Here is a 120996-nt window from a genome sequence, read left to right as displayed (position 1 = left end):
GCCCTGGCTTTTATGTACTATACAAAGTCTTAAATTTCTCTTCCTATCTCATTCATCTGCATCTCCAACAAGTACAGTCATTTACCCTAATCTAGTGAGCCATACTTCCTGTAAAGGTCTATGTTGCTTTTGCCCTAAATTTCCATCTTTGTCTAGTTCCTTTCCTATTTCTCCTTGTGCTCTTTACAAGGTCACCTGTCCACAACATCCTGATTCTGACCACCTAACTCCACCTTCTAGCTCACACGCAAGCTGATAAGTTTTTTTTCTTGCATGCTGACTTGTTGTCCTTCAGATCTGTTGTCACCACCCATCTCAAAAAAAACCCAACTTTGATCCCTCCATCCTTACTACTCTGTCATCTTTGACCTCTCTTTCCCCTCAAGCCTTTGAACATGTTGCCTCCCAAATTCAAGCCTATCTTTCCTGATCTCCGTATTTCAAATCCTTTCAATCAGATTTCTACCCTTCCCACAGTACTAAAACAGTTCTCGAAGAAATTAAAAGTGACAACTGGTATCACTGACAAAATAAACTATCGCTCATCTTTTTTGTTCATTCATGGGACATAGGCATCACTCCCAAAGAACACAGTCCACTGATTTCTCAGCAACAAACCCAAACAAGCAGACAAAACATGTCCAGAAACCCTAACCACTCTCCCCTCAATCAAAGACATCTCGGAAATGAGTGCCAGACTACTCAGACCTCTTGGCATCATAGTAGTGCACGAACCCACCAACACACTAAAACAACGGCTAATGAACTTGAAAGATCCTATACAGACGACAAGAAAAAATAACTTCATTTACAAAATACTATGCAAGGACTGTAACAAACACTACATTGGACAAACAGGCAGAAAACTAGCCATGAGGATACTTGAGCATCAACAAGCCACAAAAAGGCATGACCCACTCTCACTCATATCCTTACATAAGGATGAGGAGGAACACCACTTCAACTGGGACAACAACATCTATCTGAGGACAAGCCAAACAGACATGCACAAAAATTCTTAGAAGTATGGCATTCCAACCAGAACCCTATCAACAAACATATTTACTTGAATCCCATTTACCACTCCCTGAGAAAAAGAACCGGAAATTACATCACCATGGGAAGTGACCTCACCAACCCAAGGAAACCTAAGCGCATAAATAGCAAGTGGGCCATGCCACCAGTGCTTCCGGAGGCTCGCTGATGTTATCTAGTATGGTGTCAAAATGTCTGAAAACAAACCTTCCAGTTCAGCGAGCAAACTTACATCCATGGGCATCACTGGTTGGGCCAGCATTTGTTGCCCTTGAGAAGGTGATGGTGAGCTGCTGCCTTAAACTCATTCAGTCCACCTGCTGTGGGTAGACCCACAATATCTTTGGAGAGGGAATTCTAAGATTTTGATCCAGCATCAATGAAGGAACAGTGATACATTTCTAAGTCAGGATGATGAGTGGCTTGGAAAAGAGCTTATAGGTGGTGTTCCCATAGATCTACTTCCCTTGTACTTCAAATGGAAGTAATTGTGGTTTGGAAGGTGCTGTCTCCAGTGCATTTCTGCAATGCATCTTGTAGAAAGTACCTGCTGTTGTTACTGAGTGTTGGTGATGAAGGGAGTGGATATTTGTGGTTGTGGTACCAATCGAGCAGACTGCTTTGTCCTTGACAGTGTCAAGCTTCTTGAGTGTTGTTGGAGCTACACCCATCTAGGCAAGTGGTAAGTATTCCATCACACTCCTGACCTGTACCTTGTAAATGATGGACAGGCTTGGGGAGTCAGGTGGTGAGTTTCTGTAGTATTCCCAACCTCTGACCTGCTCTTGTAACCATTGTATTTATATGGTGAGTTCAGCTTAGTTTCTCATCAGTGATAACCCTCAAGGACGTTGCTAGTGGGGGATTTAGTGATGGTAACATCATTGAATGTCATGGGATGGTGATTAAATTCTCTTGTTGAAGATGGTCATTGTCTGGCATTTGTGTATTGCTAATGTTATTTGCCACTTGGCAGTCCAAGCCTGGATGTTGTCCAGATCTTGTAACATTTGAGCATGAGATTTGTTCTGCTTTTTGTGTACAGGACATACATGGGCGTGATCTATTGGTTTTCTGCATTGTCAGGTTAGATGCCAGTGTTGTAACTACTGGAACAGCTTGGCTAGGGGAGCAGCAAGTTCTGAAGCACAAGTCTTCAGTAATATTGCCAGCATTTTCAGGGCCCATAACTTTTGCAATATTCAGTGCCTCCAGTTTCTTGATATCATCTAAAGTAAATCAAATTGGCTGAAGATTGATATTGGTTCTGCTGGGGGCCGCTGAAGGAGACGGAGAAGGATTATCCACTTGGTGCTTCTGGCTGAAGATTGCAGCGAATGCTTCAACCTTTTTTTTATACTTGTGTGTAGGACTCTGCCATCATTGGAAAATGGGAATATTTGGGGAGTTGCCATCTCCAGAGAGTTGTTTAATTGTCCACCACCATTCACAACTGGATATCGCAAGACTTGCAGAGCTTAGATCTGATCCATTGATTGCCGGTCACTTAAGCTGTCTTTCATTTTGCTGCTGGTGCTGTTTGGCATGCAAGTAATCCCATTTGGTAGCTTCACCAGTTTGTCACCTCATTTTTAGGTATACCTGGTGCTGCTCCTGGCATGCCCTCCTGCACTCTCTATTGAACCAGGTTTGATCCCTCACTTGATGGTAATGATTGAGTGGGTGATATGCTGGGCCATGAGGTTACGGATTGTGATGAAGTACAATTCTGCTGTTATTGATGGCCCATAGTGTCTCATGGATGCACAGTCTTGAGTTGCGAGGTCTATTCAAAGTCTGTCCCATTTAGCACATAGTGCCACACAATACGATGGAGAATGTCTTAACGTGAAGGCTGGACTTTGTCTCCACAGGAACTCTTTGTAGTCACACTAACCGATACTGTCACGAACAGATGCATCTGCAGTCAGCAGGCTGGTAAGAATGAGGTCAAGTATGTGTTTCCCACTTGCTGCAGACCCAGTCTAGCAGCTATATCCTTTAGGATCTGACCAACTCGATCAGAGCTACTCTTGGTGGTGGATATTGAAATCCCTCACCCAAAGTACATTTTGTGCCCTTACCATCCTCGGTACTTTCTTCAAGTATTCCTCAACATCATCATAGAATCCCTATAGTGTGGAAACAGGCCCTTCCACCCAACAAGTCCACACCAACCCTCTGAAGAGTATCCCACTCAAACCCATTCCCCTACCCTATTACTCTACATTTACCTCTGACTAATGCACCTAACCTACACATCCCTGAACACTTAGCATAGCCAATTCACCTAACCTGCACATCTTTGGATTGTGGAAGGAAATCAAAGCACCCAGAGGAAACCCACACAGACAATTGAAGCCGGGTCCACAGCGCTGTGAGACAGCAGTGCTAACCGCTGTACTGATGTGCTGCCCCATGGAGGAATATCGATTCATCGGCTGAGGGAGGATGATGCATGGTAATCAGTGGGAGATCTCGTTGCCAATATTTAACCTGAAGCTCTGAGATTTCTTGGTATCCAGAGTCAATGTTGAGGCCTCCCAGGGCAACTCCCCCCTGACTGTCTTCCACTGCTGTGACCTCTGGGTCTGCCCTGCCAATGGGACAGGAAATATCTAGGGATGCTGATTGGTAGTGTCTGGGACATTGTCTGTAAAGTATGACCTGTTGTCGTCTTTGACACCGTTGATTATACAGTTTTCCTCCAATGCCTTTCCACTTATCATTACATAGCGAGGACAGCACTCTCTTATTTGCAGGCTTATCTGTCAAATCAGAGCCAGAGAAACTTGAAATGCGTTCTCTTTCTGCTCCTTAGGGTATTCCCTGCAAATCTGTCTACATTCCCTGTGGATTTCAAATTCATGTTCTCCTGGGTGACTTCATCGAAAAACAAATGTTTTTGATACATACACTGACAATCTCTAGTACAACCTTGTAACTCTGTGTCTCAACTCCTCAAATCTCTAAATCATGAGATTGCTTCACCACTACTTAGTACTAGATTAGCAGAAATCTGTCAGTATTGGGAAAGTCAAATCCATTGAGTTTACCTCATTGCAAACTGTTCCTAGCTAGCTAGCCACCCACCCTCCAAACTGCATACCACCTTGGTGGCATGTTTGACTCTAAAATGAGCTACTGACTATATTAATAGGATTACCTATTTTCACCTCTATATTGCATTTCCCTTAGTTGATCTGCAAATGAAACCCATCTTCGCTTTTCACTTTCAGACTTTATCATTACTGGCTAGCATTTCATGTTCTACTCCATGAATTTGAGGTCATCCAAAACTCTGCTGGTCTTGTTTGCGCTTGCGCCAAATTCTATTCACCCATCCTTTCTGTTCTTGTTGACTAATGTTGTTTCCTGGTTGGCAATGTCTTGTGTTTTCTTTTATCATTTTCAACTCCCCCCATGATATTCCTCCTCCCTATCTCTGTGACTTCCTCCGTCTCTACAATCCTGAGAGATACTTCTGATTATTCCTCAGATGTCCTTGGATTTATTGCACAGTTGATCATTGTGCTTTCTGTTGCTTAGGCACTAAGTTTTAGAATTTCCTCTTTGCATTCCTCTGCCTTTCTATATCAACATAGGAAATAGGAGCAGGTGTAGGCCACTTGGCCAATCAAGCCTGTTCCATCATTCACTGATCTGAAGATCCTTTCCTGCCTACCCCGATAACCTTTAACCCTACAGCTTCTTTCTTTAAAATATTCCTTAAAACCTCACCTCCAACCAAGTTTTTGGCCATTTATCCTAGTGTCTCCTTATGTGCCTATCATTTTCTAATGCCTCTGTGAGACTTCTTGAGGTTTTAATATTGATAGGTACTGTATTTCCTTTGAGCTTAAGGATGTGGGTGGCATGGTGGCACAGTGGTTAGCACTGTTGCCTCACAGCGCCAGAGACCCGGGTTCAATTCCCGCCTCAGGTGACTGACTGTGTGGAGTTTGCACATTCTCCCTGTGTCTGCGTGGGTTTCCTCCGGGTGCTCCGGTTTCCTCCCACAGTCCAAAAATGTGCAGGTTAGGTGAAGTGGCCATGCTAAATTGTCCGTAATGTTCGGTGAAGAGGTCTGGGTGGGTGGCGGGTCGGTGTGGACTTGTTGGGCCAAAGGGCCTGTTTCCTCACTGTAAGTAATCTAATCTAATATGTTAACTATCTCTATTATCATTCTTTCCTTCTGTTCCAAATCTAATAGTGGAGCCTCCTGTATTTAAGAATAATCTTTCTCCCTGGTGCTCCTTTGCTCCAATGATAGAGAAGTCACCGGAAAGTCACTCTAAAAAAACCCTGCCATTTGAAGGTCATTTGTAAAACATAATTTATGTCCCGATGAAGGGTCACTGGACTCTATGTTAACTGTTCCTCTCTCCACAGATGGTGTTAGACCTGCTGAGTTTCTCCAGCAATTTGTTAGATTTCTAGCATTCATCATTCTTACATTCCTGATGAAGGGCTTATGCCCAAAATATCAACTGTTCTGCACCTTGGATGCTGCCTGACCTGCCGGGCTTTTACAGTGCCATGTTTTTTGACTTTGTTTATTTTGAATTATTTAAGTTCCTGATGCACAACAAAGGCTACTTAGACAGAAATCATAGATTCATACAGCATGGAAACAGACCCTTCTATCCAACCAGTCTATGCTGAACATAGTCACAAACTAAACCAGTCCCACCTGTCTGCTCCTGGCTCATATCCCTCTAATCCCTATTCGCGTACTTCTCCAATTTTAAACATTGTAATTGTACCCACACCTGCTACTTCCTGAGGTTAAAAAAAAGTTTCACCCCTTGTCTTTTTTAAATCTCCTCTCTCCTTAAAAATATGTCCCCTAGTCTCGAAATCCCACATCCTATAGAAAAGACAACTGCCATTAACAATTTCTGTTTTTGTTTCTGATTTACAGCATCTGCAGTTTCTATTAACCCTATCTGTACTGCTCATGATTTTATAAACTTCTATAAGGTCACCTCTCTATCTCCTACACTCCAGTAATAAAAGTCCCAGCCTATCCAGTGTCTCCTTCTAACTCAAATTTCCATACCCGGCAACACCCTGGTAGATCTCTTCTGAAACCTCTACAGTTTAACATTGGGCAACCAGGACTGGACACAGTATCCCAAAAGAGATCTCACCAACTTCCTGTACAACCTCAACATGATTAGATTAGATTACTTACAGTGTGGAAACAGGCCCTTCGGCCCAACAAGTCCACACCGACCCGCCGAAGCGCAACCCACCCATACCCCTACATTTACCCCTTACCTAACAATACTGGCAATTTAGCATGGCCAATTCACCTGACCCGCACATCTTTGGACTGTGGGAGGAAACCGGAGCACCCGGAGGAAACCCATGCAGACACAGGGAGAATGACTTCCCAACTCCTATACTTCAAGGTCTGAGCGATGAAGGCAAGCGTCCTAGGCACCTTTTTTTTTTAACCACCCTCTCTATATGTGATAAAAACTTCAAAGAAGTATGTATCTGAGCCTCTAGGTCTTTCTGTTCTACAACACTAGCCAAGGCCCTAGCATTAATTGTATTAGTACAATCCTTGTTTGTTGTACCAAAATGCAATACTCTGAGCAAAAAAAAAACCTTTGCTATTCACCTAATCTATGCCTCTCATGATTTAATACATCTCAGCCTCCTATTCTCCAGGGGAAACAAAGTTTCAGCCTCTTCTTATAACTCGAGCTCTCCAGTACCGGTAACACCCTGGCATATCTTTTTTACACCCTCTCCAGTTTAATAACATCCTTCCTACCTCCGAGCAAACAGAATGGTATGCACCAATGTCTTGCACAACTGTAACATGTGATGTCTCTTCTCAAAGGTTGGGCAACGAAGACAAGTGTGCCAAACATCTTCACCACCCAATCTACCTGTGAAAGGGCTTTCACGGAACTACAGTGTACACCTGCACCCCTAGATCTCTGTTTGACAACACTCCCCAAGGCCCTACCATTAACTAAGTCCTGCCCTGGTTTGTCTTCCCAAAAATCTACACCACACTTATCTAAATTAAACTCCGTCTGCTACTCATCGCAAAGTTGATCAAGATCTCATTGTACTCTTAGATAACCTTCTTCACTGTCCACTACACCACCAATTTTGGTGTCATCTGCAAATTTACTAACCATGCTTCCTATATTCTCATCCAGATCATTTATGTAAGTAACAATCAACAGTGGAAGCAGCACACCACTGGTCATAGACCTCCAGTCCGAAAAACAACCCTCCACCACCATCTTCTGTCTCCTACCATCAATTGGCTAGCTCTCCTTGGATCCCATTATGATCTAACCTTACAAACCAGTCTAAAGCCTTGCTGAAGTCCATATAGACAACATGTACTGCTCTGCCTTCATCTATTTTCTTGATGGAATTTTCTATGGGGAGAGTAGGAATCAACACAGGCACAGTCATTAAGGTATGAAAGTACAAGGTGAGAAAGAGGGGGCTGAGCAGGACTGGATCAAAAAAATGGTTTGTGTGTACTACAAAACAGCAGTGACAATCAGGATCTGTGCAGGCACCCACCACAGCATCTTCCCTCGACAAGAAGTGAGTCGAGTTAAAGTTACGTTTAATGTAAAACCAAGTTCAGCCAGTAAAGGAGAGTTCTGGTGGACTGAGTTACCCTTGTTTAAAAAAAGGAGGGTGGAAGTCTGCTGGTGTGGAGTGTCATCAATGAAATGGATACCCCATAGTGAAGGAGAGATGGTTAGGGCTAGGAAATTAGAGACTGCTATTGATGATGGATAGTGAAAAAATTACAGATGTGGGTGGGAAGAGTCTGGAAAAGGGGAGAAAAGGAGAGTTAGAATCAGATAGAAAGAAATCCACTCAGTTGTGTAGAAACAGAATAGTGGGCATTCCTGTTGCTGGGTGTTCAGATGGAGGTATGAGAGGGTTGTCTGAGGTTGAAGGAAGACCTCCAGAGGAAACATCATCAGTGGAAGTCCTGGAAACAAGAGCTTGTTTGGTGGGATCACAAGCCCAAGGGAGGAAGGAAGAAATGCCTTTGACTATCTGAACAGCAGTGGTTCAAGAAAATGACCCATCACTTTCAGGATGAGAGGCATGTGGATGGACAATAAATTGGGGCTTGCCAGATGTAAGAAGAATGAATAAAAATCCATTAGCAGTAGGAGGTTCAAATTAATGATCCCCATTATTGGACGGTTACATTTGAATCTGATCCCCCAGCTCTTCCATATGTGCCATTATTTACTTTCACTCACTTTCCTTAATCCCTCACTTCGGTGACATGTACCTTTTGTCTAAATCAGTATGACAGAGCCATTTAATTTGAATTATTTAATTACCTACTCTATTCTGAATGTAGTTGTGATGAAATATCTTCCTACATTTGCAAAGCAAAACTGAGATAATCTTCTTCTGACAAATAAACAGAAGCTACACCTCGTGTAGAAGAGAATCTGAAGGACAAAGAGAGTCTATTTCTTGCTGTAAACATTTCTTACTGAAACCTCTTTATCTCCAAAAACAAGCTGCTTACATTCAATTGCTGAATGTGAGTGATTACAAGTATTTTATCTCCTCCAATGCTAGTCAATTCAGAAAAGTGTGGACGTGCTCGGAATGCCTTTGACTTATTGGTCCACGGACTACCTGAGGCTGAGAGACTGTTTCCATTTCCAACTCACTAATCTTCCCACATCCCCTATGATGTTGAAGAGTCTGGTGCTGGAAAAGCACAACCGGTCAGGCAGCATCCAAGGAGCAGGAGACTCGATGTTTCGGGCATAAGCCCTTCCTCAGGAATGAAATATCTCAACTCTAGTAGCTTGGACATCCCCTGCTCTCTATGCTTCAAAGCTGGTGGAATAGGTAGACATTAAAGGTAAAGTTACCACAGTCCTGCCTAAGGAGAAAGTGAGGACTGCAAATGCTGGAGATTAGAGCTGAAAATGTGTTACTGGAAAAGCGCAGCAGGTCAGGCAGCATCCGAGGAGCAGGAGCATCGACATTTTGGGCCTGAGCCCTTCTTCAGGAAAGTGAGGATTGCAGATGCTGGAGATCAAAGTTGAGAGTATGGTGCTGGAAAAGCACAGCAGATAGGGCAGCATCCGAGGAGCAGGAGAATTGACATTTTGGGCGTAAGCCCTTCATCAGGAATTCTCCTCCTCGGATGCTGCCTGACCTGCTGTGTTTTTCCAGCACCACAATCTCTGCTACCCAACAGGACAGATCGTAGACTTTCCATTGAATTCCAACCCCCCCCACCCACCACCCACCCACCACCTTCGATTGCTCAAAACCTGTTCCATCTCCAGCTTCTCCCAGTCTTGTTGAAAGGTTAAATCTTTGACTTTCTATTTCCAACATTAACCGTTTCTTATTTTTTGAATTCTACCTCTTTGGTGAAGGTTTTAGAAATGCTCTTAGCTGAGTAAGTTTTTTTACTTCTGTGAAGCACTTTATATTGTTTTAATAAAGCAAATGTCTCAAAGACATGCTGTTGCGATGTTCACCAACAGATGCAATCCTTCAGCACTCATTGTTATGATTGTAATAAAAAATGGACTATTAATATTCACTTTCCCATCACCTGATTATTGTACCTCAAACCTTTCATGGCCTAAAATGGTTTGAGAATGGGCACATACTGACCTAATGTAGCTGCTGTGATCACCTGACAACAGATTAAGGAAAGTCGAAAGAACCCATATGGAATAAATCAAATGAGATGCAGTGAGGTTATTACCTTACCTAAAGATTGAGAATAGCTAACTGAATCAGTGTTCAAAAATGTGCTCCTCTTGTTTAATTAACACTTGCATGATAAATTCACATATTGACAGAAGAAGGGTTGTCTGCAGATGATACCTGCTGGTTGAAAGGACAGGAGCAAGACGATATAAATTGTGCAGCAAAGTACGGAAAGTCAATGTACTGATAACAGCCAGGACGCTATAAGCCTGTGTCCTTGTCTCTCAAGGCTGAAGTCATTGTCTGCTGAAAAGGCAACTTGGAACAACCATTCACCAAGAACCCAAGATCTACAGATGTCAGCACTGCTACGGAAGGAAAGTTAACAAGCAACAGGTTTAAAATCTAATGCATCAACGACGTTTTATAAACTGTATAGACTATTCTTCCTACCCATAGAAGTTACATTTTTGTTTATAAACGTAGTGCCTGTATTTGCATGTAACATGTTTAAAGTTGTATTTTTTTCAGAGTTACTGAGTTATAAAATTCTTCCCTCAAGTAAACCACGTAATCTACTCCTACATTTTGACCTTGTTAATTATGTTTAATTGAAATGATAGCTGTATGCTGAGAAAAATTGTTTTTGTGCAACTGACAAAGAGAGGGTTAAAAAGAGAGGAACCTAAAGGCCCTCCTCAACTAATTATACCATTTACATACTTTAGCCCCTCACTGGATAATCAAAAGTCATGTTATTTTAAGTTATGTCACAGTAACTCTGTCAATGGTAACACCCAAAATATAATAAATTAGGTTTTAACCTAATTCTGAATAAATTAAAGCCAAACTGATTCTGTCCAACTGTTGTTCACAGATTAAATGAAAATAAATATTGGAAGTAATTAGTAAAGTATTAGATTTTACTGCAAAAACGGATCTGTTTTAAGATATTTATTCATTGACAGAAGCTTTTATAAATTATAATTGGGATATGTTTGAAAATCCTCCCAGAAACTCTGATGATCATTGTAGAAATGCTTTGATTCACTGTGCATATGAGACAGGAATGGATAGTCATTCTCTGTAAAGACCCTTTTCTTAATATTCACTGGTTGGGACGTGAGGCTGTCAGAGAGAGGTAAGTGTACTGTGGTGATCTGTACTGCATAGATGACACAAAGTTCTCAGTCAGATGGTGTCAGGGACTCAGTCTTGTGGATCCTGAGGACCCATTGGGGGCATTCTAGAAAACAACAACTTCATCCAGATTGGTAAGTAATTCCATCACAAAATAAACATTAAGGTTCTCCTTTCATTCACTGGTTTAGAATAACTGAGATTGGACATTCGGTAGCATTAAACGTATTGTAGCATTTCACACAATTGCCTCCAAAGAGTTTGTTGCTACCATGGATACAATCCCATGTCTTTCCACATTGTGCCTACTCTAATATTAAAGTTCAGCCAACTTGTAGATAGTGAGGATTGCAGATGCTGAGCAGGTTAGGTCAGGTCAAGGAGGGCAGTGAGGAGAGGGAGGGCTGGATGAGGTGGGGGAAGGGGGGTGGTTGGTGGTGGGACAGCTTGGAAGCCGGGGAGCTTACAACCTTGTGGCATCAATATAGAATTCACCAGCTTCCAAATCTCCCCAACCCTCCTAACTTATCCCAAGTCCAGCCCTCCTCTCCGCCCCACCCCCTTGACCTGACCTAACCTGTCCATCTTCTTTCCCAGCTATCCACTCCAACCTTCCAACTGACCAATCACAATCACCTCTGACTTGCATCCACCTATTGCCATCCGATCTACCTTCCACAGCAGCCCCCCCTCCCATTTATTTCTCACACTCTTACCCCTCCCCAGACCTGATGAAGTGTCCCACCTGAAACGCTGACTCTCCCACTCCTCTGATGTTGCTTGACCTGCTGTGTTTTTTCCAGCTCCACATTTTATCAACTCTGCACTGTTTTCGTCCTGTCTTTGTCTGGATTGGCCCTACTCAAAGTCTGCTGCATCTCTGTCCCTGACTCATCTAAGAGTTCCTACCGACAACCCAGAATTCCTGTGAGCCTTTTCATTTACAAACTGACTGCTCTCCCCTAAAGGTGTTCCGTTTCTCTCAGGATCTCAATAGCATGTGACTGTATAATGTCAGAATACATTTTCATATCATTAATATTTGCATATGACAACAGTCAAATAGGTTTTACCATCATTAATTGTGGTGTTCTCATTTCTCCATCACAGTTCTCCAAGGGGACACGACAAAGCTGATCCACTGATGTCTGACATGGCCTCTTTGTATCCTTTCCATTGGTTTTATCTCAAATGTTCAGGGAACATCCTCCAGTTGTTTCACTGTAGGATTTGGCTTGCTTTGCTTTGTGCCTGTTCTTTTTTAGAAGTTGCACTTAACAGTAATTAATATAAAAGTCTATTTCACTAAGTGTCATCATTTTTAAGGAGTTTTTCATGTAATTATGTAATTCATCAGATAATTGAAATATGGAAGGCCATTTGGCCCATCTGGAAAGTTCCTCCAAGCCTCTCATTTAACATCTATCACTTCATTTAAGTAGCCACTATTCTATCATTATATCAATTCCATTCATTGACTATGCCTTGTGTGACAGATATAATTTTCACATATTATCAGCTTGTGGAATCATTGAATGATTTAGCAGAGGACTAGTCTATTCAGATCATTGCATCTTTAAAATATCTATCTAATTAGAAACTGTGCACAGTCCAGTTAATTGTGTAATGTTACATAGAGGTTGTACCCAATGATACAGTATGTTCAACAGATTGGTTAAAATGTTAGGGAGCACGAAATTCCATCTGCATCAGACTTAAGGATGACAACACATTGACACTCCTATAAAAATTCTGGATTAGTGGAGCTGGAAGAGCACAGCAGTTCAGGCAGCATCCAACGAGCAGCAAAATCGACATTTTGGGCAAAAGCCCTTCATCAGGAATAAAGGCAGTGAGCCTGAAGCGTGGAGAGATAAGCTAGAGGAGGGTAGGGGTGGGGAGAGAGTAGCATAAAGTACAATGGGTGAGTGGGGGAGCAGATGAAAGTGATAGGTCAGGGAGGAGAGGGTGGAGTGGATAGGTGGAAAAGGAGCTAGGCAGGTCGGACAAGTCCGGACAAGTTATGGGGACAGTGTTGAGCTGGAAGTTTAAAACTAGGATAAGGTGGGGGAAGGGGAAATGAGGAAGCTGTTGAAGTCCACATTGATGCCCTGGAGTTGAAGTGTTCCGAGGCGGAAGATGAGGCATTCTTCCTCCAGGTGTCTGGTGGTGAGGGAGCGGCGGTGAAGGAGGCCCAGGACCTCCATGTCCTCGGCAGAGTGGGAGGGGGAGTTGAAATGTTGGGCCACAGGGCGGTGTGGTTGATTGGTGCGGGTGTCTCAGAGATGTTCCCTAAAGTGCTCGGCTAGGAGGCGCCCAGTCTCCCCAATGTAGAGGAGACTGCATTGGGAGCAACGGATACAATAAATGATATTAGTGGATGTGCAGGTAAAACTTTGATGGATGTGGAAGGCTCCTTTAGGGCCTTGGATAGAGGTGAGGGAGGAGGTGTGGGCACAAGTTTTACAGTTCCTGCTGGGGCAGGGGAAAGTGCCAGGATGGGAGGGTGGGTCGTAGGAGGGCATGGACCTGACCAGGTAGTCAGGGAGGGAACGGTCTTTGCGGAAGGCGGAAAGGGGTGGGGAGGGAAATATATCCCTGGTGGTGAGGTCTTTTTGGAGGTGGCGGAAATGTCGGTGGATGATTTGATTTATGCGAAGGACTGTAGGGTGGAAGGTGAGCACCAGGGGCGTTCTGCCCTTATTATGGTTGGAGGGGTGGGGTCTGAGGGCGGAGGTGCGGGATGTGGACAAGATGCATTGGAGGACATCTTTAATCATGTGGGAAGGGAAATTGCGGTCTCTAAAGAAGGAGGCCATCTGGCGTGTTCTATGGTGGTACTAGTCCACCTGGGAGCAGATACGGCGGAGGCGGAGGAATTGGGAATACGGGATGGCATTTTTGCAAGAGGTAGGGTGGGAAGAGGTGTAATCCAGGTAGCTGTGGGAGTCAGTGGGTTTGTAAAAAATGTCAGTGTCAAGTCGGTCATCATTAATGGAGATGGAGAGGTCCAGGAAAGGGAGGGAGGTGTCAGAGATGGTCCAGGTAAATTTAAGGTCAGGGTGGAATGTGTTGGTGAAGTTGATGAATTGCTCAACCTCCTCGCGGGAGCACGAGGTGGCACCAATGCAGTCATCAATGTAGCGGGGGGAGAGGTGGGGAGTGGTGCCGGTGTAATTACGGAAGATCAACTGTTCTACGTAGCCAACAAAGAGACAGGCATAGCTGGAGCCCATACATGTGCCCATGGCTACCCCTTTGGTCTGGAGGAAGTGGGAGGATTCAAAGGAGAAATTGTTAAGGGAAATGGAACATCTGTCCAGCTGTGGTCTCACCAACATCCTGTGCAGTTGTAGCAAAATGTTTTCGTTCTTGCACTCCAATCCCTTTGTAATAAATGGGCAAACATGATATTGGTCTTCCTCACATCGAAAAGAAATTCTCCTTTTCTATTCTTAACACTAAAGTTAATCACTTCATACTTCCCCAAATTACACTCCATAGAACATAGAACATAGAACAATACAGCACAGAAGAGGTCCTTCGGCCCACGATGTTGTGCCGAACATTTGTCCTAGCTTAAGCACCCATCCATGTACCTATCTAATTGCCGCTTAAAGGTCACCAATGATTCTGACTCTGCCACTCCCACAGGCAGCGCATTCCATGCCCCCACCACTCTCTGGATAAAGAACCTACCCCTGACATCTCCCCTATACATTCCACCCTTCACCTTAAATTTATGTCTCCTCGTAACACTCTGTTGTGCCCGGGGATAAAGTCTCTGACTGTCTACTCTATCTATTCCCCTGATCATCTTATAAACCTCTATCAAGTCACCCCTCATCCTTCGCCGTTCCAATGAGAAAAGGCCAAGCACTCTCAACTTATCCTCGTATGACCTATTCTCCATTCCAGGCAACATCCTGGTAAATCTCCTCTGCACCCTCTCCAAAGCTTGCACATCTTTCCTAAAGTGAGGCGACCAGAACTGCACACAGTACTCCAAATGTGGCCTTATCAAGGTCCTATATAGCTGCAACATCACCTCACGACTCTTGAATTCAATCCCTCTGCTAATGAACGCTAATACACCATAGGCCTTCTTACAAGCTCTATCCACCTGAGTGGCAACTTTCAAAGAGCTACGAACATAGACCCCAAGATCCCTCTGCTCCTCCACCTTACTAAGAACCCTACCGTTAACCCTGTATTCCGCATTCTTATTTGTCCTTCCAAAATGGACAACCTCACACTTGACAGGGTTGAATTCCATCTGCCACTCCTCAGCCCAGCTCTGCATCATATCTAAGTCCCTTTGCAGCTGACAACAGCCCTCCTCACTATCCACAACTCCACCAATCTTCATATCGTCTGCAAATTTATTGACCCACCCTTCAACTCCCTCTTCCAAGTCATTAATAAAAATTACAAACAGCAGAGGACCCAGAACTGATCCCTGCAGATCTCCACTTGTAACTGGGCTCCAGGCTGAATATTTACCATCTACCACCACTCTCTGACTTCGACCAGTTAGCCAGTTCTCTATCCAACTGGCCAAATTTCCCACTATCCCATGCCTCCTGACTTTCCGCATAACCATGGGGAACCTTATCAAAATCCATCTGCCAATTTGCTGTCCACTCACTTAACCTGAATATGGATCCCTTTGCAGCCTCTCTGCATCCTCCCTAACAGCATTTTGTCAGTCAACTTAGATACAGTACTCTTGTTATTGAGTCATATAGTATGAAACCCTTCAGTCCAACCAATCCAAACAAACCATAATCCCAAAATAAATTAGTCCCGCTTTCCTGCACTTCGCCCATATCCAAATTTATATAATATGTTCTGTTTGTCTAAGTCATGAGTATAGATTGTAAATAGCTGAGCTGATGATTTGATTATATATATTCTTAACAAAATGCAGACAATATCAAGAGCCTCAGCAGGTGAGTGATTTTGGCATTTAAATTCCCCCTTTAAATGTATGCCTGTTTGAGATTTAGATTTAAACATTAACATGCAATAATGTTGTTTTTATTGATTCATTGAATGTGGGTGTCATTGGCTGAGCCAGCATTTACAGAATTGCTCATTCCTAATTGCTCTATGATTTGAGTGGTTTGATATTTCAGAGGGCAATTAAGGGTCAATCACATTGCTGTGGGTCTGGAGTAACATAGAGACCAGACTGGGGAAGGATGGCAGATTTCCTTCCCTAAAAGACATCAGTGGTTCGGTGAGTTTTTACAACAATTGACAGTGACTTACTATTTGGTTAGTTTTTTAATTCCAGATTTTTAAATTGAATTCAAATTTCACTATCTGCCATGATGGGATTCGAATCCACAGACTGGGGTTTTACGATTTGACACTATCACGACACACCGCAATATAGTAAATGATGGAAACTGACCCTTCAGCACTGAACAAATTTCCCAAACAAATAGTCTCCTTTGCCTGCAGTTTGCCCATATCCTTCTAAATCTTTTCTATTCATGTACATGTCCAGACATCTTTTAAATGTTGTAACTATACCTCCATCTACCACTTCCTCTGTCAGTTCATTCCACATTTGAACCACCTTCTGTGAGAAAAAGTTGCCCCTCAGGTCCCTTTTCTTTCTCCTCTCACCTTAAAAAAATATGCCTCTGGTTTTGAACTTCCCTACTTTAGGAAAAGGATCTTTGCTGTTCATCTTATCCATGCCTCTCATGATTTTCTAAACCACTATAAGATCACACCTCAACCTCCTACATTCTTGTGTAAAAAATCCCAGGCTATCCAGTCTCTCTTTATAATTCAAACCCAAACAAGAGGATAATTCTGGTGAAGATGAACCTAGAACAATAATAACTTGTCTATGACAGCAGATTTCAGTTCATCTTTTGAATGATCTTTCCCTATTTGTTCATAGTACATTTCCTTGGATGGAAATAGTTTAACGACAGAACAGCTTGTTCAGCTCGGTAAAGCATGCTACAAAATCAAGGTAAGATAGAAATCCATTCCCATTTCTACAAAAACATACCACAACATGTCATTACACAAATGCCTGTATCTTTTAGCTTACCCCAGAAGCTGAAAGGAGGGTCAATGAATCAAGGGACCTTGTAGAAAAAATCATCAATAAAAAACAAGGTGACATATTATTTCACTTAAAACTTGTGTGTGATAAATTGACTTGAATTTTGCTGCTTGTCCTGCCATCCAGTGTGTGAAATCATTGGATAATCAACAGAGATTTTATGGAGCAAATTTAGAATTAACCTGTGTTTGTTGTGTATGCCATTACCAATAATTTGTTTCAATTTACAGTGGTGTATGGAATAAACACAGGTTTCGGGAAGTTTGCCAGGACTGTTATCCCCACTGAGAAGCTCAAGTGAGTATGTTCTAATGTGATGCTACTTTTGTTCACATTCCATTGCTCTCCTCAATACTAAAACCTTCTATTTTCATAGAGAGCTGCAAGAGAATGTCATCCTCTCCACAGCAGTAGGTAAGAAATATTTGATTTAATTTGATGTGATTTGTTATTGTCACATGTACCTATGTGGATAAGGAACTGGTTGAGCAACAGGAGACAGCGAGTAGTAGTTGAAGGGAGTTTCTTGAAATAGAGAAAGGTGACCAGTGGTGTTCCACATGGATCAGTGCTGGGGCCACTGTTGTTTATAATACAATAAATGATCTGGAAAACGGCACTGTTGGTATAATCAGCAGGTTTGCAGATGACATGAAGATTGGTGGGGAACAGAAAGCATAAGGGACTGTCAAAGAATACAAGAAAATATAGATAGACTGGAGAGTTGGGCGGAAAAATGGCAGATGGAGATCAATCCAGGAAAATGTGAGGTGATGCATTTAGGCAAGACTAATTCCACAGCGAATTATACAATGAACGGAAGAGCCTTGGGAAAAGTTGATGGGCAGAGAGATCTGGGAATTCAGGTCCATTGTACCCTGAAGGTTGCTGCACAGGTGGGTAAAGTGGTCAAGAAGGCATATGGTATGCTTGCCTCCATTGGACGGGGTATTGAGTATAAGAGCTGGCAAGTAATTTTAAAATTGTATACAATGTTGGTTTGGCCACATTTAGAATACTGTGTACAGTTCTGGTCGCCATATTACCAAAAGGATGTGGACACTTTGGAGAGGGTGCAGAGAAGGTTTACGTGGATGTTGCCTGGTATGGAAGGTGCTAGCTTTGAAGAGAGGTTGAGTAGGTTAGGTTTGTTTTCATTAGAAAAAAGGAGATTGAGGGTGGACCTGATTGAGGTTTATAAAATCATGAAGGGTATAGACAGGGTAGATAGAGGTAAGCTTTTTCCCAGGGTGAAGGATTCAATAATGAGAGGTCACGCATTCAAGGTAAGAGGTGAAAAGTTTAAGGGGGATACATGCAGCAAATACTTCACACAGAGGGTGGTGGGTGTCTGGAATGCATTGCCAGCAGAGGTGGTAGAGGCAGGCACGATAGATTCATTTAAGATGTGTCTGGACAGATGGATGAGTAGATGGGGAGCAGAGGGATACAGATGCTTGGGAATTGAGCGACAGGTTTAGACAGTAGATTTGGATTGGCTCAGGCTTGGAGGGCCGAAGGACCTGTTCCTGGGCTGTAAATTTTCTTAGTTCTTTGTTCTTTGGTTACAGGAATGGAGTGGGTCTGGTTGGGATGCTCTTCAGGCGGTTGCTGAATGGCCTGCTTCCATACTGTCAGGAGTCTGTGACTTTATGACTATAGCATGCACCATTAAAGTCTCCACAAGTGTAAATCAATGAAAAATCATTGAATTTACAAGAACTTTGATTTTTACCTTAAAGTTTGTCTATTAAAAGCCCTGACAGATTAATAAGCTGTAACAAGGTGTTAAGATTACACATAACTACTATCAAAACACTTACTGATTCTGAAAATGTAATTTGGCGTTTGTGCCATGTTAGTTTTTTCCAATGTGCTAAAAATTCCACAGTTCTTCTAATAGAGTGAACATTATTTTCCTATATCATATACCTTTTAACTCCTAATGTCAGTACTCCAATCCTTTTATTCAATGCCTGTAAAACATTACAAAATGTGAAGAATAATCAATAGATTCTTCTTTCTGGTTTGCTATCTGTAAGAATTCTTCAATGTGATTAGCTACTTACTATGTTATGACCGGTTCCTAGGCGAGGGTCCTCAATTCATTACGATGCAAGATGGAATACCCCCAAATGCCCATGTGTTGAGGAGGGATGAGTCTACTTCTCTTCTTTATTCAATGCTTTCCTTGGTTGGGTATAACAAGGTTAAGTTAAAAGGATCCCTTTCCCTATAGATTTCTTTTCCCAGTCCAAATATATTTATGCATTAAATTAATTAAAATAAAATGAGATTCATGTAAATTTAACTTGGGTTTTCTTGAGTTATAGAAAGAGTGAGTTTATTGGAAAATTAAATGTGAGAAATGAGCCACATATACACAGAAGTTAGAAATGAGAGATAATTCCAAATAGATAAATGTTAAAATACAAACTATGTGGTTCAATAGTTAGCACTGTTGCCTCCCAGTGGCAGAGACCCAGGTTCGATTCCAGTCTCAGGCAACAGTCTGTGTGAAGTTTGCATATTCTCCCCGTGCCTGTGTGGGTTTCCTTCAGCATTCCACAGATTGTTGAATGTCTGCAGGTTAGGTGAGTTGGCTACGCTAAATTGCTCGGTAGAGTTTAGGGATGTGCAGGCTAGGTGGATTAGCCATAGTAAAATGCAGGCTTATGGGGGTGTGGGCTGGCTGTAGGCGGTGGGTTCTTCAAAGTGTCAGTGCAGACCAATGGCCTCTTTCTGCACTGTCCAGATTCTAATTTGAGGAGATTCCTGCCTCTACTCATAGCTAAAAGGAGTTTGTTCAGCAGTAGTTTTGTCGACGACTTATTTTCAGCAATCAGAAAGAATCTTGGTTTCTTTTCACCTGCACACAGGGATGTCCACTGGAAAATTTTAGCCATGTCCCTTCTCAGTACACTTTAGCACAGTGGAACTTAGACCAAATGCTTTCACAATAGCATGCCAGCTCTAGCACACCCCGATCAAGAAGTTGCAGTTGAGTTTTTAAATCAACTTTCTTGTATCTTCCTTGAAGAATAAAACATAAAAATGCATTTCATCAATAGCTGCCTTCCCTTCAACCTCTATCATTTCCACAGTCTGAGACATAACCCATAGGTGACACAATCCACTTTTTTAAATGGCATCTCATCTGCTGAAGTACTGCTATCTGAGATTCCCTTGGCACTCAGGTACAATGTCACTCGATTCCTCTCATGACCCAATATAAACAGTAAATGGATTTCAGACAGCCACTGAATTTATATACTCAGCTAACTTTTAATTTGAAATTCTTAGAGTCCTAGAGTTGTACATCATGGAGTTATACATCCTTCAGCCCAAACTGGTCAATGCTGACCAAAATATTCATGCTAATCCCATTTCCCTGGACTTGGCCCATATCCTTCTAAACCTTTCCTATCTTGTCCAAATGCCTCTTAAATATTGCTAATGAGCCTGCCTCAACCACTTCCGCTGGCATCTCATTCCATATGCATATCATTCTCTGTGTAAAAAAAGTTGCCCCTCAGGTTCCCTTTTATTCTTTCCCCTCTAACCTTAAACTGATGCCCTCTAGTCCTCAATTCCCCAACCTAGAGAAAAAGACTGAGTGCATTCACCCTATCCATGCCTCTCATAATCTTTTGCACTTCTGTAAGATCCACCCCCCTCCCCACCCCACCCCCCTCAGTCTCCTATGCTCTAAAGAAAAAAGTCTCAGCATGTCCAACCTTTCCCTATAACTCAGATTGTTGTGTCCTGGCAACATCCTTGTAAATTTCTTCTGCACTCTTTCCAATTTAGTAACATCCTTCCCATAAGAAGGTGACCAAAACTGAACACAGTACTCCAAGTGCTGCCTCACCAATATCCTGTATAAGTGCAACATAACTTCCCAACTTTTATACTCAATGCCCTGACTGATGAAGGCCAGTGTGCCAAAAGCCTTCTTCACTGCCCAGTCTACCTGTGACTGCACTTTCAGAGAACTGAGAGCCTTAAGGCCCTACCATTCACTATGAAACTCTTACCTTGATTTGACTTTTCATGATGCAAGACCTCATAATTAGAGTCATAGAGATGTACAGCACGGAAACAGACCCTTCAGTCCAACCTGTCCATGCCGACCAGATATCCCAACCCAATCTAGTCCCACCTCCCAGCACCCGGCCCATATCCCTCCAAACCCTTCCTATTCAAATACCCATTATCTTCATTAAACTCCATTTTCCATTTCTCGGCCCACTTCCCCAGTTGATCACAGTCCTACTGCAATTTCTGAGAACTTTCCTCACTGTCCGTGAAAATGCCTATTTTAGTGTCATTTGCAAACTCATTAACCGTGCCTTGTACATTCTCATTCAAATCATTGATGATTTGAATAGTGTCATTTGTATAGATAATAAACAGCAATGGGCCCAGCACCAACCCCAAAGGTACACCACTAGTCACAGGTCTTCAGTCCAATAAGCATCCTTCCACTATTACCCTCTGCTTCTTACCATCAAGCCAATTTTGTATTCAATTTGCCAGCTCACCCCGAATTCCATGTGATGTAACCTTCCAGAGAAGCCTACCATGTGGAAACTTATCAAAGGCCTTACTGAAATCCATATAGACTTTATGTCTACCTCCCTGCCCTCATCAACCTTCCTGGTCACTTCATCAAAGAACTCTAACAAATTTATGAAGCATGAACTCCCATGCACAAAGCCATGCTGACTACTCCTAATCAACCCCTGTCTTTCCAAATGCATGTATATCTTATCTCTCAGAATCTTTTCAAGTAACTCATCTACCACAGTTGTTAAACTTACTGGTCTATAGTTCTCGAGTTTTTCTTTGCAGCCCTTCTTGAATAAGGGCACAGCATTGTATTAAAAATAAACACTTGTTATGGTATAAGTTCAATGTCTCTGGAAGTAATTTGTGCTTATTATCTGTTATCTCAATGGAGATTCCCTTGATGACTTGGAAATTTCAGATTGACCTCAAGAGAAGTGAAAACCACACCACAAGGATTACCATATCTTTACATTAAGGCCAGCAGCTTCTCTGTTGGGTGTGGAATTGAAGTTAATGTTACTGTCAATTTACCTGTGTCCTCCGATCCGTTGTTCAACATAAGATTAAACAGCTTGTTGTGAGCTACAGCATCAAGTCACTTTAGAATCCTAAAACCACCAATAATATCACCTCCACAACTTCCCCTTTTCCAATGTGATTATGCCAATTTACATACTGGTCAGTCTCGAGTCTTTCAGTCATGCTTGTTTCTGTTTCTATGTCCTTTCAAAGGCTGTGGAACCTGTTTTGTAATTTGGTGACCTGAACCATGCACAACATTCTAAGTATGGTCGCACCAACAATTTATAAAGTGGCAGAAACTGTAAATTTTGAAATCATTATTTAAACTCAAAATTGTTCTTTGAACATGCCTCGGTCTCTACTCTGCTTCACTTGCTAAGTATTGTTGTGACAAATTCAACCAGGATGGCCAGGTTTCTTCTATGTTACAAGGAGCCTGAAATATTTTGATTGTTTGAGAGATGGAAAATAAATCTCTGCTTCTTTCCCAGGTGTCGGGGATCCCTTGTCCCCAGAGAGATCTCGGATGCTGCTGGCTCTCCGGATCAACATCCTCGCCAAAGGTTACAGTGGGATCTCTTTAGAGACCCTCAATCAAATAATCCAGGCATTTAATGGTAATTAGTCTTACAGTCATAGACATGTACAGCATAGAAACAGATCCTTCGGTCCAACTCATCCATGCCACCCAGATATCCTAAACCTAAACCATTTCCATTTGATACCACTTGACCCATATCTCTCTAAGCCCTTCCTATTCATGTGCCCATCCTGATGCCTTTTAAATGTTGTAATTGTACCAGCCTCCACACTTCCTCTGGCAGCACATTCCATACACGCATCACCCTCTGTGTGAAAAAGTTGCAGAGGTCCCTTTCAAATCTCACCTTAAACCTATGCCCTCTAGTTTTGGACTCCTCAAACCCAGGGAAAAGACCTTGCCAATTTACTCTATCCATGCTTCTCATGATTTTACTAACCTCTATAAGGTCACACCCTCAGCCTCCAAACACTCCAGGGAAAAGAGCCTCAGCCTCTCTAAATAGCTCAAACTCTCTAGCCCTGGCATCAGCCTTGTAAATCTTTTCTGAGCCCTTCCAAGTTTCACAACGTCCTTCTGATAGAAGGGAGACCAGAACTGTATATAATATTCTAGAAGTAGCCTAACCAATATCCTGTACAGCCGCAACATGACCTCTTAGTTCCTGATGCTCTGACCAATAAAAAGGAAAACACACCAAACGCCTTTTTCATTAGCTTATCTACCTGTGGCTCTCCTTTCAAGGAACTATAAACCTGCGCTGCATGGTCTCTTTGTTCAGCAACACTCCCAGGAGTTTACCATTAAGTGTATAAATACTGCCCTGATTTGCCTTTCCAAAATGCAGCACCTTACACTTATCTAAATTAAACTCAATCTGCCACTCCTTGGCCTGTTAGCCTATCTGATCAAGATCCCGTTGTATTCTGCTGTCTACTACACGTCCAATTTTGGTGTCATCTGCAAACTTACTAACTAGACCTCCTATGTTCACATCCAAATCATTTATATAAATGACGAAAAGCAGTGGACCCAGCAACCGACACCACTAGTCATAGGCCTTCAGTCTGAGAAACAGGCCTCTACCACCACCCTCTATCTCTACCTTCGAGCCAGTTCTGTATCCAAATGGCCATTCTCCCTGTATTCCATGTCTACCACGAGGAACCTTGTCGAAAACCTTACTGAAATCCACATAGATCACATCCACTGCTCTACCCTTATCAATCCTCTTTGTTACTTCTTCAAAAACTCAGTCAAGTCAGCGAGACATGATTTTCCAAACACAAAGCCATGGTGATTAACCCCAATCAGTCTTTGCCTTTCCAAATACATGTACATCCTGTCCCTCAGGATTCCCTCCAACAACTTGCCCCCCACTGAGGTCAGGCTCACTGGTCTATAGTTCCCTGGCTTGTCCTTGCCACCCTTCTTAAACAGTGGCACCTCACAGTTGGACAACCTCCAGTCTTCTGGCACCTCATCTGTGACTATTGATGATACAAATATCTCAGCAAGGGGCCCAGCAATCACTTCCCTAGCTTCCCACAGAGATCTAGGGTACACCTGATCAGGTTCTGGGGATTTATCCACTTTCATGCATTTTAAGGCGTCGAATAGCTCCTCCTCTGTGATATCAACATTTTTCAAGATGTCACCATCTATTTCCCCACACTCTACATATTCCATGTCCTTCTCCACAATAAATGCTGAAGCAAAATACTCAGTTAGTATCTCCCCCATCTCTGCGCTTCCATACAAAGATCTGCCTTGCAGTTCTTTGAGAGGCCGTATTCTCTCCCTAGTTACTCTTTTTCCTTAATGTATTTATAAAACCCCTTTGGGTTCTCCTTATTTGCCTTCTTTGCCAAAGCTATCTCATGTCCCCTTTTTACCCTCCTGATTGCCCTCTTAAGTATACTCCTGCTTTGCATCTTACTGACTTCTGCCTGCAAGGCATTTTTTTCATAACCCGATGAAGGAGAACAATTGCTTTTTCCACACTACAGAGTGGGCGGCATGGTGGCTCAGTGGTTAGCACTGCTGCCTCACAGCACCAGGGTCCCAGGTTCAATCCCAGCCTCGGGCAACTCTCTGCATGGGCACCCTCTGGGTGCTCTGGTTTCCTCCCACAGTCCAAAAATGTGCAGGATAGGTGAATTGGCCATGCTAAATTGCCCATAGTGTTAGGTGAAGGGATAAATGTAGGGGAATGGATCCGGATGGGTTGCTGTTTGGAGGGTCGGTGTGGACTTGTTGGGCCGAAGGGCCTGTTTCCACACTGTAAGTAATCTAATCTCAATCAGAGGACGGGGCTCTGGAGACTTGGCGGCATGTGTAGAAAGATGCATGTGTAGAAAGGTGCAGAAATCTATGAACAGAGGGAGTTCTCATCCATGAATCACAAAAAGCAAACATTCAAATTCAGCAGGTAACAGGTAACAGGGAATGCAAATGCAATGTCCATCTCTGCACCACAATGGATTGTGTCATTAAACATTCAGATCACTGCCAGCCCCTGCTTAACAGGTAGTCAAGCCACCAGTGTTCCTGCCACTGCCTATGGGATTGTATTCAGGAGCCATTCCGACATGATTCCCCGGCATTTCAACCCACCCCCCCGCCTCTCTATTTCCATCATGCATTTTTTATGCATTTTTCATCAGTGATCCAGCTTTGATTTTTCCCTCACCTTTTCCTTCCCTCCTGTAGCCTCCTGTCTCTCCTACGTCCCAGAGAAGGGGACAGTTGGTGCCAGTGGGGACCTTGCTCCCCTTGCCCATCTTGCTCTGGGGCTGATGGGTGAAGGCAAAATGTGGTCACCCAAAAGTGGCTGGGCGGACGCTAAATACGTGAGTTCTCTGTTGTTTACTTTCACTATGTTTTTAAGATTTCAATCAATTAATCACTATTATTTAGCGTAATGGAACTTTAGGTGCTGGTCTCTGATCGGATAGATCAATGATTCTGTATAACCTATGATCCTACATCATCAATGATCCATGTTTCCTAATGATCTGTGATCCTACATCATCAAGATCCTAAATGATCCATGATTATTAATGATCTGATTCTACATCAACTATTATCCTAAATGATCTGTGGTTCCTAATGAGTTATGATCCTAAATGATCTATGTGATTAACCAGAAAGAAGTCAACCCTTGATCTCTCCAAGTTTACCAATTATTGCCCCATCTCCAACCTTCCTTTGCCCTTCAAAGTCCATGAATGTATTATCTCCTCCATGTCCATGTCCATCTTTCCCTGAAATCTGTGATCTTTCCAATCTGTTTCTTCACCGTCACAGTGCACAAAGAAATCTTACCAAAGTCACAAATGGTTGATAAAGGCAAACTCATCTCTTATGTGTGTTACAGTGCCATCTCAATCAGGGTTGGACTGTTTTGTTGCTAACATCTCTTTCCTAGACTGGGTCTGAAGGCCTGGTTGGTTTGTAATGGTCAAGCAACAATGACTAGTCTTAAAGAGACTCTTGTTTTAAACATGGCATATTTTATTGCATATGGCAATCAAGTGCTAGTGCTTGTGACATCATCAGATTAGGTGGAAGTTAATGCGGTCTCCGATATTAACCCTTTCAGAACCATTATCACATAGAATACATCTTTCCTCACCCTTCTGGATCTTTCTGCAGTCTTTGGTTGACCACACCCTTCTCCCCTAACACCTTTTCAGTGTTGTCTAGCTAGCTGAGACCACACTTGCCCTCGTTGTGATCTCTTCTGTCAAATCAGAGTGGGATAATCTTCTGCACTGGCCTCTCTTCCTGCTCCCACATCATTACCTCATGTTCTCTCAAGGATTGACCCTTGCTGCTCTCCAGTTTCTCATCATCCTGCTGCCTCTCCATGACATCAATCTCTGCATGTATAATGTCAACACCCACTGCCACCTCTCTCGACTCACCCTACCTCAACACAATCACTAAGTTGTCCCATTGCTGAAAACTCCCCGAATTAATCTTGGAAGACTGGAGCCATTGCCTATAGTTTCTCTACCATTGGGTCTATCCCTCTTCCTGGAACTCTGATTCCGTGTACAACTTGTGTACCAGCTTTGATGCCTCATGAACTTTCAACCACACATTCACACAGTCACTAAGTCCACCTATTTCCATCTTGGTAACATTGCTTGACTCTGTTCTGTTGCATTCCTGATGAAGGGCTTATGCCTGAAACATCAATTCTCCTGCTCCTCGGATGCTGCCTGACCTGCTGTGCTTTTCCAGCACCACACTCTCGACTCTATTCGATCACAGTCTAGCTGTTGCTGAAACCTTCATCAGCATCCTCTTTATCTCCATTGACTAGTTGTAACCCACATCCTACCTTCCATAATCTCAAGGACATCTTTGTGCTCTCACACCTACTGGTATCACCTAATTGCTGTTCTGAGGAAGGGTCACTCAACCCAAAACATTAACTCTGATTTCTTTCCACAGACTGGACCTGCTGAGTTTTTCCAGCAATTTCTATTTTTGGTTCACCCATTCGCACTGGGTTCATTTACTTCCACCAGCTCCCATTTAAACAATGCATCAACTTTAAAATTCACAGCCTTGTTCTTAAATCCGTGTCTGCCATACTCCTCACCATCTCTAATCTCTTCTAGCCTTATAACCCTCCAAGATATTTGAGTTCTCCTGATACTGGACTGTCTGATTGGAAGGAACTGGACTTCAATAATGGGAGCAATGTCTTAAGTTGCATTGGCCTAAAGTTCTGGAATTCCTACTTCCTTAAACTCAACGTCTCTTTCCCCATTTAAGACATTCCTCAAACACTATCTCTTCAACTAAGCTTATGTTCATCTCCCTTAATATCTGTTCATATGGCTCAAGTGTCACATTCTGTTTATAGTGCCTTGATGAATTGCTAAGATATTTTATTACCTTGAAAGTGCTATACAAATGCAAGGTTCTGCTGTTATGCAATTAGATGTGAATTAAAATGCTTTCCTGATTCTGGATGGTCTGATGGTAAACCATCTTTGACTCTAACTCTTTTCATCAGGTTTTGCAAACTCATGGTCTCCGGCCAATTTCATTGAAAGCTAAAGAGGTAAGAAAACATTTCAATATTTTCTTATCCAGGAAACAGGATTGAAACAACATTTGACTAAAATTCTATCGGCATTACCAAATCCTATCTCATTGTATGAAACATGTCCAGTTCCTGCTCTTACAAGAGTTCTCTATGTTTGAATAATGTTTTCCTTTCACTGGTGTTTATTCATTAAATTTAGGAAGGAAGAATTCACTGGATTTAGTCCCACATCCTGCAGATCTATAAGACTTTCCTTACTTGAAGAAATGCATATACTTGCTAAGTTATTTGGTGTTTGTTTAAAGTTTGAAATCAGTAATGTATTGCAGCAACATTTATTTCTGTTCCAGGAACAGCAGGTTACTATAGTTGCAGTCACTTTATTTACTAAATTAAATAATTCATACCACTGTGTCCATTTACCTGGTCAAATTTAAACAGAGCTTGATGGTTAACTGTCAATCACTATCTAACTGGTGCATCCTCCATTGCAATGTCTCTACTAATCAGAAGCCACTTGACAACCAATCAGCACTCTATTCTCATACAGCATAAATATTGTTTTTCCTTTACTTTGATATTCTTGGGAATTAGGAGAAAGTGAGGATTGCAGATGCTGGAGATCAGAGTTGAAAAGTGTGGCACTGAAAAAGCACAGAAGATTAGGCAGTATCCGAGGAGCAGGAGAGTCAACATTTCAGGCATAAGTCCTTCCTCAGGAATATGAAGGGCTTATGCCCAAAACATCGACTCTCCTGCTTCTTGGACGCTGCCTGACCTGCTATGCTTTTCCAACACCACACTTTTCTATTCTTGGGAATTATCCTGGTGAACTAAAAGAGCAACAAAATGTGTCTTTTTTCCAGTAACACTCAAGTTCTGTACCTCCAAATGACAAATTGGTTTACAAATCAAAACGATTTTCAATGCAGTTCAACCAGCTGTTTGTACTTAGGGAGTGGCCCTGATCAATGGAACTCAGATGATCACGTCACTCGGTGCGGAGGCAGTGGAGAGAGCAACAGCAATAGCCAGACAGGCAGATATTATAGCAGCTCTCACTCTGGAAGCTCTGAAAGGCACCACCAAAGCCTTCGATAGAGGTGAGTGATCTTCATTTTCCTTCTTTGCCCAGTGGCTGATCTGATCCACTGCACTGTAGTCTCCACAAAGGATAGGGCAAGGAAGCAGCTCCTCAATCCAACACCAGTCACAGCAGGGATCCATCCCTATTCAGCAGGCACCAAGCTCAGGCATTCTGGTTGTCCAACCACTTCCTCACACCTTTTGCATGTTGTAACCAGGAATTATGTGCAGTGATGCTTGAGGTTTTATGCCATCACAGCATCCCACAGCTGACCACGAGTCTCTCCAACTTTCACCACCGGTCAATGGCACCTATCAGAGGATTACCAGTTTGATTCGCAGCCTGTCTGACCACATTGTGAACACACTGTCCTTGGAGGTGGATGGAACCCAGAACTTCTGGGTCAGAGACAGGGGCTCTATGTACTAGACATCCAATTGAACCATTAGGCAGACTTTATATGGACTGAACGACTGAAATAGTGACTCCTTGCTGCCGATGCTTTCAGTGAACAGTGCAACCTTTGACCTCTGGTTAACATGATGCTGTCACTTTGTACATTAAACAGATATCCATGACCTTCGACCTCACCCAGGCCAGATTGAGGTAGCTGCTCGGTTCCGGTCAGTCCTGCATTCCAAGCTTTATCCATCTGAAATCGCAGGTAAAGCACTGGTCTTCTTGTAGGAATGACTTCACCCACTGTTTGAAAGGTCTGTGGGGTTATAATGTGTCTGTGTAATATTGTGAAATTTTGACAGAAAGCCACCAGTTCTGTGACCGTGTCCAGGATGCCTATAGCCTTCGTTGCTCCCCACAGGTAGATATTACAGATTTCTATTTGATTGTAAACGAGTGGCCAATTTAGTGCAGGTTTCTCCTGATCAGGACATTCTGCTTTCCAGGTTCACGGTGTGGCCAACGATACAATCAAATTTGTGAAATCAATTCTGGTGACTGAAATGAACAGTGTCACTGATAACCCAGTATCCTTTCATGAAGCCAAACTCACATGGGGCACTAATTTCAATGCAACATAATTAACAGTCACATCAATGAACAGTACCAGAAAGGCAGCAAGTGCACCAGTTTTGTGATCAGTGTTTATGTAGAGTGTTAGCTGTGGCAGTCAGTGGCTATTTTCCTTCTGAGTCTAGCTGAGTGACTGGGCAAATGCAAGTCAGATGAAGTATACTATGGATAAGTAGCTAAAACAGGAAGACAGATAATTATCTGAACGGCGATGGATTGGGTAAGGGGGAGGTGCAGTGTGATCTGCCTGTCCTCATACACCAGTCGCTGAAATTAAGCATACGGGAGGCCATGAAGAAGACAAATGGTATGTTAGTCTTCATAGGAAGAGGATTTGAGTGCAGGAGCAGGGATGCCTTGCTGCAATTATACAGGGTCAATGTGAGATCACACCTGGATTAATGTGTGTCATTTTGATCTCCTTATCTGAGGAAGGATGTTATGGCTATGAAAGGAATGCAACAAAGGTTTACCAGACTGATTCCTGGGGTGGCAGAACTGATTTATGTAGAAAGACTGGGGGGTTAGGATTGGTTAGGATTATATTCACTAGAGTTTAGGAGAATGGGGGGGGGGGGTCTCACAAAAACCTAAAAAATTCTAACAGGACTAAACGGGGTAAAATGGAAGGATGTATACTATGCCTGGGGAATCTAGAACCAGGGCTTGCAGTCTTAAGATATCAGGTAAGCCATCTTGGACTGAAATGAGGAGCAATTTCTTCACCCAGAGAGTGGTGACCCTGTGGAATTCTCTGCCATACAAAACAGTTAAGGTCAAATCATCGATTGTTTTCAAGAAGGAGTTAAGTAAAGTTCTTTAGGTATCAAAGGGAGAAAGCAGGAATAGATGACTGAGTTGGATGGCCAGCCATTATCATATTGAATAGTGTAGCAGGCTTGAAGGGTCAAATGCTGAAAATGTGTTGCTGGTTAAAGCACAGCAGGTTAGGCAGCATCCAAGGAACAGGAAATTCGACGTTTCGGGCATAAGCCCTTCATCAGGAATCAGATATTCCTGATGAAGGGCTTATGCCCGAAACGTCGAATTTCCTGTTCCTTGGATGCTGCCTAACCTGCTGTGCTTTAACCAGCAACACATTTTCAGCTGTGATCTCTAGCATCTGCAGACCTCATTTTTTACTTGAAGGGTCAAATGGCCTACACTTGCTCCTATTTTCTATATTTCTATATGTTTCACTGAAGGTTCATTTATCAAAACCCACTCTAGAGTGTTGAATGCAGAATCCCAGGACAACAGCATAGTATGTCGCTGAGGAAGTTCTGCATTGTCAGAATTACTAGATTTTAGATTAGACTTTTAAGGGAGTCCTCTCAAATGGTAAATAGAATTCCATGGCACTATTGGAATAAAAGGAAGGCCATTTTAAATGGTGTTATTCTAAACTAGTATAAAACTTCTTGCATAACCTTCAAAATCAGAACACTTTCTGTCCTTAACCAGTTTCCAGATTGTGCTTGTGGACAGAGGTGAAGTTATTTCATGTGGGAATTTCCATGGTGAATATCCTGCGAAAGTAAGTATCAGGCAATTGAGGGCATTTCATGGTTTTGTCCCATATCAGAGTTTACAAAATTGTGAGTGAATATAAAAGCCAACACTGGAAGATGCAAATAAGAATAGGCCAGAGTGGGGTGGGGGCAGAGAGGTCAGGAAGAAGATTGCAGGTTAGGAAGGCGGTGCTGTATCACCCTCACCTTGACCTCCTTCCACCTATCGCATCTCCAACACCCCTCCCCCAAGTCCCTTCTCCCTACCTTTTATCTTAGCCTGCTGGACACACTTTCCTCATTCCTGAAGAAGGGCTTATGCCCGAAATGTCGAATCTCCTGTTCCTTGGATGCTGCTGACCTGCTGTGCTTTTCCAGCAACACATTTTCAGCTCTGATCTCCAGTATCTGCAGTCCTCACTTTCTCCTTGATGATTCTTTTGAGCTTTGTACGGAAGTGAAGGGGCAAGTCTGGGCACAGGATTTGCATCTCGTGCGGAGGCAGGAGAAGGTGTTGGGTGAAGAGGTGGGTTAGTGGAGAGTGTGGATCTAAAGAGGGAGTCACAGAGGGAATGGTCTCTGCAGAATGCAGATAGGGGTGGGGAGGGAAATGTATGTTTGATGGTGGTGTCTGACTGTATGTGGTGAAAATGGAGGAGGGTACTGCACTATATCTAGAGATGCGTGGGGTGGAATGTGAGGACCAGGATTTGGCCACTTCCACCACCAAATCAAAGCCACCCACCAACTGAAGGAAGAACACCTGATCTTCTGCCTTGGGACCCCATAACCACATGGCATCAACATTTACTTCACTAGTTTCCAAATCTACCCCCACCCTACCTCGTCCTAGATCCAACCCTCCACTTCTCTCTTGACCTGTCCTACCTGCTCATCTTCCTTCCCACCTATCCCCTCCACCATCCCCACCGACTTATCATATTCACCTCCTACCTGTATCCACCAATTGCTTTCCCACCTACCTTCCCCACAGCCCCACCCCCACCCTGCTATTTATCTCTCAATCCCCTTCCCCCTCCACATTCCTGATGAAGGGCCTATGCCCAAAACATCTACTGTCCGGCTTCTCAGATGCTGCCTGACCTGCTGTGCTTTTTCCAGCGCCCCACTTTTTGTCTCTGACTTTCCAGCATCTGCAATCCTCACTTTCTTCCATTGTCACAGAAATATAAAGCTATATTAAAATAGCTTGAGAGAGAGTAATTCAGAATGTGCATTAAGGGACATTTTTATTGTCTATACCCTCAGTGAACTTGACAGATTGTGGATACAATTGTTTCACTGTTTATTTCTGATGGCTGATCTGACTCAGGAAGCAGTCTCATTACCCAGTGATACAGAGAGGACCCCACTCTCTGAGTAAGGACTGAGTGAGGGAACCATATCCAGTTTCCTATTCTGCAATGATCCTCAGGAATGGAGGAGAGGGAGTATTCGATTGGCCAGTGTCAGTGGAGTCTAGTCTTTTGTCTGGAACAGCATTGACAGTCAGCTGGTGGATAGGCTGGTACTGAGCCCTAAGAGTTTATGTCAGAGTCACACAGAGACTCCTGGTCAGGCATGTTGTGCGTTTCCCAGAGTTCACGCTTGCAAGCCTGCAAGCTGCTGTCCCTCCCCACACAACATCCAACAATGTCATTGGCAGTCATTTGGAGGCCAGTGTTTGGGGGTGAATTATTCAGCTGAAGAGCTGGCCTCCAGCATTTTTTATTGAAAACGGTTATAATTAATTGGTGACCGTATGTACAATGAACATAGTGACCCTTGTCTTTTTGGAACAGGCCCTTGACTACCTGGCAATCGGTGTTCACGAACTGGCATCAATCAGTGAGAGGAGGATCGAGAGACTGTGTAACCCGTCCCTGAGTGAACTGCCTGCCTTCCTGGTTAATGAGGGGGGCCTGAACTGTGGCTTCATGATGCCACACTGTACAGCGGCCGCATTAGGTAAACACACTCACTGACTGTGGAAGTTAATGCAAAAATTCCGTGAATGCTGGAAATCTAAAGCAAACACTAAGAACAGTGGAGAAACATAAAAATATAAGAACTAGGAGCAGGAGGAAGGCCTTGCAGTCACACAGGCTTGCTCCACCATTTAATATGAACATGGCTGATCTCATCTAGGCCTCAACTCCAATTTCCTGCCCACTCTCCCTAACCCTTCCACCCATTATTCATTAAAAATGTGTATATCTCCTCCTTAACTGTATTCAGTTTCCCAGCATCCACCCCACTATGGGGGAGTGAATTCCACAGACTCAACTCCCTTTGAGATAAGTAATTCCTTTTTGTTTTAAATCTGCTAGCCCTTATTCTAAAACCTCTTGTTCTAGATTAGACTCCCTAGAATATGAAAACAGGCCCTTCGGCCCAACAGGTCCACACCGACCCTCAGAAGAGTAACTCACCCAGACCCATTCCCCTACCCTATATTTACCCCTGACTAATGCACCTATTACTATGGGCAATTTAGCACAGCCAATTGACCTGACCTGCACCCCTTTAGATTGTGGGAGGAAACCACAGCACCCAGAGGAAATCCATGCAGACACAGGGAGACTCCACACAGACAGTCGTTCAAGGTGGGAATCAAGCCCAGGTCCCTGGCACTATGAGGCAGCAGTGCTAACCACTGAGCTACCACACCACCCTGTGTGAGATTGCCCCACGTAAGAGTATATCCTTTCCAATTAGCAGTTTGGCAGTATCTAAAGACAGAGAGAGAGAGAGAGAGACAGAGGCAGACAGAGTTAATGTTTTGAGTCCAGTATGATTCTTCTGTAGAACCAACTGCTCATCTCTCAAATAAAGCAAATAAATTGTGGATTCTGCAATTTCTTGAACTAAGTGCCATGGTTTAAGAGAGAGTATGAAAACCAGAATTTCCCATGTGCTTCAGGAACTTGATGTTATGACCAAAAGAGCTCATACTTGCAGGGCCAGCTCTTTGCTCAGAGGCACTGACTCGGAGCTGGTGTCCAGTACAGAGAGGGTGGCCAAGGTACAGGACCCTATTGCTGGTTCCTAGTCAAAGGGCAGACAGCTCCACTAAGAGAGCAGGAGAATGTGATGGTGACTCAATCAATGTGACTGGAGAGGGGAGTCATTATCACTCCCTTTTGAGGAGAAACCAGTAGCTTGTCAGCGATTTGCTCCCTGTTGCAGCCTTTAGTGAAGCAAGCCCTGTGTACACTGTCCGTTGGGGTGGCGCTGCTGACTAAATGCTGCAGAACCCTCTAAATGTTTGGAAATTGAGGATTAAATGCGCAAACTGCATTTCGACACCCCAATCCCACTCTCATCATCCCCAGAAAGATACCCCGAAGTGAGCATGTGTCACTGTACTGTCCCTGTCGTGACTCTCTGTTATTTCCCTAGCTTTCCAGCCCAACTCCCTGACATTAGGAGAATCTTCTCTCCAGCAAGTCATTATAGCTCGAAAAGAAGCCACTTGGCCCATTAGTTCCTTTTTGTGTCTTTGTACAGTGGTTCAGTCAGTCTCATTCCCCTGCTTTGTGCCCACCTATTTCCCTAAAATGCTAATCTCATGTCTTTCGATTTCATCACTTCTGCAGTGACTTCCAGTCATTACCCTTCAATCTGTACAACGATTCCTTCATACGTTTCACCTCACATTATCATTCCTCTGCATCTCATGCTGCAACTTCCCGTCCAAGCCACTCGCCATCCTGACTTGGAAATACATTGTCGTTTGGTCAAGATTTTGGAACTCCCTCCCTAAGGGTATTGTGGGTCAACTTACAGCACATGGACTGCAGTGGTTCAAGAAGGCAACTCATCTCCACTTTGGAGGAGCTAGGGCTGCTCAATGCTGACATCCCATGAATTAATTCTTTAAAGACTCACTTTTAAACAATGTCCTTTATTCATTCACTGACCAGGCAGCATTTATTGCCCAGAGTGCAGTTAAGAGTAAGCCACATTGTTGTGAGTCTGGAATCACATGTAGGCCAGACCAGGTAAGGACCAGTTCCCTTCCCTAAAGGGCATGAGTGATCCAGGTCGATTTTTCCAACAATCAGCATTAGACTCTTAATTTCATTGATTTCAAATTCCACCACCTGCCACAATGGGAATCGAACCCGGGTCCCCAAACATTGTCTGGATCTCTGGGTTGATAGTCCAACAATAATACCACTAGGCCATCACCATCCCCTTCACTCCTTGTACCATCAACTAATGGAGACAAGGAAAAAGTACAACAACAAGGAATGAATTGTCTCGAAATGCAAATGGAAAGCACTAGAAGCTTCAGGCAGATCAGCCAGCATCTGGGGATAAGACAGAAAGGTTATCATTTCCTGTCAATGACCTTTAACCAGAAGCACTAACCCTTTATCAATGCTTCTTGATTTCTAAGTCCATCCAGACTCATCAATATTTTGCATCCATCTGTATAATGTTTTGTTTATTTCCAGTGAACACAGGTATAATACAGGCTAATACTTCCTCAAAGTACTGCACTGTCAGAGGTGTCATCATTTCATGAATATGTTTAACCAAGATCCTGTCTGCCCTTTCAGGTTGGTGCAAAGGATCCCACTATTTTCAAGAAGAGTAGGGGTAAGGAAGGTACTGGAGGGGTGGGGTCCTGCAAACTGTCTTGGCCAATATTCATACATCAACCAACATCACCAGAACAAGTGACCTGCTCAATGTCACGTTGCTGTGTGCAGGATTTTCCTGTGTGCAAATTGGCTGTTGCTTTTACTACATTACAAAGCTGACTACACTTCAAAACAGTGGCTGTGAAATGTTTTAGGATATCATGTAAATAAGAAACACACGCAAGCAGGAGTGGGAGTAGGCCATTCAGTCCTTCAAGCCTGCTCTGCCATGTAATAAGATCAAGCCTGGTCAGATTGTGGCCTCAACTCCATTTTTCTGTTTATCCCTCCAAACATCGTTGATTCATTCTGATCAGAAATGGGCCTGAGCCAGCCTTGATTATATTCATCTTCCGCTGCTGCCTTTAGCAAAGGAATTCCACAAGTCAACATCATTGAAGAAAATCTGAAAGAAGAAATGCCTCCTCATCTGGAGCGGCACAGTGGCTCAGTGGTTAGCACTGCTGCCTCACAGCACCAAGGTTCGATTCCAGCCTTTGGTGACTGTCTGTGTGGAGTTTGCACATACTCCCCGTGTCTGCATGGGTTCCCTCGGTTTCTTCCTACAGTCCAAAGATGTGCAGGTCAGGTGAATTGGTCATGCTAAATTGCCCATAGAGTTAGGTGCATCATTCAGGGAGAATGGGTCTGGGTGGGTTACTCTTCAGAGGGTTGGTGTAAACTAGTTGGGCCGAAGGGCCTGTTTCCATACTGTAGGGAATCTAATCTAAACTCTGGAAGACTCCTTATTTCAAAACTAATGCCCCCTAGCTCAGCGTCAAACTCTCTCAAAATCTCATATGTTTTATTAGGATCACCTCGTGTTCCTCTAAACTTCCCTGAGTATAGACCCATCGTCCTCAAGAAACATCTTCATCCCAGGAATCAGTCCAAGGACCACTCTCTGAATTGCTTCATGTACAGCCCTTAAGCAAGGAGATCAAGACAGTATTCTCAGTGTGATCTTACCACTGCTCAACAATGAAAAGTGCTATAGGAATACTATTTCTCACTTTGTTTTCTAATAAAACATGTTATGAAATTTCTTATTGATGTTGCAATGTTTAGTAATTACACACCATCACTGAAACACTGAGAACATCCAGTCACAGGCAATGACTTCTCATTTTCCCTAGTCTCCGAGAATAAGGTGCTATGCCATCCATCCTCTGTAGACTCTCTGTCCACCAGCGCTGCCACTGAGGACCATGTCTCCATGGGCGGATGGGCCGCCAGGAAAGCGCTGAGAGTTATTGAGCATGTCGAGCAAGGTAAGACTCTGTTATCGGGATTGTCATGTCAAACAATAAAACTAAGAGCAAGAGTAGGTTATTCAGCCCTTTGAGTATGCTCCACCATTCAATAGGATCTTGGCTGATCCTCAATCTCTCTGCCATATGTTCTGAAGGTGTAAACGTATACTGTACCTTTAAGAGAGTTAAAAGCTAGCAGAACTACCTGACAGCACCAAATGTTCTGAACAAGACACAATGTAACCTTTTGGTCCAGTAGCTAGAGTAGTTCGTTGCCTGGAGACAAAAAAAAAATCGAATGCAGCCGATCAGTTTAAATTATACCCCCCAAAAAACCAAACTCCAATCAAGTTTGAATTTAGTATATTGATAATATTAAAAGCCAATGACACAATCCGATGCTTTGGGGGTATAAGACCAGGGAAAAATTGTACAGTTGAGGGAGAAGCCACAACACATGCAGTCTGCCCGCAAAGTAGCTCTCTTAAAGGTACCTTTATCTATCAATGACCTGTAAAACAGAAATCTCTAAAAAGAAGAAAAGAAGGCACAGAAAGACATAAAAAGAAGATTCAACAGCTGGATGATTTTGAAATTTGAATTTTTGGTAAATCTTAATCGGAGGTTTAATCAGACTGGTATTGTCAAAGGGGAAGGTAAAAGATAAGTTAGAGAAAGGAGTTGTAAATTGTTGTTAGTTAATTATTCTGTTATACTTTAAGAAATAAAGTTGTTAATTTGTACTTTAAATAGTGATCTTTGGGATAGTTCTTGGCCTCTCAAATTTTTACAGATTACCTCACAGGGTAAATCTTTTCTGTGTTGCTGGTTTAAAATAGCAGGGAGAGGAGTTACCCTGTGTCATAACACATCTCTCCATTTTCTCTCCATACTCCTTGATGCCTTTAAGATCTAAATATTTACCTATCTCTTTCTTGAATATATTCTGTGACTTAGCCTTCTGTGGTAGACAGTTCCACAGGTTCATTATCCTTCAATTGAAGAAATCCTTTCTCATCTCAGTCTGAAGTAGTCTGACCCAATATTGAACAGTGGCTCAGTGGTTAGCACTGCTGCCTCACAATACCTGTGACCCTAGTTCAATTCCACCTTTGGACAACTGTCTGTGTAGAGTTTGCACATTCTCCCTATGTTTGCATGGGTTTCCTTTGGGTGCCCCAGTTTCATTATAGTCCAAAGATGTGCAGGTAATACTAAATTGCTCATAGTGTCCAGGCATGTGATAGCCACACAGAATGCAGGGTTATAGGAGATGGATCCAGATGGGAAGCTCTTTGGAAGGTCAGTGTGGCTTAGGTGGGCTGAATAACCTGTTTGCACACCATAGAGATTCTATATCCTGAGTCTATGACCCCTGTTTTTAGACTCCCCAGCCAGTGAAAACATCTAGCCTGTGCAATCAAATTCAAATTTTAACCACTGAGCCACAGTGCCAGCTGTTGGGGGTATGGGAAAGAATGACACGTGACCTTATAATGGTTTATAAAATCATGATGGGCATGAATAGGATAAATAGCCAAGGTCTTTTACCCAGGGGAGGATAGTCCAAAACCAGATGATGTAGGTTTAAGACGAGAGAGGAAAGATTCAAGAGGGACCTGCGGGGCAACCTTTTCATGCAGAGAATAGTGAGTGTATGGAATGAGCTGTCAGAAGATGTAGTGGAGGCTGGTACAATTACATTTAAAAGGAATCTGGATGGGTATATGAATAGGAAGGCTTTGGAGAAATAGGGACCAAATGCTGGCAAATGGGGCTAGATTAATTTAGAATATCTGGTCAGTGTGGACAAGTTGGCGCAAAGGGTCTGTTTCCATGCTGCACACCTCCACGACTCTGTCATGTATCGTTCTTTGACCCATTGCCAATATATTGTTCATAACATTCCTTGAAAAGTTAAAGGCACCATATAAATTCAAATTTGGTCAGTTGGCATCAAGCTGAACTAGCTAAATGTTAGATTGACAATCTGCTGTGGGAACAATTTTCTTCCAGTTCTTGCTATCGAACTCCTTGCAGCATGTCAGGCTTTTGAGTTCCTGCGTCCACTGCACACGACGGAGCCGTTGGAGAGAGTCTACCAGCTGGTTCGCTCAGTGGTGAAGTAAGTTAAACTCAAACTCAAACATTTCAAGGAATCAGTGTCAAAAAATCAAGCATTTCTGTTGTTAAAGGTTCCTGATCTACTGTTCAAGTAGACTTCCAGAAGGAAGTAGCAAGTAGAAAAGAGAATCAGAAAATATATGAAACACGTGGACTCTGGTCCTATGCTAGATTCTGAAGTTTAAGTCTTGCTTGTTGTCTTTCTGCTTCTGTTTTGCAGGCCTTTAGTTAAGGATCGATTTATGGCCCCGGATTTTGAAATTGTTCGGCAGCTGCTGATTGAGGAAAAGGTGTGTTTTTTAAAATTTCCGTCATGTAGTCTGGGTCAGCAGCATTTGTTGCCCAGCCCTAATTGGTCTTGGACTGAGTGGCTCTCTAGATCATTTCAGAGGGCAGTCAAGAATCAACCACATTGCTGTGGTCTGGAGTCACATGTCCATCAGACCAGGTAAGGACGGTAGATTTCCTTCCCTAAAGGACATCAGAAAACCAGATGGATGAACCAGCCAGATTTTTAATCAGGAAGGTAATTGAGGAAAAGACAGGAATGTAGAGTTGAATGTGATCAGATCAGCCACAATCTCATTGAATGGCAGAGTAGACTCAATGGGCTGAATGGCCTACCCCTGCTCTGCCCCATTCCGAAGAAGGGCCAGGGAACCCAAAATGTTAATTCTGTTTTTTTCTCCGCAGATGCTGCCAGACCTACTGAGTTTCTCCAGCAATTTCTGTTTTTGAAACTAATAAAATATTTGTTTGCTTCATCAGTTCAGGTGTAGAGCTAGAGAAATAAATGACTAAACCCAGGCCATGATCACTGAGGAATGCGGTAGAGCCCATGGCTGTTGGGCTTAACTCACAATGACCTTTGTTCACCTCTGAACTCTGAGACGGCCCAGTGGAATTCACATGAACATGGGAGCTGCGAGTTAAGATAGGATTGGGGGATGGGGTGGAGGAGGTAAATGGTGGCTATCTGAACAGCTCAGGCTCGCACACTCATTCACACACACTCCTCACACTCACAAATTTGCTCACCTTCATTCTTCCTTCCCCACACACAGTCACACACATACATCTGCTTATCCTCTCCCATTCATACACAATCACTCTCTCAATCATTTCCTCACAAATACACTCTCACTCACTCTCTCATGCACACATTCACAGAATCCCTACAGTGTGGAAGCAGGCCATTCAGCCAATCCATACCAACCCCTCTGAAGACCACTCTCCTTAGCCTATCTCTGTAACCCTGCATTTCCCATGGCTAATCCACCTAGCCTGCACAGCCCTGGACACTATGGGCAATTTAGCACAGCCACTCCACCTAACCTGCACATTTTTCGACAGTGAGAGGAAACTGGAGCACCCAGAGGAAACCCATGTGGACATGGGGAGAACGTGCAAAATCCACACAGACAGTCACCCAAATGTTGGAATTGAACCCAGGTCCCTGGTGCCGTGAGGCAGCAGTGCTAAACAATGAGCCACTGTGATGCCCTCGCACACACACAAACACACACACACACACTGAAACAAACATGGAAAGGCACACTGAAACAGAAAATATAGACAAGCTCAGACACACAGGACACTTGCTTATCAGGTCAGGCAGCATCCAAGGAGCAGGAAAGTCGATGTTTCAGGCATAAGCCCTTCACATTCCCGAAACATCGACTCCCCTGCTCCTTAGATGCTGCTGGACCTGCTCTGCTTTTCCAGCACCACATCTTTTGACTCTGATCTACAGCATCTGCAGTCCTCACTTTTTCTTCATCTTGCTTATCAATCAGACTGTAAAGGACAGTATTTCAAAAGCACCTTTCACATTATTAACAGCTTGTTAGATTTAATGGATTTCTGTTGGCGTCTACACTTCTGTATTCTAGGAAACAAAATAGCTAATTTTCACATACTACAAATTCCCACAAAAGCAACGAGAAAATTATCAGATAAGCTATTAATCTATATGAAATCTGTGTATGCATGTCAGCATATGTCTATGTTTCAGTATATGTTTCAGTGTGTGCTATTTTTTGCCAGCCATTAGTCTAGTGTTAATGTCCTGATTGTGAGTTTTGCTTTTTTTAAGTACAAAAGCAAGGTTTATCAAGAAAAAATAAAGGAGTTAAAATCCATTCCTAAATCTGCTTTCCACTGCAGCTGTGGATTCTGGAATTGGGATTTGCATTTGGGTAGGGAGATTGCAATTTTCATTGAAAGAATAGATGAGTCAGTGAGAAGGTCAAACACAACAATGACCATAACACCTCCATGTTGAGTGATTTCTGGAGAGTTTGGTGGCCATATTACATTATCTCCTAGATATATAAAAATGTCCTAGTAAATTGCCGAGGGATTGGGTTCAGCTCCAACTGGGGACAGGAAGCTTGTGAACTGATTTTTAACAAATTTGTGAAATGCTGGTCTAACTGTTATATCCACAATGGTTTCTGTTCACAGGTTTGGCAAACAGTACAACCATATATTGAACACCATGAGTCACCTCAAATACCAGAATAGACAGAGTACAGAGTCCAAGCATTCTGCCAATAGGTGTGAGCCACCATAATAAATCACAACATGATCAGAAATATTAATAAACAGTGACAGAGAATTGCAGTATCTGAAAAGGACAACTGAAAGGAAGACGGACACCTTGTATAGTTTGAAGGTATAGAGATTGTTAGCCTCCTGTCATAGCAATAGAGTGATGATTCCTAAGATTTTGCCTCTCATTCCAGACTCTGTTCCCGGTATTAATGTTAAAAGTTCACTCGCAGGATGTGGGCATTGAACATGGAACATGAGCCAATACAGCACAGGAACAGGCCCTTTGGCCCATCATGTCTATGCTGACCATATGCTAATCTAAACTAATCCCATCTGCCTGCTATCTCTTCTTCCCCAAGGAATTTTTGAATACTTTAAAATCCAAAGAGAAGATGTTTGGATTTTCACCAGTTTCCCCATTTCCCCTCCCCCCACATTATCCCAGTCCCAAGCCCTCTTGACCTGTCCATCACCTTTCCCATCTATACGCTCCACCCTCCTCTTCCAACCTATCACCTTCTCCCTCACCTTCATCTACCTATTGCACTCTTAGCTACCTTACCCCCCAATTCCGCCCCCTTTCCATTTATCTTTCAGCCCTCCCTGGCCCACAAGCCTCGTTCCTGATGAAGGGCTTATGATTCTCCTGCTCCTTGGATGCTGCCTGACCTGCTGTGCTTTTCCAGCACCACACACTCAACACCGATTTCCAGCATCTTCAGTCCTCACTTTCTCCTAGAAAATATTTGGGAGCAAGCAACTAGCAAAACTGGCATTTTGCCCATCACAAGACATCCATGAAGGTGATGATGGAAGATTTACTTGACTTACTGCAGTCTGTGTATAGTCTTGACCCGCCCATTCATTCATGATTTCTATTTTCCGCATTTGCACAGGCGACCCCACGTCACAAACAATGCTCTGTTTTCAGTATCATTGTAAATCAATTTGTACACAAGTCAGAGCACAATATAAAATAACAACTCACAAGTACTAACAAATGTTCACACATTGGATCCTTAAAATTAATATGAGATCTCGTTTGTAAGTACGAGCTTTTGAACATTCATAAAGCAGGACCCCCTCTCCCCTTACTGATTTCGCTGTTATGTAATTACAGGTTAAATTGAATCATTAACCTTGTTCCTATCCACTTGAATATCTCATATTTCCAGAAGGTCACACTCTGTTACTAATGTTTCATCAATGAAGATATTTGAGATTCTGACCTTTCCAGTTCACTGTGATGTCTGAGACTGAGGCTAACTCAGCCATTTTCTGCAACAGTCTTTCCCTTTGTCTTCCTTGTACCTCCTGATACTCTAGTTGGCACTCTACAGCATCACTGATTAATCTGTCATTACTTAGACCTATTTCCACCTCCCTAACATGACCTGACTCTTTGTCTATATCAGCTAATTTACCGAAACCCTTATACAGCTTTACTTAACCCTATGCTTAACTTCCCAACACATTTGGTTGTACATCCAGCTCTCAGCCTCTGTAAGCTTCAACACATTTAAAAACACTGCTGGCCTGTATCCTAACTCAACCCAGTGCTTGTAGACCTACATTACCTCTTGTTTAAAGAGGACTTCCATGTTAAAATTCTTTATATTGAAATCGCTGTGTGGCTCCCTCAACCCTCTCTAGATATGTCATTTCATCAATCACATAAAAACCTCTAAGATATCTGCGCTCCTCCAATTTGCACATTCCTGATTATCATTGGTCCACTACTTTCTGCTGTGCCTTCAGCTGCTGCCAGAATCCTTTTTTTCCCAATCTCTTCATCTCTCTATCCCTATCCCTTTTGGAAATTCTTAAAATCTACCTCTTTTGGTACAATCCAGTGCAGGCAGATCATACTATACAAAATGTAATATGGTAATAGAAAAGAGTGAAGAATACAACGTTACAGCTACAGAGAAGGTACACAAAAAACAAGATCAATATTAAATGTAAAATTTGAGAAGTCCATTCAGAAATCTAATAACAGTGAGGAAGAAGCTACTCTTATATCTGTTGGTATGTGTGTTTAAGTTTTTGTATCTTCTGCACCATGGAAGAAGTTGGAAGAGATTGTAACCAGGGTGGGAGAGGTGTTTGATGATGTTGGCTGCCTTTCCAAGGTAGCATGAAGTACACATGGAGTCAATGGATGAAAGCTTAGCTTGCGTGATAGACTTGGCTATGTTCACAACTCTCTGTAGACCTATCCTAATATTTGCATTTGTTTAATAATCATTCCTGCAAACTGCTTTGAGTTATTTACTGTGTTGAGGTATTTTACATAGATAACCTACAGGACTCTGACACTGATTTCTAGGTACCTAATCCAATATCTGGTCCCAGTCCAGCATTTGAGGCTGGACCTTCCTCATTTCAAAACACTTTTCTTCAAATTTCTCACTAAATTGACTTAGAGTCATAGTCATAGAAATGTACAGCACAGAAACAGACCCTTCGGTCCATCTTGTCCATGCCGACCAGATATCCCAACCCAATCTGGTCCCATGTGCCAGCACTTGGCCCATATCCCTCCAAACCCTTCCTATTCATATACCCATCCAAATGCCTTTTAAATGTTGCAATTGTACTTGCTTCCACCCACCTCCTCTGGCAGCTCATTCCATCCCGTACCACCCTATGTGTGAAAAAGTTGCCCCTTAGGTCTCTTTTATATCTTTCCCCTCTCACCCTAAACCTATGCCCTCTAGTTTTGGACTCCTTAGCCCAGGGAAAAGACTTTGTCAATTTATCCTATTCATGCCCCTCATGATTTTATAAACCTCTATAAGGTCACCCCTCAGCCTATGACACTCGAGGGAAAACAGCCCCAGCCAATTCAATCTCTTCTTATAGCTCAAATCCTTCAACCCTGGCAAAATCCTTGTCAATCTTTTCTGAACCCTTTCAAGTTTCACAACATCTTTCCAAAAGGAAGGAGACCAGAATTGCATGCAATATTCCAAATGTGGCCTAATGAATGTCCTGTACAGCCGTAACATGACCTCTCAACTCCTTTACTCAATGTTCTGACCAATAAAGTAAAGCATACCAAACACCTTCTTCACCATCCTATCTACTTGCAACTCAACTTTCAAGGAGCTATGAACCTGCACTCCAAGGTCTCTTTGTTCAGCAACACTCCCTAGGACCTTACCATTAAGAGTATAAGTTCTGCTAAGACTTGCTTTCCCACAATGAAGCACTTCCCATTTATCTAAATTAAAATCCATCTGCCACTTCTCAGCTCATAGGCCCATCTGATCAAGATTCCGTTGTAATCTGAGGTAACCTTCTTCACAGTCCACTATACCACCAATCTTGGTGTCATCTGCAAACTTACTAACTATATCTATAAGTTAATACCTTAACCTCCCACGCTCCAGGGAAAAATGTCTCAGCCTATGCTATATTTCCTGAGAACTCAAACTCTCCAGTCTCGGTAACATCCTTGTTCATATCCAAATCATTTATATAATTGACAAAAAGTAGTGCACCCAGCACTGATCCTTGTGGCACTCTACTGGTCACAGGCCTCCAGTCTGAAAAACAATCCTCCACCACTACCCTCTGTATTCTACCTTTGAGCCATTTCTGAATCCAAATGGCTAGTTGTCCCTGTATTCCATGAGATCTAACCTTGCTAGCCAGTGTCCCATGGGGAACCTTGTCGAATGCCTTACTGAAGTCCAGATAGATCTGTCCTCATCAATCTTCTTACTCAGAACATTCAGTAGTTTAAACAGCCTTTCATGTGCAAAATTTCTCAACAACTTTCAGGAAATCTAGGAACACTTCAATATGGCACAGTCTACAAGTCTGTTGGTCAGAATTTTTATTGCTTGTGTAGACACATCATCAGTTGGACTTGCACAGGCTTTCTGTATTTTCAATTTGATTGCAGCATTTGCCATTCTTCTTTCTTTGTCTCTGTAATATGAAGAGAAAATTGCCTTTGTTCTTTTGTTTGTCAGTACTGGAGTAACAGGTCTATAAATAAAAAAGTAAAATATTGACCGTTTGAGCCCATATCTCAAATGAGCCTGCACTATTTGATTACTGTGTCAACATTAATATATACATAGTCATAAAGCACAGCCTAACTTGTCCATACCAACTTGGTTTACTAAACTGGACTAGCCCCATTTGCCTGCATTTGGCCAATATCTCTCCAAAGCTTTCCAACCCATGTACCTGTCCATATGTCTTTTCAATGTTGTAATTGTAGTTGCCTCTACCACTTTCTCTGGCAGCTCGTTCCATATGCACAACACCCTCTGTGTGAAAAGGTTGCCCCTCAGGTCCCTTTTAAAGCTTCCCCTCCCATCTTAAACCCATGCCCTCTGATTTTGGACTCCCTACCCTGGGGAAAAGATGTTAGCTATTTACCTCATCTATGGCCCTCATGATTTTATAAACCTCTGTAAATTAATCCCTTAACCTCCCACGTTCCAGGGAAAAATGCCTCAGGCTATCCTATATTTCCTGAGAACTTAAACCCTCCAGTCTCGGTAACATCCTTGTAAATCTTTTTGCACCCTTTCCAGTTTAATAGCATCTGCCTTTATGATTGTGAGAAGACTTGTAGCTCAGGTTGATGTTCTGGTTGTAGTTTAGCTTGCTGAGCTAGTGGGTTTGTTTTCAGGCATTTCGTCACCATGCTAGGTAACATTTCTATTTATGTATCTTGGTTTGTTACAGGTGGGTGATATAATTTCTGGTTCTTTATCTCAGAGGTTGGTAAATGGGGTCTAAATCGAGTTATTGATGGAGTTCTGGTTTGAATGCTAGAACTCTAGGAATTCCCGTGTGTGTCTCTGTTTAGCCTGTCCTAGGATGGATGTGTTGTCCCAGTAAAAGTGGCATCCTCCTTCATCTGTGTGTAAGGATACTAGTGAGACGCGGTCATGTCTTTTGGTGGCTAGTTAGTGTTTGTGCATCCTGGTGGCTAGTTTTCTGCCTGTCGGTCCAATGTAATGTTTGTTGCAGTCTTTGCATAGTATTTTGTAAATGACATTTATTTTGCTGATGTCCTTTAGGTTCATCAGCCGCTGTTTTAGTTTGTTGGAAGGTTTGTAGGCTGCCATGATGCCAACGGGTCGGAGTAGTCTGAAAGTCATTTCAGAGATGTCTTTGATGTATGGTAATGTGGCTAGAGTTTCCGGGCACATTGTGTCAGCTTGTTTTGGTTTATTGTTGAGAAATCGGCGGACTGTTTTATTGGTTATCTGTTGTTCTTGAATACGCAGTACAGGTATTTTTCTTCTGCTGCTCATTGTTCCTGGGTGCTGCAGTGTGTTGTGACCTATTTAAATAATGTCCTGATGCAGCTCCATTTGTGGGTGTTGGGATGATTGCTTCTGTAGCTAAGTATCTGGTCAGTGTATGTTGCTTTCCTGGAGATGCTGGTCTGCAGTTCTCCATTAATTGTTCGTTCCACTGTGACATCTAAGAAGGGGAGTCTGTGGTTGTTCTCCTCCTCTTTTGTGAATTTGATGCCAGTAAGGATATTATTGATGGTCTTGAAGGTTTCCTCTAATTTGTTCCATTTTGTGATGACAAAGGTGTCATCCCTGAAGCAGACCCAAAGTTTGGGTTGGATCGTGAGGAGGGTGGGGGCACACTGTTCGTTCGACATCAGACAGACAGGCAGAAAACTAGCTACCAGGATACACAAACACCAATTAGCCACCAAAAGACATGACCCACTATCACTAGTATCCTTACATACAGACAAAGGACACCACTTCGACTGGGACAACATATCCATCTAAGATTCCCTACAGTATGGAAACAGGCCCTTCAGCCCAACAAGTCCACACCAAACCTCCAAAGAGTAACCCACCCAGACCCATTCCCCTATCCTATATTTATCGCTGACTAATGCACCCAACACTGTGGGCAATTTTGCATAGTCAATTCGCCTGACCTGCACATCTTTGGATTGTGGGAGGAAACAGGATCACCCGGAGGAAACCCACACAGACACGGGGAGAATGTGCAAACTCTGCACAGACAGTCGCCCAAGACAGGAATCGAACTCAAGTGTCTGGCTCTGTGAAGCAGCAGTGTTAACCACTGAGCCACTGTGCTGCCCCATCCATGCTAGGACAGGCTAAACAGAGACTGCACAGGAATTCCTCGAGGCCTGGCAGTCAAATCAGAAATCCATCAATAAACGCATCGATTTGGACCCCATTTACCAACCTCTGAGAAAAAGAACCGGAAATGATATCACCCACCTTAAGAGACCAAGACACATAAATAGAAAGTGGGACATAACACCAGCGCTTCACCGGAGGCTCACTGATGATGTTACCTAGCATGGAGATGAAATGAAATATCTGAAAACAAACCTTCCAGCTCAGCGACCAAACTTAACCTGAGCATCCTCCCTGTAGCTGGGTGACTTGAATTGTACACAGTACTTCAAATTGTAGCCTTACCAATATCTTGTACAGCAGTAACATGACATCCCAACTCTTCCACTCAATGCTCTGATCAATGAAAGCAAGCATGCCAGACACTGTTGTCACCACCTTGCATACATGTGACACCACTTTCAAAGAACTATGTTCCTGCAATCTGAGGTCTCTCTGTTTGACAACACTCCCCAGGTCACGCCACACCGCCGCCCCCCTTAACTGTATACGTTCTGCCAGGGTTTGTCTTACCAAAATGCAACACCTCACATTTATCTTCTTCAATCAATCTTTTTGGACAGAAAATAGAAGGGACTTAGGGCTTTTGCCCGAAACGTCGATTTTCCTGCTCCTCGGATGCTGCCTGAACTGCTGTGCTTTACCAGCACCAATCTAATCTAGAGTCTGGATTCCAGCATCTGCAGTCATTGTTTTTACCCAGAAGAGACTTAAAGCCTGACCTTCTAGCTCAGAAGTCGCAATATTACCACCACACCACGATTCCCTTGTCAATATTAATACCGTAACAAAGCAGATAAAATTCCACTATTTCTTTCAAATGCTGGGCCCGTACTCTGTGAATCCATTTGATGAATATTGGTCCTGTTTTAAAATTGGGGCAGTAATCACTCGGATCGTGAAAGAGAGAGTGCTCGTTTGGAGTATACAGCAACCTCCTAGTGATGTGGTTGTGACTCACAGAATCAGACTGCTTTGTTGCATTGAACATGGTACATCACAGTTGGCATTTACCAAACCAAGATCAATCGATTCCCAACAAAACTGTTCGGGCGATCAGTGTGGGGTCAATGGGCAGAATCGCCTGCTTCCACACTGTATGGGTTATATGGTTCCATGGACTTCCCTCAACCTTTCAATAACATTTTGTTTTTTGGAGGGGAATAAATTGTAATGTAGCCTCCAGTTTTGATTCATTCTCTGAATCGGACATTAATTGCCCAGTGCAATTAACCTGGGAATGTGGTGCTGGGTCAGTCAAACCGGGTCAGGTGCCAGACAAATAGACATCACCCTGAACCATCATCTATCAACCCCCACACATTCCGATATTGGGGAGCACCCGCTATTATCAGTGAATTCGCTGTATGCAGGAATTCTAAACTGGTGGTGAGACACAGCTGGTTAATTCCACCACACACTGGCCATCCTGGAGAATCTATATGAGAGCCAGGCTGTAGCACACTGCTCTACAGTTACAAAGAGCACTTCCACTGTGTCATTACTCACTGGGGCAGGGCACTGAAAATCAAGCCCACTGTTCACAGTGTCAACAATAATATGATGAAGGAGCGTCGCTCCGAAAGCTAGTGTGCTTCCAATTAAACCTGTTGGACTATAACCTGGTGTTGTGCGATTTTTAACTTTGTACACCCCAGTCCAACACCGGCATCTCCAAATCAGAACAATAATATGAAAAGCTTTAGTCAAACTGCCCAAAGTCCCCAATTTATTGGACTGACAAACTCAGGTTACAAGAAAACACTCACAAGCTTTGTGTGTTAACGAGAGTAGCTGTTCGTGGCAAAGTTTTCAATTTAAGTGGATGCTTTCAAAGGGTTCCAGGAAAATCAAGTGGAATTTTCAATTCCTTGTGTAATTCCTTTGGGGGCTGCTATGATGGGGTTCCTGTGCACTCCTCCTTCCTGTACTGGAACAAAGACTGAACAAGAGCTGATGAAGGGCTTCTGCCTGAAATGTTGATTCTTCTGCTCCTCAGATGCTGCCCAACCTGCTGTGCCAGCACCACAATTTTTGACTCTGGTCTCCAGGATCTGCAGTTCTGACTTTCTCCTGGAACAAAGACCGTCTGGTTGGATGGTGGTCCTGGCCATCATGTTCTCCATCTCTGAGATCATGAAGCCAACATATCAGGGTGGAATTGCACAGCTCTTAGGGGATAGGCCATGAGGATGGAAGCCGACCCAAGAATGTGTCACGATGGGAGAGTATGTCTAAACCTACATATGAATCAGGGATAGGAGTAAGCCATTCAGTCCTTTGAACCTGCTTCACCATTCACTAAGATCTAAGATCCAACTCCATTTGCTCCTGCAATCCCCCATCCCCCATCACCAAAAATGATTACCTTTGGTGAGAGGTTCCTGTTGTAGCAATGGTGCTGCTGAACCGCACCAAACCCCATCTTAATCTCAGCTGGGTACTGGCTGACAGGGTAGCTCAGCCCCCAAGGCAATTTACCTAATTAGGGGAGTGTGTGCCACCCTCCTCCAAATGCAGTCCCACCAAAGACCTCCACTCCCATATTTTGGATCAGTTACAGGCAGAGAATGGTGTGTTGTGTATCAGTATTTCAGTCTTCCTTTAGAGATAGGCTTCTGATACCATCACTGTGTCATAGCCTGTGAACTGAGGGGATAGAGATCTCATGTTGGTGGTGGAGGGAGTGGATGTGGTGCCAATCAAGTGGGCTGATTTATCCTGGATGGCATCAAGCTTGTTGATGTTGCACTCATCCAGGCAAATGGGGAATATTCCATCAAACTCCTGACTTGTGCTTTGTAGATGGTGGCCAGGAATGGGGAGTCAGGAGATGAGTGACTTGCTGCAGTATTCCTAGTATCTGCTCTGCTGTTGTAGCCAATGTATTTATATGGCTAATCCTGTTCAGTTTGTTTTCAGTGGTAACCCCAGGATGTTGACAGTGGGGGATTCATTGGTAACACCATTTAATGACAAGGTACAATGATTAGATTATCTCCTTGGAGATGGTCATTGCCTGGCATATGTGTGGTCTGAATATTACTTGTCACCTCAAATCTTGTTACATTTGATTGTGGATTGTGTCAGTATCTGAGGAGTTGAAAATGGTGCTGACCATTTGCTGCAATTCCCACTGTCTCCAGTTTTCTCAAGCACCTTGATGCCACACTTGGTCAAATGTGGCCTTGATGTCAAGGCATATCACTCTCACCTCATCTCTGGAATTCAGTTCTTTTGTCTATATTTGAATAAAGATTGTAATGAGATTAGGGGCTGGGCAACCCTGGCAGAACTCAAACTGGGCATCAGTGCGTTATTGAAGAGTAAATGGCACCTGACAATACTGTTGATTACCTTTCCATCACATTAGTGATGATCAGAAGCAGATTGATGAGGCAATAATTGATTGGATTGCTTTTTGAATAAAGGACATACATACCTGGGGAATTTTCTATATTGTCAGATAGATGCCAATTAGCTATATTGGAAAGGCTTGGCTAGGGGAGCAGCTGGTTCTGGCACACAGGTCTTCAGCACAATTGCCAGAATGTTCTCAGGGCTTGTAGCCTTTTATTAATATAATATGGAGATAATTGAATTGGCTGAAGATCAGTATCTATGAAGCTGGATACTATTGGAAGATGCCGAGATGGATCATCCATTGGCATTTCTGGCTGAAGATTGCTGGGAAAACCTTATGTTTTGCACAGAAGCATTGGCTCTTCCATCGTTAATGACGGTACATTTGTGCAGCCTCCTTCTCCAGTGAGTTGTTCAATTGGACATGGCAAGACTACAGAGCTTAGAGTGGGATCACTGCTGTTTGGCTTACAAGTAGCCCTGTTTGGTAACTTCACCAGTTGACACCTCATTCTTAGGTATACCTGGTACTGCTCATAGCTTGTCCTCCAGCACTCTCCACTGTAACAGTACTGATCCTCTGACTTAAAGGTAATGCTGAGTGGGGGATATTCCAGGCTTGGGAGTTGCAGATACTGTTGGAGTACAATTTAGCTACTGTAGATGGCCCATAGTACCTCATAGATGGCCAGTCTTGAATTGCTAGATCTGTTCAAGGTCTATCTCATTTAGCATAGTGATATTCCTCACAACACGATGGAGGGCATTCTCAATGTGAGGTGGGGATTTTGTCTCCACTAGAACTATCCGGCAGTCTCTCTTACTGGTACACTCATGGACAGATGCATATGTAGCCAGCAGATTGGTCAAACAGGTTTTTCCCTCTTTTTGGTTCATTCACCATCTATCCCAGTATTAGTCTAGCAGCTATGTCCATGAGGACCTGACCAGATTGATCAGCAGTGCTGCTGTTGAGCCATTCTTGGTAGTGGACGTGGAAACCCCGCATTTTCTGTGCCCTTCCCAGTCGTTGCTAAGGGAGGGGCTGCCTGAGGGGACGGGTAGGGGAGGGGCTGGCTCTAGGGAGGGGCGGGCCTGGCTCGAGGAGGGGAAGGGAGGGTGCGACGCGGGAGAGGGGTGGGGAGGGGCTAGAATGAGGGCGCGGGCTCGAGGAAGGGGAGGGGCTGGCTCGAGGAGGGGAAGGGAGGGTGCGACGCGGGAGAGGGGTGGGGAGGGGCTAGAATGGGGGCGCGGGCTCGAGGGAGGGGCGGGGCTGGCTCGAGAAGGGCAAGGGAGGGTGAGACGCGGGGGAGGGGCGGGGCTAGAATGGGGGCGCGGGCTAGAGGGAGGGGAGGGGAGGGGCGGGGCTGGCTCGAGGAGGGCGAGACGCGGGGGAGGGGAGGGGCTAGAATGGGGGCGCGGGCTCGAGGGAGGGGCGGCGCGGGCTCGAGAATGGAAAGGGGAGGTACTGGCTCGAGGCAAGTGGAGTTTAGTGTAGGGTCTGTTCCGAAGGATGGCTCGGTTCACGGTGCATGTCCGGGGTGAGTGGCTGACCGTGCCCTGTAAGGACACCTCGGTCAGTGTGGCGTGGCTGGCTACAGAGGCGCTCCGCCGTTATGCGAAGAACAAGCCGGACAGCGGCGGCATGAGGCCGGGCTCCAGCCCCCGGTTTATGGTCCGCCGCTGTCAGGGACTCGGCTCGTTGGACCTGGACGATGCGGTTCGCGATGTCCTGGAGGATAACGAGTTCATCGAGATCGGTAAGAAGAGGGGCAGAGCTGGTTAGAGCTTCACTGGTCGGAACCCATCAACTCAGTGACTCCGTAATCAAAGGACTCATTGGCCCAAAGTAATCAAACTCATTGTGCATCCAGTCAATCCACTGACGCAGTAATCAGTCAACTCAACATAAGTAGTGCATCAGGAGAGGGTGAGAACTGCAGATGTGGAGATCAGAGTTAGAGTGTGGAGCTGGGAAAGCACAGCAGGTCAGGCAGCATCCGAGGAGCAGGAGAATGACATTTCGGGCAAAAGCCCTTGATAAAGGGTATTCTTGACGAAGGCCTCTTGCCCTAAATTTTGACTCTCCTGCTCCTCGGTTGCTGTCTGACCTGTTGTGCTTTTCCAGCATCACACTCTCTCGACATTTAGTGCATTGACAAATCCACTCATAATTCAATCAATTTAGTAATTGTTCAACTCACTTATTAACTCTGATTCACTCAAATAAATCAAGTTGCCAATAAATTAACTAGTCAGCTCACTAATTGGTTAATTAAACTCTGTCATTGACTCACTGTTGATCTCAGTAATGGATTGAGTGATGAAGTAACTAATGTCAGTTTCTCTCTCTAACCCAGTGCTGGAGGATGATCTGATGTCTTCAGAGTTTATCCCAACTCAACCTGAGAGAGTTCACCTGTATCCTTAGATTAAAAATAAAGATCAACATTTCTATAGTGCCTTTCAGCAGCTCAGTAGACCTTCCCAGATAGGTACCCTTTTACTGCCACTCAGAGGAGAGTTGGTTGTACATTGAGGTCAGCTTCTCTTCAGAGAAGTCCCACCGCCAGTTTGGTGAGAATGAGACTCACAATTGACTATTTTCTATAAATATTTCCAGTATTTTAGTCTGCAAAATGAAAGATTTTATTAGTAGATGAAATGCCTTAACTAGTCACTCACACAGATACAGCAAGTACCAGGAACCAACTGAGGTAAACGTGTTTCCTCATCACACCTTTAACTTCATTTCATCGACACTTCAGACTTTTTCCCTGGACTGGAGATCTGAATGAACTTTCAGATAAACTTAGAGAATGCTGGAGAAACTCAGCAGGGCTGGCCATGTCAATGCAGAGAGATAGTCTGTTAAAGCTTCTTCTGAATCTCTCCATTTGAGTTTCTCCAGCATTTGTTGTTTTGTTTCAGATTTCCATTATGATAGTTTGTCTCTATACTAATCAGTTTTCAACTTGTGGTTTGTACTGTAGTTTCTAAAAATATTCTGAGTTGCAGTATAGAAACCACTTCTATTTATGTGGCGTATAGCACTGCAACGTATTTCTTGGGGGAGCATTACAACAAAAAATGCATCACTGGGCCACATGCGATATTAGGGTTGACTAAAGCTTGGTCAAATAGGTTTTAAGGAGTATCTTAAAAGATGAAGGAGAAATGTTTAGATGGGAAAATTTCAGAGCTTTGAGCCTAAGCAGCCGAAGGCATGACAAAGATTTAAAAGGCACCTAAGGGGCAACTTTTTGACACAAAGGGTAGTGCACATATAGAAGGAACCGCTAGAGGAAGTTGTGGAGGCTGGTACAATTACAACGTTTAAAAGGCGTCTGGATGCGTACATGTTTGGGACTAGATTAATTTAGGATATCTGGTTGGCATGGATGAATTGGACTGAAGGGTCTGTTTCCATGCTTGTACGGCTCTGCAACTGATGGCAGACAGTTGAAAATCACAGTCAAAAAAGTACGGTCCTGAAAAAGCACAGCTGGTCAGGCAGCATCCAGTGAGCAGTAGAGTCAACATTTGGAGCATAAGCTCTTGATCTAGAATGTGGGGGAGGGCCAAATGGGAGTGGGATGGGGCTGGAGGGGAAGGTAGCTGGAAATGTGATAGGTAGATGAAGGTGGAGGGTGATGGTGATAGGTTGGAACAGATAGGCGGGAAGGAAGATGCACAGGTAGGACATTTCAAGAGAGTGGTGCCGAGTTGGTGGGTTGGGTCTGGGATAGCGGGGGGGCGAGGGAGATGGGAGATGGGAGATGAGAGATGAGGAAACTGGTCAAATCGATATAGATCCCATGTGGTTGGAGGGTCCCAAGGTGGAAGATGAAGCATTGTTTGTCCAAGTGCAGGTGGCTAGAATTTGGTGATGGAGGAGGCCCAGGACTTGCATGTCCTTGGCACAGTGGGAAGGGGAGTTGAAGTTTTCGGCCACAGGGCGGTGGGGTTATGTAGTGCGTGTGTTCCAGAGGTGTTCTCTGAAACATTCTGCAAGTTGGTGTCTTGTCTCCCCAGTGTTGAGAAGACTACATGGAGAGCAATAGATACAGAAGATGACGTGTGGAAGTACAAATAAATCTCTGTTGGATGTGGAAGGATCCTTTTGAGGCCTTGGATGAGGGGTGGGGGGGGTGGCATGGAGGTGTGGGCACAGGCTTTACACCTCTTGTGGTTGCAAGGGAAGGTGTCGGGAGTGCAGGGTGGGTTGGTAGGAGGTCCTAGTAGTCTCCTTTGTGCTATTAGAAGATCAAACACAGCCAGAAACCCGAACCACCTTACCACACATCAAAGAAGTTTCAGAAATGACAGCCAGACTATTAAGACCCCTCGGAATCCTAGTACCACACAAACCCACCAACACTCTGAAACAAAAACTAACAAACTTAAAAGACCCAGTACAACCCATGGACAAAACCAACGTCGTCTACAAAATTCCACACAAGGACTGCCACAAACACTACGTAGGACAAACAAGAGGAAAGTTAGCCACCAGGATACACGAACATCAGCTAGCCACAAAAAGACACGACCCTCTCTCCCTCGTAGCCCTACACACAGAGGTAAAAAAACCACCATTTCGACTGGGACAACACATGTATCCTGGGATAGGCTAAGCAAAGACATGCCAGAGAATTCCTAGAGGCCTGGCACTCCAACCACAATGCCATAAACAAAGCATAGATCTAGATGCTATCTATCAACCTATCAGAAAACGAACAGGAAATGACATCACCGCAAACCCCAGGAACCCCATCCAGGACAAACATATAAATAGAAAGCAGGAGACAATAGCTTCGCTTCACTTGGAGGTCACCATTGATGATGTTACCTAGCCAGGTAATGAAATGTCTGGATATCAAACCTACAGCTCAGCGAATAGATGCCTGTGTTGAGTCAGACACAGGAAATGGAGATGGAGAGGTTGAGGAAAGGAAGGGAGGTATCTGAGATGGTCCAGGTGAACCTGAGGTCAGGGTGGAAGGTGTTTGTGAAGTTGATGAACTGTTCAACCTCCTCATGGGAGCACAAAGTAGCGCTAATACAGTAATCAATGTAGCAGAGAAAAAGGTGGGGAATAGTGCCAGTGTAGTTGCAGATGATGGACTATTCCACGTACCCAATGAAGAGACAGGCATGGCTGGGGCCCATAGGGGTGCCCATGGCTACCTGTTTGGTCTGAAGAATTGGGGCGATTTGAAGGAGAAATTGTTGAAGGTGAGGACTAGTTAGGCCAATTGAATGAGTGTGTCGGTGGAAGGGTACTGGTTGGGTCAGTGGGACAGGTAGGAAGAGTCCCAAAGCCAGAAACTAAGGAATTGCTTAAACCAGGTGACAATGTAGGTCAGCATTTGGCAGGAGAGAGCGAGGAGTGAATTGGACTTTGAACAATTTAGGACAGGGTAGCAGTTTGGATGTTCTTAGGTTGACAGGCAGTAGAATGTGGAAGCTTAGCCAGGAATGTCTTCATTATTCCAAATGGGCCATTCACTTGGTAATCAATGGTCTTGACCTGGTTCACTCCTTGTTAAACTGCACTCCCACCTACTTTCTGTAGCACTTTTCTGTGCAAATACAGGAATTACACCACTTGCCCACGTACCACCTCACTGTCCAAGGTTCCATGAACTCCTTCCAATCTGGTTTGTTGTACTCACTGCTGCCAATGTGATCTCCACTACACCAGGGAGGAAGGCTAAATGTTGGTGACACCTCTGTTCTGTTTCCCCCTGAGCTTCCAGCAGCCTGTCACTTTCATAATAAACATATGAAATAGGAGCAGGAGTTGGCCATTCAGCCCATCAAACCTGATCTGTCATTCAAAAAGATTACTGCTGATCCCTGCACAATTTCTTTAGCCTGCTAGCTCCACTTCCCTTGATGTCATTAGTCTCCAGAAACCTATTGATTTATGTCTCAAACTTGCTTAACGACTGAGCTACTATAGCCATCTGAGGAAGAGAATTTCAGACACCATTCCTGGAGTTCTCCAGCTCACTCTCACACTGACATTGCTGTCCTCAACCTGTACTATTCCAGCCAGGCTCCCTCTGAGCCTAATGTGCAAAACCTTATCTCGTTACTAAGTTCATTACAGCTTTCCAGATTCAACATTGCTGTCAGAAATTGCTAAACTCAAACCCTGCCCCATTTTGTTTTCTTTGCACGTTTGTTTTTCTGAGTTCCACTTTCCGACAGTAGTACACCTGCTCCTGACACATCTTTGTTTCTTGCCCTCTCTTTATTATTCCCTTTTGTCCTGGAATACCATCTCCTTTGTAACCTTTTTGTAATTGTCCCACCCAGTCCCCTGTTCAGGATCTCTTAATTGTGACTTTTCAGAATCCTGTCAAGAGGTCCCAAATCTCAAGTGTTCAGTCAGTTTCTCTGTGTGACTTTACAGATGCTGTCAGACCTGCTGAGTGTTTTTAGCATTTTCAATTCTAATTTATCCTTTGAAATAATCCAGTACAGAATTAACAAAGTCCTGAACAAGGGATTGGACAATACAGGGACAGATGGCCATTAGTATGGAGGTGGAAGCAGATGGACATAACAATCGGGTGAAAATGTAGACATGATGAGCTGAATGGGTTCCTCTGTTGCCACCATCATTCAGTGATGAAATTCATGTGAGGGTCAAACATGAGACAAACTGTGAATGGTCTGGTTCAGCCTTGGAGTGACATCTGAAAGTGGGGATGGAGTCACTTGCTAGAGTTTGTGATGGAGATTGGTTTTGGCTTTGATTGTGATCTGATTTAATTTGGGGAAATTTCTGCTCCTCTAGTACAAAATGTGGGATAAGCAGTCTGATCATTTCCTAGCGCTGAGGGATTGAGAGATGTGGTGGTGAGATAATGCTGCACGCAGACAGAGATATGTGAAAACAACACTGTGCAATAGATGGTGTTGCTGAGGGCATCAGGTAAATGAGAAATAGGAAGGGACCAAAAGGGACCATTGGGAGATCTAGAGGTAATGGTGTGGGAGCACCATTTCGGTCATTAGAAAGCTAAGAGTGGAAGCATGTGGAAGGAATTCCTGCCAGCTACGTGATAGGGGAGAGATGTCAGAGGAGGATGGTGTGGTGACTGTGTAAGAGGATGGTTGAGAAACACAAGGAGGGGGAAGTTTACCACTTGCATGATGTTATTTAAGACTCGATGGAGGGATTCAAATGTGTTGCGGGAACAAATAGGCACAGTTGACACAATAGCTAGTGGTTAGCACTGCAGCCTCACCATTCCAGAGATACAGGTTCAACTCCTCCTCTGGTGACTGTGTGGAATTTGTATGTTCTCCCGAGGTCGGCATGGCTTTCCTCCGGGTGCTCTGTTTTCCTCCCACAGTCTAAAGATGTGGTTAAGTGGATTGGCAAAGCTGAACTGCCCACAGCGTCCAGGAATGTGCAAGCTAAGTGGTTAGATATAGCAAAAAGTGGGGATTAAAATGGGGGTCTGATTCTAGGTGGGATGCTCTTCGGAGGGATGGTGCAGACTTAATGGACCGAATGACTTCTTTCTATGATTCCAGTTTTGACGTTACCTCTGAGAGGAAAAGGAGGTTGGAAATGGAACCCTTAGTGCAGGAAAAGGGACATAGAGACAAGGAATAAAGGAAGGGACTTTGATATTTGTTGGGAGGAGTTAGGAAAATTGATCAAATCTGTTGCAAGTTGTGGGATGCTATTTAAATTCTAGAGAGAAATAGAGGGACTTTTCAAAGAGATTTCAGTGAGTGGTGTCAAAAGCGCTTTGAAGGGTTTGGGAAGAAACCAGAGTTTTTGGACTTAGGTGTGGAGATGAAGAGAAAGACTAAAAGGGATCGCAGGAACAGAGTCACAGACAGGAAAAAATGTTATGTCCAACCTAGGGTTAGGAGTCAGTGGTCCTCAGCCAGGAAAGTTAAAAATCACAACACCACACATAGTCCAACAGATTTATTTGGAAGTACAAGCTTTCAGAGTGCTGCTTCTTCATCTGGTAGTTAGTGGGGCTTGATCAAAGGACACAAAGTGTCAAACAACTGATGCGATGTTGAACAAACCTAGATTGTAGTTCAGTGTTTAATCACTTAGAATGGGGATGTAGGTTTCGATTCATTAATATATAAATCCCAGAACTTCCTTCAAGTCACAGTCCCGAGATGATGTAAGGCTTTATTTAAAAAAAAAAGTGATTGCTCAGCTCAGACAATGCATTAAAGGTGTGAGGTTAGAGTTGGTCTGTATCCCAATCTTTAGTCAGACTGATTCTACTTCCAGAGTAGGAATTTATAAAATGTAACTTGGACTGACTGTCTACAGACTGTGCTTTTTGAACAAAATGAATGTATCTGCCCATGCAAATCTGCCAATGCAAATTCGCCCCAGAGACTTATGCAAGTGTGCAGGTGTGTCTCATAAGTCTATAGGGTGAATTTGTATTTGGAATGGTTCCACACTGAGACACAATCTGAGCAAGTGATACATTCAGTTTTACTACAATTTAATTGAAGAAAAGTCTTAATGTCCAAACCTCATACTAATGAGCAATTCCTGCCTTGTTAGTCGGGTCAAGACAGACAAACCTCTTTTCAACCATGACTGTTCCTGCTTGGTCATTAACTGTTCTAGGTTGCTCTACTTCAAATATTTCAAAAATACATTTTTCAAAATTTCACCCTGGAATTAGGGTAATCATTTGTTTGTCAGGTGGTTAACCTGACACGTGGTCACAGTGTATGATGGTCCTTTAAAATGGTCAGTTACATGTTGGTTCCAATTAAAAGATTATATTACTTTGTATGTAGACATTATAATAATCCTTAGCTTTGAGCTTTCATTATGAGAGCTGCAAAGAAGAGATACAATACTGCATTGGAAAGTCAAAATTTGAAATGTCATAACTGAAGCTGCCCTTAACCCAATGTGAAAAGATACTAATGTCTAATATAACAGGAAAATTATAGACCAGTTAGCCTGACATTAGCAGTAGGAAAACTGCTGGGGGTCGTACAAACAGGAAACAGTAGGAATATTTTTCCAAGGGACAGGCAGTATGTAGTGGAGACCCACAGGGGTCAGTGCTTGGACCCCAGCCATATACAATATACATGAATGGTTTGGATGATTGAACTAAATGTAATATCTCTGGTACAAAGCTGACTGAGGGGATGAACTGAGAGGATGCAGAGATGCTTCAGTTACATTTGAACTAGTTGAGTGAGTGATCACGTGTCTGGCAGATAATGCAGATAAATCTGAGATTATCCATTTTGGCAGCAAAAACAGGCAGACTAATTATTATCTGAGTGACAATAGATTGGGAAAAGGAAAAAGTGCAAACAGACTTGGGTGTCCTTGGACACCAAACATTGAAATTAAGCATGCAGATGCAGTAAAGTTGGTATGTTGGCCTTCAGAGTGAGAGGATTCAAGTACAGGAGCAAGGATGTCTTGCTGCAATTGTACATGATCTTGGTTAGACTTCACCTGGAGTATTTTGTGTAGTTTGGCTCCGTATCTGAGGAAGGATGGCTACGGAGGGAGTGCAGCGAAGATTTACCAGGCTGATTCCTGGGATAATAGGACTGACGTATGAAGAGAACCTGGATTGGTTAGAATTATGAATGGGGGGAAATCTCAGACAAGTTGTTTCGACAAGAGAAACCCAGGAAGGATGTTTCTGATGACCAGGGAGTCCAGAACCAAGGGGCACAGTCTAAGGATACTGGTAGGCCATTTAGGACTGAGATAAGGAGAAATTACTTCACCAAAAAATGATGAGTCTGTGGAATTCTTTGTCACGAAAAGCAGTTCAAGTCAAAATATTGAGTGTTTTCAAGAAGGAGAAAGATATAGTCCTTAGGGCTAAAGCATATGGGGTAAAGGAGCTGGGACTGGGGTGGATGATCGGCCATGATCAAATTGGATGATTGAACAGGCTCAAATAACCTATTCAATAGACAATAGACAATAGGTGCAGGAGTAGGCCATTCAGCCCTTCGAGCTTGCACTGCCATTCAATATGATCATGGCTGATCATTCCTAATCAGTATCTGCTTCCTGCCTTATCTCCATAACCCTTGATTCCACTATCTTTGAGAGTTCTATCCAACTCTTTCTTAAATGAACCCAGAGACTGGGCCTCCACTGCCCTCTGGGGCAGAGCATTCCACACAGCCACCACTCTCTGGGTGAAGAAGTTTCTCCTCATCTCTGTCCTAAATGGTCTACCCCGTATTTTTAAGCTGTGTCCTCTGGTTCGGCACTCACCCATCAGCGGAAACATGTTTCCTGCTGCCAGAGTGTCCAATCCTTTCATAATCTTATATGTCTCAATCAGATCCCCTCTCAGTCTTCTAAACTCAAGGGTATACAAGCCCAGTCGCTTCAGTCTTTCAGTGTAAGGTAATCCCTCCATTCCAGGAATTGACCTCGTGAACCTACGCTGCACTCCCTCAATAGCCAGAATGTCTTTCCTCAAATTTGGAGACCAGAACTGCACACAGTACTCCAGGTGTGGTCTCACCAGGGCCCTGTACAGCTGCAGAAGCACCTCTTTGCTTCTATACTCAATTCCTCTTGTTATGAAGGCCAGCATACTATTAGCCTTCTTCACTACTTGCTGTACCTGCATGCTTGCCTTCATTCACTGGTGTACAAGAACACCCAGATCTCTCTGTACTGCCCCTTATCCTAAATTGATTCCATTGAGGTAGTAATCTGCCTTCCTGTTCTTGCCACCAAAATGGATAACCATACGTTTATCCACGTTAAACTGCATCTACCATGCATCTGACCACTCACCTAACTTGTCCAGGTCACCCTGTAATCTCCTAACATCCTCATCACATTTCACCCTGCCACCCAGCTTAGTATCATCAGCAAATTTGCTAATGTTATTGCTGATACTATCTTCTATATCATTAACTGTTCTATTTTCTTTGTTTATGTACTTTGCTCAATGCTGATCAAACATTCTAAAGGAAAAACACATTATTTCAGTATATTTGTCTAGATGGAAACCATCTAACAATAGAAGATCTAGTTCAGTTGGGAAGAGGGCTTTACAAGATCAAGGTGAGTATATTTATTGGACTTGAGCATTAACAATTTTGGATTTCAATAGACCAGATTCGCAGAACAACAGCGGTTTGATCTTACCTTCCCCCATCTTCCCCAGCTAACCACGGAAACAGAAGAAAGGATCAAACAGTCAAGGTTACTTCTGGAAAACATTGTGAAAGAAAATAAAGGTACAGTGAAAAGGAGGAGGCAGAATGCCCTAATGACCTGAAAATCCATTCAGTTCACCCTCAGGAAAATATAGGTCTTCCAGGATATTTTACAAAAGCTTAATTGGTTTACATTTTTGAATTCTGTAATAAAGTTGACTGCCATTTTTTTGCACACACTGCTTATTATGTTCGAGTAAAACACAACAGCCCAAGGCAATAAAGGAAAATGACTTTTTCAACTTCATTCTTCTTTCAGTTGTCTATGGGATAACTACAGGCTTTGGGAAGTTTGCTCGGACTGTTATCCCGCACAATAAGCTCAAGTGAGTTTGCCTGTTTTGTGAATGAATTGCTGTTTGTGTTAACTCTCTGTAGTAGATTTGGATCTGGTTCTCTATCTTTCTGTTTGACATTTGTAGGCAAACATGCTTGACAGTACACTGATGGGATATAATTGCACACCCTGCTGGATTTGACTTGTTGTTTGAAGTCAGTGCAGACTAATACCAGCTTTGGGTATCAAATTAACAGTCTACCTGATTCTGTGGCTCTTTGTACAATGAAAATATTTATATTACAGTGGTACTTCCATGATCTTAATTCATGGTCTTAGAATAATTTCTGCCCAACCTGTCCAAATCTCTAAGTAGCTACAGAAAGCAGGATCATTTCTAAGAAACTTCCATGCCTAATAAAACTATTTTCCACTCATGTATCCCAATTCACATCAACTTTGTTTGTGAAATATGGAATCTCTATCTTCTTTGCATTCATCTTCCTGATAGTGCTGACCTTCTCCTGAGGTTTGTTTCCACAATTCTCTGTCCTAGATGAACTCATTCAAGAGCCATTGTTGCCCTGGTAACCATGTACATTGAGGACTGCTTGAAGTCCAGACATCCGAACCCTGATCTCATTTGCTGGTGGAACACACACAAAGGCCTGAATAACCTCTTCCCATCTCTGGCCAGCCCTCCTCTTACAAACTCTAGAAAGTGATAGAGTCAGAATTCAGAACCATATTGGTTTTCCTCTTTCTGAAGATTAATCTCTGTCTGAATTTTTCCAGCTCACTCAGGATCAGGGGCTTGAGACCCACCACCACCCTCTTTTTTTTTTTTCCCCACCCCACTCCAAAATTTGGGAAGGCATTTTGTAACTTTCTATCCCTGTATCAAAATGTAGCAATAATGATGATTTGAGTTTAAAAAGGATTGCTCCAATGTGTAATCTTTTCTCTGCTCTCCACCCAGAGAACTCCAAGAAAACCTTATCCGTTCCCATTCTGCTGGTATGGGCCATTCATCTCAAAGTTCTAATAGACTGTTCAATGTGTATGTTTCAAATCGATGTGGTTCATTGATCTGTTGTTAACTCTGCCCATCAGGTGTTGGTAAACCCTTGTCCCCAAAGAGATCCCGGATGCTGCTGGCTCTCCGGATTAATGTCCTTGCCAAAGGTTACAGTGGGATCTCTTTAGAGACCCTCAATCAAATGATCCAAGCGTTTAATGGTAATGTGCAAATTTCCTGGTCTGTAAGGTCTTTGACATGTGTTAAGGGATGATGTTTTTCTGAGATGAATGTGTGACTTTGAAACCCTGTTGTAGGAAGGACTGCAGGAAGGGTCACTTTATTTTTCATTTTGAGACAGAGACGTACAGCACGGGAACACCCTTCATTCCAACTCGTCCGTGCCGACCAGATATCCTAATTTAATCTAGTCCCATTTGCCAGCACTTGGCCCATACCCCACTAAACCCTTCTTTTCATTTACCCATCCAGATGCCTTTTAAATGCTGTAATTATACCATCCTTCATCACTAGTTCTGGCAGCTCATTCCACACATGCACGACCCTTTGTGTGAAAACGTTGCCCCTTAGGTTCCTTTTATATCTTGCCCCTCTCACCCTAAACCTATACCCTCTAGTTCTGGATTTCCCCACTCCAGGGGAAAAAACCTTGTCTATTTATCTTATCCATGCCCCTCCTGATTTTATAAACCTCTATAACGTCACCCCTCTGCCTCTGACACTCCACGGAAAACAGCCACATCCTAGTCAGTCTCTCCGTATGGCTCAAATCCTCCAATCTTGGCAACATCCTTGTGAATCTTTTGTGAGCCCTTTCAAGCTTCACAACATCCTTCTGATAGGAAGGAGACTAGAATTGCACACAATATTCTGAAAGTGGCCTAACTAACGTCCTATACAGCTGCAACCTGACTTCACAACTCCTGTGCTCAATGGTGTAATCAATAAAAAAGCATGCCAAACGCAGTCTTCACTATTCTATCTACCTGCGACTCCACTTTCAAGGAGCTGTGAACCTGCACTCCAAGGTCTCTTTGTTCAGCAACACTCCCGAGGACATTACCATTAATTGTCTAAGTCCTGCTCTGATTTGCTTTTCCAAAATGCAGCACCTTGCATTTATCTAAGTTAAACTTCCTCTATCATTGCTCAGCCCATTGGCCCATCTGATCAAGATCCCATTGTACTCTGAGGTAACCTTCTTTGCTGTCCACTACACCTCAAATTTTGGTGTCATCTGCAAACTTACTAACTATACCTCCTATGTTCACATCCAAATCATTTATATAAATATGATGAAAAGCAGTGGACCCAACCCTGATCCTTGTGGCACACCACTGGTCACAGGGCTCCAGTCTGAAAAGCAACCCTCCACCACCAACCTCTGTCTTCTACCTTTAAGCCAGTTCTGCATCTAAATAGGTAGTTCTCCCTGTATTCCATGAAATCTAACCTTGCTAACCAGTCTCCAGTGAGGAACCTTGTTGATAGCCTTACTGAAGTTCATATGGATCATGTCTGCTGCTTTGTCCTCATCAAGCCTCTTTGTTACTTCAAAAAATTCAATCAAGTTCATTAGACATGATTTCCCCATGCACAAAGCCATGTTGACTTTCCCTAATCAGTCCTTGCCTTTCCAAATATATATAACTCCTGTACCTCAGGATTCCATCAAATAACTTGCCCACCACCAATGTCAGGCTCTCCAGTCTAGTTCCCTGGCTTTTCCTTAGATTAGATTAGACTAGATTAGACTACAGTGTGGAAACAGGCCCTTCGGCCCAACAAGTCCACATTGACCTGCCGAAGCGCAACCCACCCATACCCCTACATTTACCCCTTTCCTAACACTACGGGCAATTTAGCATGGCCAATTCACCTGACCCGCACATTTTTGGACTGTGGGAGGAAACCGGAGCACCCGGAGGAAACCCACGTAGACACGGGGAGAACGTGCAAACTCCACATAGACAGTCACCTGAGTCGGGAACTGAACCCGGGTCTCAGGCACTGTGAGGCAGCAGTGCTAACCACTGTACCACCGTGCCACCTTTCTTAAATAGTGGCACCATGTTAGTCAACCTCCAGTCTTCTAACACCTCATCTGTGACTATTAATGATACAAATATCTCAGCAAGGGGCTCAGCAATCACTTCCCACAAAGTTCTAAGGTACACCTGATCAGGTCCTCGGACTTATCCACTTTTATATGTTTCAAGACACCCAGCACCACCACCTCTGTAATATGGGCATTTTTCAAGATGTCACCGCATATTTCCCCACATTTTATACCTTCCATGACCTCCTCCACAGCAAATATTCTTGCAAGATTCTTATTTAGTATCTCCCCCATCTCCTGCGGCTCCACACATAGGCTGCCTCGCTGATCTTTGAGGGGTACTATTCTCTCCCTAGCCAACCTTTGTCCCTAATGTATTTGTAAAAACCTTTCGGATTCTCCTTAACCCTATTTGCCAAAGTTATCTCATGTCCCCTTTTTGCCCTCCTGATTTCCCTCTTCAGGAGACTCCTACTGCTTTTATACTCTAAGGATTCACTCAATCTCTCCTGTCTCTATGCCTGTTTTTTTTTTAGATTAGACTTACAGTGTGGAAACAGGCCCTTCGACCCAACAAGTCCACACCGACCCGCCGAAGCGCAACCCACCCATATCCCTACATTTACCCCTTACCTAACACTACGGGCAATTTAGCTTGGCCAATTCACCTGACCCGCACATCTTTGGACTGTGGGAGGAAACCGGAGCACCCGGAGGAAACCCACGCAGACATGGGGAGAACGTGCAAACTCCACACAGTCAGTCGCCTGAGTCGGGAATTGAACCCGGGTCTACAGGCGCTGTGAGGCAGCAGTGCTAACCACTGTGCCACCGTGCCGCCCAAAGCAATTTTTGGTTTTCTTAACCAAATTTCAATTTCTCTAGTGTTCCAGCATTCCCTAAACATACCAGCCTTACCTTTCATCCTAACAGGAATATACTGTCTCTGGACTCTCAGCATCTCATTTTTGAAGGCTTCCTATTTTCCAGCTATCCCTTTACCTGTGAAGATCTCAGTCAGCTTTTGGCAGTTTTTCCCTAATACTGTGAAAATTAGCCTTCCTCAATGTAGAACATGAACTTTTAGATCTGGTCTATCCTTTTTCCATCACTATTTTAAAGCTAATAGAATTCTGGTTGTTGGCCCCAAAGTGCTCCCTCAGTAAAACCTCAGTCACCTGCTCTGCCTTGTTTTCTAAGAGTAGGTTAAGCTTTGCACCTTCTCTAATCGGAACATCATTTGAGATTTGGGTCTTGCTGGCTGGACCAGCATTTATTGCCCATCCCTAGTTGCCCCTTGAGAAAGTGGTGGTGAGCTGCCGCCTTGAACCACTGCATTCCATATGCTGAAGGTTGACCTACAATGCCCACCAGTGGTGTTTCACAGGGCTCTGTTCTGGGACCTCTACTCTTTGAGAGTTTTATAAAGGACTTGGATGAGGAATTGGAATTGTGGATTAGTGAGTTTTCCAAGGACACACAGGTTGGTGGAGTTATGGATAATGTGGAGGGTCGTTGTAGGTTGCAACGAGACATTGATAGGATGCAGAGCTGGGCTGTGAAGTTGCAGGTGGAGTTTAACCTGGAAAAGCGTGAAGTGATTCATTTTGGAAGGTCAAATTTGGATGCAGGTTACAGGGTTAAAGGCAGGATTCTTGGTAGTGTTGAGGAACAGAAAGATCTTGGGGTTCATGTCTACAGATTCCTCAAAGTTGCCACCCAAATTTAATAGTGTTTTAAGAAGGTGTATGGTGTGTTGGCTTTCATTATCAGGAGGATTGAGTTTAAGAGCCGTGAGGTTATGCTGCAGATGTATAAAGTCCTGGTTAGACCACTCTTGGAATGTTGTGTTCAGTTCTGATCAGCTCATTCTAGGAAGGATGTGGAAGTTTTAGAGAGGGTGCAGAGGAGATTTACCAGGATGCTGCCTGGACTGCAGGGCATGTCTTATGAAGAAAGGTTGAGGCTAGGTCTTTTCTCATTGGAGCGAAGAAGAATGAGAGATGACTTGATGGAGGTGTACAAGATGATGAGAGGCATAAATGGAGTGGCTAGCCAGAGATTCTTTCCCAGGGTGGAAGTGGCTATCATGAGGGGACATAATTTTAAGGTGTTTGGAGGAAGATAGAGGGGAAATGTCAGTGTAGGTTCTTTACACAGAGTGTGATGGGTGTGTGGAATGCACTACCAGCAGTGGTAATAGAGTCAGATGCACTGTGGACATGTAAGCAATTTTTGAAGAGGCAGGTGGATGAAAGTAAAATGAAGGGTATGTAGGTTAGTTTGATCTTCGAGTGGGATAAAATGTTGGCAGAACATTGAGGGCTGAACGGCCTGTACTGAGCTGTACTGTTCTTTGTTAGGGAGGGAATTCTAGGACTTCAGTTCAGTAACAGTGAAGGAATGATGATCTCTTTCCAAATCAGGATGGTGAGTGGCTTGGAGAGGAATTCGCAGGTGCTGATGTTCCCATGTATCTGCTGTGCTTGTCCTTTAAAATGGAAACAGTTGTGGGTTTGGAAGGTACTGTATGACAATCTTTGGATTCTGCAGTGCATCTTGTAGATGGTACACACTGTTGCTTTTGAGCATCGGTGATGGAGGAAGTTTATGACTGCTTTGTCCTGGATGATGTCAAGCTTCTTGTGGTTGGAGCTGCGCTCATACAGGCAAGTGGGGAGTATTCCATCACCCCTGACTTGAGCCTTGTAGATTATAGGCAGGCTTTGGGGAGACAGGAGGTAAGTTACTTATTGCAGAATTCCTTGCCCTAGACTTGTTCTGTGTTTATGTAGCAAGTTCAGTTGAGTTTCTGGTTAATGGTCCCCGCCAAGGATGTTGATTGTGGGGGATTCAGTGATGGTAACTCTATTGAATGTCAAGGGGTGTTAGATTGTTTCTTAGTTGTGATGTCTCAGACTGCTCCCTCCCCTTCCTAGACCTTTCCATTTCTATCTCGGGCGACCGACTCAACACAGACATCTACTATAAACCGACTGACTCCCACAGCTACCTGGACTACACCTCCTCCCACCCTGCCCCCTGTAAAAACGCCATCCCATATTCCCAATTCCTTCGTCTCTGCCGCATTTGCTCCCAGGAGGACCAGTTCCAATACCATACAGCCCAGATGGCCTCCTCCTTCAAGGACCGCAGATTCCCCCAAGACGTATCGACGATGCCCTCCACCGCATCTCCTCCACTTCCCGCTCCTCTGCCCTTGAGCCCCACCCCTCCAACCGCCACCAAGACAGAACCCCACTGGTTCTCACCTACCACCCCACCAACCTCCGTATACAGCGTATCATCCGCTGTCATTTCCGCCACCTCCAAACGGACCTCACCACCAGGGATATATTTCCCTCCCCTCCCCTCCCCTCCCCTATCAGCGTTCCGCAAAGACCACTCCCTTCGTGACTCCCTCGTCAGGTCCACACCCCCCACCAACCCAACCTCCACTCCCGGCACCTTCCCCTGCAACCGCAGGAAATGTTAAACTTGCGACCACACCTCCTCCCTTACTTCTCTCCAAGGCCCCAAGGGATCCTTCCATATCCGCCACAAATTCACCTGCACCTCCACACACATCATCTGTTGCATCCGCTGCACCCGATGTGGCCACCTCTATATTGGGGAGACGGGCCGCCTCCTTGCAGAATGCTTCAGGGAACACCTCTGGGACGCCCGGACCAACCAACCCAACCACCCCGTGGCTCAACACTTTAACTCTCCCTCCCACTCCACCGAGGACATGCAGGTCCCTGGACTCCTCCATCGGCAGAACATAACAACACAACGGTTGAAGGAAGAGCGCCTCATCTTCCACCTGGGAACCCTCCAACCACAAGGGATGAACTCAGATTTCTCCAGTTTCCTAATTTCCCCTCCCCCCACCTTGTCTCAGTCGGTTCCATCGAACTCAGCACCGCCCTCCTAACCTGCAATCTTCTTCCTGACCTCTCCGCCCCCACCCCACTCCAGCCTATCACCCTCACCTTGACCTCCTTCCACCTATCTCATCTCCATCGTCCCTCCTCCAAGTCCCTCCTCCCTATCTTTTATCTTAACCTGCCTGGCACACTCTCCTCATTCCTGATGGCCCGAAACGTCGAATTTCCTGTTCCTTGGATGCTGACCTGCTGTGCTTTGACCAGCAACACATTTTCAGCTCTTAGTTGTGATGGTCATAACCTGGTATTTGTGTGGTGTGAATGCACTTGTGGTTGAATATATAAAAGATTCTACTCAAACTATTTCTTCTTTTAAATATAGTCTCTTGCTTAGTTACAGTACTACCTCTCAAACCTTGATATCAGTTTTGAAAAGTGTTGCACTGGAAAGGCACAGCAGGTCAGGCAGCATCCAAACAGCCGGAGAGTCGACATTTCGGGCATAACCCCTTCAATAACATTCCTGATGAAGGGCTTATGCCTGAAACGTTGACTCTCCTACTCCTCAGATGCCGCCTGACCTGCTGTGCTATTCCAGCGCCACACTCTTCAACTCTGACTCTCCAGCAACTGCAGTCCTTACTTTCTCTCAGTTGCTTAATTTCAATATGCCTGGGAGAAGTCAGTCTTCACACTTCTGAAACCAGTCCATCTGCAATTTAAAGATTTTTATTTCAGATTTCTCTTTGTTCATAGGAACACAACATGAGTAGGCCATTCATCCCGTAGAGCAGAACTTATCATTTAATATGATCATGGCTGACAGAAATGTTCACTGTCTTTTATCCACCTCATCTCCATAGTCCTTTACCCCGCTGATAATCAAAAATTAATCAATCTCTAAATGTACCCGAATGCCAAGCTTCCATAGTTCTCTGGGGTAGAGAAATACAAAGATTTGCCATTCTCCGAGTAAAGCAAATTCTCCTCATTTTGGTCTTAAATAATATCTATCATATTTTCAAATTGTACCTCCTGGTCCTAGATTCTCCCAACTGTGGAAAAGCCTTACTTCCATCTATCCCTTTATGTTGTTTCTATGTTTCAATGGGAGCACTTCTTATTATTCAAACCTCTAGAGAATACAGGCCCAGTTTACTGAACCTCTTCCCTAAGAACACTAGAACTAGAGCAGGGGAAGGCAATTCAGCCCCTTGAGCCTGCTACACCATTTCATACGATCATGGCTGATCTCATCTTGTCCTCAGCTCCACTTCTCTGCCTGCTCCTTATAACATTTTAATCTGTTGCTAATTAAAATGTCTCCCTTCTCCTTAAATTTACTGTATTCTGGTGTTCACCACACTCTAGAGTACTGAATTCTGCAGGTTTATTATCATTTGAGAGAAATAATTCCACCACATCTCCGTTTTAGATTGCCCCCACAAAGGGAGATATCCACTTTACACCAACTTTGATTGGACTGATGCTGAAGGGACTGACAACGTCTGCTGCCCTTTACTGTTTCCTAGTTCCTTCCCAAGCACAATCCATACAATGTTCTTTCAAACTGAGATCCTCCCTGACTAACATACTATCTTATTATCAGAGCTCTTCCACATTTTTTTTTTGCCTGTCCTTAAATGTTGAATAATCTTGGTTATTCAGTTCCCACACCAGGTCACTGTGCAGCCACATTTCTGTAGTAACAATAGCATCTTAATGTCATGTTTTGGTATCATTCCACATTTTATAGTGTACTCAATATTGGGCTTTGTTTTTTTTTTGTTTTACCCTCCCTTGCGTCTTCTCTACCTCCTGTTAACAGCTGAATCCCTTTCAGTTTTCACCTCCCGCCACAGCAAACAGCTTCAAATGCACCTTTCAGCTAAACTAAATCTTATGATGTGGTGATTGCTGTTCCCTTACTGACACTTGATGCAGTTGACTCCCCTCATTCTTGAGAACCAGACTCAGCAATGTCTCCTTTTATCCAAAACCAATTGATCTAGAAAAGTTTTCTAAACACACTTCAGAAATGCTTCTCCTCTCTGCCCTTTATGCCATTGCTACTCCAGTCTTTACTGAAATAAGTTTCTTTATTGAAGTTTCCATTTGGAATTGTCGCTGGGTCAAACTCCCTTCCTGACAACATTGTGAGTCTACCTACAGCACATGGACTATAGCAGCTAAAGGAGGCATCTCAATACCACCATCCTTAGGGGCAGGTTCAGAATGGGCAACACATGCTGATTTTGTCAACGCCATTTACAGAGTGAACTGCTTAGGACTGCTTACAGAGAGAACCTTAGGAAATGATAAAATTACTTTTTTGTGGCTAAATGATGGAATTATAATCTGTCAGTACTGAACTACTGGATTGTGCTTAGTTTTGATGCACTAGATCTCATTACTTTGGATTAAATCAAGTTCCTTAAGCATTTGATCCATCAGTGTTGGGTAACACTCTATGCTGGCGTGTTCACTGATATTGGTGTAGGATCCTTGATATTGGATGACTAAGATACTGTAGATTATTCTGTGATGAGTTATAGCTATTTATGAAACTGTGTTCCAGAATAAAGGGGAGATATTAATATAGTGATATGTCACTGGAACAATCATCTGTGGGCCGAGACTATTGCTCTTCAGTATGTGGGTTCAAACTCCACCAGAGAAGTTGGTGCAATTTGAATTCAATGAATTAAATAATCAGGGATGTAAAGCTAGTCTTAATGATGGTGACCCTGAAACTACTATCAATTGCTATAAAAACACATCTGGTTCCATAAAGTCTTCAGGGAAGGAAATCTGCCATCCTTACCTGGTCTGGACCAATGTGTGACTCCAAACCCTCTTAATTGCCTAACCCACAGTGCGGGTCGTTATTCTGGTGTGTGTTGGGACACTAACTGCCTACAGTGTGGGTATATTGTTGGCTGGCTCCTATTCCCATTGAGGTTGGGACGCAGACAGAACACCTATTGTTGCACAATTCCTGCTGGAATCACTTGTTCACGAGGGCTGATGAGCCACCGATATCATGGCCAGTTATGGATCTTGTGCTGTACTGCAGACATGAGAGTTTCAAGATAGTCAGAGAGCTGAATGTGAGTGGTGCTTAAGAGGCAGGATTGTGACGGTGTGATAACATGGGATCCATTTTGGGGGCTGGGCAGACTAAGGGAATTTGATGAAATTGCAGTTGTTTAAAATCATGAAATTTTTTTTTGCTCAAGTAAATGAGGAGATTCTTATCTTCAGTGGTCAAGGGAGCAAACTGCAGATGATTGAGAACTCGGGAGAACATGGGGGGAAAACATTTTATACTTATTGATTGGTTAGAATTTGGAAAATACTATATAACAGGATGGTGAATTGCAGATTCAATTCAAGTCCTAAACAGGCTGTGTGTGGAGTGAAACCCTTTTGCTCTGGTCATATTGAAAATTGATCTTATTCGTTCTTTACCCTCTGCACAGTCCAAAATATTTGAGGACATTAAATGCCAAGAATGAGTAATAGAGATTTGGAATCATCTGTGGCACTGACAATCTAAAAATACTGACGTTGAAGGCTGTCTTTGAAGAGTTGTTTGGAATAACTGTATCCATTTGACAAAGATGAGCAGATATTTTCAACCTAATGTGTTTTGCCTCCTGTAGCCTCCTGTCTCTCCTACGTCCCAGAGAAGGGGACAGTTGGTGCCAGTGGGGACCTTGCTCCCCTTGCCCATCTTGCTCTGGGACTGATTGGTGAAGGCAAAATGTGGTCACCTAAAAGTGGCTGGGCAGATGCTAAATACGTGAGTTCTCTCTTTATTGAACTTAAGGTTGTTAAAATATTTGATAGTTTAATGGCATGAGGATCTGATGTGTATATTAGGACCTACAGCAGCAATACCGGAATTACTATTATAAAGAAGGGCCACTGGACCGGAACTGTTAACTCTGATATCTCTCCACAGTTGCTGCCAGACCTGCTGAGATTTTCCAACAATTTCTGTTTTTGTTCTGCAATGACTGAGCCTGACAGAAGGTGAAAGTCCTGTTTCATGTAATTCTGCAAGGTTTGAAGCTATATCCTTGTGTGAATAGCTATGATACAGGATATCTGTATGTCAAACAGCATGCACAGCAGATCATACACAAGGCTAAGTGATCCAACAACTAACGGATTAGATCTAAGATCTGCAGTCCTGCCACATCCAATCGTGAATAGTGATGAACAATTCAACAACTCAGTGGAGGAGGAGCCTCCACAAATATCCCTATCCTCAATAATGGGCAAGGTCCAGCACATTGGTGCAGAAGATAAAGCTGAAGCATTTGCGTCAGCCAGAAGTACTGAGCAGATGATCCATCTTGGCCTTCTCCGATGGTCGCCAGCATTGCAGTTATGTAAGAGTTATAAAGCACAGAAACAGACTGTTCAGTCCAACTCAACCATGCCAACCAGGTATCCCAAATTGAACTAGTCCCATTTTCCTGCCTTTTGGCCCACATCTCTTTAAATCTTTCCTATTTATGTACCCATCCAGATGCCTTTTAAATATTGTAACTGTAGCTGCCTTGACCACTTCCTTTCGTAGTTTGTGCACATACCACCCTCAGCATGAACAAGTTGCCCCTTAGGTCCCTTTTAAATCTTTCCCCTCTCACCATAAACCTGTGCCCTTTTGTTTTGGGCTCCCCTACCCAAGAAAAAGACCTTGGCTTTGACCCTGTCCATGCCCCTCATGATTTTACAAACTTCTGTAAGGTCACCCTGTAGCCCTCGACGCTCCAGGGAAAAAATCCCAGCCAATCTAGTCTCTCCTTATAACTCAAACCCTCCAGACTTGGCAACATCCTTGTAAATCTTTTCTGTACACTTTCTAGTTTACCAGTTTTAAACCAATTTGATTCACTCCACGTGATATCAAGAAATGGTGGGAGGCACTGGATCAAGCAAAGTGGGAGACCTGCATTTATATAGTGTTCTTTACAACCAACACACAGAAAGTGTTTTGCAGCCAATTCATTCCTTTCGACCTGGAGTCACTTCTGATGCAGGAAAAGCAGCAGTGAATTTGTCAGCTTCCCAAGCACCAGCACAATACTGAGGTTGAATTTGGAACAAATATTGGCCTGGCTAGGGCACTGAGGATAATTCCCCTGCTCTTTGAATCATTGCCATGGGATCATTTACAGCCATCAACCAGATACATAAGTGTTGCCTTCATGTCTGATCTGCAATACAGCAGCACCAGCAATGTCATACTCCCGGTCTCTTGCCCTGGTTGGCAGCATTGACTTTTGCATTAAAAAATGCAGCAAAATGAAGACAGGTGCTGTAGCAATAACTGCACCCCTCACCAGACTATTCCAGTACAGTTACAACACAGTGATACTCATAGCGAAAGACAAATGGGCCACTATCTCCTGTCCACAAAAAGTAAGACTCTTTTACACTGACCAGTTACCACCGTCAATCACCTATTCTCAATCTCATTTAGAATATACCAAACTGTACACAGGAACAGGCCCTACAGCCCACCATGTTTGTACGGACCATGATGCCATTCTAAACTTCTCTTGTCTACCTGTAAATTGTCTGTATCCCCTGTATTTCCTGCCTGTTAATCTGCCTAAATGCCTCTTAAAGGTTACTGTAATATCTTCTTCTACCTCCCCTGGCAGCACTTTCCAGGCACCAGCCACCCTCTGTATAATAAAGACTTGCCTCACACATCTCCTTTAAACATTCCCCTCTCGCCTTAAACCTCTGCCCCCTACCATTTAACATTTCCACAGTAGGAAAAAGTCTCTGACTATCCACCCTATCCATGCCCATCACAATTCTATATATTTCTGTCAGGTCATCCCTCCGCCTCGATGCTCTTACAAAAACAATCCAAGTCTGTCCAAACTTACCTTATAGCTAACACACTCCATCCAGGCAACATCCTGATAAACGTTTTGCACCTTCTCCAGAGCCTCCACATCTTTCCTATAGTGCACACAATATTCCAAATGTGGCTTAACTAAAGTGTTGTACATGCAACATGACTTGTCAACATTTATAATCTGTGCCCTGACTGATGAAGGCAAGCATGCCATATGTTTTCTTCACCTCCTTATCCGTTCGTATTCCCAGGGGTCTTGTCATTTCCTGTATTCTTCACTCTTGCATTTGACCTCCTAAATGCATCACCTCACACAAACTCCATTTGCCATTTCTCTGCCCAGCTTTCCAACTGATCTATATTCTGCTTTATCCTCTGATATCCTTCCTCACTATCCACAAATCCATCAATTTTTGTGTCATATGCAACCTTATTAATCAGATCACCTTTACTCATCTAAATCATCTGTATAGTTGGTTCTGATTATAATGCGATAATTCTGTTCTTGCATGATCCCAAGTTATAAGAAAAATGTGCAATAGCAGAACCATCCCAACAATGGGGCCAGAATCATGTTATAGCCAATACATAGAACATAGAACAGTACAGTACAGGCCCTTCCACCTTTGATGTTATGTTGGTCTTCTATCCTACTTTAAGATTAGGCTAACCTACATATCCTTCATTGTACTAACTTCCATGTGGTTATCCAAGAGTCGCTTGCATGTCCCTAATGTATCTGACTGTACTACCATGGCTGGCAGTGCATTCCACGCACCCACCATTCTCAGTAAAGAACCTACCTCTGATATCTGCCCTAAACCTTCCTCCAATTACCTTGATTTGGAGATGCGGTGCAGGACTGGGGTGGGCAAAGTTTAAAAATCACACAACACCAGGTTATAGTCCAACAGGTTTATTTGGAAGCACTAGCTTTTGGAGCACTGCTCCTTCATCAGGCAGTTGTCAGGTAGTACAACCACCTGATGAAGGAGCAGCGCTCCGAAAGCTAGAGCTTCCAGATAAACCTGTTGGACCATAACCTGGTGTTGTGATTTTTTAACTCCAACTACCATAAACGTATGACCCCCCCCACCCCCCGTGATAGACGTTTCTGCCATGCATAAAAGTCTCTGGCTATCCGCTCTATCTAAGCTACTCAACATCTTGTACACCTCTATCAAGTCGCCTCTCCTCCTTCTTCACTCCAGTGAGAAAAGTCCTACCTCCCTCAACCTTCCTTCATATATCATGCCCTTCAGTCCATGCAGCATCCTGGTGAATCTCCTCTGCACCCTCTCTAAAGCTTCTACATCTTTCCTATAATGAGGTGACCAGAACTGAACACAATATTCCAAGTGTGGTCTAACCAGGACACTCTAGAGCTGCAGCATAACCTCATGGCTCGTAAACTGAATCCCCCTGCTAATGAAAGCTAACACACCATACACCCACTATCAAATTTGGTGGTAACTTTGAGGGATCTATGGACGTGAACCCCAATATTCTTCTGTTCTTCCGCACTGCCAAGAATCCTGTCTTTAACCCTGTAATTTTGCATTCACTTTTGACCTTCCAAAGTGATTCAATTCATGCTTTTTCAGGTTGAACTCCATCTGCCACTTCTCAGCCCAGCACTGCATCCTATCAATGTCCCATTGCAATATACAACAGCCCTCCACGCTATCCACAACTCCACCAACCTTTGTGTCATTGGCAAACTTTCTAGCCCACCCTTCCACCACCTCATCCAAGTCATTTATAAAAATCATAAATTGCAGAGATCCCAAAGCCGATCCCTGTGGAACACCACTGGTCACCGAGCACCAGGCTGAATACTTTCCATTTACCACCACCCTCTGACTTCTGTGGACCAACCAATTCTGTATCCAGACAGACAGATTTCCCTGTACTCCATGCCTCCTCACTTTCTGTATGAGCCTACCATGGGGAACCTTATCAAACGCCTTGCTAAACTTCATGTACACCACATCCACCGCTATACTTTCATCAACGTGTTTTGATACATCCTCATAGAATTCAATAAGATTTGTGAGGCACGACCTGCCCCTCTCAGCTGACCATCTCTAATCAAACTGTGGTTTTCCAAGTAATCATAGATCCTGCCTCTCCGAATCCTCTCCAATACTTGGACACCACAGATGTAAGACTGACTTGTCTGTAATTCCCAAGATTATCCATATTCCCTAATACAGATAAGGAAACTTTTGTGTTTTACATATAATGGTCTAAATTCTTCAATCATGTTAGAGCCAATTCGTGTTGAAGAAATGTGCAGTATAGCAGAACCGACTCTATATGTTTATTACAAACAACAGAGATCCCAGCATTGATCCTTGTGGAACACCACTGGTCACAGATTTCCAGTCGCAAAACACCCCTCCATATCTAGCCTCAGTCTTCTATGACCGAAGGTAAAAACAATGACTGCAGATGCTGGAAACCAGATTCTGGATCAGTGGTGCTGAAAGAGCACAGCAGTTCAGGCAACATCCAACGAGCAGTGAAATCGACGTTTCGGGCAAAAGCCCTTCATCAGGAATAAAGGCACAGAGACACGCATCAGTCTCTCTGCCTTTATTCCTGATGAAGGGCTTTTGCCCGAAACGTCGATTTTGCTTCTATGACCGAGACAATTTTGTTTCCAACTTGGCAATTCATCGTGGATTCCTTGTGACCAATCTTTTGGACCAGCCTACCATGAGGGACCTTGTCAAATGCTTTAGTAAATTCTACGCAGACAGCATCCACTGCCCCACTCTCATCAGTCGTTTTCATTACTTCCTCAAAAACCTCAATCAAATTTGTGAGACAATGTTTCCTCACATAAAGCCATACTGACAGTGCCTAATAAATTCATTCTTCTCCAAATAGGAGTAAATCCTGTCTTTAAGAATCTTCTCCAATAATTTCCCTACCACTGACGTCAGGCTTACCAACCTATAATTCCCTGGACTATCCCTATTGCTCTTCTTAAACAAAGGAACAATACTGACTATTCTGGGATCTCACCTATGGCTAAAGAGCGTACAAAGATCTCTGGCAAGGCCCCAGAAATCTCCCTTACCTCCTTTAATACTCTAGGATAGATCCCATTGGGCCCTGGGGACTTATCTACCTTCATGTTTTTCAAGGCACTTCTCAAGGGCAACTAGGAATGGGATACAAATGTTGGAAATGCCAGGAATGCTCATGAACAAATAAGGAAAACTTTCACCTGGCCCCCTAATGTAGAGCTGAAAATGTGTTGCTGGAAAAGCGCAGCAGGTCAGGCAGCATCCAAGGAGCAGGAGAATCGACGTTTTGGGCATGAGCCCTTTTTCAGGAATCCTGAAGAAGGGCTCATGCCCGAAACGTCGATTCTCCTGCTCCTTGGATGCTGCCTGACCTGCGCTTTTCCAGCAACACATTTTCAGCTCTGATCTCCAGCATCTGCAGTCCTCACTTTTTCCCTAGGGTAGAAGAAAGTGAGGACTGCAGATGCTGGAGATCAGAGTGAAAATATGTTGCTGGAAAAGCGCAGCAGATCAGGCAGCATCCAAGGAGCAGGAGAGTCAACGTTTTGGACATGAGCCTGAAGAAGGGCTCATGCCCGCAACGTTGACTCTCCTGCTCCTTGCATGCTGCTTGACCTGCTGCTCTTCCCTACTGTAGACTGTTTCGACGTCAGCACTTCACATCAGTTTAGGTTTGGTGACTTCACTGTACCAGCATTCTGTAGCTTGAATCTCTCCCAATCTGCTCCATTACTGAGTGCCTACCTGGCAAACCAATATCTTTCATTCCAAACCCATTGTCTCTACATTAGCAAAAAAAATTCCTGAACTCTTTATGTACGATATCTCTGTTATTCTTACTCACTGCCACTGCTACTGATGAAGTGTGCTGTGCTTGTCACTTCATTTTGATTGGTTTCTCGTGGCCATTAAAGTGGTGGTGGGAGAGAATGTATCAGGCAGACCTGGTGACATTTTAACTGCCCAAACCTCACCACCACTACCACCACTACCACCACCTCCCCAAACAGGAGGTCAAAGTTAAAATCACTGTTCAGATACCTGCAAATGATAGCCAAAAATAATCCTGATCCAGGACATTTCTGACAGTTCCAGGCTAATTGAATTGACAGTCAAGCTGGCCTCGATCCTCTTAAACAAAATTCTAATTTTTGAGTTCAGATTTGATCTCTTAGGTTGGGCCCTTTTGTAACTGAGCTGGCCTGAAGAAAATGAAACCATTCTCTATCTCTGCAATGCCTTTAGTTTGTGTGCCTCAAACTGACTTATAATAAATCCTATGTTGGGAAGGTATTCAGCCTGGCTTCTCTGCAGATTGGTGTATGGTGTAGATTTAAGGCATTAAAGTGCTGACTTGACAGCAGTATTGTGCGAAACATTCCTCAAGTGTGTACTCTTTAGAACGTCCTATTCAAGGTCTCGCTTGGAAATATCTGCCACAATAATGGAATCTCTCTTCTCTTTAGGTTTTACAAGCACATGGGCTGAAACCTGTTTCACTGAAACCAAAAGAGGTAATTCTGGAGTTTGTATTTCTGACTGCTGCCTTTCTCTAGAACTGGCACTAATCTCTTGAGCATTTCTGGTGGACAAAAAGTCTTCCCACCCTCCCTCCTTAAATTTCTGCCTTTATCTCCATCCCTTTTCCTACCTATGCCATTGGTGTCTATGTGGACCATGACTTGGGGCTGTTCCCTCTTCCCCTTAAGGATCCCAAAAACACGATTTGAGACATCGTGGACCCTGGCACCTATGAAGTAGCGCGCCAACCACGAATCTCTCTCGTTCCCACAGAATTTCTTATTTGTCCCTCTAATTTTGGAGTCCGTAGTGATTAATGCTCTACCCCTCTCACCGCTTCCCTTCTGAGCAACAGAGCCAGAGACTGTATCCCCATGGCTTACCCCTAGTAAGTCATGCCCACAACAGGATCCAAAATGATATACTTGTTATTGAAGGGAACAGCTACAGTGGATCCCTGCACTGTCTGCCTGTTCCCTTTCTGACCCTTGACTGTAACCCACCTACCTTTCTCCTGTATCTGAGATTGGATGACCTCCCTGTAACTCCTCTTAATTATTCCCTCAGCCTCCCAAATGATCTGGACTTCCTCCAGCTTCAGCTCCCTAAAGCGAGTTTAGAGCTAGGACAAACAGAGTTGTTAGCTATGGTTGTCACCTGTGCCATGTGCTAGCAAGGTGAGGAATAGGGAGAGTGAGGAGTTGACAACGTGGCGACAGGGATGGTGCAGGAGGGAGGGATTCAAATACCTGGATAATTGGGGCACATTCTGGGGTAGGTGGGACCTCTACAAATGGGATGGTCTACACTGAACCTGAGGGGTACCAATAACTTGTGGGGGAAATTTGCTAATGCTCTTTGGAAGGGTTTAAACTAATTCAGCAGGGGGCTGGGAACCTGAATTGTAGCTCCAGTGTACTGCAGGTTGAGAGTAGTGAGGACATAAATAAGGTTTTAAAGTCGCAAGATTGAATGCAGGCAAGAAGGTGATTTGACATGTGCCTGCTTCAATGCCAGAAGCAGCCAGAATAAGGTGGGAGAACATGCAACAATGGGTTGGTGCCTGGGACTTTGATGTTGTGACCATTTTGGAGACATGGATAGAGCAAGGACTGGAATGGTTGTTGCAAGTTTAAATGTTTCGGTAAGAACAAGGAAGGGGGTAAAAGAAGGGGAAGTATGGCATTGTTAGTCAGGACTGTATTAAGGTGGCAGAAAGGTCATTTGATGAGGACTTGTCTACTGAGGTAGTATGGACTTAGATTAGAAACAGGAAAGAAGAGGTCACCCTGTTGGGAGTTTTCTATAGGCCTCTGAAAAGCTGCAGAGATGTTGAGAGAAGGATTGCAAAGATGATTCTGGAGAGGAGCCAGTGTGACAGGATAGTTGTTATTGGGATCTTTAACTTTCCAAATATTGATGGGAAACGCTACAGTTTGAGTACTTTTAGATGGATCAGTTTTTGTCTGATACGTGCAGGAGGGTTTTCCGACACAGTATGTAGATAGGCCAAGAAGCAAAGCCACATTGGATTTGGCATTAGGTAATGAACCAGGCAGGTCTTAGCTTTGGAGGTAGGTGAGCACTTTGGTGATAGTGACCACAATTTGGTTAAGTTTTCTTCAGTGAAGGAAAGGGATAGGTATATACTGCAGGGCAAGAGTTATAGCTGGGAGAAAGGCAATTATGATGCGGTTAGGCAAGATTTAGGATGCATAGGATGGGGAAGGAAACTGCAGGGATGGACACAATTGAAATATGGAGTTTGTTCAAGGAACAGTTACTGCGTGTCCTTGATAAGTATGTACCTGTCAGACAGGGAGGAAGTGGTCGAGCAAGGGAACCATGGTTTATGTAAAGATGAGCTGCGAAGGCTCGGGGCAGTTCAGAGTTAAAAGTTAGCCAGGAAGGACCTAAAGAGAGAGCTAAGAAGAGCCAGGAGGGGACATGAGAAATCTTTAGCAGGTAGGATCAAGGAAAGCCCTAAAACTTTCTATTGGTATGTCAGGAACAAAAAAATGACTGGGGTAAGATTAAGTCCAGTCAAGGATAGTAGTGGGAGGTTGTGTGTGGAGTCGGAAAAGGTAGAAGAAGAGCTAAATGAATATTTTTCGTCAGTATTCACAGGAAAAAGACAAAGTTGTTGAGGAGAATAATGAGATACAAGCCATTAGACTAGAATGAAATTGATGTTCACAAGGAAGAGGTATTAGCAATTCTGGAAAGTGTGAAAATAGATAAGTCCCCTGGGCCAGATGGAATTTATCCTTGGATTCTTTGGAATGCTAGGGAGGACATTGTCGAGCCTTTGGCTTTGATATTTATGTTGTCACTGTCTACAGGAATAGTGCCAGAAGACTGGAGGATAGCAAATGTTGTCCTTTTATTCAAGAAGGGGAGTAGACATAACTCTGGTAATTATAGACCAGTGAGCATGCCTTCTGTTGTGGATAGTGTTGGAAAGGATTATAAGAAATAGGATTTATAATCATCTAGAAAGGAATACGTTGATTAGGGATAGTCAACACGATTTTGTGAAGGGTAGGTCGTGCCTCACAAACCTTAGAGTTCTTTGAGATGGTGACCAAATGGTTGGATGAGGATAATGCAGTTGATGTTGTGTATATGGATTTCAGGAAAGCATTTGATAAGGGTTCCCCATGGTAAGCAATTTGCACAAAATACGGAGGCATGGGGTTGTCGGTGATTTAACAGTTTGGATCATAAATTGGCTAGTTGTAAGAAGACAGAAGTGGTTGTTGATGGGAAATGTTCATCCTGGAGTACTGCAAGGATCTGTTTTAGAGTCACTGCTGTTTGTCATTTTTATAAATGACCTGGATGAGTGCATCGAAGGATGGGTTAGTAAATTTGCAGATGACACTAAGGTCGGTACAGTTGTGGATAGTGCCAAAGGATGTTGTAGGTTACAGAGGGATATAGATAAGCTGCAGAGCTGGGCTGAGAGGTGGCAAATGGAGTTTAATGTGGAAAAGTTTGAGGTGATACACTTTGGAAGGAGTAACAGGAATAGAGAGTACTGGGCTAAAGTTATGATTCTTGATGGTGCGGATGAGCAGAGAGATCTCTGTGTCCATTAACATAGATCCCTGATAGTTCCCATCCAGGTTGATAGGTTTATTAAGAGGGTGTACGGTGTGTTAGCTTTTATTGGTAGAGGGACTGAGTTTCGGAGCCATGAGGTTATGTTGCAGCTGTACAAAACTCTGATGCAGCCACACTTGGAGAATTGCATACAGTTCTGGTTGCTGCATTATAGGAAGGATGTGGAAGCATTGGAAAGGTTGCCTGTGATGGAGGGTAGGTCTTATGAGGAAAGGCTGAGGGACTTGAGGCTGCTTTCGTTAGTGAGAAGAAGGTTGAAAGGTGATTTGAGAGACATACAAGATGATCAGAGGAGTAGGTAGGGTGGGCAGTGAGAGCCTTTTTCCTCAGATGGTGATGGCTCGCCTGAGGGGACATAACTCTAAATTGAGGGATGATAGATATAGATATAGATGTAAAAGTAAGGTTCTTTACTCAGAATAGTAAGGGCATGGAACGGCCTGCCTGCAACAGTTGTAGACTCACCAACTTTAAGGGCATTTAAATGGTCGTTGGATAAACATAAGGATTATAATGAAAAAGGGTAGGATAGATGGACTTACATTGGTTTAAAGGTTAGCACAATATTGAGGGCCAAAGGGCCTGTACTGTGCTGTAATGTTCTATGTTCTCTGTCTTATCTGATCAATCAGTGTTTGCTTCATGGAGGAATCTGCATTTAGATGCAAAGCATTTCATACTATCAAGGCATTCCCAAAATGTTTTACAGCCAGTGAAGTACTTTTGAAATGTCATCACCAATGTATTATGGGTAACTCAGCAATCTCCCAGTATCACTAATGTGTGAATAATATTGATTTGAGGAGTAGGTGTTTAGTGAGAATTTTACATTCACGTAAGAGGGCAGGTGGAGTCTTGATTTAACACCTCCAACGCTGCTACACTCTTTCAATAATGCACTGGGAGTGATGCTCAGCCTGGAATTTGTCCTCTGCTCACTGGGGGAGAGCTTGACCCTACAATTCTGAGGTAAGAGCTTTGCCAAGTGCCACAAAATGTTTTCAACACTATAAGAGGTTTCAAGAGAGCAAACAAAGAAAAACAAACCATATTCCCACTGCTGGGTTAGTCAGTAACCAGAGATCAATTCAGATGGGGTAGGAGTGGAAATATTTTCACTCCTAGTTGACATGGTTTGGGATGCTTCATTTGACAGTGGAATGAAACAGATTCCAAACTTTGCTCAAGGATGAGGAGACTATAGACAAAATGTTGGAGGATTTAAATAAGTACTGCTTTCCTCTTAGAAGCTTGGAGTAGAAGTAGGCCATTCAGCCCTTCAAGCATGCTCTACCTATCAATATGTTCATGGCTGATCATCTAACTCAGTCTCTAATCCTGCTTTCTCCCCATGTCCTTTGATCCCCTTAGTCCTGAGAACTATATCTAATTCTTCCTTGAAAACATTGTGTTTTGGCCTCAACACTTTCTATGGTAGTGAATTCTAAAGGCTCACCATCCTTTTTAGGAGAAAAGGCAGCACGGTGGCTCAGTGGTTAGCACTGCTGCCTCACAGCGTCAGGGAACCGGGTTCAATTCCTGCCTTGGGCAACTGTCTGTGTGGAGTTTGCACATTCTCCCTGTGTTTGTGTGGGTTTCCTCCGGATGCTCCTGTTTCCTCCCACAATCCAAAACATGTGCAGATTAGGTGAATTGGCCATGCTAAATTGCCCGTAGTCAGGGTAGATATAGGGTAGGGGAATGGATCTGGGTGCGTTACTCTTAGGAAGATCGGTGTGGACTTGTTTGGCTAAAAGACCTGTTTCCATACTATAGGCAATCTTTAATTTAAAAAAAATAAATTTCTCCTCATCTTAGTCCTAAATGGATTACCCTGATCCTAAGACTGTGACCCCTGGTTCTGGACACCCCAATCTGCAGGATCATCCTTCCTGTGTTCACCCCTGTCTTTACCACAGGCTGGTAAATCCACTCTCTTCTAACTCAAAAGGTGCTCCCAACTCCGCCACAGTTAGCATTACACGTTTATTTGGAAGCACTAGCTTTCGGAGCGCTGCTCCTTCATCAGGTGGTTGTAGAGAATAAGATTGTAAGGCACAGAATTTATTGCAAAAGTTTACAGTGCGATGTAACTGAAATTATATGTTGAAAAAGACCTGGATTGTTTGTTAAGTCACTCATCTTTTAGAATGACCATGTTGGTTTCAGTTCTTTCATATGTAAATTGCAAGACCTTTTGTAAAAGTTACATTCTCAAGTGAGGTATCATGTTGGCCCAGATAATGTATTGAAGGTGTGAGTTTCTCTGTGTGAGGCTGTCTGTGCCACAATGGTCAGACTAATTCTAATCTTAAAAAAAGGATTTACAGCATCTTACGTGGATTCATGGCAGTTTTTGAGCAAAGTAAAATGTAATTCTGCAAATACAAATTCACCCACAAACAAGGAGTGAGTGTCAGGACTGTTCCCTGTTCACTATGTTTTGAACGTTCGGAGCCGATCAGCAGCAGTGACATTTGCAGCACTCCCACTGCCCTGCACCTAATGATACTGACAGAGGGAAAGCACTTTGCGGTTGGGGAAGGAGTATGAGGATTGATATTTCCCTCTGATTCCACCAAACCCTGTCTGCAACAACATTGAATCTGGACGCTCTCTCTCTCACTGATCGGTCACTGAACCGTGCACAGAGCTAGTTTTTTGGCATTGCTATTGAAAAGCTGTAGGGAGTTAGTTGAATATTGGCAGCTATGGCACTCTTCCCATCCCACACCCACCGTGACATTGATTTTCTCACTGTCTCACTCTAACCCACTCTTGCAAGCTCACTCACGCTCTGTGAGTGCCAGGCTGCAAATGGTTGGATTTGCAATGAGGGCGTTAATGGATCAGCTCTTCTCCTTTTTCTTGCATTTCCACCTATGAGGTTTTGTCAGAACGTTTCATTGTTGATCTCTCACAAGGACAGGATATCCCAGGCAAATACATTCTCAAGTGTCGCTTGTTGCTGAAGCTCAGATTAAGCTGGGTTGACCTATGTGTTGTGCAAATATTGCCTGCAGTTGAAGGCTGTTTCTGTAAACCATTGACCTGTTCGGTATATGAGTGACAAAGAAACCAAAAAACTGAAGGTGGGGCTTGCTCACTGTACTTGCAAAAGCACTTTTCAAACCTTAGGAGCAATGTTTTACTAATTCAAAGAATTATGAACTTATTGGTACTTGGCCTGACTAACATCTGGCGGCTAGTGCCTACTCCGGGAGAGCTGTCTCACAAACTAGTTAAGCAACAGTCTGACAATCATACTCTAAGTCATACCTTATAGACAATGTCCCAGACACCACTTTCACCATTCATGGATATGTCCTGTTCCACTGGTGGATAGACCCAGTAGAGGTAGCAGCACAGTGCTGTACCATCAGGAAGGAGTTGCCCTGGGAGTCTTCAACATTGACACTCCAGACTCCATGAAGTCTCATATCTTCAAGATAAACATGGGTATGGAAACTTCCTGATTACTGTGTGCTATCTCCCTCAGCTATTGAATCCGTATTCTTCCATATTGATTTGATTTATTGTCATGTGCATTTAAGTACAGTATAAAGCCCTATTTGTAAGCACTACAGGCAGATCATAGTAATCAAGGATGTACAAATCATAAGGTGAAAAAAACGTGGACAGAGTAAGGCATACAGGTTACAACACAAAAGATGCATGTGAGACAAAATCAACATTAACAAGACCAGCATTATTTCAAATTAGAGAGTACATGCTTCTGTACCTTCTGCCTGATGCAAGAGGTTGTAGGAGAGCATTACTGGGGTGGGATGGGTCTTTTGATGTAGGAGCCTTTCTGTGGCAATGAGACATGTAAATAGAGTTATGGATGGGAGGCTAACTTCCATGATAGTTTGGGCTGTGCACATCACTTTCTGTAGTTTCTTACTGGGCAGAGCAAGTACCATACCTGGCTGTTATGCACCCATGCTTTCTATGGTGCGTCAGTAAATGTTGGTGAGGGGCCTTACAGACATGCCACACTTCCTGAGCTACCTGAGGAAGAAGATGTGTTGCAGTGCCTTCTTGACCATTGCATCTGTGAGGAAAGTCCAGGGCAGGTTGTGTGTTATCTACACTCCTGGGAGCTTAATGCTCTCTCTCTCTCTCTCTCACACACACACACACACACACACACACACACACACACACACACACCATTGATGTTCTCCTTTCTAAAGTCAGTGATCAGTTCTTTAGTTTTGCTGACATTGAGAAAGAGATTGTTATCATTGCACCACATCACCAAGCTCTTTATCTGTTGAACAACACTTGGAGGAAGCGTTGAGGGTGGCAAGGGCACATGTACTCTGGGGATTTCAATGTCCACCACAAATAGTGGCTTGGCAGCAGCACTACTGATTGAGCTTGTTGGGTCCTAAAGAATATAGCTGCCAGACTGGTCTGCAGTAGGTAGTGAGGGAACCAACAAAAAGGAAAAACATACTTAACCTTACTCTTACCAATCTGCTAGTAACAGATATATTTGCCTCTGACCATATTGGTAAGAATGACTATGGCACAGTCCTTGTGGAAATGAAGTCCTACCTTCACGTTGAGAATGCCTTCTATCACGTTGTCATAGAATCACTACAATGTGGAAACAGGCCATTCATTCCTATAAGTCCACATCGACCCTCCAAAGAGTAATCCACTCAGACCCATTCCCCGACTACTCTACATTTGCTCCTAACTAATGCACCTAACTTACACAGCCCTGAACACTATTGGCAATTTTAGCATAGCAAATTCACCTACCCTGCACATCTTTGGATTGAGAGAGGAGGCTGGAGCACCTGGAGGGAGAATGTACCAACTCCACACAGTCGCCCGAGTCTGGAATTGAACCCAGGTCCCTGGCCTGTGGGGCAGCAGGGCTAACCACTGAGCCAACGTGCTGCCCATATTGTGTGGCATTATCACAGTGTAAGTGGGACAGACTTTGAACAGATCCACCAATTCAAGACTCAGCATCCATGAGGTATTGTGGGCCATCAACAGCAGCAGAATGTGCACCCTTGTGGTCTGGTATATCCCCCACTCAACCATTACCACCAAGCCAGGGATCAAACCTAGTTCAATAGAGTGTGCAGGAGTTGCACCAAGTCAGGACTATGATGGAATACTCCCCACTTGCCTGGATGGATGCAGCTCAAACACTCGAGGCTTGACACTATCCAGGATAAAGCTACCTGACTGATTGGCACCACCTCCACAAGCATCCACTTCCCTCCTCCACTGAGGCTCAGTAGCAGAAGTGTGTACTATCTACAAGATGCACTGCAAAAATTCATCGAAGATCATCAGACAGCACTTTCCAAACCCATAGGAGACAGTGAGATCTGCAGATACTGGAGATCAGAATTGAGTGTGTGTTGCTGGAAAAGCAAGCAGGTCAGGCAGCATCCGAGGACCAGGAAAATTAACATTTCAGGGCGGAGCCCTTCATCAGGAATCTTGAAAGACTCTAGCCCGAAACGTCAATTTTCCTGCTCCTTGGATGCTGCCTGACCTGCTGTGCTTTTCCAGCAACATACTCTCAACCTTCCAAACTCGTGACCACTTCCATCAAGAAGGGCAGGGGTAATGGATGTAAGTTCTCCTCCCAAGCCAATCACCACCCTGACTTAGAAGTATATTGTTGTTCTCCTTCTTAAGGGCAACTAGAGATGGACAATGAATAGTAGCCTTTCCAGTGAAAGAATGTGAATAGATGGACTTTGGCCCAGAGTGGAAAACAAGTGGTTATGAATCCGCAGATCATTTTCCATCCCTCCTACTGGTTGCAGTGGAACATAGGAATGAAAGAAGGCCATTCAGCCCCTCAAGTGTGTCACACTATTCAATTAGATCATGAGTATCTGACATTATTATTACAATCATCAGATCATTTGGGTCCTAACATTACCTGTTCACCCAACGTGTTCGCACTTTTAAATATACACCATCAGTCTCCGATATAAATTTTCAATTTCTCCCACCCAGCGCAAATGGTTTTGTGTGGGAGGCAGTTTCAAATGTTGCCTCTCTATTGAGTGGGGATACATTTTCTGATATCACTGTGAATGCATTAGATTTAATCTCGAGTTTGTGCCCTTTATTCCAGACTCTGCTCAGCCCCCAAATTGGCGCAAGTAGTTTTTATTTAACCTCTCAAATCTTACAACCATCTTGAACAACTTGGATGAGGAGCTCTGTTTGAGCAGTGGATAGTGTTCCTGTCTGTAAGCCAGAGGCACTGGGCCCTGCTCTCACTTCAGGACTGGGTTGTGATGGACAGTGTGTTCATACCAAACAGAACTTGTTTCAATCTGCTAATGCTTCTGATATCAATAGTGTGCTGCTGGGAAAACACAGCAGGTCAAGCAGCATCTGAGGAGCAGGAGAATCAACATTTCAGGTATAAGCCCTTCATCAGGAACCTTCATCAATGGCTTATGCCTGAAACATTAATTCTCCAGCTCCTTGGATGCTGCCTGTCCTGCTGTGCTTTTCCATCACCACACTCTCGACGCTGATCTCACTTTCTCTGAATGCTTCTGATAAGCCTAAGGCAGGTAGCAAGATTGGCAGACACTGCCAGACCCGGTCCCATTAAGAACCAGCCTCTGCTGACAGTCCAGCGATCAATTCCAGTAAAATCCCAGCTTCACAAACAGGTGTTTTGTCTACAACAGGTAAGCAATTCCCCCACACAAAGAATAATCTGTTCCCAAAATATAACATCAAATAATTCCAGCATATTCCCCCTGTCCCAAGTATTGCACATGGAAGTTCCAGTCTGCTGTTTCCTGTGCCCAGCTCGGGAGAGCACTTTCCACGGAAACTTGGAAAAGAGGGAGGGAGTAGCACTGAGGGATTGGAGTCTGTGTGTACCACTGAGGGAGAAAGATGGAAGGAACACTGAGGGAGAAGGAGGGGAGCGACCCTGCTGGTAACATTGGGGGTAGAATGATGGTGGACTCACTATGAGTGACACTGAGATGAATGATCGCGAGTGTTCTGTGAGTATCACTGTAAATAGAATGAGGAAAGGGGAGCCTGTGAGTAACACCGAAGTAAAGTGAAGGGAGGTTCAACCTAAATAATGCTGAGTTAGAACAAAGGTAGGGATACCAAAGGAGAATGAGGAAGGGAACCCTGGGAGTTACATTATGGTAATATGAGGGAGGAAACCCTTGAGTAACAAAAGCAGAATAAGGGAAGGTATCTGTGAGCAATGCAGAGGCAGAATGAGGGAAAGGACCCCAGGCACTGGTTCACGGGCAGTGGGCCAGGGGTTGGGATGTCGGCACTGACCATGGTGATGAATTGTGAACTTGTTTGTCCAATTTCCCTACTTGTTCTGTAAATGATGTTAGGGGGTCTTATGGTGCAATATTAGTGACCCTACCTCTGAGCCAGGATTCCTGAATCCATGTCTCATCTGCACTAGAGGTGTGCAGTATCTTCTCTGACATAGAACTTAGAGACATGGGAGGTAGGAGCAAGAGGAGGCTCCAGTGAAAGCAATCCTAGTCTAATCAAGAGGTAGCTAAATATTGCACTTATGGCGAATGGAATCAAAGGTTAAGGGAAGAAAGCAGGATTAGGCTACTGAGTTGGACGATTCATTAAGATCAAGGCTGAATCATCTAACTCAGTAGCCTAATCCTGCTTTCTTCCCTTAACCTTTGATTCCATTCGCCCTAAGTGCAATATTTAGCTGCCTCTTAAATACATTCAATGTTTTGATATCAACTGCTTCTGTGATAATGAATTCCACAGGCTTACCCCTCTTTGGGTGAAGGAATGTCTCCTCATCTCCATCCTAAATGGTCCACCCCTGGTTCTGAACACACCCACCATTAGGAATATCCTCCTTGTATCTAACCTGTCTAGTCCTGTTAGAATTTTATAAGCCTCTGAGATCCTCCCTCATTCATTTGAACTCCAGTGAAAGCAATCTTAGTCTAATCAATCTCTCCTGATATGTCAGTCCCACCATTCCTGGAATCAGCCTGGTAAATCTTCACTGCGCTCCCTCTAGAACAAGAATGTCCTTCCTCAAAAATGGAGATCAAAACAGCACACAATATTCTAGGTTTGGCCTCACCAAGGCCTTGTGTAACTGCAATAACATATCCCTGCTCCTATACTGGAAACCCCTTGCAATGAAGGCCAACATACCATTTGCCTTGTTTATTGCCCGCTGCATCTGCATGTTTAACTTCAGCAACTGGTGCATCAGGACACCTGCTGCACACTCTCCTCTTCCCAATTTACAGCTCTTCAGGCAGTTATCTGCCTCCTTGTTTTTGTTTCCAAAGTGACTAACCTCACATTCATCCAAATTATATTGCATCTGCCATTGATTTGTCCATTCATCCAACCTGTCCAGATCATGCTGGAAGATCTCTACATCCTCGTCCCAGTTCACCCTCCCACCTAACTGCAAACTTTGAGATGTTACATTTAATTCCCTCATCCAAATCATTAATATATATTGTGAATAGCTGGAGGCCTAGCACCAATCCCTGTGGTACCCCACTAGTTACTGTCTGCCAATTTGAAAAGGGCCCATTAATTCCTATACTTTGTTTCCTCTCTGCAAACCAGTTTCCTATCCATCTGAATACACTTCCCACAATCCTCTACGTTTTAATCTTGCACAATAATCTCTTACATGGGACTTTGTTAAACGCTTTCTGAAAGTCCAAATATGCTACATTAACTGGCTCACAGTCCAACAGGATTTGAACAGATTTGTCAAGTATGATTTCTCTTTCGTACATCCATGCTGATTCTGTCGGATCGTACCACTACTTTCTAAATGCTATTCTATTAAGTCCTTGATGATCAATTTGAGAATTTTCCCCACTACCATTGTCAGACCTATTGTTTTATAACTCTCTGCTTTCTCTCTATCTTCCTTTTTTGAATATTGGAGAGACATTAGCTACCCTCCAATCTGCAGGGACTGTACCAGAGTCTATAGAATCCTGGAAGGTGACAACCAATGCATCTGCTATTTCTAGAACCACTTCCTTAAGTACTCTGGGATGTAGATTATCAGGCCCTGGGGATTTATTCGTCTTCAACCCCATCAATTTTCTCAACACCATTTCTCTACTAATATTGATCTCCTTCTGTTCTTCCCTCTCGCTAAATCTTGCGTTCTTCAATATTTCTGGTATCTGATTTGTGTTCTCTTTTGTGAAGACAAACCAAGGTATGTATTCAGTTGCTCAGCCATTTCTTTGACCCTTATTATACATGCCCCCATTTGTATCTGACGGGACCTACATTTGCCTTCACCAATCTCTTTCTCTTAAAGTTGATAAGAAAATCTCCACATGCTGAGAAGCGGTCTCTGTCCAGTTTAAGGGTTATGAATGCTGCCTACTTGCCAGGTCCTTTCCTGAGCGGTGCTGAACATGGCTTGGTTGTGTTGCTGTTTGTGAGATGTGCTGGTTTTCCTCACAGGGACTGGCCCTGATCAATGGAACTCAGATGATCACGTCACTCGGTGCGGAGGCAGTGGAGAGAGCAACAGCAATAGCCAGACAGGCAGATATTATAGCAGCTCTCACTCTGGAAGTTCTAAAAGGCACCACCAGAGCCTTTGATAGTGGTGAGTGATCATTGGGAGCAACTGAATGTTTTATTATGGGCTTTGAACTCCTGGGCTAAGGCATTGCACACACTCAACACTGAGCTAACCTCCTGCAATACAGTTTTACAAAATTGGAACACTTTATCATTGCTTAAATGTTTATTTATTAAAGATAGTCTGCAATATGACACACACACGGACACACACACACACACACACACACACACACAGACACACACACACAAAGTAAGGAGATAACTGAGACTTCTATATTTATTTAAAGGCACTATGTTCCAGATGTAACTAAACACACTTTATTCTTACAACACAGTTAAAATACAAAAATAAAGAATTGGCATAACCTTAATTCTATTTGAATACTAAACAAGATGAGGAGGTGATGGCCTCGTGGTATTATCACTAGAATATTAATCTAGAGACCCAAATAATTTTCTGGGGACCCAGGTTAAATTTCAGCCATGGCACATAGTGGAATTTGAATTCAATAAACAAACTCTGAAATTAAGATTCTTATGATGACCATGAAACCATTGCTGATTGTCAAGAAAAATCCATTTGTTTCTATAATGTCCTTTAGAGAAGGAAATCTGCCATCCTTACCTAGTCTGGCCTACGTGTTATTTCAGACAAACAGAAATGTGGTTGACTCTCAAAAGCCCTCTTGGCAATTAGGAATGGGCAATAAATCCTGGCCTAGCCAGTGACACCTTCATCCTATGAATGAATATAAAAAAATTTAATCATTAACTGTTCCAATATAGGCAGCATGCCACAAACACAACCTTGGCAAAAATGCATATCAGCAAAACCATTCTGATTCTCGCATACTGTCTGTCTCCAGTCCAGAAAAAAGAAACTATCTGCCCCATTTGGTTTAATAGGAGGCCTTGCTGTCTAAGTCTCGAGCAGCTGAAAACTTCAGATTTCTGCTTCAGCAGCAGAAAATCACCACCTAACTGAAACCAAAACTAAAAACCATCCTGGGTCTGTATTGAATTGAAAAGTGAAAAGCTTTGTCTTGCAAGCAATACAGGCAGATCAGAGTTAAATTGAATTGATAAGTAAATAATAGACCGCAGCAAAAACCAAAACACAGGTACAGGTGAATGCTAAGAGTTTGTGAGGCCATTTAGTAACATCCTGCTGAAAGTCAATAATGAGTTCCTTGGTTTGGCCGGCAATGAGAGCTCGGTTGTTCTCGTCGCCATCTGAGATTTGACCGACTATGGTCAAATGAACTTGAACCATCAATGAACTTGAAAATGGCATTAGTCTAGTGTTTGGCAACACAGTCATAGGTATACACTGAATACAGTAGGGGGCTGAGTACTCCACCATGGAGGGCTCCAGTGTTGCGTGTTAGTGAGGATAAAACATTGTCCCCAGTCTTCACTGATTGTGGCCTGTGGGTCAGGAAACTGAGGATCCAGTTGCAGAGAGTGGGGCTTAGTCCAAGGTCACTAAGTTTGTAATCAGTCTTGAGGGGGTATGGTGTTGAAGGCTGAACTGTAGTCAATGAGTAGGATTCTTATGTTCTTGGTGTCAAGATGTTCTAGGGAGGTTTGAAGGACAAGTAATATGGCATCTGATGTGGATCTGTTGGCCTGATCGACAAATTGGAGTGGGGCAAGAGAAGTGGGGAGGCTGGAGTTGATTAATGTCAAGATTAGAGTGGTGCTAGAAAAGCCCAGCAGGTCAGGCAGCGGTCGAGGAGCAGGGAAAAATCAACGTTTCAGGCAAAAGCCCTTCATCAGGAATGAGGCATGCCATGACCAGCCTTTTATGACCACTGAAATTAGGGCCACTGGGTGGTCATCATTGAGACATGCTGCATGAGACGTATTAGGCACAGGGATGATGTTGGCCGTGTTGAAACAGGCAGGGACAGTGGTCTGCTGCAGGGAGAGGTTGAAGATGTCCGAGCAGACCTCTGCCAGTTGACCTGCGCATGCTCTGAATGCACGACCTGGTACTCCGTCTGGTCCCATCACTTTCCTTGTATTCACACAAAGGAAAACTGATCTGACCTCTGATGCAGTGACGGTTGGGAGAGGTTCATCAGGATTTGTCAGAATAGGTGTTACCTCTTCGCCAAAATTCTGCTCAAAGCGAGCATAGATGGCGTTGAGATGATCTGGGAGGGATGTGTCATCACCTGCTATCTTGCACTGTCTCTTTTTAGAAACCGTGATGTCATTCATTCCTTGCCATAGTTGCCGGGTGTCTGTCTGGGTCTCTAGTTTGGATCAGTATTGGTCCTTGCCTGTCTTAATGGCTCTGTGAAAGTCATACTTGGATTCCTTATATTTGATTGGGTCTCCTGATCTGAAGACCTCATACCTGGTTTTTAGCAGGTTCTGTATGTCCTGATTCATCCAGGATTTTTTGTTTCGGAACACCCAGATTGACTTCCTCAATATGCAGTCCTCCGTATACTTGCTGATAAAGTCAGTGACGGTGGTGTATGAGCCTGACAACGCCCATTCATGATTCCTTTGTCTCATTTTGAGGGAGAAATATCCACCCAGAGATAATTCCAAGCTGTTTACCAACTGCCTGTCTAAAGAAGATATTCTGACACTACTGTGGTAACCCCCTTCTGCAAGAGAAACAGCACAGAACACATCTCTCCTAAAACCACAGTATCATCCCATACTTAGGCCCCAGCATATATTAAAATAAAGATACCAGCTAATGCCATTCCACATAAATCATTAATCTCACAGTACAGGTGCCCTTACCAACAATCCCATGAGCTCCTTGATAAACCTGAGGGTCTGTTGGCAGAGGATGTTGTCCCTATCTCAGGCCAGGAAATCCAGATTCAAGTCCCGTCTCAGGATGTGTGATGGCCGCAGAAGTGTAGGAATATGTCCACGGATTGATTTAAAATAGCACTGATGCTCCCTCAGGTTTGATCAGTCCTTACATCTTGACACCAAGAACAGCTACATAAGAATCTCACTCATCGACTACAGTTCAGCCATCAACACCATTACCCCCTCAAGACTGATCACAAACTTAGTGACCTTGGACTAAGCCCCACTCTCTGCAACTGGATCCTCAGTTTCCTGACCCACAGGCCACAATGAGTGAAGACTGGGGACAATGTTTTATCCTCACTAACACTCAACACTGGAGCCCTCCATGGTTGTGTACTCAGCCCCCTACTGTACACAGTGTATACCCATGACTGCGTTGCCAAACACTAGACTAATGCCATTTTCAAGTTCACTGATGACGCCACCATAGTCGGTCAAATCTCAGATGGCGATGAAAACAACCGAGCTCTCATTGCTGGCCAAACCAAGGAACTCATTGTTGACTTTCAGCAGGATGTTACTGAATGGCCTCACAAAATTCTCGACTCAGGTGACTGACTGTGTGGAGTTTGCACGTTCTCCCCGTGTCTGCGTGGGTTTCCTCCGGGTGCTCCGGTTTCCTCCCACAGTCACAAAGATGTGTGGGTCAGGTGAATTGACCATGCTAAATTGCCCGTAGTGTTAGGATAGGGGTATGGGTGGGTTGCGCTTCGGCGGGTCGGTGTGGACTTGTTGGGCCGAAGGGCCTGTTTCCACACTGTAAGTCTAATCTCACAAACTCTTAGCATTCACCTGTACCTGTGTTTTGGTTTTTGCTGCGGTTTACCTATTATTTACTTATCTATGCAATTTAACTCTGATCTGCCTGTATTGCTTGCAAGACAAAGCTTTTCACTTTTCAATTCAATACCATACTGTCTGTTTGCACAACTCAGGGAATGCTGGCCGCTCTCCACCCCTTTCCCACTACACCAAATTGAACAAATTCAGCAACATGACATGCATTGTGTTATTGTAACCGCAATGAGATGCAATGGATCTATGGCTAGTTGCATTCTTCAACAAGCTGGGCATGTGAAAGGCTTTTAATAACAGACCATAGAAGCCTCTATACAAATCTAACACAATGGCCAGCTGTTGGTTGTCTCTAGTGTTGAATCTGCTGTTATTCATGTGTTTTAGACATTCACAAACTGCGTCCTCATCCTGGCCAAATGGAGGTGGCTTTCCGATTCCGGTCACTGCTAGGTTCTGATCACCATCCCTCGGAAATAGCAGGTAAGCCCTTCCTAGACAAGGAGCTATCGAGGGTTACTTCTCAGTTCATTTCAGGCAGTTTTGTCTCACCATAGCAATGCTTTCTTCACAGAAAGCCACCGGTTCTGTGACCGTGTTCAGGATGCCTACACTCTCCGCTGCTGCCCACAGGTAAGCACCTCCCTATACTTCCCTCAAACCTGTCAGAGTTCCGTTTGACTACTTTATCACTGTAATCTCACACCAGCACGTGTGTAGAGTCATGGATGGAGTCATACAGCATAGAAACAGACCTCTTGGTCCAATTTCTCCGTGCCAACTAGGTTTCTTGAACTGAACTAAATTAGTCCCATTTGCCTGCATTTGGCCCTTATCCATCTTAACCCTTCCTATTTGTAAACCCATCCAGGTGCCTTTTAAATGTAATTGTACCAGCCTCCACCACTCCCCCGGCAGCTCGTTCCATACACGCATCACCCTTTGCGTGAAAAAATTGCCCCTCCGGTCCCTTTTAAATATTCTGCCTCTCATCTTAAACCTATGCCCTCTAGTTTTGGACTCTCCTACCCTGGGGAAAATGACTTTGGCCCTTCACCTTATCTATGCCCTTCATGATTTTATAAACCTCTATAAAGTCACCCTTCAGCCTCTCATGCTCCCAGGGAGAAAAGTCCTAGCTATCCAACCTCTCCTCCTAACTCAAACCCGCCAGTGCTGGCAACATTCTTATAATTTTTTTCTGTCCTCTTTCTAGAAATCTTTGAAGGAATATATGAACCAAGTGCAGGCAGATGGGACTAGTTTAGTTTGGGATTATGGTCAGCATAGACTGGTTGGAACGTAATGTCTGTTTTGCACTGTAATACCCTTCCTATAGCAGGGTGACCAGAATTGTATGCAGTATACTAAAAGTGGCCTCACTGATACATTGTACAACATGACTGCACTGTACTCAATGCTCCAAACAATGAAGGCAAGCATGTTAAAAGCTGTCTTCACACCCTGTCTACAATAATTCACATGTGCAAACCGCAATGAACTGGATCATGTGTTCTAAAATGCTGATTCTTCCTGTTTCTGTTGTTAGAGAGTCTTACTTTTCTATGACATCTTTTGTAATCTCAAAGCTCCCACAGCCAATGAATTTTTGAAATGTGGTCACTCCAACGTGTATGAAACCCTACGGGCAGTTAGTAGGAACTGACATAAACAACAATGAGTCAGCAACTGGATAATCTGTTTTTGGAACCTTGATGGATAAATGTTAGCTGGGACCCCATAGGGAACAACATAGTGCCATGGGATCTTTTGAGAGGGCAGACATTTCCTGCATTTAACATCTCCAAAAGGGGCACCACCAACAATACTCTGCATTACCAGTGTGTCTGTCAGGATCTTACTCTGTTCACACTGGTTTTGTACAAAAATGGCTAAGTCAAAACACTGATGCTCATGGGAAAGCATTTTTAAAGAATTGTTTATAGTACTAGCATTGTACAAGGGGTTGCTGACATTTGTTGGATTTAATTCATTTTTGTCTTTGCAGGTACATGGGGTGGTGAATGACACAATCGCATTCGTGAAAACTATCATTGAGACTGAGATTAATAGTGCGACAGATAACCCGGTATCCTTTGTGAGTTTAGTGTAGCATAGTGTGAACTCTCCTCTTACAGACTGTGTCAACTCTGCATGTACCCCATAGAGACAGAGATAAGGTGAGACAATTATTGTAAAGGATGTATATTGAGATGAATTACACATATGGAGGTTAAATGGTGTTTGGTGTGCAACAAAAAAAGGGCTGATTCTAAGCTTCAGTATACTGAATCATCCAAGCAAAAGGAAATCTAGAGGGGAGGATTACTAGAATCATAACATCCTGACAATGAGGAAGTAGGCCATTTGGCCCATCAAGTCCACATTGACCTTCCAAAGACCATCCCAGTCGGACCCACTCCTCTTACCCTGTAACCTTGCATTTTTCATGGCTAATCCACCTAACCAGCATATCCCTGTACACTATACGCAATTTAATGTGTCCAATCCACCTAACCTGCACATCTTTGGACTGTGGGAGGAACTGTAGTACCTGGAGGAAATCCATGCAGACACGGGGAGAATGTGAAAACTCCACACAACAGTCATCCGAGAGTCGAATCAAACCCTGCTGCTGAAGTAGCATTGCCAACAACTGAGCCACTGTGCCATCCATATTCAATCATGGCTTTCAAAAGAGGATTGGACAGTTATTTGAAAAGAAAAACATGTTTCAGGGCTACAGGAATAAGATGGAGGAGTGGGTTAGCTGAATTCCCTCCCAGGAAGCAAACATAGACATGCCAGGATGAGTAGTCTCCTCCTTTGCAGTAACCGTTCTCGGGATGAAGCCTTTAAGTCACTCAAGTCTGCAAAGTCATTCCTTTAGATCATGGACTAAACTAATTTTCAAATTACAAAGGGATTCTGAATGACCAAGTGAGTGGTCAAAATTGTGGCCTTTGGAGTTCAATGTAAGCTAGTTTAAGGTTATCCATTTTGGAACAAAAAAGGATAAGTAACTATCTTGGTTTCATAAGATAAAACATATGAGAGTAATAGAACAAGACGTGACCAGTGGTGTCCAACAAGTGTTAACGTCTCAATTATTTACATTATTTATTAACAACTTGGATAATGGCGTAGAAAGACATGCATCCAACTTTGCTGACGGCACACAGTTAGGTTGCATTGTAGACAATGAAAATTACAGCTAAAGTTACAAAGGTATATTGTTAGATGAGGTGAATGGGCAAAACAGTGGCAGATCGAGTTCAGTTGTAAGTGACTGTGAGATAATCCATTTCGGGCCAAGAAAGGACTCGTAAATACCATGGGTTCATAACTATCAATATCCTTCCCTAACAAAATTCTCTCAAACAAGAGTTTTGAAAGTTTCAATAGCCCCCATGCACCCTCCACCAAGATCAACAGTTTTGTAATGCCAAGTGTTACATATTTCAACTACCTTTGTGCTTGATGGTACTTCTGAATGAAAAGACAGTGAGGTCTACAGACGGAGAGTCAGAGTCGAAAAGGGTGGAGCTGGAAAAGCACAGCAAGTCAGGCAGCATCCGAGGAGCAGTAGAGTCAATGTTTCAGGCATAAGCTCTTCATCTGGAATGTGGAGAGGGGAAGGGGGATGAGAGATAAATAGGAATGTGGGGGAGAAGGTAGGTGGGAAGGCAATAGGTAGATGCAGGTGGGGAGTAATTTTGATAGGTTGTTGGGGAGGGTGGAGCAGATAGGTGAGAAGGAAGATGGACAGGTGGAACAAGTCAAGAGGGTAGTGCTGAGTTGGAGGGTTGGATTTGGGATGAGGTGGGGGGAGGCGCTATTTAGAAACTAGTGATGTCGATGTTGATGCCGTGTGGTTAAAGGATCCGAAGGCGGAAGTTGTGGTGTTCTTCCTCCAGTTGGCAGGTGGCTTGGATTTGGCAGTGGAGGAAATCAGGACTTGCATGTCCTGAGAGGAGTGGAGGGGAAGTTGAGGCAGTCAGCCACAGGGCAGTAGGGTTGTTGGTATATGCAGACCAGAGATGTTTTCGGAAATGCTCCATGAGTTACATTATTCATTTCTAAGATCTCTCAGCTTTAAGTTCTGGATTCTTCAATCAAATGTGTTAGTCATCTCAAAAAGCACAGATTAGATGACATCTTTCTTTTCCAATTTCAGCAGAATACATGCCTAATCTCTATAATCTGACTCCATCATTTAACTACCTTAGTTTCACTATCATTCAAGTGAATCAACATTGCATTGGATAAGTAATCCAGAGACTTGAACTATGAATCCAGAAGCCTAGAAAAGTAGTGCAAGTTCAAAGTCTGTGAGAAGATTTGTAGCTCGGGTGCTCATTGTTGTGGTTCTGTTCACCGAGCTGGGAATTTGTGTTGCAGACGTTTGGTCCCCTGTGTAGGTGACATCCTCAGTGCTTGGGAGCCTCCTGTGAAGCACTTCATACGAGGCTCCCAAGCACTGAGGATGCCACCTACACAGGGGACAAAACGTCTGCAACACAAATTCCCAGCTTGGCGAACAGAACCACAACAACGAGCACCCGAGCTACAAATCTTCTCACAGACTTTGAACTTGCCAGCTCGGTGAACAGAACCACAACAGTAGTGCAAGTAACAACATTTTCAATCCCAGCAAGTCAGTCAGTTTTTGAATTAATCAGATAAGAAGCAAATAAAATCTCTCATCTGAGCATGTCCCACCTGTGCATGTGCCATTACACCTTCACATCAATCCCCAGTCCCTTTCCCATAGTAGGCTCCAGTCTGACAGGTGTGTACCACAGTTCAACACTCTGCAGATCACATTTGCTACATTTACATCCCAGCTATTGGTGCAGATGATCCCCCAGACAACTACGAGAGGTCTTATGAAATAGGCACAGGAATCTATGATTAATGTTCTTCTGTCACACTGAGAACTTTGGGATTGATTTGTGTCAAGAGAAAATAAAAATTATTTGAAGTGACTCAGTACAACAGTTAATTCTGTGACTCAGTTTGCCTGGCCTCAGCATTAAGCTCCCAGTGACTGTCATACCCACAGGTTGTAAACCTTAATATACTTATTTATTCAAGATGGTGTTTGCAGAAAGAGGGGAAACTATTTCTGGTGGAAACTTTCATGGAGAGTATCCTGCAAAAGTAAGTGTTTGCTGCGCCCAAAATTGCTGGCACAAAGAATTATTAGAATTAGCTTTATTGTCACAAACCACTACTTAAGACACCATCTTAGGTGTCTGAAATAACTTTGTTCAGGAAAGAACAATTCAGACATTCAGAATTAGAAAGTGCCTTGATGGAACTCATAAGGATTTTTTTTTTCACTGGTTGATGAATTGGTCAGACATTTCTTTCATCTTGAGAAGAACGAAGAAAGGGTTTGGGAGAAACTTCCAGAGGTTGAATGTGGAATGTCTGACCAGAGACGGGGACAGAATTTGTAAAAGCTGGCAGCTGAAGATTGGAAGAACTGAAAGAGTATAATGAAAGGTCTCAGAAGTGGAACTGATTGCGTAATTCTTACAGTGAGATAGTATACAGTACTCAGACGATGGGCTGAATGGTCACCTGTGCTGTATGCTTCATAGAGTTTGTGATTTGGGTCCTCAGCTTATCATTGATGGGTAAAGCTCTAAGACGCGGACATCCCATAATTATTACAGATATTAATCAGTCACTCATTAAAATTGTTGCTGAGAGATATTTTGTTGAATTTTCTCACCTTGTCCTCATCAGGACAATTTGCAAGAATACCAAAGAGAAAAATCATATTTATGCATTACAAAATGACAGTGCGAATTGGTCACTTTTTACAAAGGTATTAATTACTTTTATCATGTCTTTAAAATCATGACAATGATTAAAGTGGATGAGAATGCATTTTGTTTTCATTCAATTTATTTTTAATGGCGAAAGGAAACCAAATGCCAGACAGAGGTGAGAATGCAACATGGTATTGGTTCAGATCAGGCATCTCAGTCCGAGAGCCAATGAAATTCTTGTTGTCTCACAGGCCCTTGATTACCTGGCGATCAGTGTTCACGAGCTTGCTGCCATCAGTGAGAGGAGGATCGAGAGACTATGTAATCCGTCCCTGAGTGAGCTGCCTGCCTTTCTGGTTAATGAGGGAGGCCTGAACTCAGGCTTCATGATCGCTCACTGTACGGCAGCTGCCTTGGGTAAGTCTTTCCACTCAGGTTCAGCACGAGTGGCTTTCATTAGTGGGATGTCTGGAGTGAGTGCAAACTCAATGGTCTGTACCTTGTGCGTAGGTGCTGACCAAAACCTGGGTCACAAACATTGTCCCAAACAGGAATTCAAATTTTTGATACACAGAGATGGATGGGAATGTAGAAGTAACTGCGACAATAACAATGCTGTATCTATGAGGAAGCTGGATAGGCTAGGTGAAGGGGAATGCAGTGGGAAGTTCCGCTGATAAAACAAAATGTAATCAAGTGCATGAGGGCAATGCAGCACCCCCTAAGTGCATTAATGTGCTGAACTTCAACTATATACTCAACTCTCTGTACTGAGACTTGAACCCAATACCTATGTTTCCGTGGAATGAGGGAATCCGTTTGCCCTCCTGTAGGAACGAGGTTGTTAAATTGGAAAGGATACAGTAAAGGTTTACAAGATGTTACCAAGACTGGAAAGTTTGAGTTGTAAAGAGAGGGTGGGATATTTTTCCCTGGAGTGTCAGAGGCTGAGGGTGACCTCAGGTTTGTAAAATCATGAGGGCATGGATATTCAAGGTTTTTTCCCCAGGGTAGGGGAGTCCAAAACTAGAGGGCATAGATCCAAGGTGAGAGGAAGAAGATTTAAAAGGGACATGAGAGGCAACCTTTCATACAAAAGGTGGTATGTGTATGGAATGAGCTGCCAGAGGTGGTGGTGGAGGTGGGTACAGTTGCAACATTTATAAGTCATCTGGACAGGTACATGAATAGGAAAGGTTTAGGGAGGTATAGGCCAAATGCAGACAAATAGGACCAGTTTAATTTAGGACATCTGGTCAGCATTGACGAGTTGGACCGTAGGGCCTGCTTCCATGCTGTATCACTGTTTGTCTATAGCTCTATAAATAAGTAATCTAATCTAATTTGGGACGCACCACTGAGTGAACTCCAGATCAGATTACTTACAGTATGGAAACAGGCCCTTCGGCCCAACAAGTCCACACCGACCCTCCGAAGAGCAACCCATTCCCCTACATTTACCCCTTCACCTAACACTACAGGCAATTTAGCATGGCCAATTCACCTAACCTGCACATCTTTGGATTGTAGGAGGAAACCCACGCAGACACGGGGAGATTGTGCAAACTCCACACAGACACGGGGAGAATGTGCAAACTCCACACAGACAGTTACCTGAGGTGGGAATTGAACCCAGGTCTCTGGCGCTGTGAGGCTGCAGTGCTCACCACTGTGCCACCGTGCCACCCTTAGATTTAGAAACCACATCACTGTGATGGTCGGGAATCGAACGCGTGTCAACTGCTTGGAAGGCAGCTATGCTCACCACTGTACCACCATCACCACTATTCCAAATACAGAATTAATTGGAACATCAAATATGAAACAGGGCCATTAAGTCCAAACCCCACACAGCAATGTACAATTGAAATTCTGATGGAATTTTGCTCAGTTGTGCCCCTGGGGCCAAGCTCTTCCAGGATTGCTACTACTTTAGGAGCTGCCTGTCAATGTGGAAAATTGCCCTATGTCCAGTTCATTAAAAAAAAACACAAATCCAGTTGACCTAAATACTGCTTTGTTAGTTTAGTCATAGAGGCATATAGCACGGAAACACAGCATTCAGATCAACCAGACCATAATCCCAAACTAAACTAGTCCCAGCCACCTGCACTTGGCCCATATCCCTCCAAACATTTCTTATTTCATGCACTTTATCCAAATATTTCAAATGTGACTGTGCCCACATCCACTACTTCTTCTACACACACACACTAACCATTCTGTAAAGAAATAATTAACCCTCATGTCCTTTTTAAAATCTTTCTCCTCTCACATTAAATAGGCCCCCTAGTCTTGAAATCCCCCACCCCAGGAAAAGCATACCTGCCAATCACCTTTTCTATGCCCCTCATGATTTTAAAAACTGCTATAAAATCACCCCTCAACCTCCGACACTCAAGTGAAAAGAGATTCCAGCCTCTCCTTTTAACTCAAACTCTCCAATCACAATAACATCCTGGTAAATCTTTTATGAATCCACTGCAACTTAATAATATCCTTCCTATGAAATGCTTCACCAACATCCTGTACAATCTCAGCATAACCTCTCAACTCATATACTCAACGGTCTGAGCAATGGAATGCACTTACTGACCAATCAGCTGTCCACCAGGACAAAAGTATTGGAAAGGGTTATAAGGGAGAGGATTTATAATCTTCTAGAGATAAATAAGTTGATTAGGGATAGTCAACATGGTTTTGAGAAGGGTAGATTGTGCCTCACAAACCTTATTGAGTTCTTTGAATAGGTGACCAAACAGGTGGATGAGGGAAAAGCGGTTGATGTGGTGTTAATGGATTTCAGTAAGGCATTTAGAGTCATATAATCAGAGAGGTGTACAGCACAGAAACACACTCTTTGGTCCAACTCATCCATGCCAACTAGATATCCCAACCCAATATAATCCCACCTACTAGCACCTAGTCCATATCCCTTCAAACCCTTCCTATTCATATATCCATGCAGATGCTTTTTTAATGTTGCAATTGTACCAGCCTCCACCACTTCCTCTGGCAGCTCATTCCATACACGTAGCACCCTCTGAGTTAAAACGTTGCCCCTTGGGTCTCTTTTATATCTTTCCCCTCTCACCCTAAACCTATGCCCTCTAGTTCTGGACTCCCTCACCCCAGGGAAGAGACTTCCTCTATTTATCCTATCCATGCCCCTCATGATTTTATAAACCTCTGTAAGGTCACCCCTCAGCCTCCGATGCTCCAAAACAGCCCCAGCCTATTCAATCTCTCGCAAATTCACCAACCATGGCAACACTCTTGTAAATCTTTTCTGAGCCCTTTCAAGTTTCACAGCATCTTTCCGATAGGAAGGAGACCAGAATTGCACGCAATATTCCAACAGTGTTTCTCAACGTTGCCCTAGCTGAAGGAGTTTGAGGATTCAGCAGTTCATCTGTGGAATTCTGTTGCATGGTTTTTTTTTGGAGCCAGATGTACTGAATTAATTTAAAAATGTTGTGTTCAGAATCTAAAATTAAGTTTGAGGAGAGTTTACCCTGTCATTGAACAGACAGTGGGGACATTTCCTTTTGTTTATTTAAGTGTCATTATGATTGCTGCATGTGTTTCTGTTCTTTATATTCTTTATATTCATCAGGGAACGAGAGAAAGAAAGTCAAACATTTCTGTAGTGCCTTTCATGACCACTAGGCATCCCAAATAGTCAGTGAGGCCTTTTTTTGAGGTTATCAGTGCTGGTGAAATGTAGGAAACACAGCAATCACTTTGTGCACAGCAAGATCCCAAACACGATGTGACTGATGATCAGGGAATATGGTTTGTGATCGATGTTGTGTAAAGGAAAAGAGGTGTAGAGTTAAAATGTAATTCTCTGCCCCTCTGTGCCAATGCAGAATGTGGTTAATGGTGAGTGAAGATTGCTAAGTTGTAGTTTCAACAGTGAATAAACCAAAGTAATGGATACATCATTGAGCTTGTAATACCTATATCTTTGTGTTCACGTGAATTTTAATATTTTTTGTCATAGTCATATAGCACAGAAATAGACCCTACATTCCAACTTGCCTGCACTAACCAGGTTTCCTAAACTGAACTAGTCCCGTTTGCCTGCATTTGGCCCATAACCTCTAAACCTTTCCTATTCATGTACCTGTCAAAATGTCTTTTAAATTTTGAAGTTGTGCCCACCTCTGCCACCTTCTCTGGCAGCTTGTTCCATATACATGCCACCCTCCGTGTGGAAAACGTTGCCCCTCAGGTCCTCTTTAAATTTTTCCCCTTTCAACTTAAACCATCTAGTGCTGGACTCCCCAACACTGGGGAGTAGCTATTGGCAATTCACCTTATCTATGCCTCTTGTGATTTTATAATCTTCTGTAAGATCATCTGTCAACCTTTTATGCTTCAGGGAAAAGAGACCCAGCATATCCTGCCTCTCCTTCTAACTTAAACCCTCTAATCTTGGTAACATCCTTATAAATCTTCTCATTTAATAACATCCTTCCTAAAGCAGGGCGACCAGAATTATAAGCACTACTCCAAAGTGGCCTTACCAATGTTTTGTACATGACATCCCAACTCCTGTCCTCAATACTGTGACGGATGAGGTTTAACCACCCTGTCTCCTTGTGGTGTCACTTTCAAGGAACAATGTACCTGTACCCCTCAGTCTCTGTTTGACAGCACTCCCCATGGCCATAACATTAACTATGTAAGTCTTGCCCATGCTTCCTGAATACTCATACAAATCATTTATATAAATGATGTACACCCAGCACTGATCCTTGTGGCACACTGCTGATCTGAATAAGAACCCGTCTACCACCACCCCCTGTCTCCTACCATCAAGGAAGTTTTGTATCTGAATGGCTAGCTCTCCCTGGATCCCATGTGATCTAACCTAACTAACCATGCGGAACCTTCTCAAAGACCTTGCTAAAGTGCATCTGCTGATTTAAACTGTGAAATCAAAAGCAGAGATAGGAATGGTTATTGTGTTCCCTCTAGGAACCAATAACTTTTAAAGAGGGATATGAATTTCCCAGTGACCGACGCACAAGAACCAGATGTAGCTTTCAGATGAAGTGAAAAAGCTAGGTAAAGAATTACTGCAGTATAAAATCAGTCCATTATGCCCCCCAAGCACACACCAACCTTCCAAAGAGGATCTTGCCCAAAGCAATCACCCCACCCTTGCCATCCCACAGCTAATCCGCCTAGTATGCAAATCCCTGGACACTCTGGGCAATTTAGCATTGCCAATCCACCTAACCTGCACATCTTTGGACCGTAGGAGAAAACCCATGCAGACATAAGGAGAATGCACAAACTCCACACAGACTGTCACCCAAGGCTGGAATCGAACCCCAGTCTTGGTGCTGTGAGGTAGCAGTGCTATCCACTGAGCTCCCACAAAGGTGGCCGAGATTGATTGGCACTGGAAGATACAAAATGCCACTTACTGTGCCCAGTAGTGCTGGCAATGTTTCATTTTATTCATTCATTCACAGGATGAAGGTGTCACTAACTAAGCCAGAATTATTGCAGCATCTAGGTCAGCATCCCTCATTGTCCAGAGGGCAGTTAAGAATCAACCACATTGCTGTGGGGGTGCAGTGACATTTGTTACCAGACCAGGGAAGGATGACAGCTTTCTTCCCTAAAGGGTATCAGTAAACCAATAATTTTTTTCAACAATTGATAGTAGATCCATGGTCATAGTTAGACTCTTAATTCCAGAATTTTAAAAATAGATTTCAAATTGCATCATCTACCGTGGGATTCGAACCCAGGTCCCCAGAACATTAACTAAGTCTCTGAGTTAACAGTCCAGCAAAAATACCACTAAACCATTGCCTACCCTAAAGTTACAACTAGAAAAGTTTGCTTTGGGAATTTCCATTGTAATTGTGGCTTTATTTTATGATGGTAAAAAATTGACACAAAATCACAAGAAAAGGAAGAAGCAAGGTTTTGTAACATTCGCCTCAGTGGAAATCATTTATTTCTGGTTCTACAAAGAGTTTGATTGAGTGAATCTTTTTCTGCAGTTGAAAATTTGAGACTCCAGTGTTGCTGTTTTAGTTTGCACAGTACGTATATTGGAAATAATATTCATTATCGCCCTAGTCTCCGAGAACAAGGTGCTGTGTCATCCATCCTCTGTAGACTCTCTGTCCACCAGCGCTGCCACTGAGGACCATGTCTCCATGGGCGGATGGGCCGCCAGGAAAGCGCTGAGAGTTATTGAGCATGTCGAGCAAGGTAGGACTCCATTTTGGAGGTTGTTGATTTGTTGTACATCAGACATTGAGAACAATTCTGCCTGTAAGATAGTAACAAATGATCCTTTATTGATTTTATGTTTTTAACTGTTGTATTATTTCCTTACAGTTTCCTATTAAAACGTTTGATCTCTGTATAAATGAAAGAACATACCCAATGAGGTGATACAAAGCAGTTTGCTTGATGGGCAGGTTAGGGATTGGCACAAACGCCCCTTTACTCCACCATCCCCAGTTGCACATTATACATTGGCTGCTGGTTACTGAATGCACCACAGCAAGTGGTTTAGAATCTTTCAGCAGCACCATCTGAAAGTGTCAGGGGGTCCTTCAGTTATACAGCATCCAGACCTGGACATCAACATTGCCAAGTGGGAAATACCAGGAAAAAATCAGTCATACTTGGCAACGTATGACCTGGAGTCCTGCTGTGAGGAATACAAACAGGTTTTGGACAATATATGTCATTAGTAAGTTTTACTGCTTCGTTTTTCTGAGTACAGAGTCCAAAATGTCAAATTCCACAGCCTAGTGGTGGCCTAACAAGGGGCAATTAAGGATGGGCAATGACTGCAGCCACATTCTCAAAATAAGAAGTAATGGTCTTTTGGCCCCATAAGAGCTGCTGTGGCCAGCTGTGTGCACTCCCATTGCAACAAATTGTCCCCCAACATCAGGCAGGCAACAAAATGTTGAGAACTATCTTGAAACATTACGTTTTCTCTCCTCAGATGCTGCCAGACCTGTTGTGTTTCTCCAGCACACTGCATTTGATCTGTCTGGGCTGTGAAAATAACTCATGTCAGCCCCTCTAACCGTGGAGTCCACATCACTAATGCATTTGGAACTGTGTTGCTGATTTCCAGAGCTGTTGCAACTTCCTTCTTTGCCTTTCTGCTTCCTCATTCTGTCATTGCCCCAAGGTCTTTCCTGTCATGTGGATTCTAAAATTGAACATAAACAGAGAGATAGGGGAAGAGGAAAGAACATTTGGGAGACAGCTGTTGGTGGAGAGCAGTTAAGCAGGGGATTAGAAAGTATCCTATTACTGGTGCAGTAGGTCTTGTGCAACAGGACAGGAAGGGGAAGAGCACAGGAGGACAGGGTCCAAATATGAAACGGGGTAGGCTGGGCTGAACATAGACTCATACAGCACAGAAAAGGCCCGTTGGCCCTTCCAGTCTGCACCCACATGACTACCATTAAAAGTGCACTAATCCCAATTTCCTGCACTTCTCCCATATCCTTGAATGCTATGATATTTGAAGTATTAACCAAAATATTTTTGTATGGTTTCCAGCCTCCTCTACCTTCACAGGCAGTGGACTTCAGGCTCCCAACAGCTGCTGAGTGAAAAAGATTTTTCTCAAATCCCCTCTGAATCTCCTACCCCTTACCCTAAAACTATGTCCCCTCATGATTGATCCCTCAATCAAGGGAATAGCTGCTCTCTATTCACCCTGTCCAAGCCACTCTATATTCCTGAATCATGTCCCTCTTAGTCTTCTCTGATCTAAAGAAAACCGTCCAAGCATATCTAGCCTCTCCTTATATCTCAATTTCTCCATCCCAGGCAACATCCTAGTGAACTTCCTCTGTATTCCGTCTCATGCTATCACATATTTCCTGTACTGAGGTGACCAGAACTGCATTCAGTACTCTAGCTGTGACCTAAACAATGCTCTCTACAACTTCAAAATGGCTTGTTGGTCTAGGGGTATGAATCTTGTATATTAAAGAAATATGAGTGGTTCTATGTTCAAATCCTAGACAAGCCCTGATTGCTTGGGGCAGCACATTGGCTCGGTGGCTAGCACGTGCTGTCTCTCAGCACCAAGGACCTGGGTTTGACTCCAGCCTCAGGCAACAGTCTGTGTGGAGGTTGCACGTTCTCCCCATGTCTGTATGGGTTTCTTCCACAATCCAAAGATGTGCAGATTGAGTGGATTAGTTATGCTAAATTGCCCATAGTGTCTAAGGATTTGCAGGCTTGGTGGATTGGCCATGGGACGAGCAGGGATGGGTGGGTTTAGGTAGGATGTTCTTTGGAGGGTTGGTGCAGAATCAATGTGCTGAAAGGCCTGCTTCTGCATTAGGGAACACTACCTCCTTGTTCTTATACTCTCTGCCACGACTGACCAAGGCAATGTCCCATATGCTTTTTTAACAATCCTATTCACATACTTCAGGGATCTGTGAATAATTGCCTTAAGATCCCTCTGTTTCTCGTGGTCTGCAGGGAAATAGGGAAAAGGCAGGAGATTGGTAGTAAGTAAATGACCATTAGACATTGTAAAATGGGAGCACAGTGGTTACAGGAGCGTGATATGATGTTTGCACAGAGCAGGGATACAGCAAGAGTTAGAACAGATGAAACAATGTTATTGACAGTCCCTAGAAAAGAGGGACTGCAGCTCAGCCTCATACCAAATAGGGTGGGTTTTGCTTAGCTGAATCACCCAGGAGTACAGTTGGTCATGCATGTGGCACACTGGAGGGCTCTGAACAGGACAGCATCTGCCAAAGGTTCCTGCCTGACCAAACAATATTCAACTTCTACCATCAGGATCAACGTGATCTTGTTCTTCTCGATAGGGAATCACAATAAAACATTTAAGTTTGATAAAACTCAGAGATCAATACTGGGTATCTAGGCCCGTGCTGCCTCTGTCCTGGGAGTCTTTGATGGGGGACAGTGTGGATGGAGCTTTACTCTGTACGTAACCCAGTGCTGTCTCTGCCTTGGGAGTGTTTGATGGGGGACACTGTTTAGGAACCTTTACTCTGTATACCAAACCCTTGCTGTCCCTGTCCTGGTTATGTTTGTTAGGACAGTTTAGAGGGAGCTTTACTCTGTATCCAATCCCACACTGCCCCTGTCCTGGGAGTGTTTGGAGACAGTGTAGAGGAGCTGTTAATTGACCTGTATAATTTCTCAATGCTGTTCCTTGCCTGAAGCCTGTTTGACAGTAGGATCTTGGAAGAAGCCTTGCTTTGGATTGTTCCTATGCTGTAAACAGTCCTGTTGGTTGGGGTGGTGGAGCTGGGCCTTTGCTGATTCTAGCCTGTGCTGTACATGCACTGGGTGTGTCTGATGGGATAGTGCTTTCTTTGATCTGGCGTGTGCTATACCCTCACCAAAGTGTTTGAAGATGGTAAAGGATATTTGAATATTTCCAAGTGATCAGTCTTGAGGTCAGGAGCTGAGTGGCGCTAGTAGAACCCAAACTGGGCGTCACCTGAGAAGGCTATTGCTAACCAGGGGCTGCTTGATGATATGTTCCATTGATTTATTGATGATCAAAAGTAGACTGATGGAACAATAATTAGCTTGGTTAGACTTGTCAAGCTTTTTGTGTACAGGACATACCTGGGTAATTTTCTTTATTGTCAGACGTATGTCACTGTTATAGCTGTACTGGAACAAGTTGGCTAGAGGAGTGGCAAGTTCTGGAGCACAAGTATTTTTAGTACTATTCCCGGAACGTCGTCAGGGTCCATAACCTTTGCAGTATCCAGAGTCTCCAACCATTTCTTGATATCACATGGAGTGGAGTGAATTGAATTGGCTGAAGATTCATATCTGTGGGGATAGAGACCTCAAGGGGAGGGTGAAATAGAATAGCTTCAATGCAGAAAGAGGCCATTCAGCCCATCAAGTTGATACAAATCCTCTGAAGAGCAACCCACCCAGTCTGTTACCCCACATTTCCCATGGCTAATCCAGTTAACCTGCACATCTTTGGACTGGGAGGAACCCAGAGCTCCAGTGGAAACCCACAAAGACAAAACCCACACAGACACATGGAGAACATGCAAACTCCACACAGATTCCACCTGATGGTGGAATCAAACCCTGGTCCTTGGCACTGTGAAGCAGCAGTGCTAACCACTGTGCCACTCCTATCATGTATCATTTACTTGGAGATGGATCATCTACATTGGGATGGGGATGTTGGTGGAACTGGGAGAAAGTGAGGATTGAAAATGCTAGCAATCAGAGTCGAGGGTGTGGTGCTGGAAAAACACAGCAGGTTAAGCAACATCCAAGGAGCAGGAGAGTCGATGTTTTGGGCATAAGCCTTTTGTCATGATCGTGGAACCTCTTTATCCCACTGTTTCTAGTCCCAATGTCCATTAAAACTTTTGATTCCAATGTTTAGCCTGTGTCTAAAGTTAATCATTTGTCATGATTTAAATCAAGTGTTTTTGCTTCACTCAGTGCTTGCCATCGAGCTTCTGGCAGCGTGTCAGGGTATTGAGTTTTTACGGCCCTTAAAGACAACAACTCCCCTGGAGAAGGTGTACGATTTGGTCCGCACACTAGTGAGGTATGGTTAAACCAGCACCCTCCTGTCAATCATGTGTTAACTGCCTGGAAGGATTCCTATTTGGATGGTTCATTTTTTTTAATTCAAACTGATTTCCTTTTCCAGGCCTTGGATTAAAGACCGTTTCATGGCACCAGACATTGACATTGTCCATCGCTTATTGGTGGAACAAAAGGCAAGTTGGTGTTTATGTTAGATAAGACCATTTAATCATTAACAACTGAGCTGGGAAAATACATTCAAAATAATATTCCAGCCTTTCGTTCCGTTTTGATTGTTTATCAGACATTGGTTAGGAAATATCTTCATTTTAAAGGCATTTTCAGTTGAGTAATTTAATAAAATTAAGTATACAAGTATGTTTTTTTGAACAAATGTTGCCATTTCCATGGTGCTAAGCCAATATGCTCGGGAGGTTGCTGTATGTTCAGGTCTTTTTGAAGGTTTGAGTGAAGGATTTTGAAAGGAGTGTAGTGCAGTACTGAGATCATCACTACTGCAGGCTGTTGCTTCTCCACTATACTCAGCGTGGAGATGGTCACTCACTTCCTCAAGCCATTTCCCTGTTCATTCAAATCAGCAGATCCACCTTAGCCCAGATTCACTTAATATGAAGTAAAATTCACTTCTAGACCAAGCAATTTTAAAATGAAAAATGTAGTGGAGGTGGTGGCATATCGGCAATGTGACTAATAATCTAATCACAATAGCTGGTGATACCTAAATTCTGATAACAAATCTGCAATTGACAGCTACTCTCAGTAACAGTGACTGATCATAAAGACCTATCTAATGTCCTTCAGGGAAGGAAACTACCATCCTTACTTGGTCAGGCAATGTGGGTGTTTAAAATGGCCCAGCAAACCACTCAGTTCAAGGGAAATTAGAGACATGTAACAAATGCTGGTCTTATGAATGACACCTACATTCTGAGGGAGTACAAAGAAAACAATTAATCTTTCACCTTCTGCCATTTACAGAAGGATTTCTAAACTCCTACCACTCTATGTGTAATCTGAAACATTGGACTGTAACATTTAAGTGCTGGTGGTAGATAGCATTCTGCTGATTCACGTACCTGCCACTATCCCCAGTTTCGGTCTCCTGCGATTTAGCCACTTTCCAAATCAGGTATAATAATTTACTGTGTTTTTTTTTTGGAATTCTCCACCCCAGAGGAATATGGATGTTCCATTATTGAATATGGTTTAAGACTGAAGAGGCAGACCTTTGGTCTCTCAAGTAATCAGCTAGTGTTAAACAGGATGAATATTTGGAGTTGAGTTGCAGAATAACTGTGATCTATTGTTGAACAAGAATATATTTTGTCATAGCTTTTGGTCTCGCATTCATTAGGATATTTTGCAAGAATACTAATTCAAGATGAAATTGTTCATTTATATTACCTGAGAAGAGAATTCCGATTTGTTGGATAGTGGACTCCAATAGACAAAATACACCCATTAGTTAACATTCAGGCTTTGTTTCAATTTTAAAGCAGACTGGTTGATTCTGATTGGCAATGTAATACATTGAGAAATGAACCAGCCAATGGTTGCTGCCTGTATTGTTGAGTTGAAATAGGCACAGTGTGTGAACATGTTTTTTTTGTCTGTAAAGAACAGGTCCCTTTGTAATAACATACATGTCCCTATTGTACTCAAGTACGTCACATAGTAAATTGGATGTCAGCATAATTCCTCAAACATTTATCATTTGATGATCAGTGGAGCCAATCTGAGGGCTTGACTGACTTGCTGCAGTTCCTGTTCTTTGGAGCCAATTTTCACCCAAAAGTCCAACCGTCATCGCACTTCATTAGAATCATAGAATCCCCACAGTGTGGAAACAAGCCATTCAGCCCAAACAGATTTTGGAAAGGTGCAGAAGCCACAGGGTCGTAGTCATGGGCTACTTCAACTTCCCAAATGTTGATTGGAAGCTCTTTAGATCAAGTAGATTGGATGGGGCGGTGTTTGTGCAGTGTGTCCAGGAAGCTTTTCTAACTCAGTATGTAGATTGTCCAACCAGAGGGGAGGCCATATTGGATTTGGTACTCAGTAATGAACCGGGACAAGTGATGGGCTTGTTAGTGGGTGAACATTTTGGTGATGGTGACCACAATTCTGTGACTTTCACCTTGGTTATGGAGAGAGATAGGTGCGCACAACAGGGTAGATTTTACAACTGGGGGAAGGGAAATTACGATGCTGTAAGACAGGATTTGAGGAGCATAAGTTGGGAGCATAGGCTGTCAGGGAAGGGTGTGGTGGAAATGTGGAACTTTTTCAAGGAGCAGATACGACGCGTCCTTGATATGTATGTACCTATCAGGCAGGAAAGAAATGGTCGTGTGAGGGAGCCTTGGTTGACGAGGGAGGTTGAATGTCTAGTAAAGAGGAAGAAGGAGGCTTACATAAGGTTGAGAAAACAGGGTTCAGACAGAGCAGTGGAGGGATACAGGATAGCCAGAAGGGACCTGAAGAAAGGGATTAGGAGAGCTAACAGAGGGCATGAAAAATCCTTGGTGGATAGGATCAAGGATAACCCCAAGGCATTTTATGCGTATGTGAGAAACATGAGAATGATGAGAATGAGGGTAGGTCCGATCAAGGACAGTAGTGGGAGATTGTGTATTGAGTCGGAAGAGATAGGAGAGGTCTTGAATGAGTACTTTTCTTCAGTATTTACGAACGAGAGGGACCGTATTGTTGAAGAGGAGAGTGTGAAACGGACTGGTAAGCTAGAAGAGATACTTGTTAGGAAGGAAGATGTGTTGAACACATTTTGAAGGACATTTTGAACAACTTGAGGATAGACAAGTCCCCCGGGCCTGACGGGATGTATCCTAGGATTATGTGGGAAGCAAGAGAGGAAATTGCAGTCCCGTTGGCAATGATCTTTTCGTCTTCACTGTCAACGGGGGTGGTACCAGGGGACTGGAGAGTAGCGAATGTTGTGCCCCTGTTCAAAAAAGGGAATAGGGATAACCCCGGGAATTACAGGCCAGTTAGTCTTACTTCTGTGGTAGGCAAAGTAATGGAAAGGGTACTGAGGGATAGGATTTATGAGTATCTGGAAAGACACTGCTTGATTAGGGACAGCCAGCACGGATTTGTGAAGGGTAGGTCTTGCCTTACCAGTCTTATTGAATTCTTTGAGGAGGTGACCAAGCATGTGGATGAGGGTAGAGCAGTGGATGTAGTGTACATGGATTTTAGTAAGGCATTTGATAAGGTTCCCCATGGTAGGCTTATGCGGAAAGTCAGGAGGCATGGGATAGAGGGAAACATGGCCAATTGGATAGAAAACTGGCTAACCAGTCGAAGTCAGAGAGTGGTGGTAGATGGTAAATATTCAGCCTGGAGCCCAGTTACAAGTGGAGTTCCGCAGGGATCAGTTCCGGGTCCTCTGCTGTTTGTAATTTTTATTAATGACTTGGATGAGGGAGTCGAAGGGTGGGTCAGTAAATTTGCAGATGATACGAAGATTGGTGGAGTTGTGGACAGTGAGGAGGGCTGTTGTCGGCTGCAAAGGGACTTAGATATGATGCAGAGCTGGGCTGAGGAGTGGCAGATGGAGTTCAACCCTGCCAAGTGTGAGGTTGTCCATTTTGGAAGAACAAATAAGAATGCGGAATACAGGGTTAACGGTAGAGTTCTTAGTCAGGTGGAGGACCAGAGGGATCTTGGGGTCTATGTACATAGATCTTTGAAAGTTGCCACTCAGGTGGATAGAGCTTGTAAGAAGGCCTATGGTGTATTAGCGTTCAGTAGCAGAGGGATTGAATTCAAGAGTCGTGAAGTGATGTTGCAGCTGTACAGGACTTTGGTTAGGCCACATTTGGAGTACTGTGTGCAGTTCTGGTCACCTCACTTTAGGAAAGATGTGGAAGCTTTGGGGAGGGTGCAGAGAAGATTTACCAGGATGTTGCCTGGAATGGAGAATAGGTCGTACGAGGATAGGTTGAGAGTTCTCGGCCTTTTCTCGTTGGAACGGCGAAGGATGAGGGGTGACTTGATAGAGGTTTATAAGATGATCAGAGGAATAGATAGAGTAGACAGTCAGAAACTTTTTCCCCGGGTACAACAGAGTGTTACAAGGGGACATAACTTTATGGTGAAGGGTGGAAGGTATAGGGGAGATGTCAGGGGTGGGTTCTTTACCCAGAGAGTAGTGGGGGCATGGAATGCGCTGCCCGTGGGAGTGGTAGAGTCAGAATCATTGGCGACCTTTAAGCGGCAATTGGATAGGTACATGGATGGGTGCTTAATCTAGGATAGATGTTCGGCACAACATCGTTGGCCGAAGGGCCTGTTCTGTGCTGTATTGTTCTATGTTCTAAGTTCTAAATCCACACTGAGCCTCTGAAGAGCATCCCACCCTGACCCAACTCTATCCCTGCATTTCCCAATCTACCCTAACCTGCATATCTCTGTACACTGCAGGGAAATTTAGCATGCCAATCCACCATAACCTGCACATCTTTGGACTGCAGGAAGAAACCAGAGCACAGGAGGAAACCCATGCAGACACGGGACAAATATGCAATCTCCACACACAGTCGTCCAAGGGTGGGATTGAACTAGGGTCCCTGATGCGGTGAGGCAGCAGTGCTGAGCGCTGAGCCACCATGCTGCCCAACTGAACCACTGTGCTTATGCAGAATACCCACGTTCTGTTCGCAAAAATTACCCTGAGCTTCCAGTTGCCTGTTACTTCAATGGGCCACAATGTTCCCTGGCCAACATCTCTGCCTTGGGCTTGCTGCAGTGCTCCAACAAAGCTTAGTGCAAGTTGAAAGAATGGCAGCTCATTTTCTGCTTCTGCATCCTTCAGGGCTCAATATTGAATTCAATATTGTTAGAACCTGAACACCTTCTGCCATGTCCCGTACCCTAACGCCCTACACACTAAACCTTGTCATCGCTCAACCAGAAATGTTAACTCTGCTTTCTCTCCACAGATGCTAGCAGCCCCACTGAGTTTTTCCAGCAATTTGTTTTTGCTTGTCATCACATGGACTGCTTTCAGCTCAGCCAACCCTTGTTCAGCTTCTATTCGTTCCCATTACCAGCTTTCAGTTCTCCCCAGCTCACTATTATCCATTCCTTTCTCTGCCTGATTGCTGTTCTCGCTCTCTGGGCTCCATCTTCACCTGTTGTTTACTCCTTCCCCTATCCCCATTCCATCTCTAGCACATATACTGTACCAACCATTTCCTAGCTACTATCATGTTCTGAAGAAAGGTCACTGGACCCGAAACGTTAACTCTGCCTTCTCTTCACAGGCACTGCCAGACCCACAATTTTTGGTTTTGTGTCATTACATTTTGCTGAGCAGTGATTGGATTTGTTTCTGTTACTGATTGATGTTTCTTCCCCCCCTTAGGTGTGGGAGGTGGCACACCCTTATATTGAAAAATACAGATCAGCCAATCTGCCGGAGGCCAGACCCATTTCACCAACTGCTTTTACCCTGGAGCCCCCAATGTCTCCCTGCAAGAGAGCACGGATTGAATAGTATAATTGCAATCTGCTTCAGGCAATCACCTGACATGAACTATCATATGAGCACAACGTATGTAATAAAAATACCACGGATGTTGGAAATCTGAAATAAAAATAGAAAGTGATGGGGAAATGCAATAGTGTAGGGTAAAATGCATCTGTGCAACGAGAAACCGAGTTTCTCCATCACTGTGCTTTTATTTGAGAGCTCTGTGTTAACCTTTCTGTAATATTCATACACAACTGTGCAGATCAATTTTTAAAAATAATGTTTACAAGCTCCAAACACATTTTAATTTTGTGTGGTTAAATTGTCAAGACTATGTTCCCCTATGTGATGTGATACCTAAGTAACAAAGGTTAGCAACAGCAGTCTGCCTGAGTCTTCCAGAGTACCAACGATGTCGATAGATGCAGAAAGGTCAGTGCTCTCTGCCTGACACACTTTTAAAGACACAACTATGTGCATCACTGGTATATTGATGGAGAAATGGCACCTGTGCTGTCAACTCCCTGCCTTCTAAGAAAATACAATACAAAGCAATTAAAGATTTTAGCTATTACCCTGCTCTGCCTCTTTGTATTCAGTTTTGTTCAACTTCCTCAGTTTTGTTTGCAGTGCACATTTCTTTCTTTATTAGAATGTTTCTTTACCTGACTGGCATCAGTGGTTTTGATAATTGGCATCATTCTGTTTGTGAGAAGTGGGGATAATGCAGCCTGAGAGTTTTTCTGGGAGTACACAATGTAGCGATCCTCCACAGGTACCATACGTAGAGTTGTCCTTTGCTGCTGACTTATCCCCTGACATATCCTTGGTAACCTGCATTATTAACGCTTTGTTTTCAGGAATGAGGGACTTCTAAAGGGTTCTGAAGAAGAGTCAAACCAGACGAAAAACTGTGTTTCCTGCCACACATGCTGCCAAATCTGACAAATTTCTCCAGCATTTTGTTTTGTGAGAGATGTCTGCTATGTGCAAAGTCTAGATAAACTGGGATTATTCTTCTCTCAAGAAGAGCAGGAGAGGTTTGTTAGAAATGTTCCAAATCCTGATGGATTTTGATGGGATAAGTTGGGGGAACGTCCTTTATTGCCAGTAGAGACAGTAACCAAAGAACATAAATGCAAACACCTGATTTTCCTTTTGATGTTATAAATTGTTATCGTCTGGAGGGCACAGTCTGAAAAGCTGATGGAAACTTTCTGTTGAAATTTCCAATAGATTCTGTTAATTGAATGTACAAAAGTCTCTGACTGAAGTTTGTAAACTGGTGTTCACCTTTATAGAGTCAGAGTCATACAGCGCGAAGCAGACCCTTTGGTCCAATTTGTCCATACTAACCAGACATCACAATCTGACCTAGTCTCATGTTCCAATGTTTGGCCCATTTCTCTCTTAACCTTGCCTATTCACATACCCATCCAGATGCCTTTTAAATGTTGTAGTTGTACCATCTCCACTATTTCCTCTGGCAGCTAATTCCATACATGCAGTACCCTCTGAATGATAAGATTACCCCTTAAGTTCTTTTTCAATGTTTCCCCCCTCACCTTAAACCTATGCCCTCTAGTTTAGGGCTCCCACATGGTATAAAAGAGACCTTGGCTATTCACCCTACCTACGTTTTGACCTTTTAGGAATTGGGGCATTGGGCCTTGTTCTCTCAAAACCTGATTCTGTTGTTTCCTGTCAACAACTTCTGTCTTGGGTGGTTTCAGCAAATCAGTTGCCATATGGGCAGCACAGTGGCTCAGTGTTTAACACTGGTGCCACACTGTGCCAGGACCCAGTTCAACTCTACCCTCAGGCCACTGTCTGTGTGGAGTTTGCACATTCTACCCGTGTCTGCATGGATTTCCTCCAGGTGCTGCAGCTTTCTCCTACAGTCCAAAGATATACAGGTTAGGTGGATTGGCCATGGGAAATGCAGAAGGGAAGGGTGGGGTGTGGATTCATCGTCTGAGCAAACCTATCTATCAAGCTATTTGTGGCTGTATGGCTGGTCTAGGATTGGACCAAAGCTATAATGGAGTCTGGGTGTGTTAAATTGATCAAAACTAATGAAAATATTTCATATGATACAATCAAACTTCTTTATTCCCAATATTTTCAGCAAAAAAAATGTAGAATCACAACACCAAATGATTTTTTTCTGTTCGTATAGCTCCTGTGACCACCAGGTGTCCCTCTTCGTGGCTTCCAATTATTTCTTGGCACCTTTTATTGTGAAACAATCTGACAACTGGTGACTTGTGACAACCTTCTTTATTTTGGAAATCTTTATGCTGGCAACTAATCCTCAAATTTTGCTCAGTGGCATCTTTTGTCAAACTTCCATTGTCTCAAACAGAACAGTTACTCA

At 43.6% G+C, this 120996-nt stretch overlaps 1 protein-coding gene, 1 non-coding gene and 1 pseudogene across 7 annotated transcripts; 2 read left to right on the top strand and 1 right to left on the bottom strand.

The window, feature by feature from the left end:
- Window positions 1–10772: 10772 nt before the first annotated feature.
- On the top strand, window positions 10773–41854 carry LOC132826825 (histidine ammonia-lyase-like; annotated as a pseudogene).
- An 11023-nt stretch (window positions 41855–52877) lies between these two features.
- On the top strand, window positions 52878–119198 carry LOC132826955 (histidine ammonia-lyase). 6 transcript variants are annotated; one of them, XM_060843277.1, is made up of 20 exons: window positions 52878–53177; window positions 53778–53838; window positions 54107–54134; window positions 62426–62500; window positions 62604–62676; window positions 62915–62981; window positions 63912–63949; window positions 64046–64171; window positions 73586–73725; window positions 80312–80359; window positions 92976–93123; window positions 97131–97226; window positions 97318–97376; window positions 98752–98832; window positions 101841–101906; window positions 102778–102943; window positions 108635–108769; window positions 113012–113120; window positions 113226–113295; window positions 118512–119198. In XM_060843277.1, exons 1-20 carry the CDS (start codon window positions 52931–52933, stop codon window positions 118641–118643), a joined length of 1965 nt encoding a protein of 654 aa, XP_060699260.1. In that variant the 5' UTR covers window positions 52878–52930; the 3' UTR covers window positions 118644–119198. The 6 variants fall into 6 exon arrangements, with proteins under 6 accessions (XP_060699260.1, XP_060699261.1, XP_060699262.1 ...); XM_060843278.1 differs by lacking the exons at window positions 98752–98832; window positions 101841–101906; XM_060843281.1 differs by lacking the exons at window positions 53778–53838; window positions 54107–54134 and having other exon boundaries at window positions 53037–53177.
- trnag-ucc (transfer RNA glycine (anticodon UCC)) lies at window positions 104237–104308 on the bottom strand. Its single transcript has one exon. It is a non-coding gene; the product is annotated as a tRNA-Gly (tRNA).
- Window positions 119199–120996: the final 1798 nt, after the last annotated feature.

Source organism: Hemiscyllium ocellatum, chromosome 23 (assembly GCF_020745735.1).
Source record: "Hemiscyllium ocellatum isolate sHemOce1 chromosome 23, sHemOce1.pat.X.cur, whole genome shotgun sequence".
In the NCBI taxonomy this organism is placed as follows: domain Eukaryota; kingdom Metazoa; phylum Chordata; class Chondrichthyes; order Orectolobiformes; family Hemiscylliidae; genus Hemiscyllium; species Hemiscyllium ocellatum.
The sequence above is the reverse complement of the archived record's forward strand: the minus strand, read 5'-3'. Positions and strand labels throughout refer to the sequence as shown.

Coding starts and splice junctions, on each gene's coding strand:
- LOC132826955 (XM_060843277.1), top strand. CDS start 52,931: ATGGCTCGGTTCACGGTGCATGTCCGGGGTGAGTGGCTGACCGTGCCC. Junction 101,907..102,777: donor ATGGAGAGTATCCTGCAAAA/GTAAGTGTTTGC, acceptor GTTGTCTCACAG/GCCCTTGATTACCTGGCGAT. Junction 102,944..108,634: donor CTGTACGGCAGCTGCCTTGG/GTAAGTCTTTCC, acceptor TTATCGCCCTAG/TCTCCGAGAACAAGGTGCTG.